Source organism: Daucus carota, chromosome 3 (genome assembly GCF_001625215.2).
Source record: "Daucus carota subsp. sativus chromosome 3, DH1 v3.0, whole genome shotgun sequence".
In the NCBI taxonomy this organism is placed as follows: domain Eukaryota; kingdom Viridiplantae; phylum Streptophyta; class Magnoliopsida; order Apiales; family Apiaceae; genus Daucus; species Daucus carota.
The window spans coordinates 61,419,020-61,541,345 of NC_030383.2; the positions used below are offsets into that span (position 1 = coordinate 61,419,020).

Genomic DNA, 122,326 nt, shown 5'->3' on the forward strand with positions numbered 1-122,326 from the left:
GAAACTTTTTAAAAATTTATGGATATCTGTGAGGCTGCAATTAAGTCCTCAAAAGGTGAAATTAAAAAACAGAGTAAATGGTAGGGTACCTTTCTGTTTGGGCATTAAGGAATGCAGGTAATAAACGTGAAACAGTGTAAAAGACAGCACAAAGAAAAAAGGTAAGACACTCCTAAATAATTACAGGGCAATGTCAAATAATGATTGTAATTGTACATGAACAGATATAAATCTGAAGAATATGCACCAGCGTCATTTAGCTTTCAGCTGTGTCTTAAAGGTTTAACAATGCAAACAACCGAAATGGTGAGCATATCGGCAAGGCAGAACTCTGCATGCCCAACAATAATGAACGGCAGCACCTTCCATAAATACACAATATTCTGTTGAATTCAAATGCAAAGCTGTGGCCTATGAGTGTCGGGTAACTTGATAATGAGTAATTAATTATGATTTGTGTATTAATGATAGCATAGATTATTCCACCTGCATTGTCCTATTATTGTAGTATGGAATCTTTCTATTATATGTATCTGCAGTGTGTCGTAGCCTGCGGAGTTCTTTTTCTTTCCTTAATCATACTATCCTAAATAGCACACATATGCTTATTTACTTTGGTTTCAGATACTTGATATTTATGACTTATTACAAGAGTCATGCCAGTGCTTATGTTTTCTAGCTACTTGTATTCCTGCAACCTGCAAGGCTTGTTAGGTGCTTTAGTAGCTGGTGGCAGTGGCACTGTCTCATATAGTTGCCTTGATGTCCCGGTCAGCCTTGTTGGCCACTCTTATCTTATTTACTTGCTAATACATTTCTTTCAGTCGGTGTATCGTCTTTCTGTCTTGTATTTGTTTCTTATTCTTTTAATATAATGTCTAGAAATATCATTATATTGTCAATCATATTAACTGATAACTTTTTTTTTTTTAAATACATGCATGTTAAAAATATTATAATATGTTGAATGTCTTCTGATAAGCTTTTTTTTAAACCTGTATTGACTAGAAACAGTGTGTGTATTTTCCTCTTCTTTACTAATATTCTTCTGTTTTCGTTTAATATTTACTTCTTAGCTTTGTGAGACCCATTGACCACCACACTATACCATATGATATAAAGTCCCTTGCTCTAATTATATACAGTATTCATTACAATTCAATTGACATCCCCTTACAAATGAAAATTCATTCTTTCTCTCATATCCTTACTTTTCTCCAGGGGATCCTTCTGGACCAATGCCTCCTGAAGAAGGATCATTAACTATTTCAGGTCTTCATCTCTCCTTGCTCCCTTTCACGAAAATCAGCTTTTTTACTAATAGTAAGGAGGTTCAAAGATCTGCAACAGCCCTGGGATATGTTGCACATGTATATTCTGTCTCCTGATACACTTGCAATGATACTTGATGTAGTGTTGTTTTTAACAGATCTAGCTAAGCTCTGCTGGCATTTCTCCATATTATATCCGAAGAAACATTAATAGCTCATAAAATCTTCTGAATTTACAGGGAATTTCGTGGTAAACTGTATATTTTTAAAATGTTAAAATATACATGGCATTTTAGACACTTTTAGTTCATTTTGGCATCTTCTGAGCAAAAATAAATTGCGTACTGTTGTCATATAGTAATAATAATTGTATCACAAAATTGAAAATACGGCAGAATGTTACCTATTTCATTTTTAATTGACTTGACCATATGTATTGACTTGACTGGTTTTCGCTTAACAAAAGAATGTTGTTAATTGTTTTCGTTACAGGCCGTCTCACTTGTAGCAACCTATTTAGAAGTTCCCTTGCGCTACCCTATATTTGTGGGCGGGTCTCGATCATGTATACGTGATTATGCTCCTTCCATAAATCCAGCAGCTGCTTCAGCATCAAGTGTACCACTTTCTTTAAATTTGAAGCCTGCTGAGTTTCCTCTTTTTTTAGATGGGCAAGATACAACTAGAGCAGCTTATGCCATATTCCTGCTAAATAAGGTAATACTGGCTGCCCTAAGATTATATATAATCACTCATGGAGCTCTGGGGAAGGGTGTCTTATAAGAACTATGATGTATTATAACGAACTGCTTGCGTTTTTTGCCTTTTGCCAGTACTATAAGTCGCGTTCTATAAGAGTTTCTGTATGCATACGACTATACGAGTATATGTGCAACTGAAGTTTAATAAATTATCATATTTTTTGTTTTTGCTCGCGTTGCCTGAACATCTTAGACTATTACATACAGGATCATTTCTTTTCTCTACTATCACAATTTTTGTAACCTGGATTTTACTTTCTTCTCAATCATTACAGGATCTAGAGCAGCTGTTAAATTTCATTGGTGCTCAGAGTTTAGGGCCGCGTCATGTACTGGCTAATTTGAGGGAACTCTTCAGGATCATTCTTTCTCCTGAATATATCGACACATAACTAAAGGCTCAAACCTTTGAACGTTCACGTAAATGTTCGTATCTATATTCTTACAAACATTTAATGTGCGCATATTTTATTATAGCTAAACCAGTTAGGGGTCGTTTGGTTCAGCCTTATCAGGTATGGGTTTGGTTCATTCCAAACTCATACATGATGTTTGGTTGGAAAATTTATTCGTTGAAACTCATACCTCAAACCCCCAAGGTATGGGTTTTTAATACCTTAGGGGGAGGTGGGTATGGAACATGGGTATGAGGAATCAAAAATATTCTTATATTATATATAATTACATCAAATGCTTGACACAAAATTAAATCAACAACTCAAAATTGGATAAAATAAAATTATAAAATTATTTTTTATCAATAAAAAATAATAACTTAAAAATATTTAAATTCAATATATTATTCATTCCATTACTCAACCAAACACATGATCAGAGCCGGGCCTGAGGGTGTGCGGGTTGTTCAACGGAACAGGGCCCTCAAATATCATGGCACAATTTTTATGCAGGTGTATATATATGTATGTATAGTTAAAATGAAAAAAATAGCAAAAAAAGTGAATTTTATTTTTAAGATTAAAAAATTGTAAATGAAAAAAATTGAAAAGTATTATACACTTCAATAATTTTTAAATGTTATCTTGAATAAGTTATATAAATTCTAAAAAATATTAATTATATCATAATCATGTTAATCAAAATAAATACTTGTATTGAAAAATAATTGTATTGAAAATTGTCACAGTTAGATAAAATTCTAATTTAACTACTAATTTCAATAACTTCATTAAAATTAATTAATTTAACTACTTATACTATTTTTTTCTTTCTTGATGACCATATGCAGTAATTATATCATTAAAATAATGATTCAATCTTTAGTAACTAATTTATTTTAATTTATATTCATTTTTAATTTATACATGCATATATATATATATATATCAAATATGAAACAAGTAATTTAAATATAAAATGTAGACTACAAAAATAATTTGTTGTAAAATGTAGACTATAAAAATATTATTAGTGGGTTTGCTTAAAAAAATGCTAGAAAAACAATTTTCAGATAATTTTATCTATGTACTTGTTTTATTTCTTTATAATTTTCAGTTAATTTTTATAATATGAAAAAAAATATTTTATGCACTTTAATTGTAATATGATTTTTACAGTTTTGTGTCAATATTTATTATTGCATGTACTCATATATTTTTAGACTATTAGGGCACATTTTTTATATTTTGCACAGGGCCCTTCAAATCTCAGGCACGGCCCTGCACATGATATCAAGAATGATATCTCATCCCCATACCATCTTAACCCGATTCCTCATTCCAACCCTATACCACTCCGTGAACCAAACGACCCTTAGTCGTTTGAGGGTCGTTTGGTTCGAGCTTCCCTTGTATCAGGTATGGATTTTGTTCATTTCAAACTCATACCTGGTGTTTGGTTAGAAAATTTCTTTCATCAAACCCATTTCTCAAACCCACAAGGTATGAAATTTTTATACCCAAAGGGGGAGGTGGGTATAAAACATAGGTTTCAGGAATCAAATTTTTTCTTTTATTTTCATTACTATTTATATCATTTCATGTAAATCATTAATACAAAATGAAATTAATGATTCAAAGATATATATAAATATTAATTTAATGATATTTTAAATTAATTATAATTAATAATTCATACCTCAAACTCATATCAGCTTAACTCGATTCCTCATTCAAACCCCATATTCTCTCTCCAACCAACCGCCAAGAGAAGGAGGGTTTTGGTAAATGTAATATACACAAGATTTGGAGTTCATGTATGATTTTCTATGATTACAAAGCACATGTTCTGTTTTTGACAAGATTGGAGCCTTATATGTGTACCTGTCCTAGGCATTTTACTGTTGAGACATTTTATTATTCGGTTATCTTTGTGCATAAATAAAAGCACAATATGTTTCCCACACGCTACCCTTTTAAAAGTCCCACTTGCATATTTTTAAATAATTCTCCAATGAAATAATTTAAATCATAGTTAGTTATTACCAATTTGTCTACTATGTAGCATCTTTTCTTCCTGCCACTGAATTTTTGTATCGATAGTGTGAATTTTTCTTTTAAAAAAAAAGATTGATTGCATTTTGAACCGAATTTGACGGCTTTTAAATTTCATAAACTTAGTGTGCAATTTAAACATAATAATTCATTTTTACAGTCTGTTTATGTCATTGACATACTAATTCGAATTGTTTAAATCGGGATTTATATTAAAGAAATATTGTGATAATACACTATATATCATAAACTGGCTTTTTATAAAATAAGAAACACATATCAGCAATTCAGCATGACAATAATATCATAAAATATTATTCTTATATAAAATAAATCGATTCTACAGCACAGTTAAAATCGTATAACAAATATTAAATTGGTTTAAAAGTCTTGTTCCCTTTTCTAGAGCTTGAAAAAATTTGATCTTCTTGAAGGAGCCCAAGTCACCATCGCTCTTGCCTTTAATTTAATTTCTTCGCTCATGGCTATCGTCATTTTTGTTACTTTATTGTCGATTTAATTTAAAATTCAAATTCATGGTTAGTGACGTATTTAGGATCTTGAGACTCAATCAAAAATATGAATTATTAATTCTCTCAAAACTCAAAATTGTAATAGTTTCTATAAATTAGCAAAACCATCTATATTCTTTTAGTAAGTTCAAGCTAGCAACTTTTTTCCGTGATTGAGGTGATCATGAACTGTGAAGGAATGATTTATTAGTTAAATGAGAATGTGTGAATTCATATAATAAATTGATTAATCAAAAATATCAATAACTGAGTTTGAGATTCCGATTCTTGAAACAGAATTCATGAATTATAATCCAAACACTCCTGATAAAATTATAATATTTCCTCTTCATTGTAATATCAAGGGAAGAAAAAAATCATTATTGATCAAGAATTACTAATTTACCCTTATCCTAATTAAACGGCCTCTTAAATAAAAAAACAGTTAAACAAGAGAATCTGTTTCCTAGCTTGTCGTGTCACACAATGGACGGTGAGCAAAGAATAGATACCTACGTGTTTGTGTCTATACCATGCATGCCCTTTGTCTTAAATGTTGGAACTTGTCCAAAGATGTTCTCTATCTATATTATTACTAGCTTATAGCCCGTGCAAGGCACGGAAATTTTTTAATTATTTATAAATTTTTAAATATATTTTAGATGGCTTAAAAAAATTTAATTTATAGATAATAAATTAAAATTGTATGTATCATGCCAAAATATTAAATTTTTTCTATCAAATTTTAAATTGTTTTAAGTAAAATATGTGACGCCAACTCCTATTAGATTATATTTATAAATGTATTTTATATTAGAATTATTATAATGGGATTAAAATATTTTTCTAAAATTTTTTATGGTTCGAGATTAAAATTGATAAACACAATTTGTTTTGAATTAAGAAGATGAATCATAAACATGCAATAAGATGGTAGAATTTGTTTTGGATTAAGAAAAAGTTTTTGTATTCGTTCCTCACATAAATCGGGCTTATTAATTTTAAAATATATTAGATAAAAATAATTTTGTGACGGCGCGATTTATATGATTCTACAAATAAAATTGATAGAAAATATTTATTTTCGATTAAAAAAATCATAAACACGTGAAATACAGAATTTGTTTTGGATTCAGAAAAGAAATTATAAACATGCAAGTAGATATCAGTTGTCTTATGGAACGGAAGTTAATTTTGTTCTAATCTAACGATGCTTATTTGTTCAATATATGATCCGATGGATAAAAATAATTTTGTAACCTTGCGATTTATACGATTCTACAATTAACTACAAATATTTGTTTTGGATTAAAAGAAAACCAAAAACACATGAAAGATAGAATTTGTTTTGGATTCAGAAAAAGAATTATAAACATGCAAGTAGATGTCAGTTTCCTTATAGAACATAATTTAATTTTGTTCTAATCTAACGGTGCTTATTTGTTCAATATACGATCCAACGGATGATAAACTTTTGGACCATAGGACCATGCGACCAAATAATCTCCCTTACGCTTATTATATATAAGTATATAATATAATAATACAGTATTTTTATTTATTATTAATTATAAATAAACACCACCACAAGGATTAGCATAATTGACACACTTAACAAAACACTCACATTCATTGTACCTAGAACTTGAATACACATACCGAAAAATAATAATTATTTATTAACATAAATTAGTGGTAATTATAATATTAGTCCACTAATAAAGTCAGCTTAGTGGGCGAACAAAATTCACATGTCAATGTAATCCACGGACATGAGACATGTGTAGATTCGGATAATTCATTTTATATTTATTGTGAATATGAATAATTTTGTGTGATTATGTGAATTTGAATTTGAAGTGCTTAATTTCACATGTGAGTTTGGTTTGTCGTTGCTATGTGGAAGTTGTTTAGAATAGATTAATCATGTTGTTAATAATTATTCGATATTTAAAATATTATGTCTATCAATTATTTAGTTTTTATAATTTATATAGGTTACATTTTATTGGCTTGATTGAAAAGGTTAATCTAGGTTGGTTCTGACTAAACCAAAAAGTTATCAATTTCTTCAACTCGATAGTACCCCAAACTTTAAATAAATTTTTAGAATCTAAATTTACATACATTTTATTTGCATGTTTTTAGTCTCGTTGTGTGTCAAAAATAATTTTAAAATATAATACACGACATTTTTTTAACATACAATTTTGTTGCAGAATTCTAATAAATACCAAAATAAGTTAAATGTTCATAGTGTTCTTAGTCTAAAAATTCTAAGAGAGGAACACGAAGAACATAACCCACATTACAGGTATAGGCCCTGTTTGGAAATTAGCGGATAGCTGTTATCGAATTGAATTAGATATTTTAACTAGCTGATTGAATTAGATGTTTTGACTAGCGGTTTGGATTAGTTGTTTCTCGTAAAACTGTTTGATAAATAGCTGATTGATTAGCTTTTTCTGACACAAAATAAAATCTCTAATCCAAAAAACTCCTCAAAGTAGTTTTTTCAAAATTAGCTTTTTGGACCCAAGGCTTTATTTCAATCCGCTAACTAACAAACACTAAAATTAGCGGATTCTAGTGGTCAAACCTTAAACCATCTCAAACCTCTGATTTTTGTCCAAACCTCTGGCTTCCAAACAGGACCATAGTTATGTCATCAATTTCCCTTTAATTTCATATGTAATGTGCTTTTCGGACACGTCTCGTCTCCAAAAAGAATTCGATATTTTTGTTCATCATTACATATATTTTTTTTCACTTCTGACTAAAAATATATTTAATACCAATATTTTTTTTTGTCAAGATGTCGATAGTTGTCGAAATACATCCGAAAACAAAAACACAACGGGAATCACGCAAATCTCCTGTCGGTAAACCCCAAAAACAAAACTCACTCCCTGCTCAACCCTCATCGTGTCTGTACAAATAACGGGAAAACGCCAAAATGACTCGCCATAGCCGTGAGACTGTTGCATGATTGAGAAAAAGCAAGAAACTTTAGCGTGAAAAAGGCAAGAAATTAAAGGACAAAAAGGGGATGTTGCTGAAGAAAAGAGGACAAAAGATTGTAACGGAGATTTGAGAAATAATGACAAGCTAGTGATGGAAAAACGGGAAAAAGGAAGTGGACAAAGAGTGTGGAGCTTTATTCCACTCGGTGGGATTCACCAAAACGGCGCAACATTCCAAACGCCGTTCGTGCTTCTTGACCTAGCAAATACTCTGTCCTCATCATTTGTTTACATGGGACGGGGCTCGTCAAACGATAAATTATTTTGAATTTTTTTTAAATAAAAATTGGATGTTTAAATTTTTATATAAAAAAATAAAATAAAAATAACATATAAAATTATGTTTTTTATGCGTCTTAAAATGCGTGTCGAGAAAAAAATTATAAACAAATGAGGGGACCGGGGAATAGTACACTAACTTCCAATTTTACAATTATGCAAACATTGTTCTTGTATGACCTAACGAGGCACGAGAATAATCGAAATAATTTATTCAAAATTAGATGATTAAAAGTTTGAATTTTTAAGTTTATGCTCTTCAAATTATATAAAAATCTTCATCTTAAAAAAATTTCAGCTAAATGAAAAATGATTATCAGTGTACGAATCCAAAAATGACCCTTAAGTAGGATTAAATATTTAAATAACTAGATCGCGCGTTGATTAAAATAATTTATTAAGATTAATATGAAAATTTTAAGGTAAGGTGATATTTTGTATTCATGTATTCAAATGGGCATTCATTTTATATAAAATATTATGTCTTAGTATATCAATTTGTTTTGCCCAAATTAATCGTTCTCAATAATCAATTCCAACTAAATATTCTTGTTTTCAATAATTAGTTGTAGCACTTAATGAATAAACGAATTTCCTCATTCCAGTTTACGTCACTTCCCGTTTCACATTTATTTTAAGAATTAAACAATATATATATATATATAAATTAAAAAATAAACATTTATTTTCTATATTATATATATTGAATAAAAGTATATTTTTATCACTTTCAAATTTTAAAAATAAAACTGAATAGTTGAACACAAAATCATTGGAATAGGTGCGTGTGGCACATGCTTAGCCACCTTCATATGCGACAACTAATAAGTCCAAATTCACAACCACTTGCATACTTGCATTCTCTACCTAATCTTTCTTTCTGTCTTAGGGGCCGTTTGGCTGAGTTTAAAACAAGTGACTTATTGTTTAAAATAAAAAAGTGGATTAAAAGTGATAAGTTGGTTGGACTTATAAGCTACCAGAAGTGTTTGGATACCGTGATTTATAAGCTACCAGAAGTTTTTTAAGTGTTTGGATAACTTAACTTATAAGTTGGTATTAGTTTGGTAATTTTGTAATATAAATAATTTGTTTCTTTTAAAAAATCAATTATAATTACAAAAGATTTTTTATTGTTAATACATGAAATATTTTACAAGTACCAAATTTTAAACGTTGCATTAAAATTAAAAAATTAATAACCGTATTAAAATTAAAAAAATTTGGACTAAATTTAATACACTAAATTCTAGATCAAGAGCAATATTATCAGCTAATGAACATAAATAATTTATTACCAGCAAGTAAGACAGATCCAAACTCTGCATCTCCTTACACTTAGCAGCAATCAAACCAACTCCTAAATTCTAACACCTAAACACCACCTAGAAAGAAGCAGAAGTCGGGGGTGAAAAATAAGCTAGGTTTCAAAGCTTATTTTGCTGGGCTTATTTCCGCTTAATCCACCAGCTTCTTTTGTTGCCAAACGGTCCGTGTAAAAGCTGAAGTGAGCTTCTGAGGCTTTTAAGCCCAGAAGTCACACAGCCAAACACGCACTTAATATCCATTTTCTTTAATATTATCTGTAATTTATTCATCTTAAGCTACTAATCTAATATTATTAATTAATACTCAAATAACAATGGATAATTGGTCATAATATTTTATAAATATATAATAAGATTGGGTTAGACATGCTAATTGTGCTCACAAATCATAACAAGAAATTAAAACTAAAACATGGATTAAGATTTTGGAGTAAACTAGGTGAGTGGGGGTGTTTTGTCACAACTTGGAAGAGAAAAAACAAAAGAAAAGGTGAAAACAAAAGAAAAGGTAAAAAGACATGATGGATAGCAACAAAAAGAAGTGGGCTACAAGGTGTGAATTCATGATCTTGGTTAAAGTTGTTTTGGCATTAGCTTTGTGCCATACCTTTCCCATTAATTCATACTCAAATTAATCATCAAAGGCTAGAAAAATATGTTACACACTATACCTTGTGATTATCTCATGGATGTATTTAGTTAAAATTTTAATGATATTAATAGTAATTTGTGAATTTTAATGAATCAAAACTAATTTTGAATTTACATGATGTCAAGTAGATCAATCAATTTTAAACCCAATATTTAAAGATATCGTGAATTATGCGGAGAATTCTAAATTTATAAATGTACCCGACTATTATAAAATTCATCATTTTATTAAGAAACAAATTATGATCATCATTTTTAATATCATCAGATTTTATTAGATTTTGAATAATCACAATATATATAAGCATATTTTTTATATATAAATAAATAATATCACCTAAATTGATATTAGTAATAAATTTATCTTTAAAAGACTAACAAATGACATGCAAATAGGTAGTGTACCTTAAGTGGTAAATATGAAATTTATTCAAGAGTTCTACAAAAGACCATATTGAAACAAAATTATGGAGAAGCTAATTATTAAACAAGAAATGTCTATTATTCAAAATTTACAAAAGCAATGCTTTAAAAAGTGAATGAATGATGGACAAAGTTGATAACATGAATGCGTGTATGTAAATATAAACACACGTAGATCATCTCATCATCCAATACAAAATGATAAAAGCTTTGGAGTCTAGTGAGAAATGGTGATGTCCCACTAATCAGTTTTTATTTCTTGGCCGCCCCATCTTGTCGTTTCTCTCAACTCTCTCCCAATCTCTCTCTCTCTCTCACATCTCTCTCCCTCTCTCCCTCTCTCCTTACACTCATACATCTCTCTCATATACATATATATACAACTGCTACTATTTCATTCTCTCACTTACATGTTTTGATCCCTGCCTTTTCTGTTTCTTCTCGTTTGGGTCCTCTCTGTTCTTTCAGAAATGTCTCTTCTTCAGCTCAGCTAGTCTAATCAGTGATCAAGAAAAATACCCACAAGCTCAAACTTGCTAAAGTTTCGATCTTGCATAGGTTGGGAGGATTTTCAAGCTTTTCTGCTTTGGATTTTGGTGGGGTTGGGCTTTGTGGGTTGTAAAGATTGAATCTTTAACAAGAATGGCCGGGAGTAATGAAGTGAATGTTAATGAATCTCAGGTACTTTTTCTTAGTGTTGATTAGATCATCACTTTGTCTTTTTATTTTTTTATCATTTTGTTTGTTGCATACTTGCATTGTGTTTTAAGTTCTTCAATTTGGTTTGTTTGTGTTTTTTTTTCTTGTCAATTTTAAAATTTGGTTTCTTTAGAAGAAAGTTTTGGGCTACATATTACTTGATTTGAGGCTAAAGATAGAAACTTCACAATGATTTGGAGGAGTTGAGCTTTGTTTCTTTTATGTTTTTAAGATATCTGTGTTTGTTACAATGTCTTTTGATATGTTCAATCTAAGTTCAAATAGATCATGATATTAGTTTGGTTGATGGGTGTGTCCTTTTTTGTTTTTCTTTCAATTTAAGATAGTTTTGGGTCACATGTGAATCTCTTTGAGGTTAAAGATTGAATCTTTACAATGATTTGAAGTGATTGAGTTGTTTTTTTAACTATTTCAAACAATATCCTTTGTTTCTCTGTATATTGTTAGTCACTGGTTAAGATTGATTATGCATCACCTTATCTTGTTTCTTTTGAAGTTTCTCCCCCTCATCTTTTGAAGTGGGTCATTTTCACTATTGTGAGACTATGATCCATTCTTAGTTTTATAGGAGTTTTGAGCTAAAATTGCTTGAGATTCTTGAAAGTTGTGACCCTCTGAATCTTTGTGTATATATTGCAGAGGGTGGTTCCTTTGAATACATGGATTTTAATTTCCAACTTCAAGCTAGCATACAACATGCTTCGTCGTCCTGATGGCACATTTAATCGTGATTTGGCTGAGTTTCTTGACCGGAAGGTTCCTGTCAACACAAATCCTGTTAATGGTGTCTACTCGTTTGATGTTGTTGACCGAGTCACCAACCTTCTCAATCGTGTTTATAGGTCAGCTCCAAACAATGAAACTCAACGGGGCATTATTGATCTTCAGACTCCTTTGAGCACCACGGAAATTGTGCCTGTCATTATCTTCTTCCATGGAGGAAGCTTTGCACATTCTTCTGCCAACAGTGCTATATATGATACCTTCTGTCGCCGCCTTGTTGGCATTTGCAAAGCAGTTGTTGTTTCAGTAAACTACAGGCGGTCACCTGAACATCGATATCCATGTGCCTATGATGATGGATGGACAGCTCTTAAGTGGGTTCACTCGAGACCATGGCTTAGAAGTGGAATGGACTCCAAAGTTCATGTCTATTTAGCTGGTGATAGTTCTGGTGGAAATATTGCTCACCATGTCGCCGTGATGGCGGCTGAGTCGGGCGTTGAAGTACTGGGAAATATACTTCTTCATCCATTCTTTGGTGGCGAAGAGCGAAAGGACTCGGAGACAAGATTGGATGGTAGGTATTTCATGACACTTCGAGATAGAGATTGGTATTGGAGAGCATATCTACCTGAAGGGGAAGATAGAGATCATCCGGCATGTAATATATTTGGGCCTAGGTCCAGGAGCTTGAATGCAATTCAAAACTTTCCAAAAAGTCTAGTTTGTGTGGCTGGTCTGGATCTTGTTCAAGATTGGCAATTGGCTTATGTAGAAGGCCTGAGGGAAGCTGGGAAAGAAGTTGAACTCCTTTATCTAGATGAGGCTACAATCGGTTTCTACTTCTTGCCGAACAATGACCATTTCTTCACTCTAATGGACAAGATAAGGGACTTTGTGAATCCCAGTGGTCAATAGTTATTACTCAACTACATATACAGGCAGCTATACATAACAGAATGTTGACTTTTCACTTGGGATTTTCTCCCATCCCACTATCGCTAATTGTGTGTAACTATATGATCGTGTGGTATTTACTTGTTACTGATTTTGTCATTTGTGGAGCTGAATCGGGTTCAACACCTCTTCAACTTCAGCACTTTGGAAAACCAGTTGTCCCCTATGTTGCCACTTCTCAACTTCTCTGTTGCAAGACAAGGATGAGCGGTATTCTACGTTAAGTGGATATGTAACCGTCTAGTATTTGACATATACTCTTGACTTCAAGTTTACACAGTCTAGCCTTCAGCCGTAAGGAGGTTTACTACCAGTCTACCACAATGTCTATGATTAAAGCTGGTCGATTAATTTGAAAAGTACATGGAATTTCTTACTAGAAGCTAATTTTAGAATATGTATCCTAAGTGTTCATGCCATTGTGAACTAATTGTACGTTATACTTGTGTTTTGGATATATATGAAGATTTTTGTTGGGTAGTTCCCTCTTTGGTGTTTTTCCACTGCACTGGAACCGACACTTTTGTTGGTGTTGCCGGTTTTGTTTTGTTATCTATCCCATGTTAAAACTCTAGACCCTTGACTAGTATTATCAGTTGGTTCTTCAATTTTGTGACTGCCGGTAAAATTATGATAAGAAAATCAGTTCATGACTGCCAGAATGATTTATACTTGCAGAAGACAATTGCTAGAAAATGTGAAAGTTAGTTCTGTTTCTGGCGTACTCTAATTTCAACAATGTTTGCTTCATCACTCCTCAGTTTGGTCCGGAATATATTACTGATGGCAGAATTTTACTCGTCATCTGATCTTTGTGACATCCTTACGCTTCTGCATTCTGGGTTATAAGCCTTAACATCACTACATAAAGCCAAGCACATACGTTTCTTGCTTTGCTAATTGTAAACACTTTTTATGCAGAAGATTGGCAATGGATTGCTTCTTCAATGGTGGACCATTTCGTATTAGTGCCATATCGAAAGCCAACCATCAAATGGTTGCTAAGGTATGATTGGGCGCATACCCACCATCTTTCAGAATCGATCTTTATTCTTTTAAATTTCTTTGTCAGCTCTTTAATGGCTTAGAATTTCGAATAATTAGCAAATCACAAGAGTTGGCCTTATATTATATGGGGGTGGGGATGAACTCATCTTCTAGTGGTTGGGATTTTTGGAGGTATTGTTTGGACCACTCTTGATATGGGTCATATATAATTATACACATGTAATTCTTTATGTATTATCCCTCTCTTTGTTGGGTGTGCTTTATGTGGCGTGTTCAATGAACACTAGATGTTAAAACAGCTAATTTTGTCGATAAGGACCTGCATTTCTCGTTTTAATTGACTTTGTTGCGCTTGCTGGCTTATAATATTGTGCTTAGTTTTGTAATCCTCTGTCACCAGGCTAATTGTTTAGATTTTGTTGGATAATCATATATAATACGGTTTCCTTGTTACATGTTTTTCTCTGTTCTGGCTTTTCTTTGTCGTATAATTAGTTTTGTCGGTTGCAAATTAGCTGTTCTTGTGTTTGAATATGCGCTTTGTTAGGACACCATGAAGTCATTGTCTCGGAAACTCATGAGCTTGTTTATTAATCTAAGTTTGATCTCAGTGACAAAGCATTTGTTAATTTTGTATTGCTGGAATTGTGAATGCTGATGCTGCCCCTTATATCTATTTCCAGGGGCTGTCCGCGGCCATTCGGCAGTTCACACTTCAGATTCTTTTTTGCGAAAAATGTCTCGTGTTTGTGTAATTTTATACAGGTTTCACATATGGTGTGTTTACTCATGAACTAATTGTAATGCTACATAGATTTGAAATATTTTTGAAAAATAATTTCTCAGAACTTGCTCCTGAGCACGGGAGTTTTGCGCAACGAGTACAATCGATAAGTGTGGCCGTTGAGAAGCAGTAAAAATCTGGAAGCAGCATGAATACGGCACTTTCACATGGAACTGGCTCAATCTCATTAATAATGATATCCCTGCATGCATAAAAATAAAAATATCTGCTAATAAAAATTTTCCACAAGAAGTTCCATTCTGTGACTCGTCGGACTATTAAGTGTTCAATTATTTAATTAATCATCTGATTAATTCTTGTTCAGTGTTTTTATCGACTAAGTACGATTTTCGCTTGAGAAAAGACATGTTACGTAGATTTTTAATGATTAAAACTGTTTATAAATGAATAAACTCGAAAAATATTTTTATATAAGAATGTTTTAAATATATTTTAAAAACAGGTTGAAAAATGCCACAAACGGTAAAAACCTCGTAAAGTAGCTTAAATACCGAGGTGATGCTGGGAATCGAATGGGTACCTAAACTTTTTTTCTCCAATTTGACCTTTGTTCAAGTTGATGATATATTAGGGTTTCTGAAGGTCTGTTAAAAATTGTTGTGGGGTCGGGAAAAGTGCTGATAAAAAAGTACTGTTGTAGAAATCAGATAACTGTTTGGTAATTTTTTTGATATTTGTTTATTTTGAGTTATAATATAAAAATTTGTCTTTTTTGGTGAGGTTTGATAGTGAAATTTGTAACAGCTTCCTGCCAAAGCTGAAAACAGTTTTTTCCAAAAGCATGGGAGGACTTGCTTTTTCTACAAGCAGCTTTTCAGCTAAAAGCTGTTTTTAAATTTATCAAACAATTTTTCACCTGTTTTTCAATAAAAAGCTGATATTGCTGTCTGCAATAGCAACCCAAAACAATACCTAAATATAACTTATCCAAGATTTATTATAGACGTAGAATGTACTCATTTCTTCTCATAAGTTTATTCAAAAAGAATAGTTAATCACGCTTAAAAAGTGTCAAATTTGTAACACGCAGAAACACAATCCTTGAAGTGATAATATTGTTAATCAAGAAAAGTGAGCTTACAAACTTAATGAAACTAAAATTGAGCGAAATGTATATCTTACATTTCACGGCAACATATTTTAAATTACGAGTTTGTCTATCTGCTTAGTGGGCTTATGTACAATCCATAACACTCAAATGTCAAACAAATGGGCCTCATTGCTGAAACGTGTTGGGTTCTTGATCAAATATATTCAAACAAATGTCACTTCTATAATATTTTTTTATCTCTAATATATATGATTTTTTGGTAACATACTAACATGAGTAGTGTTTATGTGATTTGTGAATATTAAAATTTTATTATATTTATATTCAAATATTATTTTTATTCAATTTATTAGTATTTTTAAAAAGAGGATGAATTATTCCACATCTACCAAAACAAGACCAAATATATATATATATACGAATAAGAGTGGGTCTCATTACAACAAATCCTAAAGGAGCCCAATATGTTAATGGGCGAAACAAATTTTCCACTACTCACAAAAATACCGGGCCTGATATTTTATTTATTTTCAGGAACTCAACCTTCCAAAAGGACCTGATGACCCGATCTCGTTGTATGGTGCATTCCTGGTCAAGAAAATTAAATTGTAGATTTATGAATTATTGTCGTTAAAGATATCATTAAATTGTAGATTTATGAATTTATTTTTATACAATTCATATATGAGTGGAATTGTTTTTTAAAAAATCGTTAATTAATTATGATTAATCTTTGTTTCATATTTGTCAAATAGATGCAATTTCTGATTGATTAAGATTAATTTTTTGAATAATTCAATTAATTTTTATTAAAATATTTTATGTTTTACGCTTTTTACAACACTCGATTCAGAAAGGATTTTTGACCGAACGATGTTGATGAAGTAACCTCTACTTAATTCCTATACAATTTTAAGGAACTGGAATGTATAAATGTATAAATTATAGGGGTGTTTGACTGAGTTTAAAAAAAATATTTTTTTTTAAAAAATAAAGAATTGGAAAAAAAGTAAGAACTAAGTTAATATTTATAAGTTACTAAAATCAAAAAAAAAAGTAGAAGTTGTGAAATAAAAAGTAACATTTCTAATTTTTCATAAATTCTTCTATAATTTTTATATAAATAAATTAAGAAATGTAGAAGTTGATATTTTTTTTTTATAAAAATAGTGGAAGTACAGTGATTGTGATACCAGACAGGCACAATTATTTCTTCGTTATATTCAAGAGGAGACGATTTACCATTAAAGTCAAATATCAACTGAAGAATTATGAGCAGTGCAATTTCACTTCTAACATAAAATATAATTATGCATCTTTCACCTTTTGTATAACTCATACTGTATTTTATTTATTCAGATATTTGTTTATAGAATATTATTTATACAAGTCGGTGAATACACACGTCATAACAATAGCAATCCGGAGAAAGTGAAACTCTACTGTACTGGTATGTGTTCATGTCTGTGTTCCCTTTGATCATCTGCGTGTATCTGTGTATGTATATGTGTAAATTTATCTGCCCATGTGAGAATTTCTTGAAAAGATTGTGTGATTTTGATGTTTTTCTCATTCTTAAAATTTAATTTCAGCTGGGTATTTGAGTTCTTGTAGTTTTATTGCTTTTCTTGAATTAAAGTTGAAATCTTTACCTTTTGCTGAATTTTTGCCCTTGTTTATGTATATGGGGTTTTGATCAGTTGGGTTGGTTTGGCTGCCCAGGTGAGAATTCTTGAAAAAGTTGTGTGATTTTGATGTTTTTCTTAGTTTTTTCAATTTAATTCAGTTGGGTATCTGAGTTCTTGTAATTTTATTGCTTCTCTTGAAATTAAAGTTGCAATCTTTACTTTTTTTGGTAAATATTTTGCTATCTTTCTGGTTTATGTATATGGGTTTCTGATCAGTTGGGTAGGCTTTAATTTTTTTGTTTATGCCATTTGTGTGTTTGTGTCTAGGTTGATGAGATTGAGTTGCAAGATGTTAAAGTTTGTATCTTTTTGTCTATGTGTGTGTATCAATGGAGAAAAGAAACTGAGGTGCAAATAGGTTGGCTATTGTTGTCTTGAGGGGTGGGAGAAGGGTTATTTTTAGCTATGTTTAAATGTGAAAATGATATAGTTGAATCAGAGTTTTTTGAAGCGACTTATCAGTGAAAGTGTGCTTCTTTTCGACTGTGAAAATGAAATATTTAACTAAATCACAGTTGTTTTAAACGAGTCATCAGTGAAAGTGTGCTACTTCATCGGCTGTGAAAATGATTTATATAGCTGAATCATAGTTGTTTTGTGTGAGTTATCAGTGAAAGTGTGCTTCTTTATGAATTAATTGACTTTAACATATTTATCGAGGCCCTTCCAAAGGCTTTATTCAGCTTTGCTCACTGTATAGAATTAAATTTCATGTCTACTTCCCCGGAAAAGTACTTATATTCCTAATCATGAAGGTCACCTTTCAATTTTTGTTTTTTTAGCAGGGTTTGTTAAGTTCGAAAGTTTTCTTTGGATGGGAAGAGAGCAGGACACTGTATAATACTTAATATCTAATCAACATGTTCTCGAGATTCTGGAGAAGGAGACTTACAACTGATAGTATGGGGTATGCCTTAAGTAGATTGGAGCTTGATTCAGATTGTTCTAATAGTGGTGCATCAAACTTGGTTGATGAGAATTTTTCTCCCAACAAACCTGTGAATGTTCTGGACCATGAAGTTGCTCAACTAACGAAGCTTAATTCAGCACCTCATGATCATTCAGGCGACATTATTCCCGGAAAGCGCGGATCTTCAGTCAATACTGTGAAGATGCTAGCTGGTCGAGAATGTAATTATTCAAGAAGGGGAAGGTTTTCATCAGCAGATCGTTGTCATGTTCTTAATAAATATCTACCAGGAAATTGTCCATCTCTAGTAGACCGAATGACAACCCGGGCTTATGTCTCACAATTCTCTACTGATGGTTCCCTTTGTGTAGTTGCATTTCAGGTACCAATTACATCTCTGTGATATGCTGAATTGTATCTATAGTGTTATATAATTTTTTATTTTTTTTTGAAACTTCCTTTCTGCTATAGTTTTTTAATTTTGTATAATTTATATCACATGCTACTATGAATTCCATGAATTACAATTCTTTCTTATTACAGGGAAGCCACATTAAAGTTTACAATATAGACAGAGGGTGGAGAGTTCATAAGAACATTATAACGAAAAGCTTGCGATGGACAGTAACTGATACATCTTTTTCGCCGGATCAAAGACATCTTGTAAGATATCAGACCTCATAATTATATACACTTGAAGCTAAATGCTTTAATGTAATCCTTTGCCAAGTGGACTTTTACTTAAAACCGAGTGTCCCTGAGTTTTTGTTGTATTATCTAAAAATCCTCGAACTTTTTTTCAGATTCAACCTTTTGTATGTAACTATGTATGTTAGTAATATCTGGTCTCTAAGTCAATCTCTAGAGCATTTTACATCTTTTAAGTAATTGTGATGTTGGAGCACTTCTGCTGGACAGTATCTGATCTTGATTGTGTTATTAGATCTTGACTCGATGTTTTGTTAGTAATATAAGATTGTTTGGGTTTCTTTCACGATAAAAAAAAAACTAAATTCTGAACTTGATTCACTCTGTATTTCTCTTGCAGGTTTATGCTACTATGTCTCCCATTGTTCATATTGTTAATATAACATCTGGTGCAACGGATTCTCGGGCAAATATAACAGTACGTGCATATATTATATATATATACGTAGTAAATTAATTTTTATGTTCTTTTTGAACCACTTAACTCCTTTTTGTAGCTTCCAATTTTGACCAATGAGCAAAAATTATGAATCAAAGATATTACTGCGAGAAAGTAATCTGAAGTTTTTTTTTTTATGTCTTAATTCATGCCATCGCAGAAGTTAGTGAAAGTGCTCCTTTTGATTGCCACATATACAGGCAGCTTCATGTTTATGAACAGTATTGAGGGTATCCCTTGATACTTTTGTTTTAGCCGTTTTCTAATAGTTCTACGCCGGTTCCAACTCTTCAGGCAACATTTTTTGGCCTTGCAGTTTGGGCAGTTGGTCTCATGTCTCTCCATGTGTATTGGTGCTTATATATCAGTTGGTAGTGGTCCAAATATATAACTTAGTAGTGGTCAAATATATTATCCATGTATTGTACTGTAATCTGTACTTTATGCGGATAGTAATAGAGGTGACCTGAAAGTGTTCTTGAAACTTTAATATACTAGTTTTCTCATATCGTTCTTAGCTGAGCTATTGTATGAAGTAGTACATAATATTTGGGTATTATAGTATAGGCTTCCTTTTGTATAGAGTAATTAAATTTAATGCCCACTTCTTGTTTTGCATGCTTCCACTGTGTGTACTTTTAATATTTTATTTGAGTAATTAGTTTTCTAACAAGATGAACAGGGTTCACAAATCACAAGTATGTATGATTTTCTGAAATTTCTATGTTGTTAAGGCGATTTTATGTAGCTTATTTCTTATGTGGCCTATTCCATGTTTCAGGAGATCCATGATGGTCTTGAATTTTCCAGGGATGATGGTGAAGGATATTCGTTTGGGATATTTTCTGTGAAATTTTCTACTGATGGACAAGAACTTGTTGCTGGAAGCAGTGATGATGCAATTTATGTTTATGATCTTGTAGCAAATAAGCTTTCTCTTCGAATTGATGCACACACGGTATGGATACCATCTTTCACGATTGTATGTCTTGTGCTTAACCCATAACCACTATCCCATTACTAATTTTTTTGAAGCTGGTGCAACTGACTACATACTCTTGTAAAATATTGATATCAAGTTATCAACTATGCTTCTTGTTGCTAAACAATAAACAACTGCAACTCTGTGGTTTTAGGAGATGTATAAGAAATTTATCAGGTTTGTTATAATTTGTTGGGGAAATGGAAAAGAAATTACAGGTGCTCGTGAGAATGTAGTAACTGGAAACAGATAATAAGCTAGCTTGTAAAGAGTTTACATGTTACTCAAATGATTGCATCTTGGAGAACAAATTGAATAAGGTTGTATTCAGTATTTAAAGATAACTAGATGAAAAACTGTTAGAAACATAGATATCTTGCATAGGAATTGGTGTGGAAGCCTTGGCCGCTTGTATTTTTAATATGATCAGATTAGATAAGAAAATCAAATTTTTGGCAACAAGAAAGTTGAGTATATTGCATTTTCTTCTACGAAACAAGCGGACAAATATTGCATAGATGTTGCAATTAATGAATATCCATCATCGAACTTAAACTTGGCTGCTTTATCTGCATTCGAACGCTATCTGTTGTGCTTTAATTATGTAAAACTCACTTATCCGGCTTGTTTAAAGGGGAATACATCGGTCACCATGGATGACTGTGTGCTTGCCAAAAGCTAATTTAAGTTTATGTTTATTTGATGCAGTCTGATGTGAACACCGTATCTTTTGCTGATGAAAGCGGGAATCTTATATACTCTGGGAGTGATGATAATTCTTGCAAGGTAGATTCTAAAGAGTCTTGTTTTGTTTTTCTACTCTGTTGCATAGACTACTAGGTTTTGTAATTCTTCATTTTTGCAATAAACACATAATTTAAAAGTATGATTCGGTAGAGAATAGCGGATCTCCTTACCAACCCAATTTGCGACAAGCAGTGAAAAGGCTGAATCTTAACTATGATGTTGAAAAGCAGGACCCAGCTTGTGCTTTATTATATACTGTATAAAACTGTAACTGAAAAGATCAAGCACAACAATCTGCATAGAACAGTCAATATTTTCCCGTGGCAGGTGGAAGTAGTGGTCATGCAAAATTCTATGGTGGTCATCTTTTAAGTTTGTAGAGAGAAACTTGCCTGAAGACAATGGAGCTCAACTTATTAGTATTATTATTGTAGCTTTCTTTTCTTACTTGATAAATGATACGAACTAATTTATTCCTGTGAGCAGGTTTGGGACAGGCGCTGTTTTAAACCAAAAGGAAAGCCAGCTGGGATCCTCATAGGACATTTAGAAGGTGTTACATATCTGGATAGCCGGGGAGATGGACGATATTTAATTTCAAATGGTAAAGATCAGACCATCAAACTCTGGGACATCCGAAGAATGTCTTCGAGTAGTAATTGGTACGTCCAGTTCAGGCTTTCCCAGACATTCATGATGTCCTTCGTTCATTATTATGCACATGTCGTACTATTGAAAAACGGTATCAGTATATAGTACTCTTATTTTAAATGCTGCAATCCTCCATTCCTTAGAAGATGCTTACAGGTAACGTATTTTTCCTCTCAAACACTGTCTAATGTTCAAAAGTCTTAAGAGGTGTCATATATACTAATTTACCCTCAAAACATAAATTAGGTTTATTCCAAGTTCGAGAAAAATGTAATGTTAACTTATTTATTTGCCCTTTATTCCAAGTTGTTAAGATACTTCTGTCATACCCAAGAGGACGAAAGGACTGCATTTGTTATGAAATTCTCATTATAGTTTTTACTTGTCATTAATGACTTGGAATTCATAATCGGTATATATTCAAGAGTATTTAATCATGTGCAGAAGTTTGTTATTTTTTATTTTTAGAGAACATGTTCTAGAAGATTAGTATAACATGCTTGATTAAGTACAACTGATATACTCTTTTTCCTCTAATTTAGCAAGCCTGTATTAAGGAAATATGACTGGGATTACCGATGGATGGACTACCCGTGTCCAACAAGGAATTTCACACACCCAAATGATCAGTCGGTGGCAACGTACAGAGGTCATGCAGTGTTGCGCACACTCATTCGTTGCTACTTCTCACCAGCTCATAGGTACTATCAACTTTAAAACTTCAAGCATTAGCTCATTATGCTATTACCCCTTTTATTTTAGCATTCACATTTCTAATTAGTCAAATCTGTTTAGTTTAAATGAAGTATCTCAGTTACTCTAGTTATAATCAGAAATGGAGAGTTATGTTTATGCTAATACTCAAGTTCTGTATCCAGATTTTTTTTTAATTCGGGCAACCATGCCGTAGTTTAATTAATTGTCAATACAAAAAAAAAAAAAAAATCAACAAATGATTACCATTCATAGAGTCTATGAGTCGTCCATCTATGTGTTTGCATCTATATAAGCAATGAAAAGATTCCTTTCATTACCGTTGTTATGCCTTCCCCTCCTGGGTGTGGTTACTTGTTGATAATTAAATGGCAAATAGCCAACTTTCTGCGAAGAATATGTACTTGGTGATGCGTACATTTAGAAACCACTATATGTTTTATTTGGTATTGTGAAAGCTAGGTGTGCAGCTATCTCTGTTGATTTGAAATCGACATTAATTAACACTCTTTACTTCTCTTGAATGACTCTTTACAGCACTGGCCAGAAGTACATCTACACAGGATCTCATGATTCTTGCGTTTATATATATGATGTGGTATGTTTCAAAATCGCCTCTAGTTTAATTAATTTGAGATTGGTGTCACCTACTGTACTTCGATGCAATGTTGCAATTGTATATACTTGCTTTAGAATGATTCATTCTTCGTGGATAATGTCGGTTTTTGTATTCGACAATATAAAAAAAGTGTAATCACTCTGCACTCAAACTATGTAAACCTGCTCAACTGTTATTGGAATAATTTGCATGTTTTTGGCTCAAAATGAAGTCTTGATTGTGCATACCCATGTCCTAGTGTCAAGTTTCCGACAAGGGTCTTATGGTGAAATAAAGAGTCCGGGTAACGGAGACACATATTATATGATATCACAGGTCAAACAAAAGTCTCTTGAAGCCATGCCAACCTGGGATGAAGCCTGCATAGGCATCTCTTATTCCTTGTTAATCTAATAGCGCTTTCCTTTTTCTTTTCTTCTGTTATTTGATGCTTTTCGGTTGCCCGCTTATTTCAGGTGAGTGGAACTCAAGTTGCAAAACTCAAGCACCATAAATCAACTGTAAGAGATTGTAACTGGCATCCTTATTATCCAATGCTTGTTAGCTCAGGCTGGGATGGGGATGTTGTTAAATGGGAGCCTGGGAATGAAGAAGCTCCAGCTCCTTCAGTTAAGGGAAGAATCGACAGGAGAGAGGTATGAGATATGTGATTATATTCCTCCACTGGGGAAAAGCTGATCAACTAATAGGAGAGGTTAATGCAGTTTTTACATCTTACAGTATATGCAATCTCACTTGTAATATAAAAAATGCTGGGACTCACCTATGTGCATTTTAATATGTAACGACAATTTTCACAGTAAATTGTACATAAATAAGTACCTACAGACTTACAGCGACTTTTGCAGTCCTTTTACATATAGTTCGTTACTTCTCATTATACTGAAGGTGTTTTTGCTTCGTGATGGTGAATAATAGTCTATCAAAGGTTGCTCTTGAGATAAAATTTGTTTCCAGAATAGGCTGTTATTCGGTGGGTGCTATGTGATCTGGCCGTAAACCTTAAACCCTCAGGCTCTTAATTTTAACAGCCATGATATAGTCGAATGTCTTTATGCATATATGTGATTATATGCTGAACAAAATTTCTATTGAGATTATCATAGAATCTGGAAATTATATGTAGCTCTCAGTTTCTTTTGAAACAATTCATACTCTTGAGTCAGTGGCGGAACCATGGTTATGAAACAGCTGGACTGCGGAACCATGCTAGCCAGGCTTTGAGAAAAACATTACTAAATTTTAACTAGAAGTTATGCTTCGTAATAAATAAATAAATTTTATTGAATTTGTTATTCAGTCGGGACTAAAGCCTCGGCTTGCCCCGTCTTGATTCCTGCCACCGCTCTTGAGTCATTAAAATTTTCTGTTTACATGGACCACCATCATTCCCCTCTTATTAATGCTGTACTGTGTTTACATAAGCATAATCTAGCAATGGACAAGTAGTTATTATTACTACTGTTTCTGCTTTTTACTGCTGCTTCCATTTTGTCCCTTAGATCTGAACTTGCATTGTACTACAATTCTACTTCTGTGTTTCTTTTGCAACTGTACCAGAAAGGCAGAAACAAACCTCTCTTAATCTTGATAATCATTAATAAATCATTTTCTACAGTAGATCTGCACCAACCATATAACTTGTGATATGATCTTGGGCTCATCTGTAAATCATTGTGATCTTGTGCAAGGAAGAAATAAAGTTTTGCCTTAGGTCTTTTCATCATTTCATATGAAACCTGTGAATCTCAAGGAACCATGATTCCATGACACAAAAGTAGCCCAATGGAACCAACTCTACTAAAGGGAAAAATCACATGCTTATTCTCTTTCAAGCAATCTAACTTGAATTCAGATAACTTATCTCATTTTCCGACCATATGATATTGTAGCCTAGTAGATACCCGTCAATTTTTCTAACAAGAGCTCACATGGCTCGAGTTTCACATTTTAGGAGACAAATGCGCGTGTTCATATTTACCCTTTCTCGTAATTGAACTTGCCTAAATATTGATAAATTTCGTAAACAGTGCACAAGGTTCCCGTCGATACGATTCATCAACCATTCTGATGTATGTTCATTTTTTATCTTAGATTTTTTTTTCGAGCCACAGATTATTGCAAGGATGAGGCAAATAAATGCAGAATGTAGACAAGTCCAAGAAGGCCATGTCCAGGCTACAGAAGAGAAGTCATTTTCAGATATTCATTTCACTTCTTTTCACCAGCGGCACAGCAGATACTTCTCTAACTACTCTCTGCACCCACCACTACAGGCACATATGAACATGCACATGGATAGAATGATGAAAAGACAATCAATGTGTATGCATGATTCATTCTGTCCCAAATTCAAGGACCAACTCAATAATCCGAGACTGGTATGGGATTAAGGAGTCCGAAAGCGAAATCCTGTAGAATTACGTCCTTAAATCATAGTTGCATAAATTGGCAACCGGAACTAATCGGTTTACTACCAATTCAGGATTTATCGGGTATCTATCAAAGTTTTTGGATAAATCAGGAATTTTTAGTCAAAACAAAACGTAATCACTAAATCGGTGATTATTAAAAATTAGTCGGATATTTTGTCATAAATCGTGAATTTTTAAAATACCGACTAAAATCAAATCAAATCAAATTTATCTAATATCGTGAATATAAATTCACACGAATATCATGACTGCTAATATCAATATTATTTGAATTTAGACAGCAAAATTCGTAAAAACCAATCCGATTATCTGATAAAAAAAATTCCAAAAAAGTCAAAAATTACTTTTGACTTTTGCTTAAACTAGCAACTAATCATCACATAGAGCCCCTTTTTGAAGAAAAAGAGGGGATTTTGACAGAGGAAGCACATGATTAGGCAATCATAAACTCCAAACTGATGGATAACTACTTTCACTTTAGCACATTAATCATTAATGAGTTGCATTAAAAGGCAACATTGAGTTGCATTAAAAGGAAGTCCCTAGTAGCAAGCAAGAACACAGATCAGATGTGGTCAATGACAAGAAAGCAAAGAAAAGTAAAAATAAATAATTTTGTTTCTTAATTCATAATAAAATAATTTATATTTGTGGATTTTGAGGATAAAAGATTGATGATTCTAGTTATGTACCAGCAGATGATAAATGGTTGGTCCCAAGCATGTGATTCTCCAGCACCACTCACAGATTCATGGGAGCCTAAAGCTATAAAAGCTAATACAACAAAATATAGATATGTACAATGAATAAAGCCATAATAATTATTTCCTTTCATAAATATGCATGGACCTGAAATAAGAATTGGCAACCTAACTAAATCAATACATGCAACAATCTATCTATCCATGTTTTCCGCTGACGAAGCTGAAATTCCTAACTTCTCAATCGAAACAATCAGGGGTCGTTTGGTTCAGCTGATTCTGGTATCAGGTATGGGTTTTGTTCATTCCAAACCCATACCTGGTGTTTGGTTGTCTATTTTTATAATCTGATACCCATACCTCAAACCCACCTGGAATCAGATTTGATACCCTAGGGGGGAGGTGGGTATGAGAGACGGGTATGAGGTATCAAATGAAAATTTTATTAATAATTTTTATTTATAGTTAAATACCATCTCAAAACACATAAATTAAATATGATATTTTTTAATTTGAATATACTTATTTTTATTTACTATTAATTAGTAATATTAGTAATTATTAATTATTTATTTTCATTCCAGTACATAAATTATTTATTTTCATTCCAGTACTAAACCAAACACAAGATATCAAGAATGATTCCTCAACCCCATACCAGCTTAACCCGATTCCTGATTCCAAACCCATACCGTCTCGTGAACCAAACGACCCCTCAAAACGCTAAAAATTTTTAATCGAGACTTTCAATCAAGGTCAAGACTCTAAGTACGATGAGTAAATATTCCAAAACATGTAATTATGAATTATATAAATAATAAGCAAAAAATTCAAGATATGTAATTACGAATTTCAAATTTTTGAACAGAACTCAATATATAAATTCAGCAACTCGTTAAAAAATCAATATTTTTTTGTATATACATCAAGCAATATTATTTTCAATCACGGAAAATGATCACAAAACTCAAGATATTGAGTATAATATTAATCTCTCACCAAAAAATAATTATTTCCTAATTTACCCCTTTATTCCACACAATGCACTGTCCGGTCGGCCTGGTATTCTGCTTCCCGGCTTTCACAGGGCAGGGTGTCTGAACCGGAAGAACCATACAATTATACTGCAAACATAACGAGCTTCGAACCGGAATTTCGACCCTCGGATTAATCGCAATGCCGGTCAAGTAATTATGCTGTAAATACAAAATTTGTATACTAGAATCCAGCAATCGGTCCACAATTGTGGCCGGTACTTGACCCATGAACCGATTGTTGTTAAGATAAAGAGTCTGAACCGTCGAGAACAAGGGTGATATCGGGCCCGATAATCGGTTAAAACTAAGATCCACGGTTTGGATTCGAACTTGCCCGTAAGGTTGAACCGACCCGATAAATTGGTTTCTTTGCAAGTAAAGATTTGATATAGGAAATGTGAATAAACAACCCGGAATGTAACCCGAAAATTGGTTCAAACTAAGATCCAAGTAGTTTAGCTGGTTCATCTTGGATAAAAACCGGTCCACTGGACCGGTAAACCGGTTCATAGCCAAAGACAAATACCTCAGAGAAGAAGGAAGATAATCCGGCCCAATTGACCCGGTTAGCTCATTATGCTTAAGATCAAGCCGGGTCAACACCTTCGACCCGAACCGAGGAACCGACCCGGACAAATGATTATGCCCAAGAATCACATTACTCAACGCCGGCAAACTTCCGACCGACCACGGCACACTTCCGGCGAGCTGATTATAACTAAAATCAATAGTCCTCAACATCCTCAGCTCCCCGAGCCCCGCCGGAATCTCGCCGGACAAAAAATTCCGGCTGATCCCCAAAAACCTCAACCTCTTCAACTGCGAAAAACTCGGCGGAATCCCGCCGTAAATCCTCCCGGGAACCACCGTGAACTCCGCCAGCGAACTCAGCTTCCCAATCGCCGGATCAAGCCTGCCGGTGAGCCCCGGCGACCCGGCACGTGGGTCGCCGAGATTCATCGAAACCACCTTATTTTCCTCACAGAAAACCCCGGCGAAGTTGCATGGATCGCCGGTGAAGTCCCACGAAGCAAAATAACTCGACCCCGGCAAGTCCTCCAACGATTTTCGGATTGCTTGCAACGCAAGAAAGTCCATGGGGTCTAGCATGCAAAGCCCTAGCAAGCTTTGTAGCAAGAAACAAAATGAGAATGCAAGAATACTCACAGACCTCGTCATTGTAGAAAAATCTATGTATACAAGGATCAAGAAACTAGTTATATTTATACAGCTTGTGCATGGGGATGTGTAGGGTTTCCGTGAAGAGAGATGGGGATCTCGTGAAATGCCAACGGGAAAGATTAAAGCTTTGGAGGAAAGCAATGGATTAAAGAAATGGGTGAGGGGAGATTGATGATTTTTTGAAAGCTTGGTGAAGAATACTTGTTGGGTTTAGCTTTGGCCAAAAGAATCGATTGAGTATTATCGTACTGCTCTATTTCAACACTCTCCTCTGTTTTTTACCATTTTTTAGTTGTTCGGTACAGCCGTACAGGTCGTTTGACTTATTTTTTCGAAAATAATTACTTATTTTAATTATTTATTAGATATTTATAGAATAATGATTTATTTTCTGTTAATAGAAAATTGTCAAAATTATATTAAATATTTAATTTTAAAATATATTATGTTAATATAATTTTTTCACCAAGTAAGTTGTTATTTTATTTTAAGAAGACATGATGACGGACCTGCTCATATAAATAATAAAATTCCGAGGTTCGGAAATTTTGAGGATTTTCTTGCTATGTACTTACTCCGTCTCTAATAAATTGCATGTTACTAATTATGTTCGGCTTATTCGATTGATAATTTATTTGTTTTTATCTAATATGTAAAATACGATTCCAGACAAACTTTAATATTTTAATCACGGAAATCTCAAACATGATAATTAAAAAAAGGTCGTACTTGATATAATAATTTTAAACCGGATGAGCGGGACTATAATACTCTCCCATATTGTAATATTTAAATAACTAAATATTTTTTAGAACTAATTAAGCACTTATTAAATGGATTAAGTAACTTATTTAAAGGATTAAGCAAAATATGTGGATTAGAGGCTTGACCTGCTAATTAATAACTTTAAGATATTAATTCACATATTATAATATGAGAATAATTACAGTAAATTATATAATATTTAATAATATTAAAATTATGTGATATTTAGATTTTCACTACTCAGCACTCCGTCCATCCCAACAAGTCGTATAAGTTTAATATTTGCACGTATTTCGAGATTTCTATAAAATATAATTTTATAATATTTTTTAATATTTTTTTGAATAAAATTTTAAATACAAATTTTTATTCGGAAAAAGAAAATTGTGAAAAAAAATATCGTGAAAATATATTTTAGACGAGTCTTAAACAACGTTTTAAAAATAACTATATATAATTTAATGAAAATGAAGGAATATAATTACATGATTTCTTAAAATTTTAAAAATGAAGGAATTTTTATTTTAATCTTAATTCTTACCTCATTATCAATGTAGAATTTTATATTGAACAGCCACCCATTTGAACAAGCTGCGGCATTTAAAATATTAGAATTAGAATTATATTATTTATCACGTAGTTAACTCTAATTCAAAAAGAAGGGGTGTATTCGATTGAGTTTTAATGGATTATTTTTACTCTATAAATTTTAATGGATTGTATGTGATTTTGATTTTATGCGGATTCTTCATAAAATGTCGCAGAGTTGATAGGATTTAAGCACAATGCTTCAAAATCACATTGATTTTGGTGGGATTTCAAAAAACTTAAAATACACTGAAAAATACCACAAAATCCATGATTTTATAAAATTCAAAAAAATCCTTCAGATTTTAATGAATTTTAAACAATCCCAATTGAATACCATCAGATTTTAAAGTATAATTTAAAATCCTAATTGAATGCTATTGGATTTTATAGCATAATTTAAAATCCCAATTGAATACCTCAAGATTTTAATGGATTTCAAACAATCTCAATCGAATACCCTCGGATTTAATCAATGCAAAAAAAAAAAATTTAAAATCCCAATCCAATACATCCTATAAGAGTATCTCTGATTCCAAAAGATGTAAGCTAAAATTGTCTTTGTGGCATCTAGGTGGCAACACTTATAGAGATTATCAAAAATTATACTAACTCCAACAGTCCATCCTCTTGGCAAAAAAATATAGCGAACTATATTTTTTTTTTGATATCATAGCGAACTATATTTAGTTGGCTATATTTGTCGAATCACATAGAGGTATAATTCCGGTTTGGTCGTGTTCGGTCTATAACAAAATTTTATTTCATTTTATTCAGTCCGGACTGAATAGACACATCTAGGACCGACCCGAATTCGGACAATGCAATTGGGTTTTTTGATTCCGATACGGTTTTGCTCCCCTCCTAAATATCATTGTCAGGAGAGGTTTTGGATTCAACCAGCAAATAGAGTTGATTACTAATTCTTTTAGCAAAAAGATTAGTTTAGTTAAGCTGAAACCAGGGGCTATTAATACACTGATATGCACACAATTGAGTTAATTTCTTCCCTCAACATGCCAACATATTCAACCAATTATCTCCCTGAGGAGCTTGTAATCAAAATTCTCTCATCTTTGCCCGTAAAATACGTGCTCCGATGCAAACTGGTCTGCAAGCTATGGCTATCCATTACTCTAGACCCCGACTTTATCCGAACTCATCTCAAATTCTCCCAGCAAAGACCTTCAGTGCTGGCAGAAGCTGTATATTATGACATGCAAGGCTCTTCTTATGAGATTGTCTCGATGATCTCGAACTCCTTTGAAGATTCTGTCAATGTTCCTCTGCCCTCGTCGTATTCAGATCCGGATCATATTTCCTCTTCGTGTAATGGCCTTGTGTGTTTAAACGATTACAACAATTCTAATATATACATTTGGAACCCGTCGACAAGACAGGGGAAAGAGCTCCCTCGCCCGAAAATTCAAGACCATTATATGGTTTTAATTTGCATAGGGTTTTATTTCGACTCTGTCTCCAAAGACTACAAAATTTTGAGGCTTGTATTTGCATATCCACGCAAGAATGCAAGACAGACGAGATCAAGTCTACGAGTGGAGATTTATTCCACGAAATCTGATTCTTGGAGCGAGATTCAAGTTGAAGATGCAGATATAAGCTCTGTGAACTATGGTCGAAACATAGGAGGTGTAACAAGTGGTCCTGTTATAAAAGGGGTACTATATATGACAAGTAACAAGGGGCTAATCTCATTCCGATTGAATAAAAGGGTGTTAAAACGAGTTCCGTTGCCTAGTAATTTTAAAATTAATTATGAGACCGAAGTTTTTGAATATGAAGGGTGCGCGGCTTTAATCTTGTACCACAATAATGAGGAATCACTTAGTTTGTGGACATTAGATGATGATGATGATAATTGGCGTCGAGGGATTTGGACACAGAAGTTGAATTTAGAAGGTGATATTAGGATGAACTGGTCAAGCAAATACTTTGGCGTTGGACAACTTGTTGCATGGAAAGATCATAGAACAATCATCATGTATGACTATAACAAGAAAGAGGCCAAGGAGCATCGACTTCAACTTCCAAGTAACTGGTACATTGATTCATTTTTCAGGCATACTGAGAGTCTTATTTCTCTCGAGGGGTTTGTTAACGGAGGAATTTGGTAGTTAACAAAATTCGAGGTTCGTGGCCGGAATCAAGATCTATGATGGTGGCTAAGCGGTGGTGATGAAATTTAGGGGTGGCTGAGATTAGGGTTTCGAGTTGCCTTCATGTGCTCCCAACTCGTGTCCCCCTAATTTGCCTACGTACCCCTATATTTATAGGGGATCAAGCCAGTACGTAGTTCTTTTCTCCTTAGGAAACCTAAACCTAATAGGATTAGGCTTCCCCTTCTGCTATCTTCCTCCTGAAAGGGGCCCAATACGATGAGGCCTAGTCTTGGGCCTTGTAGACTCTCGAGCACCCAAAACTTACCCCAAATGCAAGGGCACTTCTCTACTCCCCGACAGGGACAACCCGCCAGACTACAGAGATAGAGCCTTCCAGGGCGTATCTTCGAGAAGGTTCCACAAGCTCCCCGACAAGGACAACTCGCCAGACTACAGAGCAAGGCCTCCTCTAATCTTTATTCTCTATCTCCCAAGGAGGGCAACTCCTCAGACTGCAAGGTAGAGTCTTCGACAAATTAACAGTAGGATCTATAGACACCCAAGGGCGTCCCCCTAGGTAAAATATGTCCCCTTCTGCCTTTCAAATGGCGATCTTTCTCTGTAAGTTTCAACTTGGCGCGCCCTGAAAATAAGGCGCGCCCTATCTTCTTGAAGTGGTCTCTTCTGACTTACATGGCTAGCTTGGGCTTGGTTCACTCTTGAGCCCATCATAGTCTTCTTTTATGGGCCGGGTCTTCATGGTGATTTTTGCGTATAACAACTACCCCCCAGATCTTGGTGGCATTGAAGATGTCGACGAGATCTTGATGTCCTTCATCCCCTGAGATCTCCTACCCTGGTTGTTCTTCGTTGATGCAGTTGTTGATGTTTTTTAACTAGGCGCGCCATATGTTGAAGAAATTTCCTCTGAAGCCGATGTTGAAGAAGTTGTTTGAAGATGACGACGATTCTGCCTAATGGAGGTGAAGGCAGTGTTTGCTTGATAGAGACAATGACGAGGTTGCTGAGGATGAGGCCGCGGAAGCCGATGCTGAGTTGATGAAGATGAGGCCGCGGAAGCCGATGCTGAGTTGATGAAGATGAGGCCGCGGAAGCCGAGGCTGAAGGAGAGGCCGCGGAAGCCAAGACTGAGTTGATGAAGATGAGGCCGCGGAAGCCGAGGCTGAATGAGAGGCCGCGGAAGCCGAGGCAAAAGATGAGGCCGCGGAAGCCAAGGCTGGAGGAGAGATGAGGCCGCGGAAGCCAAGGCTGAATGAGAGGCCGCGGAAGCCGAGGCTGAAGATGAGGCCGCGGAAGCCAAGGATGAAGCAAAAGAACGTGCCTTCTACCACGTCTTAGATGAGGATGAGGCGCGCTCTTCTTATCCAAATCCTTCTTCTAATCTGTATGATCACCCCCCCAGTTTCAGAGTATGAGCTTGACTTGAAGATGCAGGTTGGAGAAGACAGTGTTGCGAAGATGTGTTGTGACGTATATTTACTCTGAATCTTGAAGACTGGAGTGTTGGACGTGTCTCTGTACACAATACATATACACAATTATATTTAGCAAAAAAAATAAGGTTAGTATTTACCTCATGGCGCGCCCTGTTAGGAGAAGGCGCGTCTCTCGAGATTTTCAAGAGAACGCTGTTCGGGGAAGACACATCTTATAAATATCCTCCATTCACATTACTTTCATCCTGAGCTCGCCTTACGAAATTCTTGAAATTTTTCCCTGTCTAAAAATAGCTCACTAAAACAAATTATTAGGTTAGAGGTACACAATATTTATTACATAAACACCACACATATGTATATCAATATATTTGTGGTATAATAATCGTTACACATGCTCGATGAGAGAGATATATAATTCTATTATGCATAAAATATTCAAATTTAAAACATACATATCAAAGAATAAATATATGCATGACAAGAATATATATACTAAATGAAAAATATAAATGAAAACGAAAAATACTTATCTTTTTGTTGAACATGTGAATCATCATGTACCTGCACTCATATCACTTCAACTCTAGAATAATATTATAAATATTGATTAGATTATAATACATGTGAAGTAATAATTTCATAATCAACACAAACATATCATATATAAAGATGCATTAAATTTAATATAGCACTTATCTCTTATATTTTTGATGGACTTGTCCAGGACCCAAAATTTTTAAATTCCATCGTCCATCGGCTTTTGAACCTCCAGGCTCTATCATTTATTTTCATCCTGTAATAACTTTTTCAAGGTAAATAAAATCCCTGCCATGTCTTTAAAACAAGGTTAGTCATACATAATTTTCAAATGAACATTTTCAGAATGTGTATTATATTTAGTTATCTAATAAACATGATACTCTCATAATAATAATTATATTAATTTGTTCAAAAGATAAATTAGGTGCATATAAATATATTTAAATATGAAAAACTTATCTCCGCTCGGTGACATCTGGATCTGGACGCATTCTCCGTGTTTCAATTTAGTCTTCCTGGGCCCCTGGCCATTACTTTTCAAAACAAAATATAAACTCTGCGACTTGGATTAACGTGATGATTGAACATATCACATAACAAAACATGCCGCATAATAAATATAAAACTAAATTAATTAATTTACAAAAAAACAAAAAAGACTTATCTTGATTTATTTTTTTTATCCGAGCTGCTCCATTTAGGATTCCAGATTCACCATTATTAAAATGATGGCCTTCTCCTTTTTCCTGCGCAGGCTCTCTTTGTACAATTTGCTGGCCGGAGCTAGCTGTTCTTAACCAAATTGGTCGAATTTACTTTGCATGGCCTGGACAGAATTTTTTGCACACTGTGCTGATATAATCTTCTCCACCTTCGATCACGTAGGAATATTTTGTCACCTCATAAATTAATTGCTCCGTTATCTTCCTCCACAATTCACCAAGCCTTATATTTTGCAAACCAGTATAGAATTTCTTGGTGCTGCCCTTCTCTTCATGTTGTGGTTCCACTTAATCCTTCTTGTTCACAAACAAATCCAAGCCATCCAGCTGGGATTTATTTGCTCTTTGTTAGCTTTGTTTTGTACTGAGACTAAAGCTTTCCGAGCAAAACTAGAACAATAGTCATGCTTCTAGGTACCACCAGTCATCTCGTGCTCGTGTCATCCATCTACTTCTTTGTATAAGTCATCTCGTGCTCGTGTCATCCATCTACTTTAATTCTATACACCTTGTTATCGAAGCTCTCAAACCCAGCTAGCTAGCTAGTTCACGTCTTCAATCAACCAGCCCTGTATTTTTATGACTTGTTATCCCTATCTTTACTTTTGCGTCGAATAGACGTTGCTGTTTTGGCGTGTGTTTGCCAGGCTTCCATCCATGCGAGCCTTTGCTCTGATTATAAAATCTCGACCCATCTTCACGTTGCTACTTGAAAGCCTCAAACTTATCTCCTATAATATGCAGCTGGAACTCCAAATTGGAATGCTCTTCCTCAACCATGTTCTTCACTTCTTTTTGTTTAGCGATATACCACTAGTTCTCCACGATAGTCTCCTGTTACACCCGCCTCTGTCTTCTTGAGAAGCTGGATTGCTAGCCAGGAGAATCTTTGCATTGCTTCAGAGTCATCCTTCTTCACCATATACAGGCTCAGAGGCAGAACAGATATGCATTTGTCCCTGTTTTGGCTTCTAGTTTTGTCATTCAGCAAGTCCCACGTCAAATAACTTGACTTCACGGCACCTCATCTTCGTATGCAATATAGTCCTTGAATCTCCTCATCCTGGGCTTTAAAACCATATATCCTTCTTCTGCAAAGTTATTTACACAACCGCACATGTATATAGTAGCCGCTCAAATATAACAATTTATATTAGAGAAAAGACTTATCTCGATGATATTCACTCCACTACTACTGTTAGTTCTTCCTTATTTAATCTGCAACTATATTAGTCCTGCTCCTGTCACCAATCTCCAAGTCCAAATATCATATGAACCACACGTTTAAATTATAAAACTCATATTTAATCGCAATAAACAAAACAAAGGAGAAAAAGCTTATCTTTATTTTCGTAGGAGCCTTTGCAATTCTCGAGTTTTATATTGATTTTGAAATCCAAGCTTCTGTGTCTGTCATTATCTTTCAGAAACTGATTGCTTCTTATAATTCTCAGGCTTAACGTGGATTCTACGTCTTACTGCTTTTCTTCTTTCTTTTCCCTGTTCTTTTGCCAAATCATTGAGTAACGTCTCTGGACCTATTCTCACATGTATTTACTCCATACAGACCTTCGCTCTGCTATGGTTGCCGCTTGTATGCCATACACCGGTTGACTCTCTCTGAGACAAGACACACATGTATACACGTACTTGTAACACCCAGATTTTAGTATAGTTGTTGCCGGAATCGAACAAGCTTCCTGGATGGTATGCAGACATCTACAACACGATGTTAATGTTAGTGTGTAACCCAGTGACAAAGTTGACATCAACATAACCATAAGGCCATAACCCATGAACATGTGGTTTGTTCCAATTTTCTTTTTAAGCCACTATTTTTCCCATAGACAGGATATCTGTGATTATGCCTGAAGGCAGCATGCGCACATCGTTAGTGGGAGAGAAGCGTTCATGGAGTAGCGTGACTTTCTGTTTCTGGCCAAAACTAAAACTCTCAAGACAGATGCTACAACAACCAAATTGCGTGTCTTCTTGCGTTGCACTCGTGACAGTGGCTTCTGGTAGATTACGTTGAACTCTCTGGAAGCTCGCATGGGCATAGACATGTCTGAAATCTCTCTGTTTTTTTATTTTTGTCATTAGCAGTATAATCATATCGCAAATATCTCCTAAAATCACATATTCATCATGCATAAAGATTTAAGACATAATCTATAAACATCAATGAATATGATAATCTAAAAATACAAGATATATGATACATACAAGTAATTGCAGAAAATTAATTAACTAGTAGATTAATAAAGAAAACGAAGAACTTATCTTAATTCTTTGGGTCTAGTTTGCCCCCACCAGCTCTGTTCTTCCCCGTCTCTATCATGTCCTGGTGTATCGACTTGTTGTTACTGATGATTGTTTGTCTAGTGTTTAAAGAATCCAATCACCTGTAATGTTCGATCATGTTTAATAGAGGTCTATACTATTCGCAGCAACACATAATCCCTTGAGAGCCGCTATTGAATTAATTGATATGCCGTCGCTCGCGACCCCGTCAACTCTTCATTATTACAGGCACCAACCAGACACCCACGCCTTCCACGCGTTCGTAACTTCCTTTTCAACAGTCGAGATGATGTTTCATCATACCATGGCCTTAAGAATAGCTTCTGCAACCACGACCATGTCGGACTCGATGTTAACGGCTGAAGACAACAACCCATGACTGAGTTCCAGTAATCACCTATTCACCACTATTTTTAAGTTTTAATGTACGACCATCCGGAATTGTGTATGGGCTGTGTATATAATGTGACGATCGTTTGTCCTCCACAAACGAAAGATCTTGAGGGGGCCCCTCCTTCTAGCGCCAATTTGTTAACGGAGGAATTTGGTAGTTAACAAAATTCGAGGTTCGTGGCCGGAATCAAGATCTATGATGGTGGCTAAGCGGTGGTGATGAAATTTAGGGGTGGCTGAGATTAGGGTTTCGAGTTGCCTTCATGTGCTCCCAACTCGTGTCCCCCTAATTTGCCTACGTACCCCTATATTTATAGGGGATCAAGCCAGTACGTAGTTCTTTTCTCCTTAGGAAACCTAAACCTAATAGGATTAGGCTTCCCCTTCTGCTATCTTCCTCCTGAAAGGGGCCCAATACGATGAGGCCTAGTCTTGGGCCTTGTAGACTCTCGAGCACCCAAAACTTACCCCAAATGCAAGGGCACTTCTCTACTCCCCGACAGGGACAACCCGCCAGACTACAGAGATAGAGCCTTCCAGGGCGTATCTTCGAGAAGGTTCCACAAGCTCCCCGACAAGGACAACTCGCCAGACTACAGAGCAAGGCCTCCTCTAATCTTTATTCTCTATCTCCCAAGGAGGGCAACTCCTCAGACTGCAAGGTAGAGTCTTCGACAAATTAACAGTAGGATCTATAGACACCCAAGGGCGTCCCCCTAGGTAAAATATGTCCCCTTCTGCCTTTCAAATGGCGATCTTTCTCTGTAAGTTTCAACTTGGCGCGCCCTGAAAATAAGGCGCGCCCTATCTTCTTGAAGTGGTCTCTTCTGACTTACATGGCTAGCTTGGGCTTGGTTCACTCTTGAGCCCATCATAGTCTTCTTTTATGGGCCGGGTCTTCATGGTGATTTTTGCGTATAACAGGGTTCACTAAATTGTGATCTAAGTACTGGTATAAACGATGTGGTCTCAGACAAGAAAAAAGGGGCATGCAAGATGTTTGTATATATAACAAATGGTTGGGACGGAGGGAGTACAACTTATCAATGTGTTTTCTCAATCTTACTACATCTTATAATTTAATCCATTTCGAAGCTTGAAATTCTTACTTGTTTGGAAACCTTTAGACGGATAGATTTGTAGCTCTATGTTTTGGATCCGCATAGTCCTTCTCATCCTGTTCTCTCTGTCCTTCCTCTTTCCCGGAATCTACAAGAATCAATATACACATTACACGAAATAAGCTAAGGCAAAATCATATGTGGGCGTTGAAGTATATATATAATGGATTGTATTCTATCAGGTTGTTTCAAGCAAAAAATTTAAATTTTTTGCCAAAAGTCTACACGATGTGACAGTTTCTATAAATACAACTTAAAGTAAAGTTTTGAAATAATATTTAGGACCATTTCCTTACTGTTATGGAAATATAAAAAACAACAGGCTTGCACCTCGATCATATGTGGAATCTGAGACGTTGATTTGCTTGGTTTAAAAATAGAGTTTTTGGATCTAGAAGTCGGTTTATTCGTATAGTTTGTGTGAAGAATTTATAAACCAATTTTTGATTTTTAAGTTAGAATCTGAGAAATTGAAAATTCTAACCTTTTTTGTTATTTGTTTTTATTTGAAATTTTATTTCAAAAAATATGTACAAGACCACTTTCAAATATAATTTATAATATTTTATTAGAAAGAAAATAGATTTTTTCGCCACCCAACTTACTGCGTATTTAGAAACTTACCACTAAACTGTTATTTTTTTTCTTTTTATCATTAATGTTAAGTTTAAATTTTGTTTTGATCACTAACATTAGGTTTGGATTTGATTATTTAATATTATGTTATCTTTTTAACACTATTAAAAGATTGTGGTAGTCTGCAATATTATGATAATTTGATATCAGTCTATATCTTTATATACACTACTCTATATGTCTCCCAGGTAGTTTATCTTGAAGGACGAAAGTTTGACAAGCATTTTAAAACTCCTAAAAGATTTAGTTTCATCAATTAGTTTAATTTTTTTGAATAAAAATTATGGTATAATATATTCTTTTATAAAAAACAAGGTTAGATGTCATCCGTAATTATTTATATTATTGTACAAAAATAAGGACGAATACTATAACAAAAATAGACAATAGACAATTATAGAATTTCTTAACCTTGATGTGAGGTTTATATGATATAAATTGGTGGTTGAACTCCACAAAATCACTTCACCCTTGAGAACTGATTGAAGATGATAAATTGTTTGAAGTCATTGATTTTAGATTGATGATTTAATGAATTTTTAGAATTCTAATCATAATTCTTCCAAGATTTAACTGCTCATTTATATTATATTACTCCTTCCGTCCATCTCATCTATTTATAGTTTTTCCCCACTACTTGGCACGTATTTTAAGGTTTCCAGTTCTTATAAAACATAGTTCCATAACTTAATTTTGAGATTTTCTTTTTGTGTATAAAAATTCAAACGATAAATTTTTATTTAGAATAAAATAAAATAATATATGAAACTAAATTTTTTAGGAGCCTTAAAATGTGTATCAAAATCTTGTCCTCCAAGGTTAACTACCTAGGACACATATGGAGGACTACATATAAAAATATAAACACAGATCACCAAAATATTGCAGGAAACTATTATGGTTTTTTTTTTGTCATAAAAACGGTTGTATTAAACCAAGATCGAAAGTTACAAATCCGGATGGACAGAGTTTCCTTCGTTCAAGAAGGTATATCATCTAACCGAAAGTATGTAAATACTCCGGATGTTTAAATAACATAGCTTTTTAAGTCAGAAGAGATAACCCACAAAAAAGGGCCTCGTTAAAACCCCTTAAGAATAAAACCCTGTGAGAAAAAAACTCTAAGGGGAAAAAGATTGCCCTACAAAAATTACATTGATTATAAAACAGACTAAAAAATAGATGTCTTCTTTAATCCTTTCCATCTATGTTTTAATAATACTAAAAAGAATAATATAGTGTTAATAATCAAATCCGAACGTAACGTTAGTGACAAAAATAAACTCAAACCTAACATTAGTGACAAAAATAAAAAAAGTTATAATTTAGTGGTAAGTTTCTAATTACACAATAAGTTGGATGGCGAAAAAAATCTATTTTCCCTATTTTATTATTATATTAATAATTTTATGCCCCATAAGTTCTAAATATGAATAAAAAAATTATACAAACATATAAATTAAAAATAACTTTTCATTTATAAATAACAATATAACTTAAGTCAAACGATCTCCCGATCTCTTGCCAAAGTTGTATGTGAATTTCGGTACAATTACATCTTGTTAGTGAATTTATTTTCATATTCCTACTCCAATTAAATTTCTGTTTAATTAAAAAACATAAAAGGATTCTGACAAAACAAAAGAAAAACATAAAAGAATTTGGTTGATAATATCATTATCAGGAAAGGTTTCGGATTCAACTAGCAAATAGAGTTCTCTTCTAATTCGATTAGCAAAAAGATTAGTTTAATCAGGATGAAACCTGGAACTATTAATACCCTGATATGCACACAATTGACAACACCTTAATTCTTCCCTCAACATGCCAACATCTTCAACCAATTATCTCCCTGAAGAGCTTGTAATCAGAATTCTCTCATCTTTGCCCGTAAAATACGTGCTCCGGTGCAAACTGGTCTGCAAGCTATGGCTATCCATTACTCTAGACCCCAAATTTATCCAAACTCATCTCAAATTCTCCCAGCAAAGACCTACAGTTCTGGCAGACGCTGAAGTTTACGACATGCAAGGCTCTTCTTACAAGATTGTGTCGATGATCTCCAACTCCTTTGAAGATTCTGTTAATGTTCCTCTGCCCTCGTCGTATTTAGCTCCGGATCACGGTTCCTCTTCGTGTAATGGCCTTGTGTGTTTAAGTTTAAACAAGTACAGATTACCTAATATGTACATCTGGAACCCGGCAACAAGACAGGGGAAAGCCCTCCCTCTGCCGAAAATTTTACAAAGTGCGTTTTTAGTCTGCACAGGGTTTTTTTTCGATTCTGTTTCCGATGACTACAAAATTCTGAGGCTTTTATTTTCACGAGGGTCGAGGCCACGAGTGGAGCTTTATTCCACGAAATCTGATTCTTGGAGCGAGATTCAGCTTGAAGAAGCAGATATAAGCTCTGTGGGCTATGATCGTAACAAAGCTGTAACAAGTGGTCCTTTTATAAAAGGGGTACTATATATGACCGGTAACAAGGGGCTAATCTCATTCCGATTGAATAGAAGGGTGTTGAAACGAGTTCCCTGGCCTAGTAATTATAGAACAAATGATAAGCTATATCTAAAGAAGTATGAGCCCAAAGTTTTTGATTATGAAGGGTGCGCAGCTTTAGTCTTGCAAGGCAATAATGAGGAATTACTTAGTTTGTGGACGTTAGATGATGACGATGAAGATGGGGGTCAAGGGATTTGGACAAAGAAGTTAAATTTAGAAGGTGATATTGGGATGAACTGGACAAGCAAGTACTTTGGCGTTGGACAACTTGTTGCATGGGAAGATTATAAAAGAATCATCTTGTATGACTGTAACAAGAAAGAGGCCAAGGAGCATCGACTTCAACTTCCAAGTAACTGGTATATTGATTCGTTTTTCAGGCATACCGAGAGTCTTGTTTCTCTTGAGGGGTTCAGGAAATTATGATCTGAGTACTGGTATACAGGGGTGGATCTAGCATTTAAATCTTCGGGACTCGGGAGACACCAAACAAATTTTCGAAAAACACCTATATATTTTAAAATTTTGTGGGGACACTTCTATAATTTTGTAAAACTTAGAATAGTGTAAAAATTTTTAAAAAGTTTATTGTGTTCCGTGCCTCTTACTAGATCCGTCTCTGGTATAAACGATGTGGTCCGAGACAAGAAAGAACGGGCATACAAGATGTTTGTATTCATTCTTGGTGGCTTTTCATTATTTTCTTTTTGCTACAACTTATCAGTGTGTTCTCAATCTTACTACATCTGATAATTTGATTCATTTTTAAGTAATTGTTATCTTAGCTTGTTACTTGTTTGGAAACATTTAGATGGATAGATTTGTACCTCTATGTTTCGGATCCACAATTCCTTCTCATCTTGCTCTCTCTGTCCTGAAATCTACAAGAATCAAGATACACATGACACAAAATAAGCTAAGGCGAAAACGTTTGTGGGTGTCGAAGTATATATATAATGGATTGGATTTTATCAGGTTGCTTCAAGTAAGAACAAAAAGATTTGCAGTTTTTATTTTAACAATGCTCCAGAAGCTTAAAACTGTGTGCATAATTTGACACATCTCTTTCATACTAAAAAGCAATCACCTAAGGTTAATGTTTAGTAGAGAAAGCTTCTGTACTCAGCCACAGTCACACACCGGCTTTGTCTTTGGCAAAATAAGATTTGAGCCCTCGACCTTCCATCCGTAAAGGGAGCAAGGACGCGAATGACATACTAGCCTAAGTGACAGATAGGGTTCAAATCGAATGTATTCACTGTCTGAGCTCTCCACAACATGTATTACTTCAAATTCATCACCAGTACCCTTCATCTGGAAATACTTTTCTTTTAGCATCCTGATGAACTCAATCGAAAATCATGTGCTCTTTCATAAAAAACCATTACTTGCTTCCCAGAAAGTTGAGAAAATCGAACCTGTTAGGTCAGATTAGGAAGTTAATGAGAAAAGGAAAGAAAAAATCTTATCATATTTAATGACGAAACCTTATACATAAACACATTCCAAAGAAAAACATTGAAACATGTGGATGAAAACATCATTCAAACTCACCTGCGGCCCATCTTTCCTTTTCAAGACTGTATTTTGATCCCATAGCATCCCCAGGCCCCAGCTGCAGTTACTTCACTTTTTCCGTCTCTAACTTAGTTGCTTCCTATGTTACCCGGACTTGGTTGAAAGTGTCCAAACTGGATACACATTGTCAAACTCGGCAATATCTTAAGATTTGACATGTTTATAGCCTAAAATTAGTGTCGGAGTGTTCATACCCATGTGCGAGTGTTGAGTGTCTGACACGGATACTTGAGACAAAATGAAGAGTCGGAGGAACGTAGACTACTTCCGTACATCATGAAATGAGAGTGACAACCAAGGCATAGTTCCTTTAGGACTTCACCCCACACACACGACCTTCTTCAAAAAAAGGTCAAATAATCAAATTGTACTGAACATAGAGGGCTTATAATGGTAGTTAACAAAATAATCTCGAAAATGAATAAAACTTATGACAATTTTTGGAAACAAAATGTAAAATAAACAATTTGATTGATATCGCAACCAATATATTATATAATAAAACACGCAAATCATACATCCTCTCCATTATTTGAGATGAGATGATGATCACGTTGAGAAGAGGCCAGGAGGGCCTTCAAGGACGGCTTCCTAGTGCTTGCTTCATCTTTTGCCTTCAGAAGTTTTATCCTTTCATCGCTGAAAGGATATCCCAAGGATCCCCACACACATATATAATGTGTCAATTGGTTAGAACAACCAGAAATTGGCACGAAAATATGACAGTAACCTTTGCTGTTGATATAGGTACCAGGACTCGGTAAAAAGTGTCCAATATGGATATATTTTGGAGTGTTGGATTCAACAATAATTTAAAATTTTTACATGATTTTAACTGAAAATATGTGTCAGAGTGTTGATATCCATGTCCGAGTGCCGAGTGTCTCACAAATGGAGATAAAATGAAAAGTCCTGAAAACATAGTTGCTTCACTCTAACTTACAAAAAAAGTATCGGTTTGCACTCAAACCACAACTTAAATGTGACAAAAAAAAAAAAAACACAACTTAAATAGTGTTTTGAGCTCAAACCACAATTTTAATAACGTTTTTAACTTTAAAAATATGAAAATAATTTTGTCCAAAATTCTATATGATGTGACATTTAGTATAAATACAACTTAAAATACGTTTTAAAGTAATATTGAGGACATTTACTTATTGTCATGGAAATTAAAAAAGCACGAAGTTTGCACCTCGATCATATGTGGAATCTGAGACGTTGATTGATCGGGTTTAAAAATCCAGTTTTTGGGTTTAGAATTGTAAAAGATTATGTTGAGAGAGTTAAAAAATCAATTTCTCACTTTTGTAAATCAGAATTCGAAAAATTAAAAAAATTAACCTTTTTTCTGACTTCTTTTATTTTATAAATTTGATTTTACAAAAAGTGTAAAGGACTACTTTCAAAAATAATTTATAATATTTATTCATTATATGAATCATTTTATATCCGATAAGTTAGAAATATGACAAAAATTCCAAACACATAAAATTAGAATTAATTTTCGTTTTATAAATAACTTATGATAACTTATCAACAATATAAGTTAAGTCAAACGATCTCCAAATACTAGTCTCTTGTCAAGTTGTATTTACATCTTTTTTGTATTTTTCGGGTGCTGATATATGCACACCCTAAACTTGTTTATGCACACCCTTCCATCTACTTTGTACTAAATTACCTTTTAAATTTGATAAGATATTTGGTGAAATTGATAAGTAACAAGGGTAATTTGGAATAAAATAAGGTGCAGGATGTGCATAAATAAATCTAGAGTGTGCATATATGAGCACCCTTTGCATATTCTTACTCCAATCAAATTTTTATTTAATTCAAAAATATAAAAGGATTTGGTTGATAATATTTATCAGGAAAGGTTTCGGATTCAACTAGCAAATAGAGTTGATTTGCATATATGAGCACCCTTTGCATATTCTTACTCCAATCAAATTTTTATTTAATTCAAAAATATAAAAGGATTTGGTTGATAATATCATTATCATGAAAGGTTTCGGATTCAACTAGCAAATAGAGTTGATTTCTAATTCAATTAGCAACAAGATTAGTTTAATTAGGCTGAAACAGCTATTAATACACTGATATGCACACAATTGACATCTTCCCTCAACATGCCAACATCTTCAACCAACTATCTCCCTGAGGAGCTTGTAATCAGAATTCTCTCATCTCTGCCCGTAAAATACGTGCTCCGATGCAGACCGGTCTGCAAGCTATGGCTATCCATTACTTCAGACCCCGAATTTATCCGAACTCATCTCAAATTTTCCAAGCAAAGACCTTCAGTGCTGGCAGAGGCTGAAGTTTACGACATGCAAAACTCTTCTTACAAGATTGTCTCGATGATCTCGAACTCCTTTGAAGATTCTGTCAATGTTCCTCAGCCCTGGCCGTATTCAGCTCCGGATCACGGTTCCTCTTCGTGTAATGGCCTTGTGTGTTTAAGTTCAAACGATTACATGTACATCTGGAACCCGGCAACCAGACAGGGGAAAAACCTCCCTTGGCCGAAAATTCCAAAATATAATGCGTTTTTAGTTTGCACAGGGTTTTATTTCGATTCTGTCTCCGATGACTACAAAATTTTGAGGCTTTTATTTTTCTATCCACACTTCGGTGCACGAGGGTCGAGATCGAGGCTACGAGTGGAGATTTATTCCACGAAATCTGATTCTTGGAGCGAGATTCAAGTTGAAGAAGCAGATATAAGCTTTGTGTACTTTGATCGAAACAGAGGAGGTGTGACAAGTGGTCCTGTTATAAAAGGGGTACTATATATGAACGGAAACGGGGTGCTAATTTCGTTCCGATTGAATAAAAGGGTGTTGAAAATAGTTCCATTGCCTAGTAATTATAGAACAAATAAGGACCTGCATCAGATGACGTACGAGCCCAAAGTTTTTGATTATGAGGGGTGCGCAGCTTTAGTCTTGCAAGGAAATAATGAGGAATCACTTAGTTTGTGGACGTGGGATGATAATGATGACGATGATGATGATGATGACGGGGGTCGAGGGATTTGGACGAGGAAGTTGAATTTAGAAGGTGATATTAGGATGAACTGGACAAGCAGATACTTTGGCGTAGGACAACTTGTTGCATGGAAAGATCATAAAACAATCATCATGTATGACTATAACAAGAAAGAGGCCAAGGAGCATCGACTTCAACCTCCAAATAACTACCGGTATATTGATTCGTTTTACAGGCATACCGAGAGTCTTGTTTCTCTTGAGGGGTTCAGGAAATTGTGATTTGAGTTCTGATATGATGGATCTAGGATTCAAATCTTCGGGAGACACCAAGCAAATTTTCGAAAAACACTTATATATTTTAAAATTTTGTGGGGGCACTTCTATAATTTTGTAAAATTTAAAATGGTGGGGAAAATTTTTTAAAAAGTTTATTGTGTCTCATGCTTCTTGCTAGATCCGCCCCTACTGGTATAAGCGATGCGGTCTCAGACAAGAAAGAATGGGCATACAAGATGTTGGTATTCATTCTCGGTTGCTTTTCATTCTTTTCTTTTTGCTAAAACTTATCAGTATGTTCTCCTCAATCTTACTACATCTGATAATTTGAATCATTTCTAAGTAATTGTTATGTTAGTTTGAAATTCTTACTTGTTTGGAAACATTTAGATGGATAGATTTGTACCTCTATGTTTCGGATCCACATATTCCTTCTCATCTTGCTCTCTCTGTCCTTCCTCTGTCCTGAAATCTACAAGAATCATGATACACTTGACATAAAATAAGCTAAGGCGAAAACATTTGTGCGTGTCAAAGTATAATAGATTGTATTCTATCAGGTTGTTTCAAGTAAGAACAAAAAGATTTGCAGTTTTTATTTTAACAATGCAACAGAAGCTTAAAACTGTGTGCATAATTTGACACATCAATTTCATACTAAAAAACATTCTAACTATATTTTAAAGACTGTATTTTGATCCCATAGCATCCCCAGCTGCAGTTACTTCACTCTTTCCATCGCTAACTTATTTGCTTTCTATCTTGCCCGGACTCGGCAAAATTTTAAAAATTTACATATTTATGGCTTAAAAAAAGTGTCGGAGTGTTCATACCAATGTCCGAGTGTTGAGTGTCCGACACGGGTACTCGAGACAAAATGAAGAATCGGGGCAACGCAGACTGCTTCCATACATCATTAGATGGGAGTGCCAACCAAGGCATAGTTCTAAACCTTCCCCAAAATATCTTCATTTGCAAAAAGGCTGCTGTTTTCTGTGCTGCTTTGTTAAATGAGCAAAAACCTCAAACTTTTGGTTGACTATTGCAAACTTTTTATAAGCTGTCAAAGTTCCTTTAGGACTTCACGGCACACACGACCTACTTCATAAAAAATAGGACTACTACCTTATCTTCAAGGATGTGAATAGGTAGCAGCATTACTGGAGTTCAACCGATTATACATAGTCATTATTAGCTCTGTTTGTATGTCCGAAATAATGAAATTGTAACTGAACATAGAGGGCTTAGAGCAAGCTAAAAAATGAGTTGACATATTAAAAATAAAAACTATACGTAATATCCTCGAAACTCACGCTCTAAGAGCATTTCCAAAGATAATATGTATATTGGTTGGCTATTTTCGTTGACTAAATTAATTATGTAATTTTTTTATTAAGAGGACCAACGATTAATGTTATGGGAATGTAAAAAACAACAGGCATGCACCTCGATCATATGTGGAATTTGAGATGTTAATTGGTTGGGCTTCAAAACCGAGTTTTTTGATCTAGAAGTCCGTTTATTCGTACCATTTGTGTGAAGAACTTATAAACTAATTTCTCGCTTACCAGTCAGAATTTGAGAAATTGAAAATTCTAATTTTTTTATTTGAAATTTTATTTTTAAAATAATGTGGAGGACCACTTTCAAAAATAATTTATAATATTTTATTATTATATTAATAATTTTTATACCCAATAATGAAAAAAATAATACAAACACCTAAATTAAAAATACATTTTTATTTATAAGTAACTTCTAATTTATAAACAATCTATACTATACTATAATAAGCCAACATGAGTATAATTTGTAGTCCAAGGTTTTAGTTATATTGTTTGGTTTAGTACTCTCCTTTTGGTACTATAAGTCTACAAATGTGGAGTCTATTATTTTTTGGTGTCTACAAATGTGGAGTCTATTAGTATTATATTGTTAAACAGTTTCAAATACTAAAAACACTCAAAACAATCCATCATCATATAATATTTCATTAAAAAAATTATAATGATGTTATAAATAAAATTATAAATATACAATTTTGAATATCTTTCTTTTAACAAGAACCTTCATATAACTATTTTTAACTTTAACGTGTTCTATTTTAATATAAACACGAACCATTACATAACCCTTTCTAACTCTAATCATAAAAGTTACTGTTGTCAAAAAAACCAAGATTACAAAATTACGTTGAAATTCGATTGATTAGATTACTGAATCTTTTCAAAGGTATTATACGATCGGCTATGTTTGGAAAAGATTTGAATTTTCTGATTTTTTTTTTTTTAAATCTACGTGTACTAAATTCGGATTAAATGTACTAAAATCATAACACACATACACATATTAGGGTTTATCCATTTTCAAATAATCGGGAGAAAATATAGTCAGTTGAATAATATAATTTAATTAATTTTCAATCCATTAATACTATAATACTAATAAAATGATGTTAAAATTTAAATTATAAATAATAAATTACGAACTATATACCCGTCCGTGTATAACTAAAGTCAAACGATCCTCCTATACTGGTCTCTGGTCACAGTTGTATGTGATTTCGGCAGAATTACATATTCTTAGTGAATCCATTTTCATATTCCTACTCCAATCAAGTGTATATTCAATTCAAAAACATAAAAGATTTGGTTGATAGTATCATTGTCAGAAACGGTTTTGGATTCAACTAGCATATAGAGTTGATTTCTAATTCGAATAGCAAAAAGATTAGTTTAGTTAGGCTGAAACCTGGGACTATTAATACACTGATATGCACACAATTGAGTTAATTTCTTCCCTCAACATGCCAACATCTTCCATCAATCATCTCCCTGAGGAGCTTGTAATCAGAATACTCGCATCTTTGCCCGTAAAATACGTGCTTCGATGCAAACTGGTCTGCAAGTTATGGCTATCAATTACTTTAGACCCCGAATTTATCCAAACTCATCTCAAATTCTCCAAGCAAAGACCTTCAGTGCTGGCAGACGCTGAAGTTTACGACATGCAAGGCTCTTCTTACAAGATTGTCTCGATGATCTCCAACTCCTTTGAAGATTCTGTCAATATTCCTCTGCCCTCTTCGTATTCAGCTCCAGATCATGGTTCCTCTTCGTGTAATGGCCTTGTGTGTTTAAACGATTACAGCAAATCTAATATATACATTTGGAACCCGTCAACTAGACAGGGGAAAGAGCTCCCTCGCCCGAAAATTCAAGACAATTATACGCTTTTAATTTGCATAGGGTTTTATTTCGACTCTGTCTCTGATGACTACAAAATTCTGAGGCTTGTATTTGCATATCCACACAAGACTGCAAGACAGTCGAGATCAAGTCTGCGAGTGGAGATTTATTCCACGAAATCTGATTCATGGAGCGAGATTCAAGTTGAAGAAGCAGATATAATCTCTGTGACCTACGATCGAAAAAAAGGAGGTTTAACAAGTGGTCCTGTTATACAAGGGGTACTATATATGAACGGTATGTGGGGGCCAATGTCGTTCCAATTGAATAAAAGGGTGTTAAAACGAGTTCCGTTGCCTAATAATTATAGTATTAATTATGCGCTGCAGCCAAAGAAGTACGAGCCCAAAGTTTTTGATTTTGAGGGGTGCCCGGCTTTAGTCTTGCAAGGCAATGACGAGGAATCACTTAGTTTGTGGACGTTAGATGATGATGACGGGGATCAAGGGATTTGGACGAGGAAGTTGAATTTAGAAGGTGATATTAGGATTTACTGGACAAGCAAATACTTTGGCAATGGACAATTTGTTGCATGGGAAGATTATAAAAGAATCATCTTGTATGACTATAACAAGAAAGAGGCCAAGAAGCATCAACTTCAACTTCCAACTAACTGGTATATCGATTCATTTTTCAGGCATACCGAGAGTCTTGTTTCTCTCGAAGGGTTCACTAAAATGTGATCTGAGTACTGGTATAAGCAATGTGGTCTCGGACAATGGCTGGGACGGACGGAGTACAATTATCAGTGTGTTTCATCTTGTTCTCTCTGTCCTTCCTCTGCCCCGAAATCTACAAGAATAAAAATACACATCACACAAAATAAGCTAAGGCAAAATCATTTGTGGATGTTGAAGTATATATATAATGGATTGTATTCTATCAGGTTGCTTCAAGTAAAGAATTTAAATTTTTTGCCAAAATTCTACGGGATGTGACGTTTTGTATAAAGACAACTTAAAATAAAGTTTTGAATTAATATTTAGAACCTTTTCCTTACTGTGATGGAAATGTAAAAAACAACTTGTTTGCACCTCGATCATTCAAGTGGAATTTGAGACGTTGATTAGCTGGGCTTCAAAACCGAGTTTTTGGATCTAGAAGTCGGTTTATTCGTACCGTTTGTGTGAAGAACTTATAAACCAATTTCTGAATTTTAAGTCAGAATATGAATTAAAAATTTTAATTTTTTTTGTTACTTATTTTTATTTGAAATTTTATTTTAAAAAAATGTAAAGCACCACTTTCAAATATAATTTATAATATTTTATTATTATATTAATAATTTTTATACCCAAGAAGTTCTAAATATGAAAAAAAATTATACAAACATATAAATTAAAAACAATTTTTCATTTATAAGTAACTTCTAATTTATGAACAATATAACTTAAGTCTAACGATCTCCCGATACCGGTCTCTTGCCAAAGTTGTATGTGAATTTCGGCACAATTACATCTTGTTAGTGAATCCATTTTCATATTCCTCTCCAATCAATTTTTATTTAATTCAAAAACATAAAAGGATTCCTGACAAGACAAAACATAAAAGGATTTGGTTGATAGTATCATTATCAGAAAAGGTTTCGGATTCAACTAGCAAATGGAGTTCACTTCTAATTCGATTAGCAAAAAGATCAGTTTAATCAGGATGAAACCTGGAACTATTAATACCCTGATATGCACACAATTCACAACACCTTAATTCTTCCCTCAACATGCCAACATCTTCCATCTATCATCTCCCTGAGGAGCTTGTAATCAGAGTACTCTCATCTTTGCCCGTAAAATACGTGCTCCGATGCAAACTGGTCTGCAAATTATGGCTATCCATTACTTCAGACCCCGAATTCATCCAAACTCATCTCAAATTCTCCCAGCAAAGACCTTCAGTGCTGGCAGACGCTGAAGTTTACGACATGCAAGGCTCTTCTTACAAGATTGTCTCGATGATCTCAAACTCCTTTGAAGATTCTGTCACTGTTCCTCTGCCCTCGTCGTATTCAGATCCGGATCATGTTTCCTCTTCGTGTAATGGCCTTGTGTGTTTAAACGATTACAGCAAATCTAATATATACATTTGGAACCCGTCAACTAGACAGGGGAAAGAGCTCCCTCGCCCGAAAATTCAAGACAATTATACGCTTTTAATTTGCATAGGGTTTTATTTCGACTCTGTCTCTGATGACTACAAAATTCTGAGGCTTGTATTTGCATATCCACACAAGACTGCAAGACAGTCGAGATCAAGTCTGCGAGTGGAGATTTATTCCACGAAATCTGATTCTTGGAGCGAGATTCAAGTTGAAGATGCAGATATAAGCTATGTGTACTATGGTCGAAACATAGGAGGTGTAACAAGTGGTCCTGTTATAAAAGGGGTACTATATACGACCGGTAACAAGGAGCTAATCTCATTCCGATTGAATAAAAGGGTGTTAAAACGAGTTTCGTTGCCTAGTAATTTTAAAATTAATTATGAGACCGAAGTTTTTGAATATGAAGGGTGCGCGGCTTTAATCTTGTACCACAATAATGAGGAATCACTTAGTTTGTGGACATTTGATGATGATGATGATGGCGATGATGATGATAATTGGGGTCGAGGGATTTGGACAAAGAAGTTGAATTTAGAAGGTGATATTAGGATGAACTGGACAAGCAAATACTTTGGCAATGGACAATTTGTTGCATGGGAAGATTGTAAAAGAATCATCTTGTATGACTATAACAAGAAAGAGGCCAAGGAGCATCGGCTTCAACTTCCAAGTAACTGGTATATTGATTCATTTTTCAGGCATACTGAGAGTCTTGTTTCTCTCGAGGGGTTCACTAAATTTTGATTAGAGTACTGGTATAAGCGATGTGGTCTCAGACAAGAAAGAACGGGCATGCAAGATGTTTGTATATGGTGATAACAAATGGCTGGGAGCCTGGGACGGAGAGAGTACAACTTATCGGTGTGTTTTCTCAAACTTACTACATCTTATAATTGAATCAATTTCTAAGCTTGAAATTCTTACTTGTTTGGAAACATTTAGACGGATAGATTTGTAGCTCTATGTTTTGGATCCGCATAGTCCTTCTCATCTTGCTCTCTCTGTCCTTCCTCAGTCCCGAAATCTACAAGAATCAAATTACACATGACACAAAATAAGCTAAGGCAAAGTCATTTGTGGGTGTTGAAGTATATATAATGGATTGTATTCTATCAGGTTGCTTCAAGTAAGAACAAAATAATTTGCAGTTTCTATTTTAACTATGCTCCAGAAGCTTATTCGTACTTATGAATCAATTTTTGACTTCTAAGTCAGAATCGAGAAATTGAAAATTCTAACCTTATTTTTACTTATTTTATTTTTGAAAATATGTTTTACAAAAAATGTAAAGGATCACTTTCAAAAAAAATTTATAAAAATTTAATTATTATATTAATACTTTCTATACCCAATAAGTTCTAAATATGAAGAAAAATTATATAAACACATAAATTAAAAATTATTTATTATTTATAAATAACTTCTGACTTATAAACAATATAACTTAAGTTAAACATATCACGATACTGATCTCTTGTCAAAGTTGTACGTGCATCTTCTTAGTGAATTCATTTTCATATTCCTACTCCAATCAAATTTTCATGTAATCCAAATACATAATAAGATTTGGTTGATGATATCATTATCAGGAACGGTTTTGGATTCAACTAGCAAATAGAGTTGATTTCTAATTCGAATAGCAAAAAGATTAGTTTAGTTAGGATGAAATTCTTACTTGTTTGGAAACATTTAGATGGATAGATTTGTACCTCTATGTTTTGGATCCGCATATTCCTTCTCATCTTGCTCTCTTTCCTTCCTCTGTCCTGAAATCTACAAGAATCAAGATACACATGACACGAAATTAGGTATGGCGAAAACATTTGTGGGTGTCGAAGTATATATATATAGAATAGATTATTCTATCAAGTTAAAAGGGTGCGCCTAGTAATTATAGAACAAATGATGAGCTATATCAGAAGAAGTACGAGCCCAAAGTTTTTGATTATGAAGGGTGCGCGGCTTTAGTCTTGCAAGGCAATGATGAGGAATCACTTAGTCTGTGGACGTTAGATGATAATGATGACGATGATGATGGTGACGGGAGTCGAGGGATTTGGACAAGGAAGTTGAATTTAGAAGGTGATATTAGGATGAACTGGACAAGCAAATACTTTGGCAATGGACACTTTGTTGCATGGGAAGATTATAAAAGAATCATCTTTATGATTGTAACAAGAAAAAGGCCAAGGAGCATCGACTTCTTGTTTGTCTTGAGAGGTTCAGGAAATTGTAATCTGAGTTGTAATCTGAGTTCTGATATGGAGCACTTTTATAATTTTGTAAAATTTCGAATAGTGAAAGGACGACTGGTCTAAGGAAAAAAAAAACGAGCAAAGAGGCTTTACATTATTTTCTTCTTGCTACAACTTACCAGTGTGTTTTCCCCTTGGCTTTTCATTAAGTTGGGTGTTGTGTAATTTTTTTCATTCTTCTCTCTTTGCTATAAGTTAGGTATAACTTTTAATCCTCGTGTCCCCCTCATTTCTTTACGGTTTTTTCATGCCGCTCGACACGCATTTTAAGGCGCATATAAAACATAATTCTATAACTTATTTTTAAAATTTTTCTTTTTTGTTTAAAAATTTAGACATCAAATTTTTATTCAGAACAAAAAAAAAAGATCAAAGTAATTTATCAAACTACGTTTTATGAGAACATTAGAATGCGTGCCGAGCTCCCGTCTCCCAATGTAAATAAATGAGAGAGTATTTATTAATGACTTATGAGCTATTAAAAATGTAATAAAAAAAGTGATTTATAAATAATTTATGACTTATGATTAATTTTTATAAAACAAGTTTAAAAAAAATTAAGTCCTAAAAAAATACCTCGATGAACTTTTGACTTTAAGTCATTTTCTTATTAAAGACAATTTCAGACTTATTACAAAAACAGCTTATGCACGGTGACTTGAAACCGAGACAAATAGGCTCATAATGAAATTGTATTCGCCGGTAAGTACGATATGCAGATGCTGCTAATTAAGCTACAGAATCTGCAAATATTCTACATTTTTGTACATTAGACTATTCCTACTCGAATCTATAGAACAGATCTATCATCTTCTAACTAACGCAACTTCAAAATCGATTCTCGATTATCAGTTCAGCGGCAGCACCCATTGCACGACTGCCACTAACAGCGAGTAAATCCAGATCGAGTTCTTCCTCGCCCCACTTCCGCAAGCCATTGCTTAAACTCTTCAAGATTTTTATGTCTACGTCCAGCATCCATGCAGGAGCGCATCCGACTATCAAGGTTACGAACCCTGTGACGTAAGCTCTCCATGTTGCCTCGCAACAGCCAAGGGATATCTTCCCATCGAGAGCACTCGCTATAAATGCCAAGTGTTTCCCAAGAACATGTGGTCGTCGTTTAGGCGCAGTTATTGCCGAGCCTATACCCAGTGCAAATGTTCCGGAAAGCATTGAGAAGTAGGCAAGAGCATAACCTCTTAGCCTCGCGAGGATTCCCTCTGATTCTCCTTTTTCATGAGCCGACTCATGTACCGATATAAACCATGTAGGCAAGTATTCTTTGATTAAAGAATGAACAAAGTCTGCTCCACCTGTTATCCAAACTATTGAAGCCCCTAATGTAGCTGCAAGCTTGACCCGTGCCATCGCTGCAGCAAGAGAGACCTCATTGAATCTCATTCCGTGCCTGGCGTTTGTCTGCTTCTCTGGTTTCTCTGTAGGCAATCCTCTGGTAGCAATATCTTTCACAGAATCCATTAGAAGGGTAACAATTTCTTTTGACATAAACATAACATTCCGTACAGATCGGTGGACGCGCAAATAGAGTATTCCAGGGGCAACCGGAGCAAGTCCCCCAGAAATATGAGAGCCAAAACCATGACCAAGAAGGGCTCCAACACCACCACTGTTTAATAGGGGAGAGGAATTTAGCCCAAGAGTGGATCTGAAGCAGACTCTGAGAAGCTGCACTACTGCCTGGCTATCATGTTGGAACACGTTATTCGATGCAGAGAAAACAAGAAAGTCACTCCAACGCTTCACCTTTTGAGCCCATAGAGATGCTATGATGGGCATGCATGGCCACGGGCAACCAGCAGCAAGTGTATTTAAGGCAGGACCAACAAGGTTTAGATAACGATCAGTTTCCCTATCGAGTTTGTAGGTTATTGTGAGGCTTACAAGAGCAGCCAGTGGCAAAGGAAGAGTAGCAGGAGCGCTCCCAACTACAAAAATATAAGTCGTCAAAGCTTGAAAAACATGTCCTATCCTTCAAAGTTTTTTTCATTCACATAATAGCGCATTGTGTCCTTTTAAAGCAGATTCATTTTATAAATTTTAAGATTAACATATAATATAATTGTTGAACAGATAACTGATTAAACCTGATCAAGTTGGGATGCTAAAATTTGACATATAATAAATTTGAAATTATACTGTGAGACAAATTCTTAACACAGTCATATTTAAGGATCAGAATGAAAGTCAGATTTGTTACACAAAGAAATCATAGTACGGTTTTCAGAAAGAAAAAAATTACACTTGTGAAATATAAAAATAAATAAATATAAATATATATAATTATATATAAACAACTTTAAATTGATGATGAGAAATGTTGGCGAGGAAAGTCGAACTTACTACGGAGATATTATATTTCATATTGCACTCTTTTAAATATAATAACTAGTACTTTCTTCCTTCCTAATCCTTAGCAAGAGAAACGTGTTAAAATTTCATAAGTGTAATCTTTCCTGTGTCCATATCATGAGGTTTCTACTTGCGCTCTACGGGATAGAGAAATATTAAGTTCAATCAAGAGGTGCAAAACCTTAAAAAAACTTTGAACCAATTTTTATAAGAAAAAATATGATAAAAACTAGAACGAACCTGGCCCAAGACTTGGTACATCTACCCCAGTGTCAGCCAAAATTTTATGTATATGTTGTTCAATCATTGCTAAATTGGCAGCAGGGCTAGGCCAATCAGTTCCATTCATAGAGGCAGGCTTCCAGAGACCTCGGGTCACTTCAGCTGAAAAGTAACTTACAATGGTTGCCAAGGATGCAGGAAGAAAATCAGCAAGGTCCTTGAGCCCTGAAATTTTTGAGAGTGTTTCAAATAGATAACATAGTTCGGCTTTATCATAAATTTACTAATACTTTGACAGTATTTCGGCTTTATCATAAATTTACTAATACTTTGACAGGTAAAACCAAGATATTCTTATATGAAAAGAATTTAGGAGCATCACACAATGCATAAGAGTGGAATAGAAAAATATTGCATGACCAAAAAGATATAACATGCCTTTCTAACATTGATAACAGAACCAGACATTCAGATGGAAAACGATATGAATTCTCATTACAGAGAGCATAAAGCTCAAAATTTGCAACAGAAAGATGGGCTGGCCATCAGACTTTAACAAATCTTAAATGAATTACAGACTGGGGAGATTTGAGCTCCCTCAAGTCACAAAAACATTTGTCGAACTAAGTGAATTTCCTCAGTGCTTCATATTTATAAACTGACCCATTCTCAAAGGTCCCTAAATTTCTGATTAAGAAGAGAAAAATAGACTCAGTAGCATATTAATCTAACCTGTTGCCAGTTCTCGGGGTGACAATTTCCCATAGGCACAGGCAGTCAAAGAAGCATCAAGCACAAATGGAACAGCTTCCAGAATATCCCAAGCTGGTACCTTAATACGGAGAGAGATATCTTCAACTGCAGAACCAGATGAATTACTACTCCCAGAAGTCGTGGGAGTTAAGGGTTGACCACTTTTATTTACTTTTCTAAACATCATGTTCAGGAGTCCATCAAAAATCTGGTAAACAGGCGTCCCAGGTACAAGGCTAGAAAGAGGTGATGCAATACATGCTTGATGCTGGCGATACCAAAGTTTGAGCTTGGGAAAAGAATCCATAAAAATCGGTTCTGTAGATGGCATACTTGTAAGCCTTGACAATCTCTTGGTCGGCTCCTGACGTGAATTTCCTACTGATGCTAATCGGGAGTTGCATACATGTAAGAGGTCCTCAGGAGTCATCTGGGTACCAACCAGAGCTTTATCTGCCATCACATGTTCGAGAGGAGGCTGATAAAATCTCCACAATTTCAAAAGAAGGGTGAAGGCATTGGAGAACACAGCATGAGGCGTCAACTCCTCTCCTGATTTCAGAGTCCAAGAGATACTCGGGGAGCAGGATCCAAAGAACTCGCATAGGGGCATTAAAGCACCAGCAAGTTCCGGGATCTGAAAAGAGGGTAGCACATTAGCTATACTTTCATTAGATTATGGATGTGAATCTTTTTCCGAGTTTCAGCTTTGAGCATAATATATGTCATCAGAACCTAGTGTAAACATTTTTCTTCTAGACAAGTAAGGTGGCACTGGCATATATTATACAAGTACAGAACATTTATTAATGCATCAACTGCATCGTCTTCTTGCCTAAAAGAAACAAGAAAATTAAGAAATATTATTCAGATACTGTAATCTAACCTACCAATCCATGTATGGAGAATATCTGAACACAATCGACAGTTGTCACTCCGAGAAAAATCACATTCAAATATGGTGCACATGGTATTAGGTAGCTTCCACCCGAATTCTCTGCAGGAACTGGAGGTGACAATAGCCTTGTTATAAAAACAACGGTATGCTCCTACAAGCACACAAGTTAAACCTTTTTAAAAAATGAAAAAAATTTATACCTGACAAGTCAATATTGAATATAAAAATTTGTTACCTGTATATTCCAACCACGAGTAAGAGATGCTCCACAGAGAATTGTTGTTGCCGATATCTTCTCCTCGTCTGAGCCATTGATAGCAATCTCATATACCTTCTCTAATTCTGATAAGCTTCCATTAAATCCATGAGTTTAAATTCAGTAGTGATACCACTAACTAATGTTACAAACATAGAGGATTGAAATACATGTTTTCAGGAATTGGGATGGCCAATCGTCTCGTAGTTAGTGATTGGACTAACTTTGCATTTCTTTGTTACTCTGAGTTTCTACTTTGGATGTATATGAAAATGAATTTGGTTACTTTATTAATAAAATGACTTCTTATCTATACATTAACAAATATTTTACATTATATACCATTGATATATGTATATTTATTTGTCGTTGATGACAAATAAATATACATATATAAGAACTTCTGTGCGCATATCGCGTTTAAGAACACTAGGGTCAAAAAAACCTTACTTCAAATAACATAGAATTTCAATCTAATTTACAAATTATTGTTTCTATGAACAAAAAAAATCAATAATAAATAAATGAGATCTTATAAAAAATTGTAATGATAATCATAACTAAGTAAAAAGAATATTAAAAAAATAAAAAAGTAGTCAAGATTGTCTTGCTAGTGTTGCTGCAGAGGTTATACTCATGAATTTAATGCACGGGGATCATTAAAATCATGCAATGAATAACTGAGGGAGATGTAACCAATACATGGGGATCAATCCTGCATTGAATGTTCAGATCAAAAACGAACATAGCCAATGAGGTAGGCAGTACCTGTTAGGTAAACTGCAAATATGCACACACATATCATACTAAAAAATTGGGATGTGGGGTTCACGGCCTAGGCAGTAGTTATTGAGTCTATTGTCAAAATTTCACAACTATTTACTTTATTTATGAACCAAAACTATTCATAAGGACTAAAGAACAGTGTCTTTACTTTTAATATATTTACAACTATAATTTTTCAAGTCCCATATTTCCAAAAACATTTATAGAAATTTGAATTATACATACACATAAATATACTTTCAAAGTAGAACCACACTCTTGCGCTCAAATGATGTAACTTTTCATAAAAAAAATTACATTTTCTCGCATGATAATTCAAGTCCTAACAACTAAACATTTTTTTAAAAAATATATAACGAAGCTGTATCACATGTTTTTTAAAATATATAAATACTCCATCTGGGCCAATATATAGTCTTATGAGCTTAAAAATAGTTAAAATTAATATTTTATTATTTTTTAAATAAAATATCAATACACACATATATAGGGTGGCACTCTAGAGAGGACCATTTTATATAGAGAGCCGTAGCCCGTAGCATACCATTATAAACACAATACATATATTTATCATATTTTTTATGCAATATGAATACAAATTTTAATTAGAAAATCAAAAAAAAAATTATACAACTTTTTTCATCAGAAAATTTGAAAATTATGCAAATATTCAACAAAACCATAATTATCCTAAATGATTCTATTGTAGAACAACTTTTGAAAATCAAATTTTTTTGTTCAAATTTTGAGTGTTAAATTATTATGCTCATGACCCCCAAAAAAATGGTTTTGTTATTCATGATAGCACTTAAAATTTTAAGACAAATAATTAACAGGTACAAGAATGCATTCTAAAAATACTATGGTGTAATTAGGTAACTTTTTATACTGCAAGGCCCTCTAAGTAGTAATCTCGAAGATGGCGAAAAGTAATTGAGGCTGAAAATACCTAGAAGCTGGAGTCTTAACCAAAGCACTTATAAGGGATGGAGTTAAAGGGGAGCCTTTCATTAATGATAGCCAGCCAGGCATCTGGCCAGTAACACTACGAGGTATTTCATTGCTGCGTCCGTTGACATAGCCCGGCCACGTATATGCTGATGTGTCTAAAAGGTTCCTTGCTATACATGCCTCAACAATTAGATGACGCATGTTTCCAGCTGCATGGGATAATAGATAGATAGATATATCACCATCAAATAATCATGAGCACAAACATCAAAAGAACAATTTAACTATTAATGTTACACTATGTATACTTGTGTCTATTACTTTATATGTACTTTTTTGTACATAAACACATTACAGATGTTGCAAGTTTTAAACATCTCTATGAAAGTCTAGGCGGCTAGTGTACCTTCTACTACCCAACAGTCAGAAGAATTATTTGCATGCAACTTAATATTATTTTATACAAACAAAAATATCAATTCAAGTCTTTAATTACGTACTGACACTGACAAATATAAGTGGACAACATAAACATACAAATGTACGTCAAACTAAAGTTGGAGTTTGTTACACAATTTTATTTTATATGCAACTTTCCAATTAATTTTACATCTTCTCAGCTTCCCAATCCTCCAAAATACAGACATTTAGTCCTGCATAGAGTCTAGGCGCCAGCTAGGGCAATATTGGGAAGACTAATAAACTGTAACCAAAAAATGATACCAACAACTACAGTCTAAAAGCCAACTTGGAATATACAAATGGAGAACTTGAACGATGGTGTTTACCCAAAAAGTTTTGAACCGGTGACAAGGCAACTCTTGTCATAACAGTCAAAGGGTAGTTTATGAATTGATTGTATAAATTAAAAGAAAGTAGGTTTTTAAAAAAAAACTGATATGGAGATAAACAGCTTGTAAGCTAGATGGAAAAGAAATTGCTCTAGTTGTATTCTCACATATCATTTTATCCAAGTTGGGGCTGTTGCACTTAAGATATTAGCATCCTCTTATCTATTTCTTGCTCAACATTTCTTTAGTTGAAGCAGAGAAAATGGTTAAGTGAACTACAGTAACACAAGGTATACTTTTGGTACACTTGTCTCAATATGGTCTGTAACAAAATATAAAACACTCAGAAAACTCACCACAACTGACTGGCATGTCACACAATGTTACACCATCAAGGTAGCCACTACCAACTGTTAGGCCTGAAAGAAACATCATTGCTTTTGCAGCAGCTTGGTTTGCAACTGAACTCACTGATCCTGGTGGAGTAAGCAAGCCTTCGTAATGGCCCAATTGTTGCACGCTAGAAATCAAGTCATTCCGAATATCTCCACGAACTTGTTTCCCGTTCTTTTTATTCGTAGGACAGTGCTCAGCTTCATCAATTGCAGAATTCTCCACTTCCTCGATAATATTTATAATAGCCAGTGGAGTTATCGACAACAACAAGCATAAGCATGTGTCTAATCGAGGAACTGGACCCTCGCTAGGGTCTCTTTCCTTAAAGAACAAGAAGATGACAGGCAAGAATGTCAATAGAAGTAATAAGTAATAGTAAAAAGAAAAACATTTACCTATAAAACGTATATAATACTGGGAAGTTTTTTTTCAACTTCAAATATTGTATTGGACCAATTCCATAGTATCTAAATAATTAATATGAAGGTAGTGGTTTGTTTGGAGTACTTATACTGCAGCTAAATAAAACTCATAACTAAGAGGTTAGACCTCGATATTGTGAAGTTTAGTTTCTGGACCAGCTAACAAAGAAATGAACAGAATGACCGCGTAGGAGGAATGCCATTATGTTCTTTGATAGACTTTTTTGACGAGTCACAGTCAAAAAATCATATAGTCCTTGTGAAATAAACACACAAAAATATTTCTTCTAGTCTTGCCTTGTATTCTAGAGAATACAAAAAGAACCAAGAACCTACCCTTTGCACAAGACGTAAAGCTGCTATCCATAGACCAAGAAATGCATCATTCCATGTGGTCTGATTAACTGCCTTAAGAGCCTTCACCAAACCTGCAACAAATAGTAACTCGGTCATATGCTTCACTACACACACACACACACACATATCACACACACACTTGGTATATATGATCAAAAGATCAAGTCTCGCATAAAGCATCTCGACTAGCAAAAAAGATAGAATCTCAATCCACAAAGAAGCTAAACAGGAGTTCATACTCGAACACAATTTTAATGTAAAGAATAAAAAGTACCAATAACTGTCTCAGTGGCACTTGTAGCCACAACTTGTGACCCATCCATAGTATCTTCTAGAAATATATCGATAGGAAGCCAAAGTGCAGAATGTGTCGCACCACGACACTGTGCAGAAGAAAATATAAGTAAACTAGAAGCCATAACAGCATGAAACTGTTGATGCGAACTTCTGTTACAATCCCGGGCGAAAACTCTATGTGCGTCAGATGTCAGTTGCAAAAGAGCATCAGCCGTAATATTTTTAGATATTCTCAATGCAGATGACTTAGCTGCAAGTATCTTCAAGCCCTCTTTGAAAGATTCCCAATTGGCTGGCCTAAGAGAGAAACATTCTCAATTAGACCAAGTAATCCAAGTACTTAAATATTATTATAAAATGATTTTAATCATGTCAACGCTCGTGTATTCCCAAGTGTTGACATCAGAATGACTACATATATAAAATACACCGAAAGTAATAGAAAGTCTATGAGAAAGATAATAATCTAACATGTTCCTTTGTGCCAAGTAAAGTATCCTGGAAGTAACTTTATCACGGAATAAATCTCCAGTTACTTCTATAGCCAATAATGTGTTCATTTTGCGTAATCCCTCATGACGTTCTGCTGTCTTTTCATCAAAGTAATTATTATCGTCAATCTCCATATCTTGTGACTTAATCGGCCACTTACAATCTTTCCTAGGTGCAAGTTCTAGCAAACCTTCGTCATCCAGTGAGGCATCGATTAACTGCCATACAATTGAAAAAACAAATTCAACTACAAGAATCCCTGGCTCACGTGCCTCAAGGCCAAAACTCTTGGAAAGATGAAGAACATCGTCAACAGATTCCATGATCCTGCAATAGCATTAACCAATTAATTAAGAGCTGTAAACTCAGATACTCATGCCCATATATTAGGTTTATATAATTTGGTTTTTGTCTTTCAATAGTTTCCTTGCTTATGATTTCAGAATCCTCTTTCCTTAATTACTTAAACGGAATTTTATATACATAAATGTTCAATATTTAAATATATATAAATAAACAGATCCATATATATATATATATATATATAAATAAACAGATCCATATATATATATATATATATATATATACACACACACATACATAAATACATAAAAACATAAATTCATCAGGTGTAACATAATTATAAAATGTTATTCTCTTCATACTGTTATAACTATTTAGTGTTTATTTTTACTTATGTAGAAAAAACAATGTTTTATGCTTCTTTAAATTAAATTATGTTGTCCAAATTAAACATTTTGTACTTCATGGATTAAAAACTTAAATTATTCAAAGTACGTACTCACCTAAGTTAGTTGAGTACAAAGGCTTTTTTATGTGAATGCAAGGGAACATTTAAGTCATTTAAGGGTTTGATCAAATTATTACATATTTCCTATAAACTGATACTATGTACTTGAAATTTGGATAACTCCCCTAGATACGTACTTGGGGCATTTTTAGTAAGAGGGCCAGTAATTAGTGGTCGTTTATAGTAAGAAACGCTCAACGTATTCAACACACACTATTATTCAGCATTTTTCAATTGATTTTATCAAACACTTGTTACCCGTTGCAGAATTGGTTTCATCTTTTGTTGATTAAATTATAAAATCATGTTAATAACTGCTGAGAAATCTTCCATATCTACTAACATAATGCTAAATCATTTTATATTACATGTTAATGACAAAAAAACATATTTCATATAGAATTTTTACAAGTGATTATATGAAATCTTTGATTTAATCATATATACAAGTATAAGAAAATAATCAATACTCTTATCACTTCAAGATAAATGATTGCTCATACAAGAGAAAGAAGTCATACTTTAGATGGTGTTGACCATTGATTTGAGATGACAAAGAAAATCCATGTCTTTTAAGGAGTTCCATATAAATCCTGTAAGCAGCAGGTTGCCTTCTTCGACATGGAACTACCCTGCATTGGTAAAAGGGATAATAGACATGAACTAAACATCAACAACTTCACAAGTTAGAATACAATGTCATCAATGACGGGAGCCTAAGTTAGCAACCAAGAAAATATCAAGTGCCAAAAAATTGAGATGATAAAATTTCAAGATTTTAAAGCTCGGATGATAAAAATGGTTGGCTGTTTACCGCCTGTGAATAGTACTTACATTCATTGATAAGTCCGTAGAAATAAACTTTTTGATTTTAATGGTGATTAAATTACAACAAAAATGCCTCTGGTGTGAGAAAAAAAGCATTGGTCTTGAATTCTATAGCCCACAATTTTGCCGAAAACTATCACTCCCAATCTCCCACACAATTGAAAACCATGCATAAAAAGTTCCAACATGTTCATTTTCCTACTCATGTAAAGAAAAGCAAAAGAGAATAGTAAGGCCAATAAATCAGCTCAATCTGTGTATGCACTCCCACCTCAGAGCAAATGTCTACTCCTCTCTCCCAAAATAAGCCTCAGCTTTGACTATATGCACGTACTTTAATGTGTAAAAAAGACTCAACTCCACATTATTTTTTCGATTTTCCTTTTTAGAACACAAAAAAAATATATATGGAGGTCACATTTTTTTTTGCACCTTAAAATCCGTGCACAAAGTCAGTTTAATTTGGGGATGGAGTGAGTATATTTTATCCGAGAAGAAAATCAAGAATTAAGCAACAATTTTTATAATTTCAATTTCTATACGAATTGTCTATATACAATATACACGGCTAAAAACAAAATTTCAAGTTGTTTACTGAAATTCCCAGAGACAGGCACACACATTATATCATTTATAAACACATTAATCAAAAATCGGAAACACACACACACACACACACTTAATTGAATGTATATATTAGGGCTGTTTAGGTAAACTTATTTTCCAAAAATAAGGGCTCATTTTTAGAGAAAAGTACATAAAACTATACTTTTTTCTGAAATAAGCCCTTATATTTTTATCAAATAACGAATATGGAACACCTATTTAACATTCACATCCTAAAAAAAAAAAATATTTATTAAAAAAATAAGGCTTTTTTTTATAACAAAAATGGGGTTGCCAAACACCCTCAGTATACACAGCTAAAAACAAATTTTCAATTTTTTTACTGAAATTCCCATAGGCAGGCACACACATTATATGATTTTCACACGCAGTAATCAAAATCGAAAGCACACCTACAATCAACAATCTACATACACATATAAAGTGTAAATGCAATAACCAAAAAAGATACAGTTTTTAATGCACACCTGACAGAAAGAAGTGCAAGAACAAGCATGGGAGGCAAAATCTTCATACTCAAAGCCATTTCAAGAAATTTCCAAGTAATGGGCACACTATTTTCCCAACAAATATAATCAACAATCAACTTAGCAGCTTCAATTGACGGTAAAGAAACTCCAGCTGATGAAAGACTTGATGAAAGCTGAACAGCCCATGTCAACGGGTCAGTAAGTTTATGCTGAGCCAATTTTGTAAGCTCAATAACACTGGCCCATATAGTTTCTTGCTGATAACTCATCACCATAGCTACCCAATATTGAAAAAGATGCAATCTTTCATACAATCAAGAACCAAGAATATATGTATGCATATATTCACTTTCTTTGAAATTTTGTGGGGTTTTAGAGGGGCCAAAAGGGTGTCTACTGCATTCAATTTCTTGGTATTCAAGATGATAAAAATCCAATCTTTATATAATCAAGAACCCAAGAACAAGAATTACTGTGTGTGCTTGTGTGTAAACTTTTGGGTTTTTTAAAGGGGGAAGGGTGTCTATTGCATTCAATTTCTTGGTATTTATGTTAATAAAGATTCAATCTTTATGTAATCAAGAACCCAAGAACAAGAATTACAGTGTGTGAGTTTTTGGGTTTTTTAGAGGGGGGAAAAGGGTGTCAATTGCAGTGACTTTTTGCTGCAAAAAACACTTTATTTTGATTATTGACTGCGGAAATACTGTATAGTTGAGGACTTGGTGTTTTACAGTTTTCTTGAATTTCACATGTTTTGTGTGTTGTGGGCCTCGTTCTTTATTGCTTGTAAGCCTCGAGGAGAGATGTGGGGCCTAATTATTTGGGCATTGGATTTTGGGCCTAGAAAAGATCTCCTCTCTCTACCATAATTAACACAGTGTTTGTGAAGATCCTATGTTCTTTTTTTGGAAAAAAATTATTTTTAAATGATGATTTTTCTACGAAAAACTATTTTTTAAATATTTTTAGACGCGGTCGTAAATGATATTTTAAAATCAGCAAATAAAAAAAATATTAAAATTTTAGCAGAAATCCTTTCTTTATTTATTTATTTATTCATAAATACTCATCATTTTCTGAAATATTTCAAGAGGAAAGAAAATAATAATCCTTTTTCTCCTTCGTCTCAAACTTCTTCTTTTTCACAAGATATTTTCTCGTGAAGAGTGCAATAGCCGTCCCCAGAAGTTTCTTTCGTTCAAAAAAAGTTTACTATCTAACCCTCGAACAAGAGAATTGATCGGAAAAACTAGACAATAAAATTTTAATGTTTGACAAGAATACACTCATAAGAGGTGCCTTTTATTATATTACAGAACAATTTATTATTCTCGATATATAATATACTTTTTGTTATATTATATAGCAATTTATTGTTCATAAAATTACGATATATCCAAAAGCAAGTCCAACAGATTTGTGTATCTTAAAAATTGTGGTTCCAACAATATCTGGATAGCTTGTCAAAAAAAAAAAAATATCTTGATAATTTAATATGTTAATAATTTAATTTATAAATTAAAATTTTGATACAATCAGTTTTTTATACTGAGTACTTATTTAGATTTTTTTAATATCTCATTAACCTAATTAATCCAAATATTTGTGCTCAACGACGGAGTCAAAATCTATTTTAAATTTAGTAAATTGCTATTCCATCCGTCCTATTTAATTATATAAATTCACTAGTTGACCCGCATTTTAATATATTTATAAAATATAGTTTTATAACTTATTTTCAGATTTTCATTTTCTAAGTAAAAAATAATATTTAAATTTTTTTTAGAAAAAATCTTTAAAAAAACTATAGAACTGTGCCGGTTACAAATACCGATATAATTTAGGGTTTAATTTTGTATCTACAATTAGGGATGAGCATGGTGCAGTTTGGACAAAAAACGCATCATAATATATTATTTTGGTTTCAAAAATTAAAAATTAAAATCAAACCAATTGGTGCGGTTCGGTTTTCTCAACTTGGTTTCGGTTTGAAGTAGTGTGGTTTCAATTTTAAAACCAAATAATAAAAAATGTGTAGATAAATATAAAAGGAATAAATACGTAGAGAATTACAGTGGCAAATAATTTGGACCAAATATTATAGGAGCTGAGTAAGTGAAAACAAATACACAGATTCTCCAATTTTTAAATAGTCAGAAGCTTATAATCATTTATATTTTTCCAGGAACTTTAAGAAAATACTCGACTTCCTTTAATTTTAATCCTTTACTTTTCCGAAAGGAAAAAGAACAGTGTGCTTGCCCCAGGAGCATCATGAAGATCAACAGGAGTTGCACACTTGCACGATAACAGTTACAAATGTACTCATATTTCCATCACTTTTACTGAGCAGATGATTTGAATGTAATAATACTGCAAATCATAAATCACATAATCGTAAAAATCGAGAATTAGGATTAATCGGTGAAAATGCTTATTAGGAATTAATCAGATAATTGGAAAATTAATAAAATTAAAGCGGATTTCTACAATATTATAATAATATGTGATATTTTAGTTCAATTCACCATATTATATACAGTATTATTTAAGAAAATTTATAGTTATTAATCAGATTTAAAAATTTAAATCCGGAAAGCACCTTGCAGCAATTGATCGGCTGAATCGGGAATTTTTAAAACGATGCCTTTTCATCACCGTTGACAAGAAAACAACTTACGGTATCTATCAGCAGCCTGATTACTCTGAGTCAAGTGCCATACAAATAGCCTGAAAATTCATGTATTAGGGAGCAGATGCAATCTCAAAGCAGAAATGATGCAGAAAAAACAACCCTGGAAATATAAAATTATCCTGCCCTGAAGAGAAATGTTTGAGCTAAAGTTTGATTGTTGATTCACAGTTTCACACCCTACAGTCAGGTGTTCTTAGAATTATGTTTTTCTTGTACAAAAATGTCACCCAATCAAAATTTCCGATGCAAGATTTATGCCAGAAATATTATTGTTTAAATTATTTTTTTGTTGATTTTAAACTAAAAGTGAGTGAAACACAAAAATCTTAAATTTATAAACAAGTTTGTTTCATAAAAATGAAACCACTTTTTTGCTCAAAAAAGTTTTCATAGCAAACTTTTTGATGCATTAGACAATATTTTTTATTATTTTAAAATAAAAGAAAGTAAATGTAATAAATATTAAATTTATAAACATGTTACCACTTTTTTCTTGAGAAAAATGTTCAACTAACTTTTCGATGAATCAGACTATTATGTATGGTCAGCCTATCATAAATTTGAAAGGGCTCAACATAATATCATAAATTATTTGATGCAAGATATTCTAAACAATTAATTTTGAGATAATAATGTTACACTTTTGAATAAAGTATATTTATTTTTTCTTAAGTCTACCCCAAGTATAATAATAACTTTTGCATCTTAGACATAATTTTTTTGTGTTTGATTTAGTTGAAATTTTTTAAATTAACGTATATATTTTATTTATTACATTATATTTTTTTTGAAAGCTTTATTACATTATATTTATTCTAGCAATCTTTTATTTCACAGAATGGACATTTATTCCTTTTTTTTAATTATCGGACACTTATTGTTCATATATAATTAAATTAAATTATTCTTGATCATATATAATTAAATTAATCATGCTTTTAAAAAAATTATAATTAAATCACACAAAAAAATATAAGGAGGAAAAAGGAAAAAAAGCCATTAATTTTCATACATTTGACATTGTCCATTTTGGCATGCCATTCTAGACACTTCCATTCCATCCAAAGCTATCTTCCATTGTATCTATTGGGGTATTTAGTTTCATTGCTATGAATTCATAAATCCAAAGAAATGGTTCAACCTTCTTTGTTTGCCTCTTACCCTCAACAAGGCATTCCAAGACTCCCTCAGCTGCTGGTAACACATACACACATATCTAATTTCACATTACTTTTCTATTTCTTGACACTTTTTTCATTGAATTTGATGGGTTTTGTTGAATTATGTTGTAAAGTTTGAAACTTTTCGAGTTCCTGATGTGTTTTATCTTTATGGGTCATTTTTGCTATGGCTGTGCTTGAATTTTTATGTAAAGTTCTTGATTTGGCTTGTTTTTATGATTTTGCTGATCAAGAATATGCTTGTGATCTTTAGTGCCTTCCTTGAGATTGGGGATTATTAGGTAATGTCAAGGATGATGGTGGTTAAATTTGCTCTTTCAATACTTTAAGAAGATTCTGTTACTGTTTTTTCAGTGGTGTTCAAACGGAGGGTGTTTGCGAAAACAACCCGTCTACTCGTCTCGTCTCTTAGCATTAGAGATAGAAGTATGTGTTCACTGTTTATTATGATGCTCAATGAGCTAATTACATAGGGTGTGATTGGTTTGGCTTGTTTATTTTTACGAAGATTAAAATGATATAACATTTTGATTCCACCTATATAGTATAGTTGGCTTTATTTTTGGTATCTATGTATTTTTGAATTTATTTAAGTTTTAGTCACACATGGGAGAGTGGAGATTTAAATCCATGACATTGTCATGATGGAGGGGATAGCCTTGCCACCAGGTTATCCCTGAATCATTTTTTGTTAGCTTTTTGCTTTTGACCACTGAGGTTCCCATTTCCTGGTATGCTGTCAAAAGCTAGTGTTAAATTTGATTATTATCCCTTCATTGTTGGTGTAAGAGCTTCCAGTCATTAATTTTCCTACCCGAGCTTCTACATCTGGATCATATATTCGGGATGTAACAAGATCTTTTGCATTTACTTATTCTATTATTTGGTCCAGCCATTGTATATTAAAGTTCAAACAATATATTGTTTATTACTCACTGATTAAGAACGTTGCAGGACTGCGAACCTTTTTTACTTGGACCTGGATCAAGTCAATATGTGAGAAAACCAGCCTTGCTTGCTATGCAGCCCCATGACTTGCGCCAAATTCAGCCATGGAAACAGTCAACTAGCGGCTTGTTAAATAGTAACCAATTTGACTCTACTATTGGAAGACATGTTTTAAGTGATGTACAAGGTGTACTTTTCACTAAATACTAAGCTTTATTTGTTTTGCAATTACTGCTCGAGGATAAACTTTACACCTGCTTTAATTAAAATCTGAGATACATTTAAAACAACTCTTCATGAGAGCGCTTGACTCTCGGAATAGATTACCAACTTCATTCAGAAAGATATATGTGATTTCATGCTAGTATTTGTTATTTCATTAAAAGCAATGATACTAAATAATGTCAACCAACAAAATGAATATATTATCATTTGAAAAGTTAGTATAAAATAGAGTGAGCTTTGTTTCCGAAATATTGGAATTTCATCCCATAGAATAAATGGAGTAATAATCTACTGTTCTGAATTTTGCAATCTAGATAAGTGTAGCTCTGGTCCCAAATTAACTTGAAATGCCATTTTGTTTCTTGCGCAGACACTCATCTAAACTCTATACGTTTCAGCGCTGGAATTGCTAAACAGTGTGCAAGACAAAGAGAAATTTTAGAGTTTCTTAGATATGTATCAAGCGAAGTGGAAAGAGGTGGACTAGACATGTCCCTACTTACCGACTTGATGGGTCTTGAAGTAACAGCAGATGAAATGTTTCAGCATCCACTTGCACCCAAAAATGAATTTTATTTCCAGGATGCTGTATGTCAGCGAAATCTACTTTTTCCGAGTAGCAAGATTTATTCAGAGAAGTCTCTAATAGATATGGTCGGGGATTTGGATTACAAGTCAGAACTTCTGGTCTCCTTTGATGGTCTAGTTGCTGGTGGTCGGATTAAATCAATGGACTTGCATTCCATTATTGCTGAGCTTAATTTGTCGAAAAACTCCACGAAGTGGAGAAACCAGTCGATGTTGGTCCCCCAGTTTGATAGGTACTACGTAAATATATGCTTCTTTCATTTTACTTAGAAAGCTAACCTGAAAGAAACATATTCATTAATGCTCTCAGAGTTGCTTCTAAAATAAATGAACATAACTCTTCATTATCAGGTACACTACTTTTAAGGCATTCTCTTTTATTTCGCTACCCTGCTGCAGTTCTATTATGAGCAAATAATCAGTCCTGTCACATGCATATTGTGAATTCAGGAAATTCAAAATATTTTTTGGTACATGTGAAACAGGTTCAAGAGTCACTCACAATATGAGGGATTTCTTTCTCCAATATAAGATCTTTTTACTATTAGAGAAGATCCTATTGTTCTGGAATCAGACAACATTAAAGAAATTCTTAGTTAATAATTTTCTTGCTTAAAAAACTCCTAACCCTCCCCCCAACAACAAAAGCATGGATCTTGATAGACAAGCACCAAAGAATCAGGGATATGAAATGCCAAAATAATGTCCCGCATTCCTGAAATTAGTCAAGTCGGAGCTCTTAGGCGTATACTAATAAGCCGAGCTGAATCACAAAGTGCTTAGAGGCTGAAAATCTTGTTCAGACTTTGTTGGAAAATCAGCTTTAATCAACCTTGAACCCATCGATCCTAGTATTGAGCTACTCTAGCTGTATTAGTGAACAGCTGAGCGCTGTTACAGCTACACAATAATTGGCTAATACCAGTCAAGAAACTCAAATAGTTGATCATAAAGGTAGGTATGATCTGATGCATGGATTCACTTGTAGCCCAGATTAAAATGGCGAAGAAGGCCAAATGAAACCAACTAGTTTGCAGTTTCATATTTGCGTTTGGTAGCTTAATATTTCACTATCTTCACTGCTTGTTTATTTTCCTTCTGAAGAACCGTTAGGAAGTGGAACATAAAATTTGATATCTGTTATTTTAGTGGCATCAGCCCCTTATTAATTCTTATGTACAATATTTGCAGGTTAAAGAGCAGTGATGCAATCTATGGATCTCTGAAAGTTGAAACCACAAATGTTGTTCCTCTGAAAAGGTAATCCATTGAAGCATATAATAATGTCTTAAATTTTCAGAAATGTATCAGTTTGAGCTCTTAATTAGTTTTCCATGTTACAAAATTTATACTGTTTATTTACCTTAATATAAGTTCAGAAAATGGAGTTTTAACCTCTGAAATTGAACACAATTACTTTTGAACTTCGAAAATCTGTAGTAATATCATATGTCGATGGAAAAGGCAAGGAGAAGGTTCCAGTGCTTTTTAAACTCTAATTCAACGGTGAATGTAGTAATGAAGTAATGGTGAATGTGATAGTGTGCTACGGGTGTATTATAAACTGACTGGCTTAGATGTTCTATTAAGTTTGTGCTGTGCAGTATTCCTACATTATGTATTTATAAAGAAGGGATTTCTTGATTATCTGTGGTTTACATTTTTGCTGAGGATAGTATACCCCCTCTTACATTTACCCTTTCTCGCAGTCCTCGGAAAACCAGGCTCCGGTCATCACCAAACAAGAAGAGCAATCAGAAAACAGGCAAAAAGAGGGAGCTCCACAGGAAGAGCAATTTTCATTCATGTGAGGCTCTTTTGTCCATAATATTCAACAAGAGACGGCATGAAAAAACAGCTATCCTTGAGCTGAAGAGATCGACTCCAGAGTTAACTCCACTCCTGACCCAGTTATCTGCTACCATAGCCGGGACAGGCATCGCTCTTGTCTTCTCAGTTCTGTATAAAGTAGCTAACAGCAGTGTCCCTTTTTGTACATCGAAACTATTGAATACAGCTTTGGGGCTCGGACTTGTCTGGCTTTCTTGGGCCGTGAATAGAATGAGGGACACAATTATTCACATCAGCAGAAACTCGCGGAAGTTGGTGGCAAAGGAAGAAGAAGCGTTAAAGAATCTGGACACAAGCGTCAAACAAGTTTATCACAGAGCTGCTACATTAATGGTTCTCATGATCATAAGACTTGCCTGAGTTCAGGTGAAAACTGCAACGATTCGACAAGATGAATGGACTTTCGAGGAAGATGTGCGTTCGGAGAATTGATCATATCCTGAGGTGGTTTTGTCAAACTAAATGTGTCAAGGCCTCATTTTATCATACTCCCCATAGATGTCTTGCAGGATTAACAGTTTGTAATTTAGGTTGCAGACAACTTTTGAGTTTGTAATTAAGATTTATAAATAATCTTTTATAGTATGTAAAGATGCATGATATATAAGGTTTTTTTTTTCTATTCAGATTTTTATGTGTTTGTCTGTCAATCACAAAGAGAAAAAAGAATGAGTGTGCTGAGGATTTGTCCTCTATAATCGTCGGATTCTTGTTCCTACCGAAATTTTGTTGATTTGATTTTTGTTTATACGAGAATTCGTGGTTTTTGTTCATGCCGGAGTTTGTTATTTCGATTTTCATTTTTACGAGAATTTGCCAAGAACAATTAATATTAATTGATTTTCATTGATTCTCATTTTATGTTGAAATTTGTCAAGAACTATTATCATTATTGTTCAATTTTAAGAAATTATTTCAAAAGAGGATAATGGGGTCGTTGGGTTAGCTTAAAAGAAATGACTTCTTTCTTATAGTAAATAAGTGGAATAGAAGTGAAAAGTAAATAAGTTAACAAAGTGTTTGGAAAAAAACAGAAGCTGTTAGCGAGATACTGACATTCTCAGCTTCTTAAAAATGCTTCTACTTCTTTACACAAAGTTAATAAGTGGAATGCTTCTGCTTCTGCTGCTCTCAACCAAACAAGCCTAATATTTTGAATTGAATAATATTTTTCTGTTCATTTTCAAAAAAACACATAGAGAACTTAATCGGTAAAGAATAAGAAAAAAATTAATTAGACACACAAGAACTTAATCAACAAGGACACGAAAAAAAATACTCTCTCTGTCCCATTTAATTGTATACGTTTCTTTTTAACTGCTCGACACGCATTTTAATGCTCTTATAAAATCTAGTTCCGTAACTTATTTTTGAGATTTTCTTTTTCTGAATAAAAATATAACATCCAAACTTTAATTCAGAAAAAGAAAATTTTAAAAATAAATTCCACAACTACACTTTACAGGAGCATTAAAGTCCGTGCCGCGTTCCCGTCCCCCAATGTATACAACTCAGGGGGACGGAGGGAGTATTAATTAGAAGGATGATTGATTGAAAATCCGAAACACCCGCCGAACATTAATTAATCTGACTGTGATTGTGATTATTCAAATAATTTATAAAAGAAATTTTCCGAATATATTTTTTCGAAAAAAATATTCGGGAAACCAATCGAAAATATCTGGATTAGTTCCATAGCTGGACAGGCTGCAAAAGTGTCAACAGTCGAATCTAATCGTTAGGGTTTATACAGATCTTTAACTGAACTCAAACCCCTTGAGACACAAGTGTCGAGATCACCATGTCTGGAGCGACATGGCACCAAGCTTCATCATCTGATGATACAGAATTCGAGAGAGAAAAGCATGTTTATTACATGGAGATGATGTATAATCTTATGCCTTCCCATTACTCTGGCCAGGAGATTAATCGACTCACTCTCGCTTATTTTGTGATTTCTGGCCTTGATCTTCTCAATGCTCTTGATCGTGTATGCCTCTCTCTCTCTCTCTCTCCCTCCCTCCCTCTCTCTCTCTCTCTCTCTCTCTCTCTCTCTCTCTCTCTCTCCCTCTCCCTCTCCCTCTCCTTCTCCCTGTCTCTCCCTCTCTATTTGTAGAATTGATTTTGTTAAGATCTCGATAGAGTAATATTTGATAAATGTATTTGCATTTGTGAATATGTACATTTTGTTATGGATGGTTTAATAACTTTGGTAAAGTGATGTTGAATTTTTGTTGTTACAATTTTAATAAAGTAATATTTGATGAATTAATGTATATGCATTTGTAGAACATGAAACCGTAAATACTCAGTATATGTAAAACTTGGATAAATCAATACTTGATTACCTAATGACCTTGATTGAATTATACATTTGATGTGTGTGGATTACAATCCACATAAATGTATGTAATTTGTACAGTTAGCTGGTTAAAGACTATTGAGTTATAAATATTTTACAATAGAGTTTTTAGTAATATTTTACTTAAATTAGGTCCAATGCAGTGCTACTAAAGGCGGGAGATGAGGAGACATTGCCTCGCCTCTTGATAAATTGTCCATTTGATAGCACTGGTTGATGGAGGGTGGGATGCATGCATATGCTATTCCCAATCCTATAGTAGATATTTTGTTTCTGTAGAAGACTCTAGGGTTGTGAAAAGTTACGAAAGATATACTAAAAATTAAAATTTTAAAAATTCTTGATTTTTCTAAAATAAAGTACAATGATGTTATGTAAAATATACTTGTAAACGCAAACATACCCAGTGTTTCCCCACGGAAGTAGCAGGGTCTAGGAGGGTCACATGCATCCACAAATCATTCCTAATCCCCTAGAACTAGAGGCAAACCCCACAAAAGTCACAAAAGATGATGGTTTGCAAAATAAGAAATAAATATGAGAAACTGCAGTTATGCATCCAAAATTCAAGAATAGTGTGAAATTCAAATTTGTGGTTTGCATATATGTTGTCATATGCTTATTCATAGTGTGTACTAGTCAAGATGGTGCAGTATTATGCTGCAAGGATTATAATCATGTTATTTGTGCTGAATATTTTCAGATTGACAGGGAAGGGGTTATTAGTTGGGTTTTGTCGTTGCAAGCGCATCCACAAAATGAAGCTGATCTGGATAGTGGTGTGCTCTCTACTTATATCCAATTTGTCGTCCTATCTATTAATTTGTCAATCTTTGTATGGGTAATTTTAAGTTCTCACGTTTGTTACATGACAGGTCAGTTCTTTGGATTTCATGGTTCAAGAAGCTCTCAGTTCGAAGCGAATGATAATGGGGTATCTAAGATCATGCATTTAGTTTCCTGTTTGATTTCACGTTTCTTACTATTAGTGAATATGTGATGTAACTTCCGTGATCTTGTATAAATTATGTTTGTTGCTTGTTCCGTCAGTTGACCTTTATCAAGAGTATGTGTATGCTTGTAGGCCTCGATCCCCAATGGTAGTCACTTGGCAAGTACATACTGTGCTCTAGCCATTTTGAGGACTGTTGGCTATGATTTGTCATCCATGGACTCAAGATCAATCTTGAAATCAATCAAGAATCTTCAGCAACCTGACGGCAGGTGATTTGTTGTGATTTTAGATTATTGTTTTTATAATGATCAGTAACATGCAATATAGGACCAAGTAATATAACTCAGCTTAAGGAGACAATTTTATGCCCTAAACTGCATGATTAATTATGTGGGAGCCATACTCTGGATTATTGGAACATAAAGTGTATATTTACTCGTATTAGTTGACAAATAACTAGGAGGGCATTACTCCTGACCTACTTTTTACGTCTAAACTAATTAATCATCAGGGTCTTGGTTCCACAAAAGTTTTACACATTGATATGCTGTTACGTTGGGAAAAGACTTATATGAATCTAAAAGTCTGCGTTGTGTTTGTACACCTTTTACCATGAATTAATGCACCATTTCCTATATATGTTCATATATAAAGCATTTGTGTGGTTCCTTTATCCCATATATATTCTTAGCATTCTAGTATTCCCTTCTAATGTTGTAATTACTTAGTATTATAGTGGACATGTCCTCTCTAAGACATGATTCCCCCACCCATTCTATGGAACCTATAATTACATATGAAGACTTTGTGAATGACATATATGGAAGTTGATAAATTAGTTACAGCACATTTTTTTTTATCTCTAACAATTCTTCAGTTGCAAAATAACAATACGGCTATTATGTCTGAGTTTAATTCTACAAGAGTATTTTTCTCTCTAATCTGATATTATATATTGCCCTCTGCAGTTTTATGCCCACCCATATCGGCGCCGAGACGGATCTTCGTTTTGTTTATTGTGCAAGTAAGAATATAATGATGGATGCTGGTTTCTGTTTTGCTCGAACTAGAATATTGCTAGATATTGTTTTAAATAAACTCATCGTACCTAATGTTTTCAGCGGCCATCTGTTCCATGCTGGAAGATTGGAGTGATATGGATAGAGAGAAAGCCAAGAAATACATAATAAGTTGTCAGGTAATAAAATTAATGGTCAATAGTCTTTGCCTTTCTCTGGCTCTCGACAGAAACAATGTAACAATATACCTAATTATATGCCAGTGGTTTTATTTAATATAAGTTGTTATATCTTCTCACAGTGACTTCTGTACTTGCAGTCATATGATGGTGGATTTGGGCTGGTTCCTGGTTCAGAATCCCATGGTGAGTGGATTCTTGTATTTCTGTTATATATTTAAGCCTCTAATTTTTGTATGAATCCAGTTTATGATTCACCTCTGTAGTCAGCTATATAGATTATGGTATGTTTAAAAGTGATATGCAACTTCTGTTGGACATCTTTATGGTGAGTTATTGCTCATTTATGAGTCACTATTTGGTGCTAATCAAGGAGCTCTTGAGTCACTCGAAATTGTTGACATGGTTGCAGTTAAGACTTTTACTGTACTCAATACTTCCATTGCACCTGAAAGATTAATATAACAAGGGTAAGTAAAACTTGGAAGATGGCCAGGTGATTAGGTGTAAAATTTTAAGTTTGACAAAGTTTGTTATCAATATAATAGAAGGAAGATAGAATCAATAACAACAATAATATTTGCAGCTTAGTTGCAGTAATGGTGAGTTTGGGTTTTCACTTCCATTAGGATTTAGGACAAATTTGGAAACATATTTTGCCTAAATCTTATTCCACTCCTATTCTAAACAAGAATGAATGAAAGAATTTACTACATGTATGCTGTTCATCTATATATGTTTTACCATTTAGGTATCTTTGCTATCAGCCTATGTTGTCAAATGTCAAGTTATTTCGTTACTTTTGTTCCACCATCAGAGATTTATTTGCATAAACTGAAAGTTTCCTCCCAATATCAGCTCATATTCATCACTTGTTTGTCACATTTTAATTGTATTGAAATAATTTGTAGGGTCTTTGTTTGACAGGGTGTGTCCATATATTTTAATGTTGATGGTTATCTCATATGCTTAAGCTGTTTTGATGTACTTGTTTACATTAATTGTGACAGATTAGAAATTGATTGTAATTTAGATGTCAAGAGGTGTTCCGCAACACATCAAATAGCGCAAATATATGCAAAAATTAGAACTTGTAACAAAAAAAGTTTACTTAATTTGGTCACTGGAATGCTTTATTATACTTACTGATGTACTTACATTAGTGTTCAGGTGGTGCAACTTACTGTGCTTTAGCTTCCCTCCTGCTGATGGGTTTTATTGAAGATGATCTGATATCCAAAAGTGCATCCTCTTGCGTTATTGATGTGCCACTACTTCTGGATTGGAGCTTACAGGTTTCATTCTATCTATTAAGGAATATATGTAGAATGTGTAAGCTAGTCTTGTGGATACAATAGAAGTTATATGTGTTTCCTAAGTTCTTTCTTATCGTGTTGGTTACATTCTTAGGCTCTTAAAATCCACTTTCTTCGCTTTAACATGCTCAATTTACACTCTACTTTCTTCACATTCGTATTCCACTCACTCTAATCTTCTCAATTGCAGAGGCAGGCATGTGACGGTGGGTTTCAAGGTAGGGCCAACAAGGATAGTGACACATGTTATGCTTTCTGGTAAGCAACCGCACCTTACAAAATTTTATTTTCTTGTTTGAAAGTCCTAAATACATACTTGCTGTGAGCATCTTCAGGGTTGGAGGAGTTTTAAAAATCATAGGAGCCCATAAGTTCATTGATCAGAGAGCATCACGAGACTTTTTGTTAACATGCCAGTCACAGGTACTTTTCTCTCTATATCTATTTGTGTATGATGTGTCTGTTTAGAATATTTGATCACTTTTAAAAAAGTGTATCTGTAGAACTGATATTACTATGAACTTTTAAGGTTCCTACGCAAATTCAATTTCAACACCCTGAAGGGTTCTCTAGTATATGCATACACAATCTAAAAGTTAATATTACCCAGTGTTTAATTTTTCAATCAGCTATATTATTTTATAGATTGCTTTGAAGTTCATATATATTTAAATGTGGACTTGCGAACTATCATCAATTGAAGGTATTTTTTTAATATGTAAATGGGTTGTATTGACCTTCCAAAGTCAAATTCTAGCATCACATGGATATTTAATACTGAGTACATTTTCCATAGTCATTAATTGTAAATTTCCTTTGAAGATGTAACAAATTTGCTTTGCCCCATTGGTGTATCAGTTAATTATGTTGATATCCTCTATTGCTAGATTTTATGGAAATGCTAGTGATACTTCATTAGAATTTATTGCAGTATCCTGAAATCAGAGTAGAATTTTCTTCTCACTTTGAATGTTGTTCCTTTGCTAGTTTGGCGGTTTCAGTAAATTCCCTTGCCAGCTGCCCGATCTGTATCACTCCTACTATGGCATCACTGCATTCAGTTTGCTAAATGAGCCTGGGTTGAACCCATTATGTGTTGCGCTAGGAATATCTGATGCAGCTGGCATTACACTTTAATGTCGCTGGTTGTCAAATAATAGGACGTAGCACAGCTTGTTCACACCGAGATTACCAATACAGTGCGAAAGAATCTTCTATGTTTTCCTTATTCAATGTAAATTTTCAAATCCTGGAAAGATATTATTTGCTGCTGACCAACTGTATGAAAGTTCTGTTGTATAATAGTGGGACAGGAAGAAGTATATCCCCCAAAATCATTTTCAGCATATTTTATAGCGAATGTTTTAGATTCTTGTAATTTCTCACAGCTGACTTTACGATTAAGATGTGTTTATTAACTATATATATAATTTTTCCGGTAGCTTTCACATTCAGAACAAAGATGTCGCTTGAAGTGAATACATTTGGTGTTTGCCTCTTTGTTCTCCCATTACATTTCCTTGCATATTGATTCAAGCTAGTCATATTACAAGGACTATTTCTACATTTTGTGGCATATATTAAACATTGACTTGTATTATGTATATTCATAGGTACGGCGCAAAGTGACAAACAAATGATTGGCCAACGGCCTGCAGCTTGATTAAACGCCATACATTGGCGACGAAAGCCTCAAGGGCGTCGAGCCACCACTCAACGCGTGTCGCCTGGGAGGTGTTGGTGTACCAGCCCGACACAGCGGACAACTAGCATGAGACTGCAGCCACATGTCAATGCACGACACATGAAACGCGTGCAAACACTCTGGCAGCACCCGGACCAGCTCGCCCTCCATGAACTCAGACAAGCACACAGAGCAAGTCCCTCCATCTTGAGTCTTCGACACTGAACTAATCTCTGGTGTATACTTATACGAAGGAATGAGCTCTGCTATAGAATCCTCAAAACTACTCTGTCCTTCTCCAGCATAAGTCACCGGCAACTGAGGCAGCTGCTGGCGCTCATCGGGCTCTACTTCATTCCACCACCGCGCTGTAACACAATGATAGGCTAATAACACCCCGGCCGCGCAGATGATGGCTATAATGGCCACCACTATAGGTGACAGACCAAAAACAGGAGTAGTGTGATCACTCATCAGAGGAACCAAGGGAGAAGAACTGTGAACTTGCATATAAACTAATGAAGATTCATTATAAGTGGAATCTTATGGTTAGAATGTCCACATTAATCTAAATAAAGCAGTCTAATTGTCTTATGTATTAGATGTATTATCATGAACTTAGTTGACCAAGTGGTGAGGATAAAAGATTAGGAAATAAACATCCATAGCTAACTACCAAATGAAGCAAGACAAAGGGTGATGTTATTTGTGTAGCTCACCAACTTCCAACCCCTACTTGAGCAATTAGACTCCGGTAATTATCACAAAATAGGTTTAAAATTTCGATTTACAAAATAGATCAAAGTGTTTTAATTAAAAAGGGGATCAAATTTTATCGATAATGATATTATTAAATATTAATCAAGTAATTGGAGATTAATTAAAATGATATCAGATCATTATTCAGAATGATGATTTGATATTGTTGCGTATATTATTGAATTGTTTTATTATCTTATATATATATATGTGTGTGTGTGTGTGTGTATAGTCATTATATATTTGTATAAATATATTTAAAAATATAGTACGATTGGAATATGTAAAATTAATGATCAATTCTTTAAATTTGGGCCGGTACGAGGAGGGACTGAGAAATAATTCAACTCTAGAATATGAATAATATATACAACAATAATATTTTTCTTATTTTTTTCTATTATTTAATTTTATAAAATATTTTCCCTCCACCTTGGCTAATGTTTATCAATTAGTGGATTACTCCAATTTTCTCTAAATCATAAAACATTAAGGTATCCGGCAATAATACTACTATTATACTCCCTCTGTCCCATTTAATTCTATACGTTTCTTTTTAACTGTTCGACACGCATTTCAATGCTCTTATAAAATATAGTTCCGTAACTTATTTTTGAGATTTTCTTTTTCTGTATAAAAATATAACATCTAAACTTTAATTCAGAAAAAAAAAATTTAAAAATAAATTGCACAACTACACTTTGCAGGAGCATTAAAGTCCGTGCCGCGTCCCCGTCCCCCAATGTATACAACTCAGGGGGACGGAGGGAGTACAAAACAAATGCAAATGGATCGCTAACAATATGGGCTGTTCAGACCTGACCCTGATTAAAATGGGCTGGTCCAGCAGACTGAAGTATGGGCCAAATTTCCATATGGGCCCCACGAAACGAAAAGTAGGCCATTGAAATAAAGTAACTCGATCATAACAAATGGAGCTGAAGGAGATCTCTTTTAGTCTAGATAACTCTGTTGTGTCTCTTGCTTACACACCTATACATACACCTATACTTACAACAATACACACACACATATATATATATTAATGAATTTGTTTTATTAAATTACTAATATTTATATTCTGTTCTTGCTCTTCTGGGTTTTATTTTGTTTGATTTACCTTGTTTTCTACTCCAACTAGTGATATACGTAGATACATACAGATATACGTACAGATATTGTGTGTGTATAGGTGTGATGATACCGTGGGGAGGAGTTAGCTGTTGTCTGAGTGCAGCTGCCCTTTATCTTCTTGGGAGAAGCAGTGGAAGGTACATAGAGAGAGAGAGAGAGATAGATGGGAGAGATTAAGTATACAATTGTTTTTATGTATTCTGATTGCTGGAGAGAGAGAGAGAGATTGAGTATATAATCATTTTTATGTATTCTGATTGCTGGAGAGAGAGAGAGAGAGAGAGAGAGAGAGAGAGAGATTGAGTTACAGTCAATTTTTATGTATTTTGATTGCTGGAGAGAGAGAGAGAGAGACTGGGAGAGATTGAGCATATAATCGTTTTTATGTAATCTGATTGCAGAATTAGTGACCCTTTTGGATTCTTCGTGTGTTGTGAATGTGTGATTTTGGGTTCTTGATTATAGTATACATAGTGAATTTGTCATGTGTTTGTGTTGTGTGTGTATATGTTGAGCACTATTAGGGTTTGATTTTGTGTGTGTATAGTGAATTTGTGATTCCCAGTTGTTGAAATTTGTTATGATTATGGAATTTGAAATTTGGGTTTTGATGGTGTAGGGATGCTGATGTTCTTAAGACGGTTACGCGTGTTAATCAATTAAAGGATTTAGGTATGTGTATTTCCCCTTTTGTTCCCCCTACTTTATTTTGTTTGGAGTTTATGAATAGATTACCTGTTCTACTTGCAGATAATTTATGTAAACAATGTTCTTTTTGCGTAACTAACTAAATTAGAACGTTGAATAAAATGAAATGATGTTCGAGATTAACCCAAGTGCCCTTGGCAATTTTTGATGCTGTTTTAGTTTATGGGGAAAGGTCTTACACTGTCAGTGTTTTACTCCTTTCACCCCTTCTTTTTGGTATTTAAGTATTTTTCAGTAATATTGTTTAATCGTTCGAGGGTATGGGGAGTGAAGTTAGTTCCTATAATATTGTCATGGGGTAGTGATGGGGTTCTTCCTCCACGCTATACCTGAGTCCTTAATTTATGTCAAGTTTCTTACTTTATTCATAAGTGATGCTTTATGCTTATAGTTGTCTAGCCCTAATCCTAGCATCATGGTAAGTGCTTATGCTGTCAAGTTTACAACTTTCATGCCAGCTGCCGAACACTATATCTACTATAATATGGCTTGCATTTTAATGGTCTTTCAGCTCAAATACTAGATACAGCATCCAGAGTGTTGCCTTTGGTTGTCACTATATCTGGAAGAGTTTGTTCAGATGCACCTATTAGTTGTGAATATAGCGGTATGCGGGGTGTTATTGTCGAGGAGACGGTAAAGATTTTTTTTGATGCCTAATGTCACTCGTGTTTATACTCTTTAGTCCTACAAGGTCTTTTCCTAAACCCGCACTTTTCAATTCAGGCAGAGCAGCACTTCTTGAAACACAATGATGCTGGTTCCTGGATACAGGATTCTGCTATGATGCTATCCATGTCTAAAGAGGTTCCGTGGTATCTGGTAAGAAACGACTTTAATCTGTAACAATGTCATATAGCTATGACAAAGCAATTGTGGCTTCTTTGTTTTCCATTTTGTGAATTAGTTATACGAATTTATCACAATTTGGAAATATTTAAAGACACTATATTACTGTACTTGCTATTTGGGTTCGCCAAAATGAAGTGTATTGTATCAAACCATACTTATGCTTCATCTGTATAAGGATGATGGAACTAGTCGAGTATTTGTGATTGGAGCTCGGGGTGCCTCTGGTTTAGCATTAACAGTTGGAAGCGAAGTATTTGAGGAATCAGGGCGATCACTTGTAAGGGGCACACTAGATTATCTCCAGGGTCTCAAGGTCTAATATGTTAGATATATGCTATTATAATTAATAATGTGTTGGGAGGGGCATTTTATATTCTCAGCTGAATCATATTAATGTTTCACTGTTGTAGATGCTTGGAGTCAAGAGGACTGAACGAGTTCTTCCTGTTGGTACTCCATTGACTGTTGTGGGTGAGGTATTGTACTAACTATAGACTATAAAGTGGTCTGCACATATATTTTGTTTTGTTTAGAGCAGTTTTGAAGCTTTTTCCTTTTTGTTGTAAAAAATGACAAGGATATTTAAGTTGGACTTAAAGCTCTTTCTACTTACTTCTGCTAAGTATTTTAATTGGAGTTCAGTACATATGTAGATTCCAGCACATTCTATTATATTCGTAAGTCATTTTTGACAGGTCGGCCTTGTAGGAGCAGTACCATTTTTGCGTTTGGATTGTATCCTATCATTGTTTATGTCAGCTTTCTTATTCACTTTAAGTTATGATTGCAAGGGTAGCAGATGTAAAGACCTGTTCTCACTCTTTTTAGTTGGAGCCTCTATGGACTATTTATCATCTTACTATATACACAGTAATTATGATGAAAATGTGATAGTGTCTAATGCTAGGAGCCTGTGTTAGTTATATATTAAGATTCTGTCTCATGTGCTGTTTGAAACAGTTGGACATGATACATTTGGAGTAATCTTTCCCTTTGGCCAAACTTACATATATGTGGTTGTAAGAGCAATCCTGTAACTAGTAGTTTGAGTTTGCTTGAGACTTTGCATCTGTCCTCAGTAGGTAAAAGTCTTATGCAGTTGGTATTTAAGCTCTCCCGTCAATTGTTTTATCTTGGAGCTTCAACCTAAATGAGGTTGCAAAGCAAATCTTCTAGCAAAGCAATATAACAATAATTTACCTCGATAATAGTTTAATATGTTCTAATGTTATTCTCTCTGTGATTTTATTCAAGGCCATTTATGTTGCTTTGACATATTTGTTAATCTTTTTCAGGCTGTCAAAGATGACATAGGAACTATGCGAATTCAAAAACCTCACAAAGGCCCGTTTTATGTCTCTCCAAAACCTATAGATCAGCTCATTGCTAATCTTGGGAAATGGGCAAGGTTGTCTTCATCATAATGCATGTATAAACAAGTTTGTAATGTTTTTTCTATCATGTCTGATTTACTAACATTGTCCTTGCAGGTGGTATAAATATGCTTCTCTGGGGTTCCAAATTTTTGGTATCTATTTGATTGCAAAACATGGTTTTCAATATGTCATGGAAAGGAAACGTCACTGGGAGATGCGGAAGAGGTAAATACTGATCGTGATTGATGCAAGTTTTTAATGTGCATTTTCTGTAGCGCTGCCTTTTATTTTATATTTTTACTACCTGCAAGAAATTTAGATATTCTCAAAAGAGGACAAAAGAAACCAGGACAAGAGCATCTTTGTTAGAGTAGTGAAAAAGATGAATGAAAGAGGACCTAAGAATTTAAGGCATTCATAAAATTTGTCGCCAAGTATTCTTATATGCTCTCAGCCCATAGATCGAAGGGAGCAATATTAGTAACTTTACAATGTCATACTTGCATCCCTATGTTGCATCCTGTCTGGCAAATTGCTATCATTGTCTTTACTACAATGCAAGGATATCTTGCGTAATTACCAAAAAGAAAGAAGGGGGAATATATCTCGTGTATTTATTCAGAAGTATCGTAGATGTAAAACATAAACAATTGCATGCAGCCATTCATTTTCACTAGGTCTTTTACTGATGACTGTCAGTTGAAGCAGAAGACATTTGGTAATATATTCTACACGAAAATGCTGTGCAGTGAATAAATTTACCCGTAAAATCATTCATAATGGTTCGCATAATCACTTCTGATGAGAAAACATTTAGTAGTACAAACCCATACTAGCATTTCTTGCTCTATGTTTTCTTAATTAAGATGGATGCGCAGGGTTCTTGACGCTGCTGCCAAAAAGCAAGGGACAGATATCGAAGGTAGCGTGCTATTTTTGCCTTGCAGTTTAGTTGCTTTACATGAAGGTGCTTGATATTTTTCCTGCTTTGCAGGGTCAAATACTATTGCTGAAGATGGATTGGATGGCGCTAAAAAGGACTTGTTGATGCCTGATTTGTGTGTGATCTGCTTAGAACAGAATTACAATTCAGTATTTGTCCCGTAAGCAATCAATGAACTGAACTTTATTTTACCATATATCTATTATTGATAGTTTGATACCATTTTCGATTTTTCGTTCTTTGTGATAGTTTGCAATTTTGTTTCCGTTTCTTTGTTTTTAATTAAGTTACGCTGTTGACACGAGGGTACTGTTTTTAGCCTACCTAGTTAGGTAATAGTTGTTTGAGGTTAGATTCTTGGCGCTAGAACTAGTAGATATGCCATAATGACTAGGAGCAGTTGGTCCAACTAGTTATATGGGCTTGTATGTAAATTAATCACTGCTTCTAAATGGTCGGATCTTGAATCATATCAATCTATTTGCTTGGGTAATAACATAGAGGTTTTAGCCTATTAAAATGAGATAATTTGTATTATGTTATTCTTATATAAAGTAAAACAACTGCACTTCTATATTCTTCCGAGACATCTTCTCTCCTGGCCCCTTCCAATAGTTTATCATAAAGTTACATTCAATCAACATTCATACTGTAAGGTTTGTGCTATTTACTAGGAATGAAAAGCACAAAACAAATTATAAAAAAATCTGGGGAATACATGCGAAGTATATAAAAATTTATGTTACGTTATCTGAGGAACACAACCTTTGTTATAGTTCTACATACTGCTGATTTGTTTTTAGATATTATGTTGAAATGATATTCGGTCATGTCATGATTGCAGGTGTGGCCATATGTGTTGCTGTACAGGGTGCGCGTCACACTTGACAAGCTGCCCTCTTTGCCGGAAAAGGATTGATCAAGTAGTCAAGACTTTCCGCCACTAGAATTATTACTTGGTAGGAGTCACTATATACTGGCAAAGAAGAATGTTATTCGACCTGTTTTGGTACATAATCTTTATCTCTGGTGCCAAAATTCCAGAAGCCTGAAGATCTTTTTAATTTTCTAGAACTGGCTCTATGTCTAGTTTCATCTTTACACCAGGTTTCACAGCCTCCTCACATCTCCCGAGTTGGTAAAAATTGACATATTTAGCTGACTTGCTTAAACATTGGTAAAGCTTCTTAGAAGATTGTACATAGTAATTTGCCGAATTGCCATGAGTTATAATGATTTTAAAAGGGGGATAAACCCGACGGATTCTGCATCTGTAGAGTCTGGTTTATCTAAGAGTTAGATTCTATATGTTATTGCAAGTATGTAACCTGCTGAAGATTTTATTATATATATATAATTTTAAATTTGATTTTTCTTTCTTGAGTCAAGTTCTCGTTTGAAAGTTTTATTTACCTTGGATAAGTAGATACCAAAGCAATCCTATCAGTAAATTATTTGAAGTTAATTATTTGAAATTGGGTCAGGTGAGAGATGCTAATTGTTTTTTATTTTGAGATAATGTATTTAAGTATAAATTTTAATTGATAAAGTCAGGTATAATGATATTAGAGTTAAATCTATGGAGTACACAAAAACATTGGAGTATTGGAGTACAAGTCTTAATTTTTTAGTGTAATCATAAATAATATATTTGATTATACAAATTTATATACAATCTATCATTTATAAGTTGTCTTGCACGTAATTGTCTATCAATTTTTAATATCCTTCAACTTTAATAAGTATTAACATTATTGTTCTGCTTATTAGTTATATTGCAGAACATAGAGTCCTGTAATTTATAAAAGTCATTATTCCACCTTTTGATTACAATTTTGATTACAATGTTTATGTTGTGCAGAACATAATGTGCAGGTTATTAAATGTTTACGAATATTATTGAACAAAAAAATTGAAATTTAGATGAATAGATTACATTTTATCCAACTTTGTACTCCAATACTCCAATATATTGTGTACTCCATTGAACTTTACTCAATGATATTAATCATCAGTGTTGTGCAATATATAACAAATATATATATTGCACTTCACGGACACGAATTGAAGTGGTTTGAGAGAGAACTTCCACTCCCTCGTTAAAGCCATCAATCGTTATAATTCGATCATTTTCTTCGGAGTTGTTGTGGAATTGATGTGAAATCCAAGTCAAAATTATACGAAATAAGTTGTGAATATCAAAAAAAATTTATCCAAATACATACTTTAAACATTATATCTCACTTATAATTAACTTCTCCGACCTGATACGGCTTTAGAGTCTAGAAGCTCCGAACCCGATACCGCTTCTTATTTCTTCTAAGTTAAGTCAAACGGTCTGACACCAGTTCAGCGGAACAGCTGTGAGAAGCAAACAACCAACTAGAATCCATATCTAAAAATTTTAGGGAAAATTACGGGCAAAGAAAGCAACTGGCTGGTTTGTAGAAAAATTCTGCAAGGACTCCATTCCTCGAACATGGACCAGACTAGGCGTATAACTGTAACACTGTCTACCCAACTCTATTAAAGAAGAAGTGCTAGGGCTAGTCGTCCCAGCAATACTCTTAATTTCTTTGGTTTTGGGATCGTAGAAAGCAAATGGATCAGATGGTCTCCGGATCAATATTTCACCACCATTCCTAAAAGCCTGTGATGGCCATTGATAGAAGTCCAAGTATACAGGTCCGATACTATACATCTTACTCCAAACACCGATATTGGAATCCTCGTCGTCCAAACAATACATATCCACCATAGTATTAGCCTCTCCGTGTTCATTTAATTTATACGCCATTCCAACAAGACGATCCTTGATGTTAGCTATATCGAAATAGTTGACACGAAATTTGAGGGGATCGAAATCAGGAAGGATCCTCAACTCATTGATTTCAGGCACAAACTTCAATATGCTACGCTTGTGTTCACGGAAAGCCAGATTTTTAGGATAAGTACTCCAGTAAGGGGTTCCCTTGACAATGGTAGAGGGACATGCTGGCATCGGCGACAACACGAGATTTTGAGGGATGCACAACGAAGCCCAAGTAGCCGAATTTGTTGAGTAAATACAAATCCGTCTAGCGGGAGATAACATCGGATCATAGCAGAACATCAAGACCTTGTAATCATTCTGCACATGATCCCAACAAAATCCTAGAGCATAGTGATCATCAAGTGGGGGGAAATTAAACAACTTAACTTGCCCAATCGCCGGGTTCCATAAACAGAATCTTCTTCCGCTCATCGAAGCCATTGCAATTAAACCATTAATTGAACCCAACAAGGTGTTGCGAGCGCGAGGTTTTAGGACACGAATCGAACCGGTGTGAGAGAGAATGTCCACTTGATCGTGAAAACCACACATTCTTCTTATTACAATGCGATCACTTTCTTCAGAGTTGTTGTGGAGTTGATAAGTGAGGTGTGAATTAACGAAAGCAGGGGTGGATAACAGAGAATTCCAGGACTTACAAACGAGGCGACATCGAAGAATGTATTTTGCTGGTAGCCGAGAGAATATTTCTGTATAGATTAAATCTTCCGGCAGTGTCGCATTCTTTAGCTCTCCCATTCTCGTCTTCTTTCTCGCCTGATGATCTGATGATTCTGCTGCAGCCGCCTGGTTGTCAACAATTTGGCTCATTTCTGATTTTCGCTCACAAGCTGTTAAAGGTTTCCCTGATGTTGATGCCATATATATGTGCCAATCTGAGAAAATCGCTTATTTGAGAAGAGTTTGGAACCCTAATTTTGGAGTTTATGATCCAATCTGACCCGTAACCTTCCTACCCAAATTTCGGATCTTATAGGATGTTTTGGTACAAAAATAGATATGAAACGTGGTAGTATCCCATTTAATTTAGCTAATGCTGGTAATATTATTTATTTAGAGCAAGTCCAATGGTGGTGCTAAAGTAGGTGCTATTGCTATAATATAACATTCAAGTAAAAAACTCAACTCCAATGGAACGCTAAACTTGAATGTAAAATAGCAAAATGCTATACTTGGTTCTATATATAGAACCAAGTATAGATGGTGCTATAATTGCCACATAAGCATGAAAGTGACAAGATGCATTAATAAAGTAATAGTGACAAATATAGGGGGCGTTTGGTTGATGGTTAATGAGTCCGGTTAACGGGAATCGGAACCTAATACCCATACATTGTGTTTGGATTAGTAAAATTTTTGCTTGGAATGAGAACCTCATTCCCTCTTTGAAGGGTAAATCAATACCTCCACACCCTTTGGGTTACCATTTCCCATACCCTCCATTCCCATACCCCCATTCCCATTCCCACCAATCATCCAAACACCCCCATAGTTATGTACTTTAAGATTATGTTTTTAGAATATAGCTTTATTTGGATATGTTTGGTACTATTTTGCATTTACCATTAGACCATAAGTTCTATTTTAGCATCAAAAATCACTTTTGATTTCAAATTATAACAATAGCTACCATTGGACTTGCTCTTAGGGAGGTGTATTGGACTGGGATAATGAGATATTCAATTGAGATTTTAAATTATACTATAAAATTTGGTAGTATTTAATTGAGATTTTAAGTTATGCTTTGAAATATGATGGTATTTAATTGGGATTGTTTAAAATATATCCATTAAAATCTGATTGTATTCAAATGCTGATGAATTTTTTTTTCATTTTATAAAATGATGGATTTTGTGGCGTTTTTCAGTGTATTTTAAGTTTTTTGAAATCTCACCAAAATCAATGGGATTTTGAAGCATTGTACCTAAATCCTATCAACTCTGCGACATTTTATCAAAAATCCGCACAAAATCAAATCCCATGCAATCCATTAAAATCCATACCCTGAAAACAATCCATTAAAATGTCAATCGAATACACTCCCGTTAATTTGTCAAGTAAGTGTTATGCTGCTATGATTAATTATGTGTGTTTAACTATAAAATAATATTTACTATATTACCTATGTATATTTGTAATTTTAGCTATTTTATATGAAGGCGCAGAATAATTGTATGTTGTTTTGATTTACCAGTTTAAGATATTTAGAAAACTCCTCAATAACCCAATCTTTTTATTCTTTACTTCTAACTTTCTTTCACTTTTAAGCTATGTTTTTTGATTTTTATATAGAGTTTTATTTTATTTATTTATTTATTCGTATGTCCACAAGAAAATCTTAAATTTTTTAAATTTTAATTGTAATTACAGTTTTAAATAAATTTTTTATTAATATATAATATAATTAATCAACTTTTTTATTATCTAATTATAACTCATCTAATTAGACCCAGATCTAATTTAGCTGATGCTTGTAATATTATATATTTTTTAAATAAATATATTTCAATATTAACTTTTAGCTTCATTCAATGTTTATTTTTGATATTTAAAATTCAAAAAAAATCGAAAAAGTAGTTATCTGAGAGGGGTCACTTCATGAAACTTTCTTCCAATAAACTTGAAATTATTAAATATTTTGATTTTTCTATATTGTATTTTGAAACCTTTTTTTTCTTCCCTATATTGTATTAATACTTATTTGGAAACTTTGTTTTTTATTCCTCACTTAAATTTTAATTTTTATGTGTTCAATCTAAGGATTTTCCTTTGGTTAGAAATTAATTAATATTTTTATATTATATTATTTCTATCTATTTTTGATATATATACTTTTTTGTCTTGTTTTTATTAGATTTTCTATCATTTTTACTATAATTAAATATATATATCTGTGTGTGTGTGATTTTCTTGTATATTGATTTATGTTTTGTTTGATTTGTTTTTTATAGGATATACTTTGGAAGAGAGCTGTGTTACAGACTTACGTATTTTGTTTTCTCATTCATTTATGCTTTTATTGTCTAAACGTCCGAAGTCATACTTGCATGACTTTCGGTTAAATGATAAACTTTTTCTTCAAATAAAGAAATCTCGAATACGGTTTATTGCATTTTGATACAATGTATCTACGAGTATGTAGACCTTAAAAAAAAAATGTTCTAATATTGTCTTTACTACTATTTACTTTGACTTTTTACACATAAATTTCGGTTTTTTGACCACATACTCATAATTAATATTTTTTAATTTTTTAAAAGTAAAAATATATGTTACATATATTAATTCAAAAAAATAAAATTTTAGAAAAAATAATTTTAAGTAGGTGATATTGTAGATCAATATTTCACCACCATTCCTAAAAGCCTGAGATAGCCATAGAGGGGAGTCCAAGGATACGGGGCCGATAATGTACATCTTACTCCAAACACCACTGCTCGATTCCTCGTCGTGCAAACAATACATATCCACCATAGTATTAGTCTCTCTACTATCTACTAATTTTTACGCCATCCCAACAAGACGATACTTGATGTTGGCTATATTGAAATTGGTTATACGAAATACGATTCTTGATACTGGCTATATTGAAATTGGTTATACGACCTGACAAAAAAAAAAGAAAGAAGAAGAAATTGGTTATACGAAATTTGAGGGAATCGAAATCAGGAAGGATCCTCAACTCATTGATTTCAGGCACAAACTTGAACGTACATAAGAACTTATGTTTATGCTTCTGTCCAGGCAAAGTCAGGGATTTAGGATATAAGTCCAGTAAGGGGTTCCCTTGACAATGGTAGAGGGACCTGGTGACATCACTGGCCAACAATCATATGTAGGTCCGGGCAGCATGAGATTTTGAGGGATGCACAATGAAGTCCAAGTAGCAGAATTTGTTGAGTAAATACAAATTCGTCTAGGAGATAACATTGAATCATAGCAGATCATCAAGGCCTTGTAATCGTTCTGCACATGATCCCAACTAAATCCTCCTCCGACACCAGGTTTCACAACCTCCTCACATCTCCTGAGTTGGTAAAAGTTACATATTTAGCTGACTTGCTTAAACATTGGTAAAGCTTTCACTACTAAAAAAGCGGGCATTTCCGACCAAAATTTCCGACCGACCAAAGTGGTCGGAAAAAAAGCGGTCATTTCCGACCGACTTACCGACCAAACGCGATCGGTCGTAAAAAATGGCGTCATTTACGACCGCCATTACCGACCGCGCCAAATCGGTCGGTTATAATGGGCGTGGGTCCCGCTCGCCAACGTTCTTCAGCTGACATGGACGCCACGTCGGTAAAACCGACCAACCTATTTCCGACCGCCTGTGGTCATTTCCGACCACCTTGACTGGTTTAAAATAATTGGTAAGTTTTTAACTAGTTGTCGACCTGTGATTGGCTGAGTGGAGATGAGGTGGAGCCCAGATTATTTCCGACCGATTTTGGCGGTCGGAAATGGCATGCTTTGTTTCCGACCGAATTGAAACCCGGGCGGTCGGTTTTGACTTCTTAAAAAAAAAAATTCTATTAGACTAAGTAAACTATTTAAAAAAAACTAAAAACATAGTACATCCGGAAAACCGACCACATTCAATATATTTCCGACCAAACTCATAATTTTAACACAGAAAACCGACCACATGCAACACATTTCCGACCAAACTCATAATTTTAACACAGAAAACCGACCAAATTTAACTCATTTCCGACCACAAACTCAAGTGCAGAAAACCGACCATTTCGTTCTGTCATTTCTGACCGATTTAAAACCCTGGCGGTCGGTTTTGACTTGTGAGAAAAACAAAAAAAATTATTCGGCCAGGTAAACTTCTAAAAAAAAAAATTTAAAAATTGAAACTAGCCATTTCCGACCAACTCATTTCCGACCACTGTGTGGTCGGTTTTACAACTGGGCCCCACAACCGAGCCCTGAACTTCTTTACCGACCAACATATTTCCGACCGTCATTGGTCGGTTTTGTGACAATCCACGTGTATGACACGTCAACGGTGGGCCAGATTTATCGGATACAATCCACGTGTATATGGACATGGAAACACATTTCCGACCGATAGAATCGGTCGGTTTTATAACTCATTTCGGACCGATACGTCATTTCCGACTCGGTTTAAAGGGACCGACGTGGTCGGTCGGTCGGTGGTCGGAAATGACCTCAAAACCGACCGATTTTACTTATTTCCGACCGATTTGGGCGGTCGGAAATGCCCGCTTTTCTTGTAGTGTTTTTAGAAGATTGTACATAGTAATTTGCCGAAATGCCATGAGTTATAATAAATTCTGAAAAATTGGATAAACCCGACGGATTCTGCATCTCTAGAGTCTGGTTTATCGAAGAGTTCTTATGTATGTAATTACAAGTATGTAACCCTGTTGAAGATTCTTTTTATAATTCTGAATTTGATTTTTCTTTCTTGAGTTAAGTTATCGTTTGAAAGTTGTATTTGCTTGGATAAGTAGATACCAAAGCAATCCTATCAGTAAATTATTTGAAATGGGGTCAGGTGAGAGATGTTAATTGATTTTTAATTTGAGATCATGTATTTAAATATTAATATTAATTGGTATAATGATTTTAATAATCATTATCATAGACTCTAAAGAAGGCTCTTTCTCTGGTAATATCATTTTTCAAGCCTCCTAGAATGCATAAACATTAGGGAAACCTGTAACACCTTTATCAGTCGGCCAAAGAAACTCTGTAGGTAAAATTATGGGCAAAGAAAGCGGGTTGATTGAGTTCTTCCTTTGTAGAAAAGTTGTGCATGGACTCCATTCCTTGAACACGGACCAAACTAGGCGTATAACTGTAACACTCTTAACAACAATTAGCATGAAGTGTATACCTTCACTGTGCTTCACGGGTATAAATCCTAAACATGTTTAACCAAAAGAAGTCAGCTAATAAATCAATGAATTTATCCTCGAGACGGACAACTAACACCATGAATTATACATACAACATCCAGTGGTGAAGATCTCGATTCTCAGGGACAAAAAAAGTGATTTCCACATATTGATAATTTTATTAAAACAACACAGCTACTCGTATAACAACCTATGTTAGGCAATATTCTACCTTCGAGTGAGATGTTTTGATTTCAATTATTTGTGCAATTTCATGCAATTTTGAAACTAATCGTTGCAATAAGAGTAAACTTCAAGTTTTACAGGCCGGATATATATGAACTACGCGGCAGAAAAAATCAAGATTGATGATACATCAACATAAGGCTTCAGTAGCATATCACTGGCTGAAATTAAGTCGAACTATGAAGAAGAAAACAACTAACTGGAATCAATATGTTATAAATTGTAATTAAAGTTTTGGGCAATTTCATTAACAAGGTTGAGTAGGTTACCATAAGTAGGCAATAATTACAAAGCGAATTCCTTAAGTTCTCCCTTTGTAGAAAAGTTCTGTATGGACTTCATTCCTCGAACACGGACCAAACTAGGCGTATAACTGTAACGAGATCCAACAAACTTTCTAAAGGAAAGTCTAGTGCTAGTTGTCCCGACAATACTCTTAATTTCTTTGGTTTTGGGATCATAGCAAGCAAATGTGCCAGAATCTCCCCCGATCAATATTTCACCACCATTCCTAAAAGCGTGCAGCAGCCTTTGATTGTAGCCAAAATTCACGGGTCCTATTATGTGCATCTTACTCCAAACACCACTACCGGATTCCTCGTTGTCCAAAGAATACATATCCACCATATTCGTCCCTCCATGTGTTACTGAGTTATATGTCATCCCAACAAGACGATCCTTGATGTTGACTATACTAAAAGTGTCTCCACAACATTTGAGGGAATCTAAATCAGGAAGGGTTCTCAACTCGTTGATTTCAGGCACAAACTTGAACGTCCGGAAGACCTTAAGTACATGCTTCTCTCCTGGAAAAGTCAAGGATTTAGAACAACTCCAGTAAGGGGTTCCCTTGACAATGGTAGAGTGACCTAGTAACATCCAAAAATAATCACGTAGTCCGGGCAACATGAGATTTTGAGGGATACACAAAGAAGTCCAAGTAGCGGAATTTGTTGAGTAAATACAAATTTGTCTAGCGGGAGATGAAATCGAATCATAGCAGAACATCAAGGCCTTGTAATCATTCTGCACATGATCCCAACAAAATCCTGCCACATAGTAACCATTATTCTTAAGATGAAGATGAGGTGCGGGAAAATCAAACAACTTAACTTGCCCAATAGCCGGGTTCCATAAACAAAATCTTTTTTCCGGTTTAGAAACCATTAAAACTAAACCATTAACTGAACCACACAAAGTGTCACAAGCGCAAGGCACTTTACGGACACGAACCGAATCGATGTGAGAGAGAATGTCCACTCCCTCGATAAGACCACCCCGCTTTACTTCAGAGTTGTTGTGAAAACCATTAATTGTTATAATTCGATCATTTTCTTCAGAGTTGTTGTGGAGTTGATGAGTGAGGTGGGAATTTACGAAAGCGGGTGTGGAGAAAACAGAGTTCCAGGACTTGCAAACAAGACGGTGTCGAAGAATGTATTTTGCTGGTATTCGAGGGAGTATTTCTGAAGACATTAAATCTTCCGGCAGTGTTCGCTCTCCCATACTCGTCTTCTTTCTCGTCTGATCTGATGATTCTGCTGCTGCCGCCTGTTTGCCAACAATTTGGCTTGTTTCTCTCATGTTGATGCCAAACCCTAGTTTTGGAGCTTATGATCCGATCTGAACCGGAACATTCGTTTCTTCTCGACGTGTTACATGTCAAATTTTCAACTCAGATAGGACATATTTTTATATTTTAAATATTCTTTTACTAATTTAATATTAAATTTATATTTAAATCATAAAAATAAATTTTAAAAAAATAATAATTTCAGCTTGGTTGAGGCTCAATCTCAAACTTTTTGCTGAAGTTTCAAATTTTTTTGGTGAAAATTTTTAACCAGACAAAATTAACCATTTTTTGCTTTAAGTCTCGTAGTTAACAGAGGCTCCCGTTTTAAGAGTTTTGACACTCTAATTTGAAAGGCCGAGTCTCACATTTCGAATCTCTTTTGAAAATTTTGGAAACCGACGATCAAATTGTTTCCACTCATCACCATCCGCCGGGTGACTTAATTCACCTTCAACCACGTTTCTATCATGATGCCATCTCATACATTTTGTAGTCTTTCCAGCCATGAACAAACGTTGTAGTCTCGGGGTGAGAGGAAAATAACGCAAGACCTTCCGTGAGATCTTTTTTTTGTTAAGATCTTTTGGTTCTTTGTATCGGCTTTCATTGCATATATCACAACGCATCTTCTCGCTATTTTCCTTGTAAAATAACATACAATCATTCTCACAAGCATCAATCTTTTCATATCCCAAATTCAATCCTTTAAGCATATTTTTCACAGCATAGTAGGTTTGGGGCAGTTTATGATTGTCAGGCAAGACTGATCCAATGAGCTTAAGCAACTCATCAAAGCCATTGTTACTACAATTATGCTTGTTCTTGAAATGAAGTAACTCATTCACGAACTCAAAGGTTGTATAGTTGACATTGCTTGGATAAATTGGTTCCGAAGCACTGTGCAGCATCTTATAAAATTCTTTTGCCGCTGGATTCGGTTCATCATCCATTTTCTCGCAATACCTATTTGCCTCCCCAATATCCCTTAACATATCATCGGCGTCATAATACATATCAACATCCCCATCACCAACATTTCTAGTACTCGTCCCGATATTTTCTTCCGGCATTTTCTCCCCATGTGCCGTCCATATGGTATACCATTGCATTATACCATACCGATACAAATCAAGTTTAACGGCAATAGGATCCTTGTAATGCTTATTTTTACAATTTCCACACGGACACCTAATAAGCCCATCACTTCCTCCGCGAAGATTTTCACAAGCAAATTTAATAAAATCATCAACACCATTTTTGTATTCAACCGTTAAATATCTTGACTCATTATATCGACTACGACTAATCCAACTACGATCGGAAGCCATCTACAATAAAAACATACATCGAATTAATTTTAGCTCATTTCAACACAAATACACTAATTAAAATATGCTACAACTATGTGCAAATATATCACAACTATAGAAACATGGAAATGTCATAAATATATGGGGATTAAAAATACTACTATTACAATAATTAACAAAGACAAGCAAATATAGATCATTAATAACATAAAAGAATGACTTACTTGATGATTTATGAAGATTTCATATGAAATGCTTGAGTTTGGAGAGCAAAAAAGAGAAAAAATGGGGGTAAGCAAAGAAAGAAACGGCTACTGGGAAGGAAAGGGGAAAGGGGACTTATTTTTTTTGGGCGGCTAAATTCGACCGACTCTGGTCGAAATTAACTTTCGACCAGAAACGGTCGAAATTATTATTTTCGACTAAATGTGGTCGAAATTAATCAGGCGATCGGAAACGGTCGAAATTAAACTGTCGACCGGAAACGGTCGAAATTATATTTTCGACCAGAAACGGTCGAATGTTTATTTTCAACCAGAAACCCCTTAAAATATTCAAAAACCAAAGTGCGGGAAAATTCCCGCCACATGGATATTTTCGACCGGCAATTATTTTCGACCAAGCCCATGGACGGGAAAAAGTCGGAGGGTTAATTTCGACCTATTAATTTCGACTGGCCTTAATTTCGACTGGTTCCGGTCGAATTTATTAAGTTCGACCGTTTACGGTCGAAATTAATTTCCGGTCGAAAATAACCGGTCGAAATTAGCCGCTTTTCTTGTAGTGAAAGAATTTTACAAAGAAAATAAGTCCATGATTTTTAATTATGAATCAAGACACTAAATATATATCTCTAAAAAAAAAACTAAAGACATACATGTTAAACAATCTTGGATTGTTCCAAGCATAGGGTTTTCATGGATCCCTAGGCTTTAACAATAAGAGCTCTGACAGGCTATTAAGTGGATGTGATTTGATTTGGTCCAGTTTATGAGATATAAAATATTATAATATTATTTTTAATTATTAAGGATGTATATTTCATTCTAAATATTTTATGTGTGTGAAAATATTTGTAATTGATACATGAAAATGTTGATTTTATATGATTACGCACATTCAAATATACATTCGTGGATGATAATTTTTATTATAGATGATATTTATTTAAGGAATTAAGCTTTTCATAATATTTATGCTAAAAATACATTTCCGAAAAAGTAATTTCCAAAAGTTAAGAAATATGTATTTTGTATCCATAAAAATATTATGAAAAAGAATTTAGTTTATAATAACTTTCCCACGAAAGATATTCATATTGCATATATAGAATGAAGACACTTGTCATGATTTATTTGATGTTCATTAATTTTATAACTTTTTTTGAATCAAATGTTTTAAATTGAATTAGTACATCCTCGCAAATCATACATCTCCCCTCTCCCCGATGAGCCATTCCTCAATGATGCTGCGAGTTCATAAACATTACGACCCCATAAGGTGGTCAACAAAAAGGATAGAATAGCAGAACATTTTAAATAAACTATGGCCACGTTAAAAGTGTGGGATCGTTATGCTAATAAATTGGAAAATACTTGTGCACCAAAGTTCGATAGATTTACATTAAACTAAACACTCTTCAAGTACGGTCCAGGCACAGGGATCTCTACACGTTCTACAGGTGTCCCCTCAACCTAGATGTTCCGGTTAGTTGGCAATCCCCAACAATTTTATATGCGGAACTGATCTGCTGTTGCAGCAACTTTCAGAGGGGAGTGTTGTTGTTCATTACAAAATAGACTAAGCATTTTATAGTGAATGTGGCCTCATGCATGTTCAGGATAGGGTCGAAATCAAAAGGAGACAGGCCAACGACATATACAGGTACAATATTGTACTGCAATTTGATCACGAAAGCCACTCATCAACGGGTCAACGGCTCCATCAAACACAACAGATTCCTACTTGATAAGTAATTCAACAACAATTAACGAAAAGAAGTCAGCTAATAAATCTATGAATTTATCCTCGAGACGGAGAACTCTCTTGCCCATGATACTCATCTTTTTCACTCAAGCCCTGTATACAGTGGCGGAATCAGAGGGCTAGAGGATGGTAGAGCCCCCGAACTCGAAAAAACAGTGTATATTTTTTTCCCAGCCTCCGCTGAGTTATTGATGTCAATATTTTAGCCCTAGTTGAATTATAAATATCATAGAGAGGGATTTGCTTCCAAAATTTCAAGGTATCATAGTTTGATTGATTCTTGGATAAATTGTTGTTCTTTAATCTTTTTGTATGTTCAGTGATTTTGTATAAAGAGATTGTTAATTGGCGGTCCAAGATTTCTCAAGAATTAGAGTTTGAACTTTGAACAAAAATGATATATAATTTGATGAAAAGTTGTTTGTTGTGTGGGGGTTCCTCTGTTTGATGAACATAATTTGATGTTAGGGTTTGGATGGTTAAGCGCAACACTAGGGGTGTCAAACGGATAATTCGGATACGGATCTGTTTATATCCGAATTCGGATCCGAATCCGAAAATCCATATCTGTATCCGAATCCGAAATTTTTTAAAGGATGATATCCGAATCCGGATCCGACGGATACTATCCGGATTCGGATAATATCCGGATCCGAATCTGATTTTTAATCAGAATTTTTATTTTTCTATTAAATTTTCTATAAAATCATAAAAAATAGTGAAAATTATAAATTAATTTTTAAAAACTAAGTAAAAAAATTAAAATCATTAAAGAAGGTTTATATTAATTCAAAAATTAATTCTTATTTATCTTTCAATATAAATTTGTTATCTTTAAAATATTAAACTCAAATAAAATTATAATATATGTTTATAATATTTTAAAATTATACAAAATTTATACAAATATATTATTTTGTGTATACATATATAAATACACACATTGTATAGTTATTGAATAATAATTATAATATATAATATTTAATATCATATATATTTAATTTCGGATTCGGATATTATCGGATACGAATATGCCTATATCCGTATCCGTATCCGGAATTGTCGGATTCGGATGCGGATAATATCCGCTTTGTCTCGGATACGGATAATATCCGCTTTATCTCGGATACGAATGCGGATTTTTCGGACGGATATCGGATTTTTTGAACTTTTTTGACAGCCCTACGCAACATATTGGTCCAGTATTTTGGAAGAAAACGAATGATGTATTGCAGTTTAAAATTTTACATTTGTTTTTGTGAATTATGATGGTCACTTGTTTTGAAATTTTTTTGCACATAATTACATTACTCGTGTGATGTATTAAAATGTGCATGTATCATCTTCTAGCAGCTTGTATAATTTTAAGAAATGCTCCTGCACTCTAGATAAAAAAGCATCAATCTTACTTTATAAAATAGACACACGAGATACAGATGAAAGAAAAGACACATGTTACATGCTTTTTTACAAAATAGATTTAATTAGATCCCTTGTAAATACGTATTTAAGGTCCTTTCTATTTATTAAATAACTTTAAAATTCATTTTCTGATTAACTTCTATTTTATGTAAAATAAATATTTTAATCATGAAAATCACAAGTAGACTATATTATTTAGTGAAAAATCACTAAAAGGGATTAAGATATTGAACCCAATCCCGTACCTCGTATTAGAACGACCCGTGAACCTAAGTCCTCTTTCTGCCACTGCCTATGTATAGCCTAAAACCACGATAATCAGTTAATCGGAGATCACCAGAAGCTCCGAGACAACTCTTCGTTTCAATGACTACCGGCAAAGATCATCACAGCTAACACCATGTTCACTGGTGAAGATCTCGGGGACAAAAAAGAAAATATCTTGAGACTTCAACAAACACATAAATTAAAAATTGATAATTCAAACACATAAACTAAAAATTACTTTTCATCAGCTATAATTAACTTCTCGCATATAAGCAATAAACACTTCTTTTGAGTTAATCTCCCTAAAATGAAAAAGTGATTTCACAGATTGATAGTTATGAAAACAACACAACTATTCTTATAACAACCTATGTTAGATAATATTCTACTTTCGAGTGAGACGTTTTGGTTTCATTTATTTATGCAGTTTCAAGCAATTTTGAAACTAATCGTTGCAATAAGAGTAAACTTCAAGTTTTACAGGATATATATGAATTGAAATACAATGGAAAGCTGACAGAAAAAAAAATCAAGATTATACATCAACATAAGGCTTTAGTAGCATATCACTGGCCGAAATTAAGCCGAACTCTGAAGAAGCTAACAAGTAATTGGAATCAATATGTAATAAATTGTATTAAAGGTTTGGGCAATTTCATCAACAAGGTTGAGTAGGTTACCGTAAGTAGGCAATAGTTACAAAGTGAGTTGCTTGAGTTCTCCCTTTGTAGAAAAGTTGTGCATCGACTCCATTCCTAGAACACAAACCAAACTAGGCGTATAACTATAACACCATCTACCCAACTCCCTTAAGAAAGTGCTAGTGCCAGTTGTCCCGTTAATACTAGTTTCTTTGGTTTTAGGATCATATAAAGTAAATGGGCCTGAATCTCCCCAGATCAATACTTGACCACCATTCCTAAAAGCCAGCAACAGCCTTTGATTGGAGTCAAAATACACGGGTCCTATGCTGTACATCTTACTCCAAACACCAATACTGAATTCCTCGTTGTCCAAAGAATACATATCCACCATAGTCTCTCCACGTTCTACTAATTTATATGCCATCCCAACAAGACGATCCTTGATGTTGGCTATATTGAAATTGTTTACACGAAATTTGAGGGAATCAAAATCAGGAAGGATCCTCAACTCGTTGATTTCAGGCACAAACTTGAATGTACAGAATAACTGACGTTTATGTTTAGGATAAGTCCAGTAAGGGGTTCCCTTGACAATGGTAGAGGGATATGGTGACATCAACGGCAACACGAGATTCTGAGGGATGCACAACGAAGCCCAAGTAGCCGAATTTGCTGAGTAAATACAAATTTGTCTAGCGGAAGATGACATGGAATGATTGCAGAACATCAAGGCCTTGTAATCGTTCTGCACGTGATCCCAACAAAATCCTCTGAGATAGTGATTTTGCTGCAGCCGCCTGGTTGTCAACAATTTGGCTGATTTTTGATCGTCGCTTATAATGTGTTATAGGTTTCCCTGGTGTTGATGCCATGTGCGCCAATCTCAGAAAATTCTCTAAGTTTCGAACCCTAGTTTTGGACTTTATGATCCAATCTGACCCGGAACATTCCTGTTCTTATAATAGGTTTGACTATAGGGATTTTATAACAAGCTTCCCGGTCACTGATTCAGTCGTGATTCTTTGTCCCTGTCATGTTGTCGTTGATTTGTAACATAAGAGCCGTTTTGGGTAGACTTAAGATCATGACTTGTGGCTTACAGTGACATAACGAGATATTTTATTGGTTTAAATTGTTTATTTGTGTAATTTTATACTAGTTTATGATCCGTGCCAAGCACGGGATTATATAAATTTTTTAAATTTATTATTTATTGCAAATTTAATATTTTTAATATACTTATTTAATTTATTATTGTCGAGATACAAAATTTGTTACATTAACATGCTCATATCTAATTATGTTTAAATTTTATTTTTCAAAAAAAAATATTCTCAGACTACATGTTATGAGATGAATTTATTTCAAAATAGTACGTTTTATTTTAATGAAATCATTATGTTGTTTTTATTCTAAATAGATGGAAAAAAATTCAACACTAGCATATATAAATTGGCTGAGAGGGTAATAAATCTTTAGTACAACTTAATTTTTTTTTAATTCAATTGTTTTAGACGTCTAATAAATATTAATAATAATAATAATTATTAAATATAAATAAGATGACCAAATTTTGATATTTTTGGTACCGATGTTCCACCGAAACGTGATTTTGCTTATTAATAAAGAGTATTGATTACATTCTATCGACTTTTAGTTTTAGACAGTTTCTTGTTTATTTCTAACTTTAAACGGACTTTTGTCCTATTACACATACAAACATTTTTCAGCTTAAAATCGAATCTAAGACTTTAAGTTTTTAAGTTGTGATATGATGATGTATTGATGTGTTGGCCATTGTTAGTATCTATCCAGCACAGACCTGAACAGTCCAATTTCAATGTGTTTTGTACCCTTCTTTCCCAATAATTTTTTTTAATGAGGTACAACTTAAAAGTAGAGCAAAAGTGCAACTTAAAATGTCAGCATTTGTTTTTGATGCAAATAAACTGAATATAAAGCTTCTTCATATTCCTTGCGTTTGGGAGTACATGGGAGATGGTCTAAGTTATGTTATAGAAACTATAGCACTTGAGCTTAACTTCCTCCACCTTGCCCGGGCCACATTTCATACCTCAGCCTCCCGACTTTAACCTTAACCTGCTTGCTAAAACCATATCGCTGCTCGACTGCCAAAAGCCGAATTATGAAGAAGCAAACAAGTAATTGGAATCAATATGTTTTTGAATGTTCAGTGACCATCTTGATACCGTTTTATGTAATTGGAATCAATATGTTTTTGAATGTTCAGCGATATTTGTGCAATTTCATTAACAAGGTTGAGTAGGTTACCGTAAGTAGGCAATCGTCACAAAGCGAATTCCTTAAGTTCTCCATTTGTAAAAAAGTTGTGCATGGACTCCATTCCTCGAACACGGACCAAACTAGGCGTATAAGTACAGCAACACTGTCCATCAGACTCCCATAAGAAAGTGATGGTGCAAGTTGTCCCTGCAATACTCTTAGTTTCTTTGGTTTTAGGATCATAGAAAGTTAATGGGCCAAAATACCCCTCGATCAATACTTCACCACCATTCCTAAAAGCGTGCAACAGCCTTTGGTTGTAGTCAAAATACACAGGTCCTATGCTATACATCTTACTCCAAACACCATTACCAAATACCTCGTCGTCCAAAGAATACATATCCACCATAGTCTCTCCATGTTCTACTAATTTATATGCCATCCCAACAAGACGATCCTTGATGTTGCCTATTTTGAAATTGTTTACACGAAATTTGGGGGAATCGAAATCAGGAAGGATCCTCAACTCATTGATTTCAGGCACAAACTTGAACGTACAGAAGAACTTACGTTCGCGCTTCTCTCCAGGCAAAGTCAAGGATTTAGAATAACTCCAGTAAGGGGTTCCCTTGACAATGGTAGAGTTACGTGCTGACATCCACCAACAACCATGTGGTCCTGGCAACATGGGATTTTGAGGGATACACAAACAAGTCCAAGTAGCCGAATTTGTTGAGTAAATATAAATTTTTCTAGGGGGAGAAAACATCGAATCATCGCAGAACATCAAGACCTTGTAATCGTTCTGCACATGATCCCAACAAAATCCTCTGAGATAGTGACCATCAAGTGGGGGGGAATCAAACAACTTAACTTGCCCAATAGCCGGGTTCCATAAACAAAATCTTCCTCCCCGTTCCATTAAAACCAAACCATTAATTGAACCCAACAGTTTATGAGCGCAAGGCACTCCACGGACACGAATTGAAGTGGTGTGAGAGAGAACGTCCACTCCCACGTGAAAACCGTTAATTGTTATAATTCGATCATTTTCTTCAGAGTTGTTGTGGAGTTGATGAGTGAGGTGGGAATTTACGAAAACGGGTGTGGAGAAAACAGAGTTCCAGGACTTACAAACAAGGCGACATCGAAGAATGTATTTTGCTGGTAGTCGAGGGAGTATTTCTGCAAGGATTAAATCTTCTGGCAGTGTCGTCACATTCTTTAGTTCTCTCATCCTCTTCTTCTTTCTTGCTATGCAAGACAGAATCTGCTGCAGCGGCTTATCTTCATCCAGATCATCTGATGGTTCTGCTGCAGCCGCCTGGTTCTGATCGATTTGGCTGATTTTTGATCGCCGCTTATAATGCGTCATAGGTTTCCCTGGTGTTGATGCCATGTGTGCCAATCTGAGAAAAAGCTCCAAGTTTGGAACCCTAGGTTTGGACTTTATGAATTATGATCCAATCTGATACGTAACATTCCTGTTTGTTCTTATATTAGGTTTGACCTCCGTCTCAATTTACATCTCTTTTGCTTTTTCGAACAGAAAAATTGACTAATTTTTAATCAATTATTTGAAAATAGTTATTAATTTTTTTAGAAAATAGAAAGTTACATATAAAAATAGACTAGATTTACTTTTTGATGATATTTGTTTTAAAAAAAATTCAATTATATAATATATATGAATTTCAGTCAAAGTATAGTCAATTTAACTGGTCAAAAGTCAAAAAGGACATGTATATTGAAATGGAGGAATGTGAAGCCCAAGTCAAAATTGTAATGGCTCATTTTTTAGTTGATATTTTGACTTTTTTCACATAATTTAATGTAATCAAAAAATTTGCTTTCACTTATTATTTCTAAAATTTTCTTTTTCAAAATTAAAATTTATTGTTATTCATAAAAGGAATTCAAATATTATTTAAAATTTGCTTAGATTTTTACGGCATCCCAAATTTAAACTTAGCCATGAACACAAATTTCACACCGAAGTAGAGTATTTTATCAGTTCATAGGGCCTGCTCTGCATATCGCATCAAAACCGATTGAAACAATATATTTGTGAAGTGTGGAATTTGCTTTCTTGCTGGTCCTGGTTTTTTTCCTGTTCTGCAACTGCTCCCTCTGATCTGGCTTTATCGACGAATTTATTGCAGAAATAGTTGCTTGATGGCTGTGATTTGCAGGTGGTAATGTGGTATATGAACTTATGTGCAGCTTCTTCATCAATAATCTGCATAAGTTGTATAAATATTTCTGCAGCTTTTTCACACAAAAAAACACTGTCTACTTCTACTTTTGAGTGAGACATTTTTTTTTTGTCATAAGACACTTTCACGTGAATGAGTTGTACCGAAGTGCAATAACCGAGAGGAAGTGGCTTCTTTCCATCAAAAAAAGTAATTTCATCTAACCGAAGGGCATGCAGAGATGTCCCCGGAAATTTAGATAAAAAAAACCCCTCAAATGTCGAAAAATAAACACCATAAAGATAAAGCAAAAACCGCGAACGAAGAAAATTGGATTATGTCAAACAGTAAAGTCCACCATCTAACCGAAACTCGAAAATCATGCATAGATGTCTCCGAACATTTAGACAGAGAAACTTCAGGGCCTGAAACAACCCAACAAGGAGTCAGAATGTACGCGGGAGAATGAGAGGAAAAGAAGAAAACAACAAGAGTAATATAAAGAATAAATTACAAAGAATACTGAAAAAAAACCACTAAAAGAGAGGAAACAAAGAGAAAAGAGAAAAAATGCCACGAAAAGGGAGGAACAAAGAGAAAAGAGAAGACAAAACCATGAAAGAGAGAAACAAAGAGAAGAGAGAAGAAAAAACACTCAGAAAGGCCCCAACAGCAAAGAATTGAAAAGAATCAGATATACCGGGAGCCGACCAAAATCCCCAGCCGCAAAGGATTGAAAGAAGACCAAATCTATTGGGAGCCCAACACAAATAATAGTAAATACTACTCTTGATAGTTTCTAACTAAAGGAACTTCCTTTGGTTAGAAACTATCGGAGCCGTAAACATAATATATCTATTGCTGCCAAATGCTCTGTTATGTCTTATATATGAAGAATTTTATAGTAACTATCACCCTTGATCCAACTAAAGAAAACAATTACTAATAATTAGAGATCCAATAAAACTTATTAAGTGCTCAACTGCTCATTATCATAATTATGAGACAAAGAAAACATTTATTAGTTACTCATGAGCTGACTCTACCTTGTCACATATCTAATACCCACCAGTAGCTATAATGTCAAGGAGAAATGAACATTTTTGTTTGGATGTGTACTTTATGAACCGCTCCAAAATTAATCTCTGCAAAATTAACAGAAAATTAATGAGGTCAGAGCTAATGCTGAAAACCAACTATTAGATATTAAAACTTTAAACAGTATATACAACTCTACACTCTTCGAGAAGAAGTTCAAGAAATCACATTTAAAGTCCAAGGAAAAAAAAACAAATAGACCTTAATAAATAAACATAATAAAAGTTTAAATTCCGGTCCCATTATTTGGTTTGATTATATCTTCTTCCTTCTCCGTATATGAGCCAGGTATGAAAGTAATCAATAATATTTAGAACTCTTCCTAACTCCTTGTTATCTCATAAAGGAAAATCCCTGGACTTAAGTAGTGCAAGGATATTGCTTCAATGCAATTAAGCTGCAAATTATAATATCATTCTTGTTCAGCATATGAGTGATGCATATGATTGCGCATTAGCTAATAGACCTCTTTTCTCAACTAATTCTTTGAATCATATTTCAAACTTGTATCTGAGCATAGCAGAAGAATCTTTAATATTAGGATATTCTGGAAAATGTGGTGTACCTCCTTCCAGGTAGTTTACATTTATGTCAGTAAATACATAAGATTTCCTTAGTACATTCCGCCTCAAGTGATTTACACCTATTGTGGTGAATAGATGCAATTCATACATTTTGTAAAAAACCATGATCTGCCTTGAAACGTGTTGTGAAATATAGGAAAAAATATAACTCTTAACTTGTCAAAAATATTTTCGGAGCAATCTAAACTATTATCTGTGCACCACTTTTTGTATCCTATTAGATGAGACAAGTTTCTGCCAGGCACAAATGCACCAACTATTTATATTTTGTTAATATCTTTGAAAGTAAATGCAAACAATAATCGAAGCTTACTACTTTTTCACTATGATAAATCATAAAAAGATTTGGCTATCATGGCTTAGAGTGTTCAAAGAGAGAAAATTGAAGCTCTCTATATTCATGGTTGTGAGTTCTTGGCAAAAATAATCAAGCAAACACACTACATTAAGGTATTTACCATGAATTTCGGAAGTATTTTTGTTTTATTCTCACGACAACTGTTACAAGAAAACTTGAAAGAATAAAGAATTGTACTATAACTTTCTAGTTTAAACTAAAAGGAGAAAAGAGGGAAACAAGGTAACTTTAAAGTTTTAACCAGCACTGCATATCCTACGGAAAAACCAATTTTTAAAGAAAGTTGGTAAGGTTATGATCTTAGTCCAATAATCTATGTGCATAAATGTAATACTGTTGATTCAGTTTATCTATCGAGATTTGTCGAAACATTTTAACGAGCAAAAAAAATGTTATATACCAGGTATCAATTGTGTAGGCGTTAATATAACATGAATCTTTATGACTATTCTTTTTGGTTTCATTTATTGTGCAATTTCATGCAATTTAGAAACTAATCATTGCAAAAAGAATAAACTTCAAGTTGTACAGGAATATATATGAACTACACTCGAAAGTTGACAGAAAAAAAATAAAGATTGATCATCAACATAAGGCTTCAGTAGCATATCACTGGCCGAAATTAAGCCGAACTCTGAAGGAGCAAACGACTGATTTGGAATCAATATGTAATAAATTGTAATGAAAGTTTTGGGCAATTTCATTAACAAGGTTGAGTAGGTTACCATAAGTAGGCAATACTTACAAAGTGAATTCCAAATCATAAGGTTGAGTAGGTTACCATTAGTTTCATGTTGTGTTTGGTTGGGGTGAATGATTCCGGAAGGAATGGAATGAAAAATGAACTATCTTATGGATGATTTTTAAGAAATTTCATTCCTTCCTCCATTCCATTCCCTACATCATATGCTAGATATCATCCCTTCCATTTGAGATGGAATGCTCCATTCTCTCCCATCCTCAATTTCTTCTCAAATCTCATCATAACAATTTTGCACTCCTTCAAATTTTTTCAAAATTTTCTTCCTATGTCTATTAGTTTCAAGTATTTTTTACTCATTCCATTCCATTCCATTCTCCCCAACCAAACACAACATAAGTTCTCCCTTTGTAGAAAAGTTGTGCATGGACTCCATTTCTCGAACACGGACCAAACTAGGCGTGTAACTGTAACGATGTCCAACAAATTCTCTAAAGAAAATGCAAGTGCTAGCCGTCCCGGCAATACTCTTAGTTTCTTTGGTTTTGGGATCATAGAAAGCAAATGTGCCAGAATGTCCAGAATGTCCCCGGATCAATATTTCACCACCATTCCTAAAAGCGTGCAGCAGCCTCTGATTGGAGTCAAAATACACGGGTCCTATGGTGTACATCTTACACCAAACACCACTACCGGATTCCTCGTTGTCCAAAGAATACATATCCAACATAGTTGTCCTTCCACGTGTTACTGATTTATATGTCATCCCAACAAGACGATCATTGATGTTGACTATATTAAATTTGTCCCCACGACATTTGAGGGAATCTAAATCAGGAAGGCTCCTGAACTCGTTGATTTCAGGCACAAACTTGAACGTACAGAAGAACTTATGTTTGCGCTTCTTTCCAGGCAAAGTCCAGGATTTAGGATAAGTCCAGTAAGGGGTTCCCTTGACAATGGTAGAGTGACCTGGTGACGTCCACCAAAAATTATCTACTTCGGGCAACATGAGATTTTGATGGATACACAAACAAGTCCAAGTAGCGGAATTTGTTGAGTAAATACAAATTTGTCTAGCGGGAGATGACATCGAACCATTGCAGAACATCAAGGCCTTGTAATCGTTCTGCACATGATCCCAACAAAATCCTCCGACATAGCCACCATCACCTACAATATGAGCTGGGGGGAAATCAAACAACTTAACTTGCCCAATAGCCGGGTTCCATAAACAAAATCTTCCTCCCCGTGCCATTAAAATCAAACCATTAATTGAACCGAACAGTTCATGAGCGCAAGGCACTCCACCGACACGAATCGAATCGGTGTGAGAGAGAACGTCCACTCCCTCGTAAAAACCATAAGGCTTTACTATAATTCGATCATTTTCTTCAGAGTTGTTGTGGAGTTGATGAGTGAGATGGGAATCTACGAAAGCAGGGGTAGAGAAAACAGAGTTCCAGGACTTACAAACAAGGCGACATCGAAGAATGTATTTTGCTGGTAATCGAGGGAGTATTTCTATCAGCTTTTATAACTTCGACTATCGGTGTTTACATACGATAACAAATATTTAGAGTATCGAAGTCCTTCATCCGGACCATTCTTTATTTCTTTTTTTTTTTTTGACAGAAATTCACTTGCTCGTATCGATAATACGCCAATCCTCCGAGAAGTTTCTTTCATTCAAAAAGCTTATTATCTAACCGAAAGACATGAAAATGTCTCCGGAAGTTTAGACAATAAAACTTAATGTCCGAAATAAAATGTCCCAAACTCCAAATCCACGCTACTTCCACCTCATCCCTGAAACAATACGATTCATTAATAACAAGAAAATAATAAATTTAATTATTAAAATAAAATAGTTTGTCAAAAGATGTCATAGTGTATAAAAGATAAATAAAATAATTAGTCAAAATAAGATGATAAATAAAAGAAAACAGAAAGTATATCTAACCAAAGGGAGACCCTTTGGCTAGATACCATTCGTTAGATATATATTACAAGCTAGATAAATACTAAGAAGATAATTAATAATATAAGTATTTAAATTTAAATATAATAATAACTAAAAGTTTAAGAAATATATTAAATATGATAATCAAGCCAACAAAATGGCACCAAATTGCCGTATAGAAGGCCAAAATCTACGCCACCGATCATGGCCACCAATAAATGGTACAAATAAATTCCATAATCAAGACTGCAAGTAATTGTACACCAGTTAATAAATTGCATTAAAATATAATCAATGAGGATTAAAACATTTAGACCAAATATTTATTAGCAAAACTAAGAGAAACAAAATAAAATTCAAAAAAACAACAATCAAGCAAGTCAACTAGCCATATAATATATATGAAAATTAAGAGTCAAGTTATATGGAGTCCACTTTTTATTGGAGTCCTTGGAGTCCATACATGTTCTGCAATTAAAAATATAGCTTAAAATATTACAAAACACATTATTTTTCGAATGATGTTCTACAAACATCATTACTTTATTGTAAATCCTACAAATCTCAGTACAGTATATATGTTCTGCAACATGAACATGTATGTTCTGCAAGATGAACATGTATGTTCTGCAAAACTAAACATGTTTTATTATATTGCAATGTTTTACTTGTAAAATATATGAAATCCGCAAGATTTACAATAAAATAATGATGTTTGTAGAACATCATTCGAATATAATGTGTTTTGTATTATTTTAAGCTATATTTTAATTGCAGAACATGCATGGACTCCAAGGACTCCAATAAAAAGTGGACTCCATAGAACTTTACTCTGAAAATTAAATCATCATTTACTTCTAATAAAGTCAATTCAATAAAATTAAAGTTGCAGGAAATTTACTAGTTTTACAAACAAAACCTAAAATCATGCAAACAAATTAATCAATAATATTCTATTCAAAATCACACTAAATGATAATACCATCTCATCATCATCGACAATGAATTATCATAATCTCGTCATTGTCAAAATCTCGTCATTGTCACTAACACAAACCATATACAAACTCTTACCCCTACAAGCCTAAAAACACAATTGCTAACATACTTGTGACTCGAAATAAATTGTTAAAATACAACATACTATGCACATAATATCTTGACTAAAGCTCTCCAACTTTCTCATCTTCTAGATAAATCGACAAACAAAACTAAATCATTGTACACCACCTCCAATAATTGATTATCATGCACAAATATAAAATAATAAGAAGATCCGAGTTCTAACGAAACACTAATGAAACATACGAAATTGTATACACTAATAAAACAAAAATCACATAAACATATAATTTAAGAATCGGAAAGAGTACACCTTTTGAATGTCAGAAATTTTGACATGTATATGAGTCGAATGATGACCATTCTTTATTTCTGATTTAAGCAAAGTAAAGATTTTTTAAAACAAGTTTATATTCCGATAAAATAACTATTTTTGGTTGTTTCTATCACTCATAATTCTTATATCCTTGTTCTGCGGCGAGAAATCAATAGGAGACAGCCAAACAATGTCGTTTTTCTAAGTTCCGCACTTGATATTTGATTACCTCATGTTTCTATCTTCTGTGATTTGATTTGATTCAGAGGAGAAAGTGTTTTCATATTCTGTGTTTGATTGATTTAAGAGAGTAAATACATAACATCAATCGAGTATAAAGGTGTACAAATGAGAGTAAAAACCGGGATAATAACTGAATGTCAACAGAATAGAAACTCTTAGAATACGTATACGTTAATTAGCAGGGTTTTTCTTAAAATAAAAATATGATCCACCTGTCTGCTACATCTACCGAGCATTTTGTTTTAAATCCAATGGTGTTGATATGAGTCTTCAAAGACTCCAAAATATTTAGACTCCAAGCAGCCCAACTCAATAATTATAGTAGTTATTTTTATTATTGCTTTTTGATTAAAATATTAAATTTATATTTTAATTCATATAAAAATGGAAATGATAATTCTACATATAAGGGCACTTAAAAATATGTGTTAAAAAATCAAATATTATTTATTTTAAAATAAAAGAAGTGAAATTAGTTACGTATTACATGAAATATTAAAATATTAAAGTGGTTCATGCTCAATCTTGTGGTTTAGTACAAATTCGAAGAAATTGATGCTGAGGTCTCGTGGTTACGGTCAGTCCACTTTGAAGAAACTCATGTCCCCTTATTGACTCCGATTTTGGGGGTTGAGGGTTATAATATTCAAGTCTGAGGATTTTATTAGAATGAGTGTATATAAAGAAAATCATGACCAATATACTATTTACATACATGTAAAATACTTTCTCCGTCACATTTTGGTTGTCATGTGGTTTTGTACGGGTTAAATTGACCCAAATTTGATTGAAATTTATTAATATTTTATCAATTGATAAAATAAAAAAATATGCCACCGGAAATAATTTTTAATCTACTTTAAAATGTAATTTTTAGTTTCTTAAAATAGTGAAAAAATGACTTATAATCATTGATAAAAAATTAGTCAATTTGACCAATAAATATAAAAATGTGACAACTGATAATTTATTTTGCACCAAGTCCAAAGTCTTCACAGATCCATACTCTTTCAGAATAGAGACATGCTCAGCCTACATTTGAGTCTCCCAAACCAGTGAATTTATTTGGTTTCGTTGAGTTGATGAGATATAAATATTCCCCCGTTTCATGATATATGTCCATTTAGGGGGGCCGGGGGGGCAATTTCAAACTATTTGTTTACTTCAACTTTCAACATGAGTTTCTATATTTCACATATTTCTAATTTTATATTTACAAAATCATCCATTTAATTAATGGCTTAATATAACTTTTTTCTTTAATCAAAATTCACTTTTCTTTATACGTGTGATTTTTAAAAAGTGGACATGTATTTTGAAATGGATCGAATATTATAATATTATTTTCAATTGTTAACTATGTATACTTCATTTCTAAATATTTTATGTATGTGAAAGCATTTTTTATTGGTATGTGAAATTGTTGATTTTATATGATTACACTTTCAAATATACATTCTTCGCTGATAATTTTTTTACTAAATTCAGCCCAAAAATACAAACAAATTGATATATATTAATTATTTGTTTAGGGTTATAAAGGGTCCGAATACTCCCTATTTAACCGACATGGGATATTACATGTAGAGGCGGATGCACAATAAGGCCCCCTGGGTCACATGCCCCCATAATGTTTTAATTTTTTAATTTTTTTACTTTTGTTTACATAATAATAGCCCCCTATATATTATTGAAAGGTAAGTTGATCTAAGCAAACACCTGAATACATATTATCTACTTAACTTGGGATTAAAACATAAGAATCCGAAGAAAACATTCACAAGATGAATATCTTGATGTTAACATGGTTGTTCAAATTTTTTGTGCCTCCGGATATAAAATTTTCTAGATCCGCCACTGGTTACATGTACACTGTCGGACCCGTGTGCCTTGGCTTGAGATGTCAGCCTTCACATTGTTTTAAGAATGGTGGTGAATTGTTGATCCGTGAACTTGGAGGGCCGTTTTCTTTATATGATCCCAAAACAAAAGAAATCAAGGAATTTGATGTGTCCAATAGAACTACTAATGCCGTAGTTTGATCTCTGTTCCAGGCATGAAGTCTGTGAAGAAATTGTCTGCAGAGGATGCATATCGCTTTGTAAAACGCAATTACTAAGCCACTTATGCTTGTTAATGAAACTACCCACAGTTTTTAGTTACAATTTATCCAACGATTATTATCAAATCGCGATCCCACTTGTTATGCCTCATGTAACAACCCAAGTCTCAACCACAATAACTTCCAGGTTGGGAATGATATGGAAACTAAACGATTGAAGTAACGATAACCATGAACCAAACAAATAAAAAATTTACTGTTGGTATGATAGAATTCGTAATTCAATGTGTCATATGAGATGTTTGATGAATTGATGTTGAATGAATGTGAGGCCTTAAAACATGATTGATACAGATGAGCAACTAACCCTGCAGATAGTTTATTGGTATAATTCAGAATACATATGCACTACATCACAGTACACAATCTGTAAATAGTTAAGCCGCCTCGGGGTAGAATAGACATTGTACATATAACAGAATTCAGTTAGTTAGTTGTGATGTAAGCACTACTCACACTTGTATATAAACCTGTATAGAGTGGAGAGACTCTGTATTCAAACTTTATGAAATGTAAACAGTTTTCTTGATTTGTTTTTCATCTTCTTAGAAACTGTTTATTTCAACAGGCTACAACTACAAGTTCGAAATTCAGAATACTTGATTTTAACCGGATATTTTATCAGGTTTACGCTGCTAACTGATCTTCTTTTGGTATTCTCTTTTCCGTGCAGCACAGCTACTTGATTCTTGTTTACTTAAAAATTATTTACAATATATTTGTGAAGTGTGGAATTTGCTGTATTGCTGATTCTGATTTTGTTTTGGTTCTGCAACTGCTCCCTCTGCTCTGGCTTTATCGACGAATTTATTGCAGAGATAGTTACTTGATGGCTGTGATTTGGAGGTGATGTGGTAGATGAACGTATCTGCAGCTTCTTCATCAATAATCTGCAGAAATTGTATAAATAATTTCTGCAGATTATTGATGAAGAAGCTGCAGATACGTTCTATGCAGAAATTGTATAAATATAAATTGTATAATTTATATTATATATTATAACTAACAAATATACATAACACTCTTGGAGATGCTCTAAACCACCATTTCAAATAAATAACAGCAAAATCATGTCCCAAATACTTTAAAGTCATCGTACGATTCATCAAGCAAAAATAATACGAGAATACTACTCTTTTTTTCTTTTCTTTTTAACGTAGGAACCCGCGGTCGCACTTACCTCTGTGACTATATTCTATAAGTTTTGAAATGTAAAGAATTGAATGAGACAAATATAAAAGAAACTGTAAAGAAATGGTTGGAATATATGGAGTAATTACTTTACATGAAGTTGCTTGATATATTTCCTGCTTTTCAGGGTTGAATACTATTGCTGAAGATGGACCGGATGGTGCGCTAAACCGGACTTGCTTGAGATTTGAGTTCTCCATTTGTAGAAAAATTCTGCATGGACTCCATTCCTCGAACACGGACCAAACTAGGCGTATAACTGTAACACTGTCCATACAACTCCCGAAAGAAAGTGGGAGTGCGAGTGCGACTGCTAGTCGTCCCAGCAATTCTCTTAGTTTCTTTGATTTTAGGATCATAGAAAGTAAATGGACCAGAATTTCCCCGGATCAATACTTCACCACCATTCCTAAAAGCGTGCAGCAGCCTTTGGTTGGAGCAAAAATACACCGGTCCTATGCTGTACATCTTACTCCAAACACCACTACTGGATTCCTCGTTGTCCAAAGAATACATATCCACCATATTCGTCCCTCCATGTGTTACTGAGTTATATGTCATCCCAACAAGACGATCCTTGATGTTGACTATACTAAAAGTGTCTCCACAACATTTGAGGGAATCTAAATCAGGGAGGATTCTGAACTCGTTGATTTCAGGCACAAACTTGAACGTCCAGAAGAACTTACGTTCGTGCTTCTCTCCAGGCAAAGTCAAGGATTTAGAACAACTCCAGTAAGGGGTTCCCTTGACAATGGTAGAGTGACCTAGTAACATCCAAAAACTATCATGTAGTCCGGGCAACATGAGATTTTGAGGGATACACAAAGAAGTCCAAGTAGCAGAATTTGTTGAGTAAATACAAATTTGTCTAGCGGGAGATGACATCGAATCATAGCAGAACAGCAAGGCCTTGTAATCGTTCTGCACATGATCCCAACAAAATCCTCCGGCATAGTGACCATCAAGTGGAGGGAAATCAAACAACTTAACTTGCCCAATAGCCGGGTTCCATAAACAAAATCTTTTTCCCGGTTTAGAAACCATTAAAACTAAACCATTAATTGAACCACACAGAGTGTCACAAGCGTAAGGAACTTTGCGGACACGAATTGAATCGGTAGAGAGAATGTCCACCACTCCCTCGTAAAAACCACAAGGCCTTACTATAATTCGATCATTTTCTTCAGAGTTGTTGTGGAGTTGATGAGTGAGGTGGGAATTTACGAAAGCAGGTCTGGAGAAAACAGAGTTCCAGGACTTACAAACAAGGCGACATCGAATAATGTATTTTGCTGGTATTCGAGGGAGTATTTCTGCATACATTAAATCTTCCGGCAGTGTGGCATTCTTTTGCTCTCCCATCCTCTGTCTTCTTTCTTGGCTGATGATCTGATGATTCTGATGATTCGCTTTGGAGTTTATGATCCAATCTTACCCGTAAATAAATTTCAGGTTTTATAGATTTGACTATCGGTGTTTAGGCTCAAAATAGAATCTGGAATCCAAGTCAAAATCGAAATATGAAACCGAGGCAGTATTAAATTTGATTTGACTATCAGTGTTTATTTAGGCACAAAATAGAATGTGAAATCCAAGTCAAAATCGAAATATGAAACCGAGGTAGTATCAAATTTAATTTAGCCCATGCTTGAAATTTTATTTATTTATTTATTTATTAAAAAGGTAAGTTAATTTGCACTTCTTGGAATTCTCTTGTCGACTTCTGATTTCGAAAATTTACATCTCACTCGGCAACAAGTGATTTTATCCTAACAAAGTGTTTTAAAATTCCTTGTCGGTTCGGTTCTTGGCTAATTATAATTGCCAACAAACGCAAAAAAAAAAATCAAGATCGTCTTGTTGGGATGGCGTCTGATTCAACAAACCGTGGAAAGACTTTGGTAGATATATGTTATTTGGATGATGACGAATGCAGTTCTAGGGTTTGGAGGAAGATGTACACTATCGGACCTGTGTGCCTAGGCTTGAGATGTCGTGAGCCTTCACATTGTTTTAAGAATGGTGGTGAATTGTTGATCCGTGAACTTGGACGGCCGTTTTCTTTATATGATCCCAAAACAAAAGAAATTAAGGAATTTGATGTGTCCAATAGAACTGCTAATGCCGTAGTTTGATCTCTGTTCCAGGCACGAAGTCTGTGAAGAAATTGTCTGCATATAGCTTTGTAAAACGCAATTACTAAGCCACTTAGGCTTGTTAATGAAATTGCCCAGAAGCATTATTATCAAATCACGATGCCACTTGTTATGCCTCATGTAACACCCCAAGTCCCAACCACAATAACTTCCAGGTTGGGAATGGTATGGAACCTAAACGATTGCAGTAACGATAACCATGAACCAAACAACTAGAAAATTTACTGTTAGTATGATAGCATACGTAATTTGATGTGTCATATGAGATGTTGATGAATTGATGTTGATTGGATGTGAGGACTCAAAACATAATTGTTACAGATGGCGTAAATCAGTTCTATGCTTGTTTATGGGACATAAACAACTGAACTGCAAGACCGTAGTCGTTAGCTGCATGCTCTGCAACAACATGCCTCACTGCTCCTGTTTGCCCGTTTGCCAATTAACCACTACCCCGCAAATAGTTTATTGGTATAATTTAGAATACATATTTCAACAGGCTACAGGTCCGAAATTCAGATTGTCAGGAGTTGTCAGCAAGTAAATACTTGATTTTTACCGGAAATTTTTATCAGGTTTACGCTGCTAATTGATCTTCTTTTGGTATCCTCTTTTCCTTCAGCACAACTACTAGATTCTTGTTTATTTAAAATTATTTGGCATTTGCTTTATTGCTGGTTCTGATTTTGTTTTGGTTCTGCAACTGCCTCTGCTCTGGCTTTATCAAAGAATTTATTGCAAAAATAGTTACTTGATGGCTGTGATTTGCAGGTTAATGTGGTATATGAACTTATGTGCAGCCTGGCTCTTCATTAATAATCTGCACAAGTTGTATAATAAATAAATATTTCTGCAGCTTCTTCACACCAAAAAACACTGTCTGCTTGTTCAAAGAATGTAGTTACAGATGTTTTACTAGACCTTCCTAGACCGCAGTAAGTAAATTTGAGTTTTCTCTAACGTCAAGATCTCAGCCGGTAAGTTTCTAGACCTATGGATTTTATATCAAGCTTCTCTGTCACCAACTCCGTCGTGATTGTGTTACTCACTGTCCTATTGTCGTCGATTTGTAACATAAAAGCTCCTATGGATTTTATATCAAGCTTCTATGTCACCAACTCTGTCATGATCGTGTTACTCACTGTCCTATTGTCGTCGATTTGTAACATAAAAGCCCGTTTGGGTGACAATGTGACAAGTGATTGTTTGGATAATTTTATGTTATAGATGACTTATGAGTTATTAAAATAATAATAAACAAAAAAAATTAATAGATTATTTAGTTAAGTGTTGAAATTAATTTTTATTAAAAAATCATAAAAATAAAATAAGCTTATCAAAAAAGTAAATTCTATTAACTTTTGATTTTAAGTCAGTTTCCGGTTTATTATTAACTTTAAACCGACTTCTGATTTATTATACAAATAAACAAATATATTTCAGCTAAGAATCGAAAATGACTTAAAACTCGACTTCAAAGTTTTTTACGTCTGATATGATGTGTCGGCCATTGTTAGTATCTATCCAGCACACACTTGAACAGTCCATTCTCAATGTGTTTCGTACCCTTCTTTTCCAATTATTTTGTACTTTTTTAATGAGATACAACTCAAAAGTAGAGCAAAAGTGCAACATAAAATGTCAGGATTTGTTTGATGCAAATAAACTGAACATAAAGCTTCTTTATATTCCTTGCGTTTGGGAAACGCCATTGAAAATAAGCCTGAGGATCGGAACTAGGAGACTAATGTCACTAATCCTTGATTAACAAGTGATTAATTAGAATTGATTCCTTCTCGAGACCTCGTGAGTCATGTCGTTGTGACAGGATTATGAGTTTGTTAATTATGCTCACATGATAATCGTGGATTAGGCGAGGTCCTACTGGAGAATCTAACAAGCTTACATGCAGGGATTGCAGAAGGTTTGTGTCATGAATCATGATTATGGTATCATCTTGTGTAGTACTCTACTTTCGAGTGAGACGTTTTGGTTAATAGAAAGGAAAAATAGTTTTCATAGATCGATAATTTTATAAAAATGACACAGCTACTCTTAGAACAATCTGCATTAGGGAATATTCTACTTTCGAGTGAGATGTTTTGGTTTCATTTATTTGTGCAGTTTGATGCAATTTTGAAACTGATCGTTGCAATAAGAGTAAACTTGAAGTTTTATAGGGATATATATGAACTACACTAGAACGTTGACAGAAAAAATCAAGATTGAAACATCAACATAAAGCTTTAGCAGTAGATCAGTGGCTGAAACTAAGTCTTGATATACACTTCTCCGGGGAGAAACATTACTTTGTCTCCGGCTTTGAGTCAGGGGACGAAATTTGTTTCTGACTTTAAGCTAAAAATATTAGTCTGTGTAATAAGTCATAAACTGACTTAAAATCAGAAATAACGCAAAAACAGACTTAAAGTCAGAAGTTAGTTTGAGTTACTTTTTCTAGTGACTTAGTTGTTTAAATTTTTTTTGATAAAAGTATCATAAGTCATAATTTACCTGTAAATCACATTTTTTTTATTATTACATTTTTAATAACTCATAAATCATTAATAAATCAAAATTACTCAAACAAACATTTTAAATTCCTAATTTATCACGTTAAGTCATAAGTCACAATTTCATGCTCAGTCAAATGGGAACAATGTTGTCATGAAGGTGACCTGAGGGCCAATTTTCTCCGGAACATATTATACATGTCGAAACGACTCTTTTCTCAGCTATTATTTAAAGTTTTGGTATTTTATCTTTTGACTAGCTAAGCAAATAAAGCAATGAGAAAAGAACAGGGAGGCAAAAAAGGATGCTTCATCCAAAACTATCTGCATGCCTTTAACAGGAGCAGTATATTTTACTTACCTCTCTTTTCAAGAATAGAATAGAATCATGCAATCAGGAAGTCACTTTTAGTTTCTAATAAATTCACTAATCTTCTCTGCAAATCATATCCACATCTCTATCTTTCTTTTGTCTTTGGTGCATCTGATATCTGCACAAAAAATGCAGAAGAAAAATGAGATGAATATCAAGA

General features: G+C 34.1%; 16 protein-coding genes across 21 annotated transcripts in view; 8 read left to right on the forward strand and 8 right to left on the reverse strand.

The window, feature by feature from the left end:
• The window catches only part of LOC108212884 (vacuolar protein sorting 38), a 7,346-nt gene extending 4,838 nt beyond the window's left edge, over positions 1 to 2,508 (forward strand). Inside the window, exons 5-7 of the mRNA XM_064090178.1 lie at positions 1,222 to 1,370; positions 1,764 to 1,988; positions 2,308 to 2,508. Coding sequence (XP_063946248.1) covers positions 1,222 to 1,370; positions 1,764 to 1,988; positions 2,308 to 2,424 — 491 coding nt within the window. The 3' untranslated portion in view covers positions 2,425 to 2,508. The remainder of the gene's footprint in view (positions 1 to 1,221; positions 1,371 to 1,763; positions 1,989 to 2,307) is intronic.
• Positions 2,509 to 10,935: 8,427 nt separating this feature from the next.
• Positions 10,936 to 13,578, forward strand: LOC108215130 (gibberellin receptor GID1C). Its single transcript, XM_017387483.2, has 2 exons — positions 10,936 to 11,379; positions 12,058 to 13,578. The coding sequence occupies exons 1-2, from the start codon at positions 11,341 to 11,343 to the stop codon at positions 13,057 to 13,059; spliced, it is 1,041 nt and encodes a 346-aa protein (XP_017242972.1). The 5' UTR covers positions 10,936 to 11,340; the 3' UTR covers positions 13,060 to 13,578.
• Positions 13,579 to 17,219: 3,641 nt separating this feature from the next.
• On the forward strand, positions 17,220 to 24,300 carry LOC108215251 (LEC14B protein). 4 transcript variants are annotated; one of them, XM_017387665.2, is made up of 10 exons: positions 17,220 to 17,412; positions 18,436 to 18,942; positions 19,104 to 19,223; positions 19,609 to 19,686; positions 20,489 to 20,665; positions 21,398 to 21,475; positions 21,923 to 22,098; positions 22,630 to 22,788; positions 23,339 to 23,399; positions 23,876 to 24,300. In XM_017387665.2, the coding sequence occupies exons 2-10, from the start codon at positions 18,511 to 18,513 to the stop codon at positions 24,059 to 24,061; spliced, it is 1,467 nt and encodes a 488-aa protein (XP_017243154.1). In that variant the 5' UTR covers positions 17,220 to 17,412; positions 18,436 to 18,510; the 3' UTR covers positions 24,062 to 24,300. The 4 variants fall into 4 exon arrangements, with proteins under 4 accessions (XP_017243154.1, XP_017243155.1, XP_017243156.1 ...); XM_017387666.2 differs by having other exon boundaries at positions 17,292 to 17,412; positions 18,433 to 18,942; XM_017387667.2 differs by lacking the exon at positions 17,220 to 17,412 and adding an exon at positions 17,444 to 17,459 and having other exon boundaries at positions 18,433 to 18,942.
• Positions 24,301 to 27,433: 3,133 nt separating this feature from the next.
• Positions 27,434 to 29,015, reverse strand: LOC108213228 (LRR receptor-like serine/threonine-protein kinase ERL1). The gene has a single exon (XM_017384998.2). The coding sequence runs from the start codon at positions 28,770 to 28,772 to the stop codon at positions 27,573 to 27,575; it is 1,200 nt and encodes a 399-aa protein (XP_017240487.1). The 5' UTR covers positions 28,773 to 29,015; the 3' UTR covers positions 27,434 to 27,572.
• A 2,082-nt stretch (positions 29,016 to 31,097) lies between these two features.
• LOC108212885 (putative F-box protein At1g47790) lies at positions 31,098 to 32,263 on the forward strand. Its single transcript, XM_017384599.2, has one exon. It carries the CDS (start codon positions 31,112 to 31,114, stop codon positions 32,261 to 32,263), a length of 1,152 nt encoding a protein of 383 aa, XP_017240088.2. The 5' UTR covers positions 31,098 to 31,111.
• An 8,985-nt stretch (positions 32,264 to 41,248) lies between these two features.
• On the forward strand, positions 41,249 to 42,355 carry LOC108212886 (putative F-box protein At3g16210). Its single transcript, XM_017384600.1, has one exon. It carries the CDS (start codon positions 41,249 to 41,251, stop codon positions 42,353 to 42,355), a length of 1,107 nt encoding a protein of 368 aa, XP_017240089.1.
• Positions 42,356 to 54,961: 12,606 nt separating this feature from the next.
• On the reverse strand, positions 54,962 to 66,811 carry LOC108214939 (mediator of RNA polymerase II transcription subunit 33A). The gene is made up of 12 exons (XM_017387202.2): positions 66,108 to 66,811; positions 64,707 to 64,817; positions 63,354 to 63,701; positions 62,860 to 63,179; positions 62,565 to 62,656; positions 61,767 to 62,127; positions 60,618 to 60,828; positions 58,862 to 58,976; positions 58,619 to 58,777; positions 57,708 to 58,365; positions 56,994 to 57,200; positions 54,962 to 56,329 (listed from the first exon to the last, which is right to left on the reverse strand). Exons 1-12 carry the CDS (start codon positions 66,383 to 66,385, stop codon positions 55,209 to 55,211), a joined length of 3,981 nt encoding a protein of 1,326 aa, XP_017242691.1. The 5' UTR covers positions 66,386 to 66,811; the 3' UTR covers positions 54,962 to 55,208.
• Positions 66,812 to 69,809: 2,998 nt separating this feature from the next.
• LOC108215422 (uncharacterized) lies at positions 69,810 to 74,227 on the forward strand. The gene is made up of 5 exons (XM_017387923.2): positions 69,810 to 70,005; positions 70,944 to 71,124; positions 71,533 to 71,983; positions 72,942 to 73,010; positions 73,460 to 74,227. Exons 1-5 carry the CDS (start codon positions 69,940 to 69,942, stop codon positions 73,959 to 73,961), a joined length of 1,269 nt encoding a protein of 422 aa, XP_017243412.1. The 5' UTR covers positions 69,810 to 69,939; the 3' UTR covers positions 73,962 to 74,227.
• A 1,050-nt stretch (positions 74,228 to 75,277) lies between these two features.
• Positions 75,278 to 80,880, forward strand: LOC108214305 (geranylgeranyl transferase type-1 subunit beta). The gene is made up of 11 exons (XM_017386238.2): positions 75,278 to 75,591; positions 76,667 to 76,742; positions 76,839 to 76,897; positions 77,048 to 77,187; positions 77,887 to 77,942; positions 78,040 to 78,116; positions 78,257 to 78,302; positions 79,287 to 79,411; positions 79,623 to 79,690; positions 79,768 to 79,855; positions 80,420 to 80,880. The coding sequence occupies exons 1-11, from the start codon at positions 75,403 to 75,405 to the stop codon at positions 80,567 to 80,569; spliced, it is 1,074 nt and encodes a 357-aa protein (XP_017241727.1). The 5' UTR covers positions 75,278 to 75,402; the 3' UTR covers positions 80,570 to 80,880.
• A 215-nt stretch (positions 80,881 to 81,095) lies between these two features.
• Positions 81,096 to 81,626, reverse strand: LOC108214308 (RING-H2 finger protein ATL52). The gene has a single exon (XM_017386241.2). It carries the CDS (start codon positions 81,624 to 81,626, stop codon positions 81,096 to 81,098), a length of 531 nt encoding a protein of 176 aa, XP_017241730.1.
• Positions 81,627 to 82,805: 1,179 nt separating this feature from the next.
• On the forward strand, positions 82,806 to 88,263 carry LOC108214307 (E3 ubiquitin-protein ligase SP1). Of its 3 annotated transcripts, none has more exons than XM_017386239.2 (11): positions 82,806 to 83,146; positions 83,629 to 83,681; positions 84,229 to 84,353; positions 84,444 to 84,539; positions 84,745 to 84,882; positions 84,980 to 85,045; positions 85,865 to 85,977; positions 86,060 to 86,170; positions 86,824 to 86,867; positions 86,940 to 87,048; positions 87,733 to 88,263. In XM_017386239.2, exons 1-11 carry the CDS (start codon positions 83,073 to 83,075, stop codon positions 87,833 to 87,835), a joined length of 1,032 nt encoding a protein of 343 aa, XP_017241728.1. In that variant the 5' UTR covers positions 82,806 to 83,072; the 3' UTR covers positions 87,836 to 88,263. The 3 variants fall into 3 exon arrangements, with proteins under 3 accessions (XP_017241728.1, XP_063946179.1, XP_017241729.1); XM_064090109.1 differs by having other exon boundaries at positions 82,811 to 83,146; positions 84,745 to 84,846; XM_017386240.2 differs by lacking the exon at positions 84,745 to 84,882 and having other exon boundaries at positions 82,811 to 83,146.
• A 1,029-nt stretch (positions 88,264 to 89,292) lies between these two features.
• Positions 89,293 to 90,582, reverse strand: LOC108212888 (putative F-box protein At3g17480). Its single transcript, XM_017384602.1, has one exon. The coding sequence runs from the start codon at positions 90,580 to 90,582 to the stop codon at positions 89,293 to 89,295; it is 1,290 nt and encodes a 429-aa protein (XP_017240091.1).
• Positions 90,583 to 96,125: 5,543 nt separating this feature from the next.
• LOC108212889 (F-box protein At5g42460-like) lies at positions 96,126 to 97,424 on the reverse strand. The gene has a single exon (XM_017384603.2). The coding sequence runs from the start codon at positions 97,422 to 97,424 to the stop codon at positions 96,126 to 96,128; it is 1,299 nt and encodes a 432-aa protein (XP_017240092.2).
• Positions 97,425 to 97,757: 333 nt separating this feature from the next.
• Positions 97,758 to 98,744, reverse strand: LOC108212890 (uncharacterized). The gene has a single exon (XM_017384604.2). It carries the CDS (start codon positions 98,742 to 98,744, stop codon positions 97,758 to 97,760), a length of 987 nt encoding a protein of 328 aa, XP_017240093.1.
• A 6,159-nt stretch (positions 98,745 to 104,903) lies between these two features.
• Positions 104,904 to 106,718, reverse strand: LOC108212893 (uncharacterized). The gene is made up of 2 exons (XM_017384605.2): positions 105,338 to 106,718; positions 104,904 to 105,174 (listed from the first exon to the last, which is right to left on the reverse strand). Exon 1 carries the CDS (start codon positions 106,686 to 106,688, stop codon positions 105,354 to 105,356), a length of 1,335 nt encoding a protein of 444 aa, XP_017240094.1. The 5' UTR covers positions 106,689 to 106,718; the 3' UTR covers positions 104,904 to 105,174; positions 105,338 to 105,353.
• A 10,568-nt stretch (positions 106,719 to 117,286) lies between these two features.
• LOC108212894 (probable F-box protein At5g47300) lies at positions 117,287 to 118,486 on the reverse strand. Its single transcript, XM_017384606.1, has one exon. It carries the CDS (start codon positions 118,484 to 118,486, stop codon positions 117,287 to 117,289), a length of 1,200 nt encoding a protein of 399 aa, XP_017240095.1.
• Between the last annotated feature and the right edge of the window lie 3,840 nt (positions 118,487 to 122,326).

Bases quoted from the DNA above. Each gene is read 5' to 3' on its own strand.
- LOC108215130 (XM_017387483.2), top strand. From the start codon at position 11,341: ATGGCCGGGAGTAATGAAGTGAATGTTAATGAATCTCAG. The intron at 11,380-12,057 runs GTACTTTTTCTT...TATATATTGCAG, and splicing joins TGAATGTTAATGAATCTCAG to AGGGTGGTTCCTTTGAATAC.
- LOC108215251 (XM_017387665.2), top strand. From the start codon at position 18,511: ATGTTCTCGAGATTCTGGAGAAGGAGACTTACAACTGATAGTATGGGG. The intron at 19,687-20,488 runs GTACGTGCATAT...TCCATGTTTCAG, and splicing joins ATTCTCGGGCAAATATAACA to GAGATCCATGATGGTCTTGA. The intron at 22,789-23,338 runs GTACTATCAACT...GACTCTTTACAG, and splicing joins TACTTCTCACCAGCTCATAG to CACTGGCCAGAAGTACATCT.
- LOC108213228 (XM_017384998.2), bottom strand. From the start codon at position 28,772: ATGACGAGGTCTGTGAGTATTCTTGCATTCTCATTTTGTTTCTTGCTA.
- LOC108212885 (XM_017384599.2), top strand. From the start codon at position 31,112: ATGCACACAATTGAGTTAATTTCTTCCCTCAACATGCCAACATATTCA.
- LOC108212886 (XM_017384600.1), top strand. From the start codon at position 41,249: ATGCCAACATCTTCAACCAATTATCTCCCTGAAGAGCTTGTAATCAGA.
- LOC108214939 (XM_017387202.2), bottom strand. From the start codon at position 66,385: ATGGTGATGAGTTATCAGCAAGAAACTATATGGGCCAGTGTTATTGAG. The intron at 58,366-58,618 runs GTAGGTTAGATT...CCCTCTTTTCAG, and splicing joins TATTCTCCATACATGGATTG to ATCCCGGAACTTGCTGGTGC. The intron at 56,330-56,993 runs GTTCGTTCTAGT...ATATTTTTGTAG, and splicing joins TGTACCAAGTCTTGGGCCAG to TTGGGAGCGCTCCTGCTACT.
- LOC108215422 (XM_017387923.2), top strand. From the start codon at position 69,940: ATGGTTCAACCTTCTTTGTTTGCCTCTTACCCTCAACAAGGCATTCCA. The intron at 70,006-70,943 runs GTAACACATACA...AGAACGTTGCAG, and splicing joins CAAGACTCCCTCAGCTGCTG to GACTGCGAACCTTTTTTACT. The intron at 71,984-72,941 runs GTACTACGTAAA...CAATATTTGCAG, and splicing joins TTGGTCCCCCAGTTTGATAG to GTTAAAGAGCAGTGATGCAA.
- LOC108214305 (XM_017386238.2), top strand. From the start codon at position 75,403: ATGTCTGGAGCGACATGGCACCAAGCTTCATCATCTGATGATACAGAA. The intron at 76,898-77,047 runs GTATCTAAGATC...GTATGCTTGTAG, and splicing joins TCGAAGCGAATGATAATGGG to GCCTCGATCCCCAATGGTAG. The intron at 77,188-77,886 runs GTGATTTGTTGT...TGCCCTCTGCAG, and splicing joins CTTCAGCAACCTGACGGCAG to TTTTATGCCCACCCATATCG.
- LOC108214308 (XM_017386241.2), bottom strand. From the start codon at position 81,626: ATGCAAGTTCACAGTTCTTCTCCCTTGGTTCCTCTGATGAGTGATCAC.
- LOC108214307 (XM_017386239.2), top strand. From the start codon at position 83,073: ATGATACCGTGGGGAGGAGTTAGCTGTTGTCTGAGTGCAGCTGCCCTT. The intron at 84,540-84,744 runs GTAAGAAACGAC...CATCTGTATAAG, and splicing joins AAGAGGTTCCGTGGTATCTG to GATGATGGAACTAGTCGAGT. The intron at 85,978-86,059 runs GTTGTCTTCATC...TTGTCCTTGCAG, and splicing joins AATCTTGGGAAATGGGCAAG to GTGGTATAAATATGCTTCTC.
- LOC108212888 (XM_017384602.1), bottom strand. From the start codon at position 90,582: ATGGCATCAACATCAGGGAAACCTTTAACAGCTTGTGAGCGAAAATCA.
- LOC108212889 (XM_017384603.2), bottom strand. From the start codon at position 97,424: ATGAGAGAAACAAGCCAAATTGTTGGCAAACAGGCGGCAGCAGCAGAA.
- LOC108212890 (XM_017384604.2), bottom strand. From the start codon at position 98,744: ATGGCTTCCGATCGTAGTTGGATTAGTCGTAGTCGATATAATGAGTCA.
- LOC108212893 (XM_017384605.2), bottom strand. From the start codon at position 106,688: ATGGCATCAACACCAGGGAAACCTATGACGCATTATAAGCGGCGATCA.
- LOC108212894 (XM_017384606.1), bottom strand. From the start codon at position 118,486: ATGGGAGAGCAAAAGAATGCCACACTGCCGGAAGATTTAATGTATGCA.